At 45.1% G+C, this 144179-nt stretch overlaps 1 protein-coding gene across 1 annotated transcript; it reads left to right on the top strand.

The window, feature by feature from the left end:
* The first annotated feature begins 124645 nt into the window (after positions 1 to 124645).
* On the top strand, positions 124646 to 126077 carry LOC143929583 (vomeronasal type-2 receptor 26-like). Its single transcript, XM_077453462.1, has 2 exons — positions 124646 to 124667; positions 124794 to 126077. The coding sequence occupies exons 1-2, from the start codon at positions 124646 to 124648 to the stop codon at positions 125696 to 125698; spliced, it is 927 nt and encodes a 308-aa protein (XP_077309588.1). The 3' UTR covers positions 125699 to 126077.
* The last annotated feature ends 18102 nt before the right edge of the window (positions 126078 to 144179 follow it).

Here is a 144179-nt window from a genome sequence, read left to right as displayed (position 1 = left end):
CTCCCCCGGAGCTGAGGCCGCACAAATGGGGACGCATCGAGGCGCAGGGCAGCAGCATGAGGAACACCAATAGTGACTATTTATTGATGGGGGGTAGTTACCAATAGCCATGAATGTTCATCTAAGTAAGACATCATGGGGTCCCGTGTGAAGTTAACAAGAAGGGGGATAATACGATGTGTGCTCCTGCAGCATGCTGTCCCGGTTGCCAAGAATTAGCCACAAGTGTGTAGGTTTGTTGTTAAAGCGGAAGTAAACCCATCGATCTAACAGTTTGAAAAAACAGTTAAATTCCCGGCATGCCGGAAATGTTAACTGTCACATTGGTTGTGCTCTCAACCAAACTGTCAAACCATCCAATGGCTGGCGTCATAACTGATCACATGGGCAGCTTCATGACAGTTAAAGATTAAAGGGAGGCCAAGATGGCAGCTTCCTTGGCTGAAAACGTTAGGAGGGTTTACTTCCACTTTAAGTTGAATCTGTTTGTAATTTTGAACTGGTACATTTTTAAAGTGTAGCTCCAGTCAAAAAATCTATTTTTAAGCTTTTTGGAAAACATAGGGAAGGGTTATCACCCCTGTAACATTTTTTTTTGCTGTCTGTGTGACCTCTTCAGAAAATTTCACCTCACTTTCTGTCCCAATGACAAATGTTTTTTTTTGAAAATTTGTTTTTTTTAGTAAAACAAGGATTGGGATAAAGCATCAGTGGAGAGAGGAGACACGTTTTTCCCATATCAACTCTTACAGGAGAGAATTCCCCTTCCTAGGGGTAGATTTCATCTCACTTGCTGTTGTCTCCTTCCGTTTGCAAGTAGGAGACTTTTGTAAGTTGGATGTTTGAAAGCAGGGGCCTACCCTATATGCCCTGCAGAAATGGCGGAACAAGGTGTTGGTTTTGCCACAACATTGTAAGCCCTCAAAGTGACTCTTGGTGGGCGCTGGAGCGCCCTGCTGTGAACTATTATATCAAGAATTGTAATTACATGCCATTGTTGAACAGTGGTAGAAAAATTGGGCCTTTGGTGGTGGTGGTGCTGGTGGCATAACACTGTTAGTCCTCACATTTACTCTTGGCGGGCGCTGGAACGGGCCCTGCTGTGAAATATTATATCAAGAATTGTAATTACATACACCTGTTGAACAGGGGCACAAAAATTGGGCCTTTGGTGGTGGTCCACTGCTAAACCTTTCACTTGATTTCTAAATTGCTGCATTTTTAAATTCCAAAAGCCAATATAAAGGAATATTAGTGGTTAAAAAAAAGAACTTGTGGGTTTAACCAATCTTATTTTTTTGTACAATTCACCGTTAAGGGGGCCTGGCAATATGATTGTAACTAGTAAAATAAAGACAATTAAACAATTACACAATTGAAATAAAGGTGTGTTGGGAAAATGCATATATGGAAAACACTGCATGTGGAGATACTTACTGGGAAACGATTCTATATGAAGGATATTATTATTTCTTAAGACCATAAGGGTGCTGTGGAAAAAAATATATAAAAAAGGGGGAGATGTTAATTATTAGTGATGGCCGAACGGTTCGCCCGGCGGTCGTTTCGCGGCGAATTTCCGACTTTCGCCGTCCGCGGGTTCGAACGCCTTTTTCCGTCGTTCGCCCCGGCGGACTTACGTGTTTAATGTATACAAGAACTTTAACCTTTCGTGACACGTTTATCATGTGTTACAGGACAACCAATTGAGACATGACAGCTCATGGACACTTGGACATTCCCCCTAACCTATAAATACACCCGATCCGGTGGCCATTTTACATTCTTTCTTCTGTCACTGTAGGGAAAGGATCCTGTGTGGAGTAGGGACAGAGAAAACGCTAGCTATTTGGTACACAAAAGTTCTTTTCAGGACTGGTATAGGTGTTAGGTCAGCAGCCTGAGTTTCTTTTGTCAGTTTAGATAAAGGGACAGAGCGCTGTATGCTGCTATTTTAGGGACAGCTCAGCCAGATTAGTCTTTCTTCATCATCATCATCATCATCATCATTAGCTGTTACTATCAGGTCCACAAAAGAGCTGTTCCAGCTAATCGTTCCAGCCTACTCTTTTTTGCCAATTTGTATAGGGACAGGCAGGAAGCAGTGTGTCAGGCAGTGAGGATAATTTTAAAGACTTGCTGTTACTATTAGTTCCACAAAGGTTCTTTTCAGGACTGGTATCAGTGGTACGGTAATAGGCTTGTACACGTATAATATTCTTTCTTCCAAATATAGAAAGAATATTATACTTGACTGCTGCCCTTCTGCTGCAGTCTGCTAATCATTCACAACTCACTTGTTCCACAAAGCTCTTTATCAGGACTGGTAACTTGGTCTGTCTAGGGTGCTACGGTACATAGGCTTGGGTGCGGTACAGTCTGCTGTTCTGTAAGGACCGCTATCGGTCCACAATACATAGGGTTGCCGTGCACTACTGCTGACCGCTGCCCTATACTGCAGCAGTCCTTCATTGGTATAGGGACTGACGTACAGTCTGCTAATCACTAACACACAACCTGCTTGGTCCACAAAAGTTCTTATAAGGACTGGTAACTTGGTATAGGGTGCTACGGTACATAGGCCTGAGTGCGTTACAGTCTGCTGTTCTGTAAGGACCGCTATCGGTCCACAATACATAGGGTTGCCGTGCACTACTGCTGACCGCTGCCCTATACTGCAGCAGTCCTTCAGCGGTATAGGGACTGACGCACAGTCTGCTAAACACTAACACACAACCTGCTTGGTCCACAAAAGTTTTTATAAGGACTGGTAACTTGGTATAGGGTGCTACGGTACATAGGTCTGAGTGCAGTACAGTCTGCTGTTCTGTAAGGACCGCTATCGGTCCACAATACATAGGGTTGCCGTGCACTACTGCTGACCGCTGCCCTATACTGCAGCAGTCCTTCATTGGTATAGGGACTGACGTACAGTCTGCTAATCACTAACACACAACCTGCTTGGTCCACAAAAGTTCTTATAAGGACTGGTAACTTGGTATAGGGTGCTACGGTACATAGGCCTGAGTGCGTTACAGTCTGCTGTTCTGTAAGGACCGCTATCGGTCCACAATACATAGGGTTGCCGTGCACTACTGCTGACCGCTGCCCTATACTGCAGCAGTCCTTCATTGGTATAGGGACTGACGTACAGTCTGCTAATCACTAACACACAACCTGCTTGTTCCACAAAAGTTCTTATAAGGACTGGTAACTTGGTATAGGGTGCTACGGTACATAGGCTTGAGTGCGGTACAGTCTGCTGTTCTGTAAGGACCGCTATCGGTCCACAATAGATAGGGTTGACGTGCACCACTGCTGACCGCTGCCCTATACTGCAGCAGTCCTTCAGCGGTATAGGGACTGACGTACAGTCTGCTAAACACTAATACACAACCTGCTTGGTCCACAAAAGTTCTTATAAGGACTGGTAACTTGGTATAGGGTGCTACGGTACATAGGCTTGAGTGCGGTACAGTCTGCTGTTCTGTAAGGACCGCTATCGGTCCACAATAGATAGGGTTGACGTGCACCACTGCTGACCGCTGCCCTATACTGCAGCAGTCCTTCAGCGGTATAGGGACTGACGCACAGTCTGCTAAACACTAACACACAACCTGCTTGGTCCACAAAAGTTTTTATAAGGACTGGTAACTTGGTATAGGGTGCTACGGTACATAGGCCTGAGTGCGTTACAGTCTGCTGTTCTGTAAGGACCGCTATCGGTCCACAATACATAGGGTTGCCGTGCACTACTGCTGACCGCTGCCCTATACTGCAGCAGTCCTTCATTGGTATAGGGACTGACGTACAGTCTGCTAATCACTAACACACAACCTGCTTGGTCCACAAAAGTTCTTATAAGGACTGGTAACTTGGTATAGGGTGCTACGGTACATAGGCCTGAGTGCGTTACAGTCTGCTGTTCTGTAAGGACCGCTATCGGTCCACAATACATAGGGTTGCCGTGCACTACTGCTGACCGCTGCCCTATACTGCAGCAGTCCTTCAGCGGTATAGGGACTGACGCACAGTCTGCTAAACACTAACACACAACCTGCTTGGTCCACAAAAGTTCTTATAAGGACTGGTAACTTGGTATAGGGTGCTACGGTACATAGGCCTGAGTGCAGTACAGTCTGCTGTTCTGTAAGGACCGCTATCGGTCCACAATACATAGGGTTGCCGTGCACTACTGCTGACCGCTGCCCTATACTGCAGCAGTCCTTCATTGGTATAGGGACTGACGTACAGTCTGCTAATCACTAACACACAACCTGCTTGTTCCACAAAAGTTCTTATAAGGACTGGTAACTTGGTATAGGGTGCTACGGTACATAGGCTTGAGTGCGGTACAGTCTGCTGTTCTGTAAGGACCGCTATCGGTCCACAATAGATAGGGTTGACGTGCACCACTGCTGACCGCTGCCCTATACTGCAGCAGTCCTTCAGCGGTATAGGGACTGACGTACAGTCTGCTAAACACTAATACACAACCTGCTTGGTCCACAAAAGTTCTTATAAGGACTGGTAACTTGGTATAGGGTGCTACGGTACATAGGCTTGAGTGCGGTACAGTCTGCTGTTCTGTAAGGACCGCTATCGGTCCACAATAGATAGGGTTGACGTGCACCACTGCTGACCGCTGCCCTATACTGCAGCAGTCCTTCAGCGGTATAGGGACTGACGTACAGTCTGCTAAACACTAATACACAACCTGCTTGGTCCACAAAAGTTCTTATAAGGACTGGTAACTTGGTATAGGGTGCTACGGTACATAGGCTTGAGTGCGGTACAGTCTGCTGTTCTGTAAGGACCGCTATAGGTCCACAATAGATAGGGTTGACGTGCACCACTGCTGACCGCTCACCTATACTGCAGCAGTCCTTCAGCGGTATAGGGACTAAGAGTTTTGTCACAGGGTCATTTAAAAAATGACATGCAGAGGAAGAGGCAGGCCCTTCCGCAGGGGTGGTAGGGGTAGGGCAGGAGCAACAGGCTTGAGCCAAAGTGGGAAGTTGCAGAAGGTGCGTTCAATTACTTTAAAGGATGCACCAGACTTGGTTGAGTGGCTCGCTCAGCCTTACTCTTCTGCACCCTCCTCATCCTCTCGATCTGCACCCTCTTCTTCACTCTCTGCTATGTGCACCCCCAAAGACACTACCACCAACAACACGACCACCACCACCACCACCACATACCTTCCGCTTGAGTCACTGGAATTATTTTCCGATCCATATCAAGAGGACATTTCTGATGCGCAGCCACTCTTGGTATTGGATCAGGAAGAGGAGGTAGCAACAAGCGCTACTCAGCAGTCTGACGCCAGTACCCAGATCAGCCCAAGGAGGAGGTTGGTCCCCGGTGTTGCTGCCTACTCTACTTATAGCGGTGGGGAAGGTGACGTTGATGATGACGTGTCTAGTGATGTCACGTGGGTGCCCACAAGAGAGGAAGAGGAGGGGAGTTCAGAGGGAGATATGGACCAGCAGATAGGGAGGAGAAGCAGCAATGACTTACATTGCACAGCAGGGACAAAGCAGACTGCAAATGTATCAGGAGCGAGTCATCGACCATGTACGGTCACATCTGGCGCTCCCAGGACACCGGCACATGGCTCCGCAGTGTGGGCTTTTTTTAACGTGTCCGCTGCTGACAATAGCGTTGCCATCTGCAATCTTTGCAGTCAACGCGTTAGTCGCGGTAAGCCCAATACTCACCTAGGGACGACCGCCTTAAGAAGGCACATGAGCAGCCATCACCGAGCCCAGTGGGAGCAACGGAACACACAAAGCCACACTGCAGGCTCTCACCGTCCAGCCTCGTCTTCTACTTCTCCTTCTCCTCTCTCCTCACAATTGTCCTCCACTCCACCTTCCATCACGCCAAGCTCACATTTTTCTGCAAAAAGGCAGGCTTCCGTGGGCCTAATGTTTGAGCGTAAAAAAATGATGACGCCGGATAACCCTCTTGCCCAACGGTTGGCGGCTGGCTTGTCAGAACTCATAGCCCGCCAACTACTGCCATATAAACTGGTGGACTCGGAGGCCTTTCGCAAATTTGTGGCCATTGGAACACCACAATGGAAGGTCCCAGGAAGGAAGTATTTCTCAGAGAAGGGCATCCCAGAGCTATATGGCCATGTTCAGCGGCAAGTGAATGTATCTCTGGCACACAGTGTCGGTGCCAAGATACATCTGACCACAGACACGTGGTCTAGCAAACACGGGCAGGGAAGGTATATCAGTTTTACTGCCCACTGGGTGAACCTTCTGACGGCCGTCAAGCATGTAACCCGTGGCACCCGTGTAGATTTGGTTTTACCGCCACGGATTGCATGCAGGCCTGACTCTTCTTCTCCTCCTCCTACTCCATCCTCCTCCCTCTCCTCCTCAGCTGCCTCCTCCTTTTCCGCTGCTAGCGTCTCTTCCACTGCACCGCCCAAGCTCCCCAGAACCTATTCCACATGCCAGGTGAGACGTTGCCATGCCGTGCTGCGTCTGTTGTGCCTGGAAGCAAAGAGCCACACTGGCCCGGCACTCCTTTCAGCTTTGCGTTCACAGGCAGATGAGTGGCTAACACCGCTCAATTTGACAGTTGGTAAAGTGGTGTGTGACAACGGTGCCAATCTGCTTAGCGCATTGAAACAGGGCAAAATCACGCACGTGCCGTGCATGGCACACGTCTTAAACTTGGTCGTGCAGCGATTCCTTGTCAAATACCCTGGGGTCCAGGACATCTTGCGGCAGGCAAGGAAAATCTCGGCCCATTTCAGAAGATCTTACACGGCCATGGCTCGCCTTGCTGACATTCAGCGGCGACACCATCTGCCGGTCAGACGTCTTATTTGCGATTGCCCGACGCGATGGAACTCAACCTTCTATATGCTTGATAGGCTGCTCCAGCAGAAACGTGCAGTTAACGTCTACCTGTATGAACTCTGCGAAAGAAACGGTTCTGGGGAGCTGGGTTTTTTTTCACCGCGCCAGTGGCTGCTCATGCGCGACACATGCAGACTTCTGCGGCCATTTGAGGAGATCACCAAACTGGTCAGTCGCAGCCATGGCGCCATCAGTGACATGGTACCTTATGCCTTCTTTCTGGAGCGTGCATTGCGTCGTGTCATTGATCAGGCTGTGGAGGAGCAGGAGCGGGAAGATGAGGAAGTCGCAATGCTGGATGAATTCCCAGGGGGGGCTACTCTATCTGAGACAAGTCAACAACAGGAGTCTGATGAGGAGTCAGAGGAGGATGGTGCCGGGGCGGATGAGCAGGAGCAAGAAGAGCATGCTTTAAACCTTTCTGGGATCCCTGTTGTGCGAGGATGGGGAGAGGAGAATGAAGAGGACGACATTATCCTGGATGATGAGCAGGAGCCAGGCCACCACACCGCTTCCACTTTAGTGCAAATGGGGGCCTTCATGCTCCAGTGTTTTAATAGGGACCCCCGTATAAAAAGCATGAGGGTCAAGGACCAGTACTGGGTGGCAACGTACTTAGACCCCCGGTACAAACACAAAATGGCGGAAATGTTACCGCCGTCGCAGAGGGCTGTCAGAATGCAGCACTTCCAGGCCTTGCTTCGAGAAATGCTGCATTCTGCTTTTGCGTGCGCTGGCAGAGGAGCAATTCCCACTCCCAGAGAAGGATTTGCGGGTACCAATCCAACAGCGCCTGCAAGAAGAGGCCGGTTTGAAGATGTGTTGGTGACTTCGGATATGAGGTCATTCTTTCAGCCGACCCATCGACAGGTGTCATCCGGATCCAGCATCAGGGAACGCCTAGACCGTCAGGTGTCCGACTACATTGGGTTAACGGCCGATGTGGACGCTCTGAGGAGTGATGAACCCCTAGACTACTGGGTGGGCAGGCTTGACCTCTGGCCAGAGCTTGCCCAATTTGCAATCGAACTGTTGGCTTGCCCCTCATCCAGTGTCCTGTCCGAAAGGACGTTCAGCGCAGCAGGGGGGATTGTGACCGATAAGCGTACTCGCCTAGCTCACCACAGTGTTAACTACCTCACATTTCTAAAAATGAATGAGGCATGGATCTCGGAGGAATTCAACACATGTGATCAGTAGACCATGTATATGTCTATAAACAATTTTTGGAATCAAGCACACAGACCTTCTTAATTCATTTGGCTCACTTCCCTGACCCAAAAAAGCACACCGTACTATATGCCCCTACCCTCCTCTTTGAAGAGGTTGAGCGGTGTCATATTTCTACTGGGGCTGCTTATTATGAGGGGTTCCCACCATCCCTGTGCTGTGCTGACTTCCTCCTGGGTGTTCTTATTATGAGGGGCTCCCACCATCCCTGTGCTGTGCTGACTTCCTCCTGGGGGTTCTTATTATGAGGGGATCACACCATCCCTGTGCTGTGCTGACTTCCTCCTGGGGCTGCTTACGGTGCTGCTGTCAGCGCTGTATGTCACGGAGCTGCTGTCAGCGCTGTATGTCACGGAGCTGCTGTCAGCGCTGTATGTCACGGAGCTGCTGTCAGCGCTGTATGTCACGGAGCTGCTGTCAGCGCTGTATGTCACGGAGCTGCTGTCAGCGCTGTATGTCACGGAGCTGCTGTCAGCGCTGTATGTCACGGAGCTGCTGTCAGCGCTGTATGTCACGGAGCTGCTGTCAGCGCTGTATGTCACGGAGCTGCTGTCAGCGCTGTATGTCACGGAGCTGCTGTCAGCGCTGTATGTCACGGTGCTGCTGTCAGCGCTGTATGTCACGGAGCTGCTGTCAGCGCTGTATGTCACGGAGCTGCTGTCAGCGCTGTATGTCACGGAGCTGCTGTCAGCGCTGTATGTCACGGAGCTGCTGTCAGCGCTGTATGTCACGGAGCTGCTGTCAGCGCTGTATGTCACGGTGCTGATGTCAGTGCTCTGTATTACGGTGCTGCTGTCAGTGCTCTGTATCTCCTGCACCCTCTTGTTTGCCTACCCTGGTCCCTGACCTTCCCTCTCCTCCATTGCCTTCATTAGCTCCATAGTCCTGAATTGTCAGAACAATTTCCCAAATAAAAAAAAAATGCTTGTAGTTATCGATCCCAAATTCACCTCATACATGTATTATGCTATTGTCCAGGTGGTGGGACTACGTGCTACCCCCTAATAATTACCCCGTGGCCGCAAATTCGACCTAAAGGTTTGCGAAATTCGCCTCCCATTGAAGTCAATGGAGCCCGCGGCGAACGGTCGTTTTCGCGAACGTTTGTGTCCGTTCGCGTTTCGCGTTCGCGAAACGTCCCGTCGGAAGTTCGTCCATCACTATTAATTATTACAATTATTGGTCATGACTAATAGGGATGGGCCGAACACCCCCCTCTCCCCCCCGGTTTGGTTCGCACCAGAACACTAGCGAACATGCAAACCCTATTAAAGTCTATGGGACATGAACATGAAAAGTCCCAATCTTTTTTTGTTTTCAAAAAAGGTTTTTATTAAAGCTATTAACAGAAATACAAAGTCAGAAAAAGAATCATATTTCAACATTGGCCTAAGAAGTTGGAAGACAAGGTTACCAAAAGGTGATAAACAAATAACAGAACCCTGCAGGACAAACCACAGATAAATAATTAACTGTATGGGTCTTCCATCCAACAATCGGTCATAAAAGTAAGGAGAATGACAAGTTAAACGAGCTGACCATCATAACCAAATTACAAAAGAGAGATCATGACAGGGAGAAAGGGAAGAGAGAGCAGAGAGAAACAAAGGAAAAAGAGGAGAAAATGCAAACAGAAAAGAGAAGCAAAATGAAAAACCTAAGGTGCGATCACTTCAGTAAACGAAATAGGAACCATGGGTTCCACTTAAGGTCATAAATGTGTTCAGTGTCATGCAGAGTGTGAAAGATCTTTTCAGACAGCATTACCTGATCAATACGAGAGAGAACTTGTGCTAATGGTATAGACGGGGACTTCCAATGAAGTGCAATAGTCCATAGTACAGCGACACAAATAGAGTGCACTAGCCTTATAAAATGTTTAGGAGTGTCAGGGGGGGTCTGGAAGAGAAGACAGTGGTGGTAAGAGAGGGACAGTGTTCGGTCCGCGAACCCATCCACCAGTTTTAAGACCTCCTGCCAAACAGGGCGAATTAAGTCACAATCCCAAAAAATGTGAACAAAGGTGCCAGGAAGATTGCATCCTCTAAAACAGTTGGGGGATGTAAGGGGATAAATCTGGTGCAAACGTACCGGGGTGTAGTACCACCTGGTGAGAACTTTGATGGCCGTCTCTCTAACAGTTAGGGATCTGGTGCATTTGCGCATGTTGTTCCAACCTTCCTCCCAATCCACCACTCCCGTCTCCAGAGCCAACTCCTCCTCCCAGCGTGCTCTATATCGGAGGGACTGACACTCCGAATGTCCCTCAAGGGCCCTATATATCAGAGAGATCAGTCCTTTTTGGCGCGGGGAATTAAAACACACGTCTTCAAAGATAGTGAGCTGTGCCTGGGGACGGAGTCCATACCGGGAGAGAAAGAAGTGGCGGATCTGCAGGTATCTATAACGTTCAGAGTCCGGGAGTTGGTGCTGGGCCTGCAGAGTCGAAAATGGAACAAAGCCAGAGCCCGTCACAAAGTCTTTCAGCTGGGTAAGCCCACAACGGACCCATATATCAAAAGATTCAGGATGGAGATAAGCCAGGGGGAACCTAGGGTCACCCAGGAAGGAAGCCCCCACAGAGCGACCCAGGGTGATGTCGTATCTCTGCTTAAAGCGGTGCCACAGTTGGAGGCAATCCGCCACTATAGTATTGCGAGTGGTTAAAGTCAGGAGGGGACGATTAGTTGACCACATAAGGCCGGGGAGATAGAATGGAGTGATCGAGTCACCCTCAAACCTCACCCAGGGGACTCTAGAATTAGGGATCGACCACTGTGCCTGCTGGGTAAATCTGCAGGCAAGGTAGTACAACCAAACCTGAGGTACCCCCAAGCCACCACTTTTCATAGATCTGTAGAGTACCCCTCTCGCAAACCTGGGAGGTCTACTGTTCCAAATAAACCTATTGAAATGGGACTGAAGGTCAAGGAGAAAACCCTTGGAGAGCTTAACCGGTAGAGAGCGAAATAAATATAGCAACCTGGGAAGGATGACCATTTTGAGGGCAGTGATTCGTCCTATAAAAGGGATACGTAAAGAGAGCCAGCTTTTTAGGGTGTTTTTAAGTTTGCTAATCAGTGGGGGGTAATTGACCCCAAAGAGGTCCCCGAAATTCCCGGGAAGTCCAACCCCCAGGTAAGGAATGTGGGAGGCGGCCCAAGTAAATGAGTAGTTTTGTTTAATAAGGGCCAAATCATTGGGGGTAAAGCCTATAGGGAGGGCTACAGATTTAGACACATTAATGGAAAGGCCAGAGATTTTCGCAAAGTGAGACAGTGTCAAAAAAAGATTGGGAAGGGAGACATGTGGGTTAGTAATAAACATCAAAACATCATCTGCATACATGCAGAATTTATACGTTTCGGATCCCTTAGTGTAACCAGTAATATCAGGATGTCTAAGGAGGGCAATTGCAAGGGGTTCCAGGGCTATAGCAAAGATTAAAGGGGAAAGGGGGCACCCCTGTCTAGTGCCTTTACCTATGGGGAAGAATTCTGAGTTACAGCCAGGCAACCTAATGCGAGTCATAGGATTATTATAGAGGGCTTGGAATCCTGCTAGAAAGCTACCCCGAAAGCCCATGAGAGGCAAAAGTGTGTCTAAATAGTTCCATGTAACACTGTCAAACGCCTTCTGTATGTCTAAACTCAACAGGAGGAGCTTACGGGAGAACAGGTTGGCATCTTGGATAACATTGGAGGCAAGGCGTATATTGTCAGTGATAAAGCGATGTGGAATAAACCCAGATTGGAAGGGGGAAATCAGGGAAGGGATAAATTTTGCTAGTCTGTCGGCTAAGATTCTGCTAAATACTTTGATATCATTATTTATAACCGAGATTGGCCTAAAGTTTTGAGGTAGATTATGATTTTTATTGGGTTTAGGGATCAGTGACATGTTGGCTAACAGCATTTCCTCTGGGAAGCTATCACCTAATAGAATCGAGTTGAAAAGTTGCATCATTCTGGGGGCTAAAATCATGGAGAATTTTTTGTAATAGAGGGCTGAAAAGCCGTCCGGACCCGGGGCCGAACCCAACTTTAGTGACTTGAGAACCCCTTAAGATTTCCGGGACAGTAAAGGGAGCATTCAACGCCTCCATTTGTGAGGGGGAGAGCGTCGGGAGAGGGATGTCCTGCAACCAGGACAGGTCATCGAGAGAAGGAAGGGTGCGGGGGGCTTCTAGGAGTTTAGAATAGAATTGCTCAAAGATCTTGAGAACCTCTTTGGGATGTGACGATACAAAACCCTCACTATTAGATAGCCGGTAGACATGAGGCGGTCGAAGTGTGCTAGACAACTTCCTAGCAAACGAGGTCGATGCAGAGTTGTTGAATAACAAACTGCGAGCTTTGGCCCAGCGTAGCGTCTTCTCAACCTTGGAGGACAACAAGGAGTCGAGTTCCAGGCGCTTCTGGTCTATGGAACGCCTGGTCGAGTCTAAGTGCAGTGAGGATGCGTCTTTGTATAAGTGATCTAATTCTCTGGTTAGTTCCACTATCCTAATTCTATTGGATCTATTCCGGGCTGCGGAAAGACTAATAAGTCGTCCCCTGATGACGGCTTTATGCGCCATCCAGAGGGTTGAGGGCTGCGTGTCCGGGCGAGCATTCAAGGAAAAATACTCCTCCAGAGACTGAGCTACCTGGGCTTCCACCCCTGAGTCCGAGAGAAGGGATTCATTCAATCTCCAGGAGTGAGGCGTGGGAGCGAGCCTAATGAACCCCGTAGTAAAGGAAATAGCCTGATGATCGGACCAAACACAGGGGTGGATGGAGGCCTCCACCGAGTTAGCAAGAATAATTGGAGTGGAGTAAATGTAGTCCAACCTCGCATAACTGTTATGCGGGTGGGAGAAGAAAGTGTACTCCCTGCAGCCTATGTTGTGGGCTCTCCAGGTGTCAGTGAGTTGCAGGTCACGTAGGCCCCTGGAGAGCGATTTCGGGAAAGCTCTAGAAGTGATTGGTGTCGATGAATGGTCTAGAGTGGCGTTGGCAACTGAATTAAAATCACCACCTACAATCAAGTGAGGAGAGTGGTATTGAGCAATTTTCTCAAAAAATGACCCAAAGAAAGTGGCCGATCCCTCATTGGGTGCGTAAATACTAGCAATAGTAAGTTCTCTGTTGTGGACAACACCCTGAATAATAACATAGCGGCTCTCGGGGTCTCTAAATATATGCTTAACCTCCATCGGGAGGGAGGAGTGAAGGAGTATGGCGGCACCCCTGGTCTTGGACGAGTGGAGCGAGTAGAAGGCTTGAGGGAAGTCCTTATGGAAAAATTTAGGGTGAGAGGAGCGGGAGAAATGTGTTTCTTGGAGTAGAAGGATTTTAGCTCCAAGGCTTTTATAAAAGGAGAAGGCTTTACGCCTTTTGGATGGTGAATTAAATCCCTTGACATTGTGGGAAACACAAGTTATTGCCATGGAAAATAAAAAATAACAACTATAGTGGAGAGGTCAGATATGGTGGCAAGGGGAGAAAGGGAAACTCTCAGGGAATACTCGTCCAACAGGCACCAGAAACACAGGGGGACCCTCATATCATCAGCTGGGTAACAGAAAAATAAGATAAGGTGCAATAACAACAAGTGTAGAATGAGAACACCAATCCTGAGCATAAAAGGAGCCTGAATGATTGCAAGAGCATAGAACAAGGAATATGATCGACCTAGAAGGGAGAAAACCAAAAGACATAAAAAAAGAGAATAAACATCAAAGGGAAAAGGCCCAAAGCCTGAGAAAGGCCTGGGGCCCAACATTAATGCTAAGCATGGTAGCGTGTGGGGAAACATAGCCACACCAAAATAACCGTCAAACACCGAGACAACAAGGTCTCGTGACCAGTAGGGTTGCGCAATGGTAGGGGGTGCCCACCAGAGAAGCAACCGACCACTGGAAAGGGGAGCCATACAACAGCTCCTAGGGACTTATAAATGGCTTGTAGTTTGGGTAGGGAAACCTGGAACACATAAGGCCCCTCTCTCCGGCAAGCTCCACCGTCCTCCGAAAGGACGGAGGCGCGGAGCAAGCGGGAGATACGAGGGGGAAACAGTATAAAACCAGAAACCTGAACACACTTTACCCTGTACAATATAAACACGAGCAGCATATAAACAGCCATTGAGAACTATAGCAAACCGCAGTCTGAGCCTTCAGATAAGGGAGAGAAAAACAACATCATCGAGTACTATCTTCCACCCGATCATCCGCACCATATCTGATTCTACGCCTGTCTCTCCTGGTCGGAGGAGTTTGCCAAATAGGTGTAGCTCTGGGAGTGGAGGGTAGTCTGCGAATCGCCGAGGCGTCCAAAAGTCCTAGCTTCACCAGGATCTCCTGACCCTCCAGGACCGAAGTGGCAGAGTATGTCGAGCCGTTATGTGGAATCACAAGACGAAACGGGAACCCCCAGCGGTACCTGATGCGGGCTGATTGCAAGACTGTGGTTATCTCCTTTAGGTTCCTCCTCCGCTCCAAAGTCGCCGGTGCGATATCTGGGAAAATTTGGATAACTTTGTCATCGAGAGTGATCCTCTGTTTGTTACGAGCTGCTCTCAAAATCTCCTCTTTGACCAGAAAGTCCTTCATGCAGAGAATGATATCCCTGGGAGGTTTGTCCTCCGGGGGCTTGGGGCGCAAAGCCCTATGTATCCGATCACATTTGAACATAGTGGCTTCATGGTCAGGGAGCAAGGATTTAAACAACCTGATCACTACCGGAATAAGCTCAGATTCGGACTCCGGGATGCCACGGATACGCAGATTATTGCGTCTATTTCTGTTATCGAGGTCTTCTATTTGAGACTGTAGAAGCTGGACCGTGGAGGAAAGGGCTTCATGTTCTCGACTGAGGTCATTATGAGCTATCGCCAACTCGTCGTGTTTAGTCTCTAGCCTTTCAGTCCTTGCGCCCAGGGCCGAGATTTCCTGTGAAAGTGCATGAGAAGTTTTCTGAAGTTCTGATTGAAACTTGGAAGCCAATCTATTGTACATGGAGTCCAGGCTGTCCTCCAGGTCAGCCTTTGAGAGGGCACTGGGAGTTCTTCTATCCAACAGAGGAGCAGGAGAAGTTGGACCCAATAAGTGAGGCGGGGAGGCCGGGTCGGGGGAGAGGCGCCCCTCAACCGACCCCTCACGCTCCATGCTAGATTGTTCCTGAGAGCGTAGAAGGTATTGTGTGAGAGTCTTTTGGGCGGTGCTCCGTGCCTTCTTTTTTTTAGACGGCATACACCAAGGCTCAGCGGGTTAGGAGATGAGGTAAGAAAAAAAAAAGTTGAAGGGGTGAAACGTGGTGCAGGTATACCTCAGAGATAGATTGAAGTCCTGAACGGAGCTAATCTGGGGTCTTAGAAATACATTTGGAGACTAGGTGCGTTCGCTGCTACTGTGGAGGGAGGCGGTGCAGTGAAGCAGAAGCAGCTAGCGCAGTGTCAATAGACAGTCTGTGGGCCAGCTGAGGGCTGCTGTGCCTCTGACTGATGTAAAAGCCCGGCAGCAGCTAGTTCCAAAGTGACAGGTAGAAGGGGGCACCCCCCAGAATGAACAGTCAATGGGGGGGTCAGGGCACCAGGAAACAGTCCGCAGCCGGGGGGGGGGGGGGAGGGCTGTGCCGTACTCACTGCGGGTCCAGGGGTAAATGGAGCAATTATTGAGGCAAGGAATCCTGCGAACCGCATACGCTGGAGATGAAGTGAAGAAAAGTGGTGGCAGGGAAGACACAGTAGGCCCAGGCAGCTCCTGACTCCAAACCGCTCTGTCTGAGGGCTAATTCTTGCTGAGGGGGCTGGGGAAGCCCTCCCTGGCTCCAAAGTAGTCCCACGTCGCTTGAGAGAGCAGAATCCAGAGGGGGTGTTCCACTTGCAGCAGATGTTGGTATCCGAAGTGCGGACGGAGGGCTGCGGCCTGCTCCGGGTGTACCAAGATGGCCGCCGTCTGGTGCTGTGGATCACTAGGCCCCAAACCTCTAGGCGTTCCTAATCTGCTTCGTTCGGCCACCGGACCAGGGCAGGGATGCACCGCTGCGTGGATGATTAGGAAGAGGAACCCCCCTGGAGCCGAGGGATGTCCAGCCGCTCCGGGATCGAGGTAGGCCGCAAGATGGCGGCGGAGCACCTCACGTGTGGGCGGCAGCCCCGGGACGGATCGGAGCTCGTGGACCGCCCGGAGATGCACCGAAAGGCCACCGGATGACAGCGGGCAGCTCCAGCAGGGCTTGCGGACAGATGAGAGCCCGACCAGCGGCGCTAGGAGTCCGGATCACGGCGGATGCTAGAAGGCCACAGCGGAGCTCTTGCTGAGCGCGTCCGTCCTCATCAACTTCCGGCCACGCCCCCGAAAAGTCCCAATCTTAAAGGCTTATAGGCAAGTTATTGGCATAATAAAGTGTTTGGGGACCCGGGTATTGCCCTGGGGGACATGTATCAATGCAAAATTTTTTTTTTTTAAAACAATCTTTTGTTTTTAAAGGAGCAGTGATTTTATTAATGCTTAAAGTGAAACAATAAAAATGAAAAATTCCTTTAAATATCGTTCCTTTAAAGTGGCGCATCTGTACAATGTGTAGAACCTGCTGCAACAATCCTGACATTTTATGAAGGCACATGGGGGTGCCACTGAGCTGTAGCCGGGTGGTCACGCCCTTTGCCTATATAAGAACTGTCAAAGCGGAGAGGTGGCAGACAGCTGGAGGCCTCCAAAGAGGCAACAGCAGTTTTTTTGCTATTTTTCAGGACGGTGAGCGTCGTGATTGACTGACGAAAAATGTGTTCGTTTTCGTTTCATTCAGTTTTCTTTTTTTCTTTTTCAAGTCATTCTTTATGATCTAAATTCGTTATTTTTTAATAAATTCAGAACTTCGGAAAAATTTGAATATGGAAATCTGAAAATTCTGAAATTAGAAAATTAGAAAATCTGAAAATCTGAAAATTCACGAATTCGAAAATTTTTAAATCCCAAAATTCTAAAATACGCAAGTAAAGCCGCGTACACACGGGCGGACTGTCTGGCCTACTTAGTCCGCCGAAACACATTTCAGCGGACAGTCCGCTCGTGTGTGGGCTTCAGCGGACTTTTTCAGCGTGCAGTCTGGCGGACTAAGTATTTCGGAATTTCCGTAATACTGTCCGTCGGACTCGCATTTCGGCGGACAATCCGCCCGTGTGTGTGCCAGTGCGCCGTACTTTTTTATTGATTTAATATGTAGTACAAAGCATATGTAAGAAGCATAAACATGATGTACAAATTAGTACAAACATAGTACCATAAGATCAGGGTAATAGACAATATTTATATGGGTAGATACCGGTCACATTCCACCTACTTTGTGACTACCGGATGTTGCAATTTTATATTGCGCTGCCTCAGCTTACGCGGTGGGATATATATCCGCGGCTTGCCCTTGGCTAGTCACCATGCATTGCGGTTGCTGTTTGGGTTGGTGAGTGCGTTTGGTGAGCTGTCTATAGATATTTTATATGTTTTTTAAATTAATGACATATTATATCTTTATTATATATATTCCATAGGAACTATCGATGCATCTGCTCCTGACGAGTGGAAAAATCCACGAAACGCGTCGAGCTACACTTGATGCTACAGTTAAACATTCCATATGGCCTGATATTGATCTTTATTCAGCAACCTGTTTCCATATTGTACAACATTTGGGAAAGATTTGTTTAAATATTTTTTAATAGATATACATATATATATATATACACCATGTGGGTGCATGTGCCAGTTTTGGGCGGGTTGCCATGGTATTCATCTACCAAGGTATCTACCCATATAAATATTGTCTATTACCCTGATCTTATGGTACTATGTTTGTACTAATTTGTTCATCATGTTTATGCTTCTTACATATGCTTTGTACTACATATTAAATCAATAAATATTTTTTATGATTTATGTCATCAATTGAATATTATGCATTTATAACTCACCTCCACTATTTAATCGCTTCATTTAAAGTCCCAAACCCCCTTTTCAGTTCGTATACATTACCGGGATGGAAGCACCTTGTGGTGCTTCATTTAAAATCCCACCCCTCCCCCCTTCTTTTTTGTAATTATACTACTTCATAAACAACAATCATGTAATCAATTAAAATATAAGATTAAATAAATAAATAAAATATATAAATGATAAATTAATATCACTAATTCGGAGTCTCAAGATCACATGATGTTGAAGGTGTAGCATAAGGCTAAGGCTCTACGTGTTTCGTGGGGACTCCCACTCATCAGGAGCAATAAAATGGGTGCAACAATCTATAATTACATAAAAGTGTAAAGGTAATATTGTTCAAGGTAGAGGATGCCATAAAGGGAATCAAAGCCTCCCCCGGAGCTGAGGCCGCACAAATGGAGATGCATCGAGGCGCAGGGCAGCAGCATGAGGAACACCAATAGTGATTTACCAATAGCCGTGAAGGTTCATCTAAGTAAGACATCATGGGGTCCCGTGTGAAGTGAACAAGAAGGGGGATAATACGATGTGTGCTCCTGCAGCATGCTGTCCCGGTGCCAAGAATTAGCCACAAGTGTGTAGATTTGTTGTTAAAGCGGAAGTAAACCCATCGATCTAACAGTTTGAAAAAACTGTTAAATTCCCGGCATGCCGGAAATGTTAACTGTCACATTGGTTGTGCTCTCAACCAAACTGTCAAACCATCCAATGGCTGGCGTCATAACTGATCACATGGGCAGCTTCATGACAGTTAAAGATTAAAGGGAGGCCAAGATGGCAGCTTCCTTGGCTGAAAACGTTAGGAGGGTTTACTTCCACTTTAAGTTGAATCTGTTTGTAATTTTGAACTGGTGCATTTTTAAAGTGTAGCTCCAGTCAAAAAATCTATTTTTAAGCTTTTTGGAAAACATAGGGAAGGGTTATCACCCCTGTAACATTTTTTTTTGCTGTCTGTGTGACCTCTTCAGAAAATTTCACCTCACTTTCTGTCCCAATGACAAATGTTTTTTTTTGAAAATTTGTTTTTTTTAGTAAAACAAGGATTGGGATAAAGCATCAGTGGAGAGAGGAGACACGTTTTTCCCATATCAACTCTTACAGGAGAGAATTCCCCTTCCTAGGGGTAGATTTCATCTCACTTGCTGTTGTCTCCTTCCGTTTGCAAGTAGGAGACTTTTGTAAGTTGGATGTTTGAAAGCAGGGGCCTACCCTATATGCCCTGCAGAAATGGCGGAACAAGGTGTTGGTTTTGCCACAACATTGTAAGCCCTCAAAGTGACTCTTGGTGGGCGCTGGAGCGCCCTGCTGTGAACTATTATATCAAGAATTGTAATTACATGCCATTGTTGAACAGTGGTAGAAAAATTGGGCCTTTGGTGGTGGTGGTGCTGGTGGCATAACACTGTTAGTTCTCACATTTACTCTTGGCGGGTGCTGGAACGGGCCCTGCTGTGAAATATTATATCAAGAATTGTAATTGCATACACCTTTTGAACAGGGGCACAAAAATTGGGCCTTTGGTGGTGGTGTTTTCCACTGCTAAACCTTTCACTTGATTTCTAAATTGCTGCATTTTTAAATTCCAAAAGCCAATATAAAGGAATATTAGTGGTTAAAAAAAAGAACTTGTGGGTTTAACCAATCTTATTTTTTTGTACAATTCACCGTTAAGGGGGCCTGGCAATATGATTGTAACTAGTAAAATAAAGACAATTAAACAATTACACAATTGAAATAAAGGTGTGTTGGGAAAATGCATATATGGAAAACACTGCATGTGGAGATACTTACTGGGAAACGATTCTATATAAAGGATATTATTATTTCTTAAGACCATAAGGGTGCTGTGGAAAAAAATATATAAAAAAGGGGGAGATGTTAATTATTACAATTATTGGTCATGACTAATAGGGATGGGCCGAACACCCCCCTCTCCCCCCCGGTTTGGTTCGCACCAGAACACTAGCGAACATGCAAACCCTATTAAAGTCTATGGGACATGAACATGAAAAGTCCCAATCTTTTTTTGTTTTCAAAAAAGGTTTTTATTAAAGCTATTAACAGAAATACAAAGTCAGAAAAAGAATCATATTTCAACATTGGCCTAAGAAGTTGGAAGACAAGGTTACCAAAAGGTGATAAACAAATAACAGAACCCTGCAGGACAAACCACAGATAAATAATTAACTGTATGGGTCTTACATCCAACAATCGGTCATAAAAGTAAGGAGAATGACAAGTTAAACGAGCTGACCATCATAACCAAATTACAAAAGAGAGATCATGACAGGGAGAAAGGGAAGAGAGAGCAGAGAGAAACAAAGGAAAAAGAGGAGAAAATGCAAACAGAAAAGAGAAGCAAAATGAAAAACCTAAGGTGCGATCACTTCAGTAAACGAAATAGGAACCATGGGTTCCACTTAAGGTCATAAATGTGTTCAGTGTCATGCAGAGTGTGAAAGATCTTTTCAGACAGCATTACCTGATCAATACGAGAGAGAACTTGTGCTAATGGTATAGACGGGGACTTCCAATGAAGTGCAATAGTCCATAGTACAGCGACACAAATAGAGTGCACTAGCCTTATAAAATGTTTAGGAGTGTCAGGGGGGGTCTGGAAGAGAAGACAGTGGTGGTAAGAGAGGGACAGTGTTCGGTCCGCGAACCCATCCACCAGTTTTAAGACCTCCTGCCAAACAGGGCGAATTAAGTCACAATCCCAAAAAATGTGAACAAAGGTGCCAGGAAGATTGCATCCTCTAAAACAGTTGGGGGATGTAAGGGGATAAATCTGGTGCAAACGTACCGGGGTGTAGTACCACCTGGTGAGAACTTTGATGGCCGTCTCTCTAACAGTTAGGGATCTGGTGCATTTGCGCATGTTGTTCCAACCTTCCTCCCAATCCACCACTCCCGTCTCCAGAGCCAACTCCTCCTCCCAGCGTGCTCTATATCGGAGGGACTGACACTCCGAATGTCCCTCAAGGGCCCTATATATCAGAGAGATCAGTCCTTTTTGGCGCGGGGAATTAAAACACACGTCTTCAAAGATAGTGAGCTGTGCCTGGGGACGGAGTCCATACCGGGAGAGAAAGAAGTGGCGGATCTGCAGGTATCTATAACGTTCAGAGTCCGGGAGTTGGTGCTGGGCCTGCAGAGTCGAAAATGGAACAAAGCCAGAGCCCGTCACAAAGTCTTTCAGCTGGGTAAGCCCACAACGGACCCATATATCAAAAGATTCAGGATGGAGATAAGCCAGGGGGAACCTAGGGTCACCCAGGAAGGAAGCCCCCACAGAGCGACCCAGGGTGATGTCGTATCTCTGCTTAAAGCGGTGCCACAGTTGGAGGCAATCCGCCACTATAGTATTGCGAGTGGTTAAAGTCAGGAGGGGACGATTAGTTGACCACATAAGGCCGGGGAGATAGAATGGAGTGATCGAGTCACCCTCAAACCTCACCCAGGGGACTCTAATATTAGGGATCGACCACTGTGCCTGCTGGGTAAATCTGCAGGCAAGGTAGTACAACCAAACCTGAGGTACCCCCAAGCCACCACTTTTCATAGATCTGTAGAGTACCCCTCTCGCAAACCTGGGAGGTCTACTGTTCCAAATAAACCTATTGAAATGGGACTGAAGGTCAAGGAGAAAACCCTTGGAGAGCTTAACCGGTAGAGAGCGAAATAAATATAGCAACCTGGGAAGGATGACCATTTTGAGGGCAGTGATTCGTCCTATAAAAGGGATACGTAAAGAGAGCCAGCTTTTTAGGGTGTTTTTAAGTTTGCTAATCAGTGGGGGGTAATTGACCCCAAAGAGGTCCCCGAAATTCCCGGGAAGTCCAACCCCCAGGTAAGGAATGTGGGAGGCGGCCCAAGTAAATGAGTAGTTTTGTTTAATAAGGGCCAAATCATTGGGGGTAAAGCCTATAGGGAGGGCTACAGATTTAGACACATTAATGGAAAGGCCAGAGATTTTCGCAAAGTGAGACAGTGTCAAAAAAAGATTGGGAAGGGAGACATGTGGGTTAGTAATAAACATCAAAACATCATCTGCATACATGCAGAATTTATACGTTTCGGATCCCTTAGTGTAACCAGTAATATCAGGATGTCTAAGGAGGGCAATTGCAAGGGGTTCCAGGGCTATAGCAAAGATTAAAGGGGAAAGGGGGCACCCCTGTCTAGTGCCTTTACCTATGGGGAAGAATTCTGAGTTACAGCCAGGCAACCTAATGCGAGTCATAGGATTATTATAGAGGGCTTGGAATCCTGCTAGAAAGCTACCCCGAAAGCCCATGAGAGGCAAAAGTGTGTCTAAATAGTTCCATGTAACACTGTCAAACGCCTTCTGTATGTCTAAACTCAACAGGAGGAGCTTACGGGAGAACAGGTTGGCATCTTGGATAACATTGGAGGCAAGGCGTATATTGTCAGTGATAAAGCGATGTGGAATAAACCCAGATTGGAAGGGGGAAATCAGGGAAGGGATAAATTTTGCTAGTCTGTCGGCTAAGATTCTGCTAAATACTTTGATATCATTATTTATAACCGAGATTGGCCTAAAGTTTTCAGGTAGATTATGATTTTTATTGGGTTTAGGGATCAGTGACATGTTGGCTAACAGCATTTCCTCTGGGAAGCTATCACCTAATAGAATCGAGTTGAAAAGTTGCATCATTCTGGGGGCTAAAATCATGGAGAATTTTTTGTAATAGAGGGCTGAAAAGCCGTCCGGACCCGGGGCCGAACCCAACTTTAGTGACTTGAGAACCCCTAAGATTTCCGGGACAGTAAAGGGAGCATTCAACGCCTCCATTTGTGAGGGGGAGAGCGTCGGGAGAGGGATGTCCTGCAACCAGGACAGGTCATCGAGAGAAGGAAGGGTGCGGGGGGCTTCTAGGAGTTTAGAATAGAATTGCTCAAAGATCTTGAGAACCTCTTTGGGATGTGACGATACAAAACCCTCACTATTAGATAGCCGGTAGACATGAGGCGGTCGAAGTGTGCTAGACAACTTCCTAGCAAACGAGGTCGATGCAGAGTTGTTGAATAACAAACTGCGAGCTTTGGCCCAGCGTAGCGTCTTCTCAACCTTGGAGGACAACAAGGAGTCGAGTTCCAGGCGCTTCTGGTCTATGGAACGCCTGGTCGAGTCTAAGTGCAGTGAGGATGCGTCTTTGTATAAGTGATCTAATTCTCTGGTTAGTTCCACTATCCTAATTCTATTGGATCTATTCCGGGCTGCGGAAAGACTAATAAGTCGTCCCCTGATGACGGCTTTATGCGCCATCCAGAGGGTTGAGGGCTGCGTGTCCGGGCGAGCATTCAAGGAAAAATACTCCTCCAGAGACTGAGCTACCTGGGCTTCCACCCCTGAGTCCGAGAGAAGGGATTCATTCAATCTCCAGGAGTGAGGCGTGGGAGCGAGCCTAATGAACCCCGTAGTAAAGGAAATAGCCTGATGATCGGACCAAACACAGGGGTGGATGGAGGCCTCCACCGAGTTAGCAAGAATAATTGGAGTGGAGTAAATGTAGTCCAACCTCGCATAACTGTTATGCGGGTGGGAGAAGAAAGTGTACTCCCTGCAGCCTATGTTGTGGGCTCTCCAGGTGTCAGTGAGTTGCAGGTCACGTAGGCCCCTGGAGAGCGATTTCGGGAAAGCTCTAGAAGTGATTGGTGTCGATGAATGGTCTAGAGTGGCGTTGGCAACTGAATTAAAATCACCACCTACAATCAAGTGAGGAGAGTGGTATTGAGCAATTTTCTCAAAAAATGACCCAAAGAAAGTGGCCGATCCCTCATTGGGTGCGTAAATACTAGCAATAGTAAGTTCTCTGTTGTGGACAACACCCTGAATAATAACATAGCGGCTCTCGGGGTCTCTAAATATATGCTTAACCTCCATCGGGAGGGAGGAGTGAAGGAGTATGGCGGCACCCCTGGTCTTGGACGAGTGGAGCGAGTAGAAGGCTTGAGGGAAGTCCTTATGGAAAAATTTAGGGTGAGAGGAGCGGGAGAAATGTGTTTCTTGGAGTAGAAGGATTTTAGCTCCAAGGCTTTTATAAAAGGAGAAGGCTTTACGCCTTTTGGATGGTGAATTAAATCCCTTGACATTGTGGGAAACACAAGTTATTGCCATGGAAAATAAAAAATAACAACTATAGTGGAGAGGTCAGATATGGTGGCAAGGGGAGAAAGGGAAACTCTCAGGGAATACTCGTCCAACAGGCACCAGAAACACAGGGGGACCCTCATATCATCAGCTGGGTAACAGAAAAATAAGATAAGGTGCAATAACAACAAGTGTAGAATGAGAACACCAATCCTGAGCATAAAAGGAGCCTGAATGATTGCAAGAGCATAGAACAAGGAATATGATCGACCTAGAAGGGAGAAAACCAAAAGACATAAAAAAAGAGAATAAACATCAAAGGGAAAAGGCCCAAAGCCTGAGAAAGGCCTGGGGCCCAACATTAATGCTAAGCATGGTAGCGTGTGGGGAAACATAGCCACACCAAAATAACCGTCAAACACCGAGACAACAAGGTCTCGTGACCAGTAGGGTTGCGCAATGGTAGGGGGTGCCCACCAGAGAAGCAACCGACCACTGGAAAGGGGAGCCATACAACAGCTCCTAGGGACTTATAAATGGCTTGTAGTTTGGGTAGGGAAACCTGGAACACATAAGGCCCCTCTCTCCGGCAAGCTCCACCGTCCTCCGAAAGGACGGAGGCGCGGAGCAAGCGGGAGATACGAGGGGGAAACAGTATAAAACCAGAAACCTGAACACACTTTACCCTGTACAATATAAACACGAGCAGCATATAAACAGCCATTGAGAACTATAGCAAACCGCAGTCTGAGCCTTCAGATAAGGGAGAGAAAAACAACAGCATCGAGTACTATCTTCCACCCGATCATCCGCACCATATCTGATTCTACGCCTGTCTCTCCTGGTCGGAGGAGTTTGCCAAATAGGTGTAGCTCTGGGAGTGGAGGGTAGTCTGCGAATCGCCGAGGCGTCCAAAAGTCCTAGCTTCACCAGGATCTCCTGACCCTCCAGGACCGAAGTGGCAGAGTATGTCGAGCCGTTATGTGGAATCACAAGACGAAACGGGAACCCCCAGCGGTACCTGATGCGGGCTGATTGCAAGACTGTGGTTATCTCCTTTAGGTTCCTCCTCCGCTCCAAAGTCGCCGGTGCGATATCTGGGAAAATTTGGATAACTTTGTCATCGAGAGTGATCCTCTGTTTGTTACGAGCTGCTCTCAAAATCTCCTCTTTGACCAGAAAGTCCTTCATGCAGAGAATGATATCCCTGGGAGGTTTGTCCTCCGGGGGCTTGGGGCGCAAAGCCCTATGTATCCGATCACATTTGAACATAGTGGCTTCATGGTCAGGGAGCAAGGATTTAAACAACCTGATCACTACCGGAATAAGCTCAGATTCGGACTCCGGGATGCCACGGATACGCAGATTATTGCGTCTATTTCTGTTATCGAGGTCTTCTATTTGAGACTGTAGAAGCTGGACCGTGGAGGAAAGGGCTTCATGTTCTCGACTGAGGTCATTATGAGCTATCGCCAACTCGTCGTGTTTAGTCTCTAGCCTTTCAGTCCTTGCGCCCAGGGCCGAGATTTCCTGTGAAAGTGCATGAGAAGTTTTCTGAAGTTCTGATTGAAACTTGGAAGCCAATCTATTGTACATGGAGTCCAGGCTGTCCTCCAGGTCAGCCTTTGAGAGGGCACTGGGAGTTCTTCTATCCAACAGAGGAGCAGGAGAAGTTGGACCCAATAAGTGAGGCGGGGAGGCCGGGTCGGGGGAGAGGCGCCCCTCAACCGACCCCTCACGCTCCATGCTAGATTGTTCCTGAGAGCGTAGAAGGTATTGTGTGAGAGTCTTTTGGGCGGTGCTCCGTGCCTTCTTTTTTTTAGACGGCATACACCAAGGCTCAGCGGGTTAGGAGATGAGGTAAGAAAAAAAAAAGTTGAAGGGGTGAAACGTGGTGCAGGTATACCTCAGAGATAGATTGAAGTCCTGAACGGAGCTAATCTGGGGTCTTAGAAATACATTTGGAGACTAGGTGCGTGCGCTGCTACTGTGGAGGGAGGCGGTGCAGTGAAGCAGAAGCAGCTAGCGCAGTGTCAATAGACAGTCTGTGGGCCAGCTGAGGGCTGCTGTGCCTCTGACTGATGTAAAAGCCCGGCAGCAGCTAGTTCCAAAGTGACAGGTAGAAGGGGGCACCCCCCAGAATGAACAGTCAATGGGGGGGTCAGGGCACCAGGAAACAGTCCGCAGCCGGGGGGGGGGGGAGGGCTGTGCCGTACTCACTGCGGGTCCAGGGGTAAATGGAGCAATTATTGAGGCAAGGAATCCTGCGAACCGCATACGCTGGAGATGAAGTGAAGAAAAGTGGTGGCAGGGAAGACACAGTAGGCCCAGGCAGCTCCTGACTCCAAACCGCTCTGTCTGAGGGCTAATTCTTGCTGAGGGGGCTGGGGAAGCCCTCCCTGGCTCCAAAGTAGTCCCACGTCGCTTGAGAGAGCAGAATCCAGAGGGGGTGTTCCACTTGCAGCAGATGTTGGTATCCGAAGTGCGGACGGAGGGCTGCGGCCTGCTCCGGGTGTACCAAGATGGCCGCCGTCTGGTGCTGTGGATCACTAGGCCCCAAACCTCTAGGCGTTCCTAATCTGCTTCGTTCGGCCACCGGACCAGGGCAGGGATGCACCGCTGCGTGGATGATTAGGAAGAGGAACCCCCCTGGAGCCGAGGGATGTCCAGCCGCTCCGGGATCGAGGTAGGCCGCAAGATGGCGGCGGAGCACCTCACGTGTGGGCGGCAGCCCCGGGACGGATCGGAGCTCGTGGACCGCCCGGAGATGCACCGAAAGGCCACCGGATGACAGCGGGCAGCTCCAGCAGGGCTTGCGGACAGATGAGAGCCCGACCAGCGGCGCTAGGAGTCCGGATCACGGCGGATGCTAGAAGGCCACAGCGGAGCTCTTGCTGAGCGCGTCCGTCCTCATCAACTTCCGGCCACGCCCCCGAAAAGTCCCAATCTTAAAGGCTTATAGGCAAGTTATTGGCATAATAAAGTGTTTGGGGACCCGGGTATTGCCCTGGGGGACATGTATCAATGCAAAAATTTTTTTTTTTAAAACAATCTTTTGTTTTTAAAGGAGCAGTGATTTTATTAATGCTTAAAGTGAAACAATAAAAATGAAAAATTCCTTTAAATATCGTTCCTTTAAAGTGGCGCATCTGTACAATGTGTAGAACCTGCTGCAACAATCCTGACATTTTATGAAGGCACATGGGGGTGCCACTGAGCTGTAGCCGGGTGGTCACGCCCTTTGCCTATATAAGAACTGTCAAAGCGGAGAGGTGGCAGACAGCTGGAGGCCTCCAAAGAGGCAACAGCAGTTTTTTTGCTATTTTTCAGGACGGTGAGCGTCGTGATTGACTGACGAAAAATGTGTTCGTTTTCGTTTCATTCAGTTTTCTTTTTTTCTTTTTCAAGTCATTCTTTATGATCTAAATTCGTTATTTTTTAATAAATTCAGAACTTCGGAAAAATTTGAATATGGAAATCTGAAAATTCTGAAATTAGAAAATTAGAAAATCTGAAAATCTGAAAATTCACGAATTCGAAAATTTTTAAATCCCAAAATTCTAAAATACGCAAGTAAAGCCGCGTACACACGGGCGGACTGTCTGGCCTACTTAGTCCGCCGAAACACATTTCAGCGGACAGTCCGCTCGTGTGTGGGCTTCAGCGGACTTTTTCAGCGTGCAGTCTGGCGGACTAAGTATTTCGGAATTTCCGTAATACTGTCCGTCGGACTCGCATTTCGGCGGACAATCCGCCCGTGTGTGTGCCAGTGCGCCGTACTTTTTTATTGATTTAATATGTAGTACAAAGCATATGTAAGAAGCATAAACATGATGTACAAATTAGTACAAACATAGTACCATAAGATCAGGGTAATAGACAATATTTATATGGGTAGATACCGGTCACATTCCACCTACTTTGTGACTACCGGATGTTGCAATTTTATATTGCGCTGCCTCAGCTCCCGCGGTGGGATATATATCCGCGGCTTGCCCTTGGCTAGTCACCATGCATTGCGGTTGCTGTTTGGGTTGGTGAGTGCGTTTGGTGAGCTGTCTATAGATATTTTATATGTTTTTTAAATTAATGACATATTATATCTTTATTATATATATTCCATAGGAACTATCGATGCATCTGCTCCTGACGAGTGGAAAAATCCACGAAACGCGTCGAGCTACACTTGATGCTACAGTTAAACATTCCATATGGCCTGATATTGATCTTTATTCAGCAACCTGTTTCCATATTGTACAACATTTGGGAAAGATTTGTTTAAATATTTTTTAATAGATATACATATATATATATATATACACCATGTGGGTGCATGTGCCAGTTTTGGGCGGGTTGCCATGGTATTCATCTACCAAGGTATCTACCCATATAAATATTGTCTATTACCCTGATCTTATGGTACTATGTTTGTACTAATTTGTTCATCATGTTTATGCTTCTTACATATGCTTTGTACTACATATTAAATCAATAAATATTTTTTATGATTTATGTCATCAATTGAATATTATGCATTTATAACTCACCTCCACTATTTAATCGCTTCATTTAAAGTCCCAAACCCCCTTTTCAGTTCGTATACATTACCGGGATGAAAGCACCTTGTGGTGCTTCATTTAAAATCCCACCCCTCCCCCCTTCTTTTTTGTAATTATACTACTTCATAAACAACAATCATGTAATCAATTAAAATATAAGATTAAATAAATAAATAAAATATATAAATGATAAATTAATATCACTAATTCGGAGTCTCAAGATCACATGATGTTGAAGGTGTAGCATAAGGCTAAGGCTCTACGTGTTTCGTGGGGACTCCCACTCATCAGGAGCAATAAAACGGGTGCAACAATCTATAATTACATAAAAGTGTAAAGGTAATATTGTTCAAGGTAGAGGATGCCATAAAGGGAATCAAAGCCTCCCCCGGAGCTGAGGCCGCACAAATGGAGATGCATCGAGGCGCAGGGCAGCAGCATGAGGAACACCAATAGTGATTTACCAATAGCCGTGAATGTTCATCTAAGTAAGACATCATGGGGTCCCGTGTGAAGTGAACAAGAAGGGGGATAATACGATGTGTGCTCCTGCAGCATGCTGTCCCGGTGCCAAGAATTAGCCACAAGTGTGTAGATTTGTTGTTAAAGCGGAAGTAAACCCATCGATCTAACAGTTTGAAAAAACGGTTAAATTCCCGGCATGCCGGAAATGTTAACTGTCACATTGGTTGTGCTCTCAACCAAACTGTCAAACCATCCAATGGCTGGCGTCATAACTGATCACATGGGCAGCTTCATGACAGTTAAAGATTAAAGGGAGGCCAAGATGGCAGCTTCCTTGGCTGAAAACGTTAGGAGGGTTTACTTCCACTTTAAGTTGAATCTGTTTGTAATTTTGAACTGGTGCATTTTTAAAGTGTAGCTCCACTCAAAAAATCTATTTTTAAGCTTTTTGGAAAACATAGGGAAGGGTTATCACCCCTGTAACATTTTTTTTTGCTGTCTGTGTGACCTCTTCAGAAAATTTCACCTCACTTTCTGTCCCAATGACAAATGTTTTTTTTGAAAATTTGTTTTTTTTAGTAAAACAAGGATTGGGATAAAGCATCAGTGGAGAGAAGAGACACGTTTTTCCCATATCAACTCTTACAGGAGAGAATTCCCCTTCCTAGGGGTAGATTTCATCTCACTTCCTGTTGTCTCCTTCCGTTTGCAAGTAGGAGACTTTTGTAAGTTGGATGTTTGAAAGCAGGGGCCTGCCCTATATGCCCTGCAGAAATGGCGGAACAAGGTGTTGGTTTTGCCACAACATTGTAAGCCCTCAAAGTGACTCTTGGTGGGCGCTGGAGCGCCCTGCTGTGAACTATTATATCAAGAATTGTAATTACATGCCATTGTTGAACAGTGGTAGAAAAATTGGGCCTTTGGTGGTGGTGGTGCTGGTGGCATAACACTGTTAGTCCTCACATTTACTCTTGGCGGGCGCTGGAACGGGCCCTGCTGTGAAATATTATATCAAGAATTGTAATTACATACACCTTTTGAACAGGGGCACAAAAATTGGGCCTTTGGTGGTGGTGTTTTCCACTGCTAAACCTTTCACTTGATTTCTAAATTGCTGCATTTTTAAATTCCAAAAGCCAATATAAAGGAATATTAGTGGTTAAAAAAAAGAACTTGTGGGTTTATTTTTTTGTACAATTCACCGTTAAGGGGGCCTGGCAATATGATTGTAACTAGTAAAATAAAGACAATTAAACAATTAGACAATTGAAATAAAGGTGTGTTGGGAAAATGCATATATGGAAAACACTGGGTTACTTACTGGGAAACGATTCTATATAAAGGATATTATTATTTCTTAAGACCATAAGGGTGCTGTGGAAAAAAATATATAAAAAAGGGGGAGATGTTAATTATTACAATTATTGGTCATGACTAATAGGGATGGGCCGAACACCCCCCTCTCCCCCCCGGTTTGGTTCGCACCAGAACACTAGCGAACATGCAAACCCTATTAAAGTCTATGGGACATGAACATGAAAAGTCACAATCTTTTTTTGTTTTCAAAAAAGGTTTTTATTAAAGCTATTAACAGAAATACAAAGTCAGAAAAAGAATCATATTTCAACATTGGCCTAAGAAGTTGGAAGACAAGGTTACCAAAAGGTGATAAACAAATAACAGAACCCTGCAGGACAAACCACAGATAAATAATTAACTGTATGGGTCTTACATCCAACAATCGGTCATAAAAGTAAGGAGAATGACAAGTTAAACGAGCTGACCATCATAACCAAATTACAAAAGAGAGATCATGACAGGGAGAAAGGGAAGAGAGAGCAGAGAGAAACAAAGGAAAAAGAGGAGAAAATGCAAACAGAAAAGAGAAGCAAAATGAAAAACCTAAGGTGCGATCACTTCAGTAAACGAAATAGGAACCATGGGTTCCACTTAAGGTCATAAATGTGTTCAGTGTCATGCAGAGTGTGAAAGATCTTTTCAGACAGCATTACCTGATCAATACGAGAGAGAACTTGTGCTAATGGTATAGACGGGGACTTCCAATGAAGTGCAATAGTCCATAGTACAGCGACACAAATAGAGTGCACTAGCCTTATAAAATGTTTAGGAGTGTCAGGGGGGGTCTGGAAGAGAAGACAGTGGTGGTAAGAGAGGGACAGTGTTCGGCCCGCGAACCCATCCACCAGTTTTAAGACCTCCTGCCAAACAGGGCGAATTAAGTCACAATCCCAAAAAATGTGAACAAAGGTGCCAGGAAGATTGCATCCTCTAAAACAGTTGGGGGATGTAAGGGGATAAATCTGGTGCAAACGTACCGGGGTGTAGTACCACCTGGTGAGAACTTTGATGGCCGTCTCTCTAACAGTTAGGGATCTGGTGCATTTGCGCATGTTGTTCCAACCTTCCTCCCAATCCACCACTCCCGTCTCCAGAGCCAACTCCTCCTCCCAGCGTGCTCTATATCGGAGGGACTGACACTCCGAATGTCCCTCAAGGGCCCTATATATCAGAGAGATCAGTCCTTTTTGGCGCGGGGAATTAAAACACACGTCTTCAAAGATAGTGAGCTGTGCCTGGGGACGGAGTCCATACCGGGAGAGAAAGAAGTGGCGGATCTGCAGGTATCTATAACGTTCAGAGTCCGGGAGTTGGTGCTGGGCCTGCAGAGTCGAAAATGGAACAAAGCCAGAGCCCGTCACAAAGTCTTTCAGCTGGGTAAGCCCACAACGGACCCATATATCAAAAGATTCAGGATGGAGATAAGCCAGGGGGAACCTAGGGTCACCCAGGAAGGAAGCCCCCACAGAGCGACCCAGGGTGATGTCGTATCTCTGCTTAAAGCGGTGCCACAGTTGGAGGCAATCCGCCACTATAGTATTGCGAGTGGTTAAAGTCAGGAGGGGACGATTAGTTGACCACATAAGGCCGGGGAGATAGAATGGAGTGATCGAGTCACCCTCAAACCTCACCCAGGGGACTCTAGAATTAGGGATCGACCACTGTGCCTGCTGGGTAAATCTGCAGGCAAGGTAGTACAACCAAACCTGAGGTACCCCCAAGCCACCACTTTTCATAGATCTGTAGAGTACCCCTCTCGCAAACCTGGGAGGTCTACTGTTCCAAATAAACCTATTGAAATGGGACTGAAGGTCAAGGAGAAAACCCTTGGAGAGCTTAACCGGTAGAGAGCGAAATAAATATAGCAACCTGGGAAGGATGACCATTTTGAGGGCAGTGATTCGTCCTATAAAAGGGATACGTAAAGAGAGCCAGCTTTTTAGGGTGTTTTTAAGTTTGCTAATCAGTGGGGGGTAATTGACCCCAAAGAGGTCCCCGAAATTCCCGGGAAGTCCAACCCCCAGGTAAGGAATGTGGGAGGCGGCCCAAGTAAATGAGTAGTTTTGTTTAATAAGGGCCAAATCATTGGGGGTAAAGCCTATAGGGAGGGCTACAGATTTAGACACATTAATGGAAAGGCCAGAGATTTTCGCAAAGTGAGACAGTGTCAAAAAAAGATTGGGAAGGGAGACATGTGGGTTAGTAATAAACATCAAAACATCATCTGCATACATGCAGAATTTATACGTTTCGGATCCCTTAGTGTAACCAGTAATATCAGGATGTCTAAGGAGGGCAATTGCAAGGGGTTCCAGGGCTATAGCAAAGATTAAAGGGGAAAGGGGGCCCCCCTGTCTAGTGCCTTTACCTATGGGGAAGAATTCTGAGTTACAGCCAGGCAACCTAATGCGAGTCATAGGATTATTATAGAGGGCTTGGAATCCTGCTAGAAAGCTACCCCGAAAGCCCATGAGAGGCAAAAGTGTGTCTAAATAGTTCCATGTAACACTGTCAAACGCCTTCTGTATGTCTAAACTCAACAGGAGGAGCTTACGGGAGAACAGGTTGGCATCTTGGATAACATTGGAGGCAAGGCGTATATTGTCAGTGATAAAGCGATGTGGAATAAACCCAGATTGGAAGGGGGAAATCAGGGAAGGGATAAATTTTGCTAGTCTGTCGGCTAAGATTCTGCTAAATACTTTGATATCATTATTTATAACCGAGATTGGCCTAAAGTTTTGAGGTAGATTATGATTTTTATTGGGTTTAGGGATCAGTGACATGTTGGCTAACAGCATTTCCTCTGGGAAGCTATCACCTAATAGAATCGAGTTGAAAAGTTGCATCATTCTGGGGGCTAAAATCATGGAGAATTTTTTGTAATAGAGGGCTGAAAAGCCGTCCGGACCCGGGGCCGAACCCAACTTTAGTGACTTGAGAACCCCTAAGATTTCCGGGACAGTAAAGGGAGCATTCAACGCCTCCATTTGTGAGGGGGAGAGCGTCGGGAGAGGGATGTCCTGCAACCAGGACAGGTCATCGAGAGAAGGAAGGGTGCGGGGGGCTTCTAGGAGTTTAGAATAGAATTGCTCAAAGATCTTGAGAACCTCTTTGGGATGTGACGATACAAAACCCTCACTATTAGATAGCCGGTAGACATGAGGCGGTCGAAGTGTGCTAGACAACTTCCTAGCAAACGAGGTCGATGCAGAGTTGTTGAATAACAAACTGCGAGCTTTGGCCCAGCGTAGCGTCTTCTCAACCTTGGAGGACAACAAGGAGTCGAGTTCCAGGCGCTTCTGGTCTATGGAACGCCTGGTCGAGTCTAAGTGCAGTGAGGATGCGTCTTTGTATAAGTGATCTAATTCTCTGGTTAGTTCCACTATCCTAATTCTATTGGATTCATTCCGGGCTGCGGAAAGACTAATAAGTCGTCCCCTGATGACGGCTTTATGCGCCATCCAGAGGGTTGAGGGATGCGTGTCCGGGCGAGCATTCAAGGAAAAATACTCCTCCAGAGACTGAGCTACCTGGGCTTCCACCCCTGAGTCCGAGAGAAGGGATTCATTCAATCTCCAGGAGTGAGGCGTGGGAGCGAGCCTAATGAACCCCGTAGTAAAGGAAATAGCCTGATGATCGGACCAAACACAGGGGTGGATGGAGGCCTCCACCGAGTTAGCAAGAATAATTGGAGTGGAGTAAATGTAGTCCAACCTCGCATAACTGTTATGCGGGTGGGAGAAGAAAGTGTACTCCCTGCAGCCTATGTTGTGGGCTCTCCAGGTGTCAGTGAGTTGCAGGTCACGTAGGCCCCTGGAGAGCGATTTCGGGAAAGCTCTAGAAGTGATTGGTGTCGACGAATGGTCTAGAGTGGCGTTGGCAACTGAATTAAAATCACCACCTACAATCAAGTGAGGAGAGTGGTATTGAGCAATTTTCTCAAAAAATGACCCAAAGAAAGTGGCCGATCCCTCATTGGGTGCGTAAATACTAGCAATAGTAAGTTCTCTGTTGTGGACAACACCCTGAATAATAACATAGCGGCTCTCGGGGTCTCTAAATATATGCTTAACCTCCATCGGGAGGGAGGAGTGAAGGAGTATGGCGGCACCCCTGGTCTTGGACGAGTGGAGCGAGTAGAAGGCTTGAGGGAAGTCCTTATGGAAAAATTTAGGGTGAGAGGAGCGGGAGAAATGTGTTTCTTGGAGTAGAAGGATTTTAGCTCCAAGGCTTTTATAAAAGGAGAAGGCTTTACGCCTTTTGGATGGTGAATTAAATCCCTTGACATTGTGGGAAACACAAGTTATTGCCATGGAAAATAAAAAATAACAACTATAGTGGAGAGGTCAGATATGGTGGCAAGGGGAGAAAGGGAAACTCTCAGGGAATACTCGTCCAACAGGCACCAGAAACACAGGGGGACCCTCATATCATCAGCTGGGTAACAGAAAAATAAGATAAGGTGCAATAACAACAAGTGTAGAATGAGAACACCAATCCTGAGCATAAAAGGAGCCTGAATGATTGCAAGAGCATAGAACAAGGAATATGATCGACCTAGAAGGGAGAAAACCAAAAGACATAAAAAAAGAGAATAAACATCAAAGGGAAAAGGCCCAAAGCCTGAGAAAGGCCTGGGGCCCAACATTAATGCTAAGCATGGTAGCGTGTGGGGAAACATAGCCACACCAAAATAACCGTCAAACACCGAGACAACAAGGTCTCGTGACCAGTAGGGTTGCGCAATGGTAGGGGGTGCCCACCAGAGAAGCAACCGACCACTGGAAAGGGGAGCCATACAACAGCTCCTAGGGACTTATAAATGGCTTGTAGTTTGGGTAGGGAAACCTGGAACACATAAGGCCCCTCTCTCCGGCAAGCTCCACCGTCCTCCGAAAGGACGGAGGCGCGGAGCAAGCGGGAGATACGAGGGGGAAACAGTATAAAACCAGAAACCTGAACACACTTTACCCTGTACAATATAAACACGAGCAGCATATAAACAGCCATTGAGAACTATAGCAAACCGCAGTCTGAGCCTTCAGATAAGGGAGAGAAAAACAACATCATCGAGTACTATCTTCCACCCGATCATCCGCACCATATCTGATTCTACGCCTGTCTCTCCTGGTCGGAGGAGTTTGCCAAATAGGTGTAGCTCTGGGAGTGGAGGGTAGTCTGCGAATCGCCGAGGCGTCCAAAAGTCCTAGCTTCACCAGGATCTCCTGACCCTCCAGGACCGAAGTGGCAGAGTATGTCGAGCCGTTATGTGGAATCACAAGACGAAACGGGAACCCCCAGCGGTACCTGATGCGGGCTGATTGCAAGACTGTGGTTATCTCCTTTAGGTTCCTCCTCCGCTCCAAAGTCGCCGGTGCGATATCTGGGAAAATTTGGATAACTTTGTCATCGAGAGTGATCCTCTGTTTGTTACGAGCTGCTCTCAAAATCTCCTCTTTGACCAGAAAGTCCTTCATGCAGAGAATGATATCCCTGGGAGGTTTGTCCTCCGGGGGCTTGGGGCGCAAAGCCCTATGTATCCGATCACATTTGAACATAGTGGCTTCATGGTCAGGGAGCAAGGATTTAAACAACCTGATCACTACCGGAATAAGCTCAGATTCGGACTCCGGGATGCCACGGATACGCAGATTATTGCGTCTATTTCTGTTATCGAGGTCTTCTATTTGAGACTGTAGAAGCTGGACCGTGGAGGAAAGGGCTTCATGTTCTCGACTGAGGTCATTATGAGCTATCGCCAACTCGTCGTGTTTAGTCTCTAGCCTTTCAGTCCTTGCGCCCAGGGCCGAGATTTCCTGTGAAAGTGCATGAGAAGTTTTCTGAAGTTCTGATTGAAACTTGGAAGCCAATCTATTGTACATGGAGTCCAGGCTGTCCTCCAGGTCAGCCTTTGAGAGGGCACTGGGAGTTCTTCTAGCCAACAGAGGAGCAGGAGAAGTTGGACCCAATAAGTGAGGCGGGGAGGCCGGGTCGGGGGAGAGGCGCCCCTCAACCGACCCCTCGCGCTCCATGCTAGATTGTTCCTGAGAGCGTAGAAGGTATTGTGTGAGAGTCTTTTGGGCGGTGCTCCGTGCCTTCTTTTTTTTAGACGGCATACACCAAGGCTCAGCGGGTTAGGAGATGAGGTAAGAAAAAAAAAAGTTGAAGGGGTGAAACGTGGTGCAGGTATACCTCAGAGATAGATTGAAGTCCCGAACGGAGCTAATCTGGGGTCTTAGAAATACATTTGGAGACTAGGTGCGTGTGCTGCTACTGGGGAGGGAGGCGGTGCAGTGAAGCAGAAGCAGCTAGCGCAGTGTCAATAGACAGTCTGTGGGCCAGCTGAGGGCTGCTGTGCCTCTGACTGATGTAAAAGCCCGGCAGCAGCTAGTTCCAAAGTGACAGGTAGAAGGGGGCACCCCCCAGAATGAACAGTCAATGGGGGGGTCAGGGCACCAGGAAACAGTCCGCAGCCGGGGGGGGGGAGGGCTGTGCCGTACTCACTGCGGGTCCAGGGGTAAATGGAGCAATTATTGAGGCAAGGAATCCTGCGAACCGCATACGCTGGAGATGAAGTGAAGAAAAGTGGTGGCAGGGAAGACACAGTAGGCCCAGGCAGCTCCTGACTCCAAACCGCTCTGTCTGAGGGCTAATTCTTGCTGAGGGGGCTGGGGAAGCCCTCCCTGGCTCCAAAGTAGTCCCACGTCGCTTGAGAGAGCAGAATCCAGAGGGGGTGTTCCACTTGCAGCAGATGTTGGTATCCGAAGTGCGGACGGAGGGCTGCGGCCTGCTCCGGGTGTACCAAGATGGCCGCCGTCTGGTGCTGTGGATCACTAGGCCCCAAACCTCTAGGCGTTCCTAATCTGCTTCGTTCGGCCACCGGACCAGGGCAGGGATGCACCGCTGCGTGGATGATTAGGAAGAGGAAGAGGAACCCCCCTGGAGCCGAGGGATGTCCAGCCGCTCCGGGATCGAGGTAGGCCGCAAGATGGCGGCGGAGCACCTCACGTGTGGGCGGCAGCTCGTGGACCGCCCGGAGATGCACCGAAAGGCCACCGGATGACAGCGGGCAGCTCCAGCAGGGCTTGCGGACAGATGAGAGCCCGACCAGCGGCGCTAGGAGTCCAGATCACGGCGGATGCTAGAAGGCCACAGCGGAGCTCTTGCTGAGCGCGTCCGTCCTCATCAACTTCCGGCCACGCCCCCGAAAAGTCCCAATCTTAAAGGCTTATAGGCAAGTTATTGGCATAATAAAGTGTTTGGGGACCCGGGTATTGCCCTGGGGGACATGTATCAATGCAAAAAATTTTTTTTTTAAAACAATCTTTTGTTTTTAAAGGAGCAGTGATTTTATTAATGCTTAAAGGGAAACAATAAAAATGAAAAATTCCTTTAAATATCGTTCCTTTAAAGTGGCGCATCTGTACAATGTGTAGAACCTGCTGCAACAATCCTGACATTTTATGAAGGCACATGGGGGTGCCACTGAGCTGTAGCCGGGTGGTCACGCCCTTTGCCTATATAAGAACTGTCAAAGCGGAGAGGTGGCAGACAGCTGGAGGCCTCCAAAGAGGCAACAGCAGTTTTTTTGCTATTTTTCAGGACGGTGAGCGTCGTGATTGACTGACGAAAAATGTGTTCGTTTTCGTTTCATTCAGTTTTCTTTTTTTTCTTTTTCAAGTCATTCTTTATGATCTAAATTCGTTATTTTTTAATAAATTCAGAACTTCGGAAAAATTTGAATATGGAAATCTGAAAATTCTGAAATTAGAAAATTAGAAAATCTGAAAATCAGAAAATTCACGAATTCGAAAATTTTTAAATCCCAAAATTCTAAAATACGCAAGTAAAGCCGCGTACACACGGGCGGACTGTCTGGCCTACTTAGTCCGCCGAAACACATTTCAGCGGACAGTCCGCTCGTGTGTGGGCTTCAGTGGACTTTTTCAGCGTGCAGTCTGGCGGACTAAGTATTTCGGAATTTCCGTAATACTGTCTGTCGGACTCGCATTTCGGCGGACAATCCGCCCGTGTGTGTGCCAGTCCGCCGTACTTTTTTATTGATTTAATATGTAGTACAAAGCATATGTAAGAAGCATAAACATGATGTACAAATTAGTACAAACATAGTACCATAAGATCAGGGTAATAGACAATATTTATATGGGTAGATACCGGTCACATTCCACCTACTTTGTGACTACTGGATGTTGCAATTTTATATTGCGCTGCCTCAGCTCCCGCGGTGGGATATATATCCGCGGCTTGCCCTTGGCTAGTCACCATGCATTGCGGTTGCTGTTTGGGTTGGTGAGTGCATTTGGTGAGCTGTCTATAGATATTTTATATGTTTTTTAAATTAATGACATATTATATCTTTATTATATATATTCCATAGGAACTATCGATGCATCTGCTCCTGACGAGTGGAAAAATCCATGAAACGCGTCGAGCTACACTTGATGCTACAGTTAAATATTCCATATGGCCTGATATTGATCTTTATTCAGCAACCTGTTTCCATATTGTACAACATTTGGGAAAGATTTGTTTAAATATTTTTTAATAGATATACATATATATATATACACCATGTGGGTGCATGTGCCAGTTTTGGGCGGGTTGCCATGGTATTCATCTACCAAGGTATCTACCCATATAAATATTGTCTATTACCCTGATCTTATGGTACTATGTTTGTACTAATTTGTTCATCATGTTTATGCTTCTTACATATGCTTTGTACTACATATTAAATCAATAAATATTTTTTATGATTTATGTCATCAATTGAATATTATGCATTTATAACTCACCTCCACTATTTAATCGCTTCATTTAAAGTCCCAAACCCCCTTTTCAGTTCGTATACATTACCGGGATGGAAGCACCTTGTGGTGCTTCATTTAAAGTCCCACCCCTCCCCCCTTCTTTTTTGTAATTATACTACTTCATAAACAACAATCATGTAATCAATTAAAATATAAGATTAAATAAATAAATAAAATATATAAATGATAAATTAATATCACTAATTCGGAGTCTCAAGATCACATGATGTTGAAGGTGTAGCATAAGGCTAAGGCTCTACGTGTTTCGTGGGGACTCCCACTCATCAGGAGTAATAAAACGGGTGCAACAATCTATAATTACATAAAAGTGTAAAGGTAATATTGTTCAAGGTAGAGGATGCCATAAAGGGAATCAAAGCCTCCCCCGGAGCTGAGGCCGCACAAATGGAGATGCATCGAGGCGCAGGGCAGCAGCATGAGGAACACCAATAGTGATTTACCAATAGCCGTGAAGGTTCATCTAAGTAAGACATCATGGGGTCCCGTGTGAAGTGAACAAGAAGGGGGATAATACGATGTGTGCTCCTGCAGCATGCTGTCCCGGTGCCAAGAATTAGCCACAAGTGTGTAGATTTGTTGTTAAAGCGGAAGTAAACCCATCGATCTAACAGTTTGAAAAAACTGTTAAATTCCCGGCATGCCGGAAATGTTAACTGTCACATTGGTTGTGCTCTCAACCAAACTGTCAAACCATCCAATGGCTGGCGTCATAACTGATCACATGGGCAGCTTCATGACAGTTAAAGATTAAAGGGAGGCCAAGATGGCAGCTTCCTTGGCTGAAAACGTTAGGAGGGTTTACTTCCACTTTAAGTTGAATCTGTTTGTAATTTTGAACTGGTGCATTTTTAAAGTGTAGCTCCAGTCAAAAAATCTATTTTTAAGCTTTTTGGAAAACATAGGGAAGGGTTATCACCCCTGTACCATTTTTTTTTGCTGTCTGTGTGACCTCTTCAGAAAATTTCACCTCACTTTCTGTCCCAATGACAAATGTTTTTTTTGAAAATTTGTTTTTTTTAGTAAAACAAGGATTGGGATAAAGCATCAGTGGAGAGAGGAGACACGTTTTTCCCATATCAACTCTTACAGGAGAGAATTCCCCTTCCTAGGGGTAGATTTCATCTCACTTCCTGTTGTCTCCTTCCGTTTGCAAGTAGGAGACTTTTGTAAGTTGGATGTTTGAAAGTAGGGGCCTGCCCTATATGCCCTGCAGAAATGGCGGAACAAGGTGTTGGTTTTGCCACAACATTGTAAGCCCTCAAAGTGACTCTTGGTGGGCGCTGGAGCGCCCTGCTGTGAACTATTATATCAAGAATTGTAATTACATGCCATTGTTGAACAGTGGTAGAAAAATTGGGCCTTTGGTGGTGGTGGTGCTGGTGGCATAACACTGTTAGTCCTCACATTTACTCTTGGCGGGCGCTGGAACGGGCCCTGCTGTGAAATATTATATCAAGAATTGTAATTGCATACACCTTTTGAACAGGGGCACAAAAATTGGGCCTTTGGTGGTGGTGTTTTCCACTGCTAAACCTTTCACTTGATTTCTAAATTGCTGCATTTTTAAATTCCAAAAGCCAATATAAAGGAATATTAGTGGTTAAAAAAAAGAACTTGTGGGTTTATTTTTTTGTACAATTCACCGTTAAGGGGGCCTGGCAATATGATTGTAACTAGTAAAATAAAGACAATTAAACAATTAGACAATTGAAATAAAGGTGTGTTGGGAAAATGCATATATGGAAAACACTGCATGTGGAGATACTTACTGGGAAACGATTCTATATAAAGGATATTATTATTTCTTAAGACCATAAGGGTGCTGTGGAAAAAAATATATAAAAAAGGGGGAGATGTTAATTATTACAATTATTGGTCATGACTAATAGGGATGGGCCGAACACCCCCCTCTCCCCCCCGGTTTGGTTCGCACCAGAACACTAGCGAACATGCAAACCCTATTAAAGTCTATGGGACATGAACATGAAAAGTCCCAATCTTTTTTTGTTTTCAAAAAAGGTTTTTATTAAAGCTATTAACAGAAATACAAAGTCAGAAAAAGAATCATATTTCAACATTGGCCTAAGAAGTTGGAAGACAAGGTTACCAAAAGGTGATAAACAAATAACAGAACCCTGCAGGACAAACCACAGATAAATAATTAACTGTATGGGTCTTACATCCAACAATCGGTCATAAAAGTAAGGAGAATGACAAGTTAAACGAGCTGACCATCATAACCAAATTACAAAAGAGAGATCATGACAGGGAGAAAGGGAAGAGAGAGCAGAGAGAAACAAAGGAAAAAGAGGAGAAAATGCAAACAGAAAAGAGAAGCAAAATGAAAAACCTAAGGTGCGATCACTTCAGTAAACGAAATAGGAACCATGGGTTCCACTTAAGGTCATAAATGTGTTCAGTGTCATGCAGAGTGTGAAAGATCTTTTCAGACAGCATTACCTGATCAATACGAGAGAGAACTTGTGCTAATGGTATAGACGGGGACTTCCAATGAAGTGCAATAGTCCATAGTACAGCGACACAAATAGAGTGCACTAGCCTTATAAAATGTTTAGGAGTGTCAGGGGGGGTCTGGAAGAGAAGACAGTGGTGGTAAGAGAGGGACAGTGTTCGGCCCGCGAACCCATCCACCAGTTTTAAGACCTCCTGCCAAACAGGGCGAATTAAGTCACAATCCCAAAAAATGTGAACAAAGGTGCCAGGAAGATTGCATCCTCTAAAACAGTTGGGGGATGTAAGGGGATAAATCTGGTGCAAACGTACCGGGGTGTAGTACCACCTGGTGAGAACTTTGATGGCCGTCTCTCTAACAGTTAGGGATCTGGTGCATTTGCGCATGTTGTTCCAACCTTCCTCCCAATCCACCACTCCCGTCTCCAGAGCCAACTCCTCCTCCCAGCGTGCTCTATATCGGAGGGACTGACACTCCGAATGTCCCTCAAGGGCCCTATATATCAGAGAGATCAGTCCTTTTTGGCGTGGGGAATTAAAACACACGTCTTCAAAGATAGTGAGCTGTGCCTGGGGACGGAGTCCATACCGGGAGAGAAAGAAGTGGCGGATCTGCAGGTATCTATAACGTTCAGAGTCCGGGAGTTGGTGCTGGGCCTGCAGAGTCGAAAATGGAACAAAGCCAGAGCCCGTCACAAAGTCTTTCAGCTGGGTAAGCCCACAACGGACCCATATATCAAAAGATTCAGGATGGAGATAAGCCAGGGGGAACCTAGGGTCACCCAGGAAGGAAGCCCCCACAGAGCGACCCAGGGTGATGTCGTATCTCTGCTTAAAGCGGTGCCACAGTTGGAGGCAATCCGCCACTATAGTATTGCGAGTGGTTAAAGTCAGGAGGGGACGATTAGTTGACCACATAAGGCCGGGGAGATAGAATGGAGTGATCGAGTCACCCTCAAACCTCACCCAGGGGACTCTAGAATTAGGGATCGACCACTGTGCCTGCTGGGTAAATCTGCAGGCAAGGTAGTACAACCAAACCTGAGGTACCCCCAAGCCACCACTTTTCATAGATCTGTAGAGTACCCCTCTCGCAAACCTGGGAGGTCTACTGTTCCAAATAAACCTATTGAAATGGGACTGAAGGTCAAGGAGAAAACCCTTGGAGAGCTTAACCGGTAGAGAGCGAAATAAATATAGCAACCTGGGAAGGATGACCATTTTGAGGGCAGTGATTCGTCCTATAAAAGGGATACGTAAAGAGAGCCAGCTTTTTAGGGTGTTTTTAAGTTTGCTAATCAGTGGGGGGTAATTGACCCCAAAGAGGTCCCCGAAATTCCCGGGAAGTCCAACCCCCAGGTAAGGAATGTGGGAGGCGGCCCAAGTAAATGAGTAGTTTTGTTTAATAAGGGCCAAATCATTGGGGGTAAAGCCTATAGGGAGGGCTACAGATTTAGACACATTAATGGAAAGGCCAGAGATTTTCGCAAAGTGAGACAGTGTCAAAAAAAGATTGGGAAGGGAGACATGTGGGTTAGTAATAAACATCAAAACATCATCTGCATACATGCAGAATTTATACGTTTCGGATCCCTTAGTGTAACCAGTAATATCAGGATGTCTAAGGAGGGCAATTGCAAGGGGTTCCAGGGCTATAGCAAAGATTAAAGGGGAAAGGGGGCCCCCCTGTCTAGTGCCTTTACCTATGGGGAAGAATTCTGAGTTACAGCCAGGCAACCTAATGCGAGTCATAGGATTATTATAGAGGGCTTGGAATCCTGCTAGAAAGCTACCCCGAAAGCCCATGAGAGGCAAAAGTGTGTCTAAATAGTTCCATGTAACACTGTCAAACGCCTTCTGTATGTCTAAACTCAACAGGAGGAGCTTACGGGAGAACAGGTTGGCATCTTGGATAACATTGGAGGCAAGGCGTATATTGTCAGTGATAAAGCGATGTGGAATAAACCCAGATTGGAAGGGGGAAATCAGGGAAGGGATAAATTTTGCTAGTCTGTCGGCTAAGATTCTGCTAAATACTTTGATATCATTATTTATAACCGAGATTGGCCTAAAGTTTTGAGGTAGATTATGATTTTTATTGGGTTTAGGGATCAGTGACATGTTGGCTAACAGCATTTCCTCTGGGAAGCTATCACCTAATAGAATCGAGTTGAAAAGTTGCATCATTCTGGGGGCTAAAATCATGGAGAATTTTTTGTAATAGAGGGCTGAAAAGCCGTCCGAACCCAACTTTAGTGACTTGAGAACCCCTAAGATTTCCGGGACAGTAAAGGGAGCATTCAACGCCTCCATTTGTGAGGGGGAGAGCGTCGGGAGAGGGATGTCCTGCAACCAGGACAGGTCATCGAGAGAAGGAAGGGTGCGGGGGGCTTCTAGGAGTTTAGAATAGAATTGCTCAAAGATCTTGAGAACCTCTTTGGGATGTGACGATACAAAACCCTCACTATTAGATAGCCGGTAGACATGAGGCGGTCGAAGTGTGCTAGACAACTTCCTAGCAAACGAGGTCGATGCAGAGTTGTTGAATAACAAACTGCGAGCTTTGGCCCAGCGTAGCGTCTTCTCAACCTTGGAGGACAACAAGGAGTCGAGTTCCAGGCGCTTCTGGTCTATGGAACGCCTGGTCGAGTCTAAGTGCAGTGAGGATGCGTCTTTGTATAAGTGATCTAATTCTCTGGTTAGTTCCACTATCCTAATTCTATTGGATTCATTCCGGGCTGCGGAAAGACTAATAAGTCGTCCCCTGATGACGGCTTTATGCGCCATCCAGAGGGTTGAGGGCTGCGTGTCCGGGCGAGCATTCAAGGAAAAATACTCCTCCAGAGACTGAGCTACCTGGGCTTCCACCCCTGAGTCCGAGAGAAGGGATTCATTCAATCTCCAGGAGTGAGGCGTGGGAGCGAGCCTAATGAACCCCGTAGTAAAGGAAATAGCCTGATGATCGGACCAAACACAGGGGTGGATGGAGGCCTCCACCGAGTTAGCAAGAATAATTGGAGTGGAGTAAATGTAGTCCAACCTCGCATAACTGTTATGCGGGTGGGAGAAGAAAGTGTACTCCCTGCAGCCTATGTTGTGGGCTCTCCAGGTGTCAGTGAGTTGCAGGTCACGTAGGCCCCTGGAGAGCGATTTCGGGAAAGCTCTAGAAGTGATTGGTGTCGATGAATGGTCTAGAGTGGCGTTGGCAACTGAATTAAAATCACCACCTACAATCAAGTGAGGAGAGTGGTATTGAGCAATTTTCTCAAAAAATGACCCAAAGAAAGTGGCCGATCCCTCATTGGGTGCGTAAATACTAGCAATAGTAAGTTCTCTGTTGTGGACAACACCCTGAATAATAACATAGCGGCTCTCGGGGTCTCTAAATATATGCTTAACCTCCATCGGGAGGGAGGAGTGAAGGAGTATGGCGGCACCCCTGGTCTTGGACGAGTGGAGCGAGTAGAAGGCTTGAGGGAAGTCCTTATGGAAAAATTTAGGGTGAGAGGAGCAGGAGAAATGTGTTTCTTGGAGTAGAAGGATTTTAGCTCCAAGGCTTTTATAAAAGGAGAAGGCTTTACGCCTTTTGGATGGTGAATTAAATCCCTTGACATTGTGGGAAACACAAGTTATTGCCATGGAAAATAAAAAATAACAACTATAGTGGAGAGGTCAGATATGGTGGCAAGGGGAGAAAGGGAAACTCTCAGGGAATACTCGTCCAACAGGCACCAGAAACACAGGGGGACCCTCATATCATCAGCTGGGTAACAGAAAAATAAGATAAGGTGCAATAACAACAAGTGTAGAATGAGAACACCAATCCTGAGCATAAAAGGAGCCTGAATGATTGCAAGAGCATAGAACAAGGAATATGATCGACCTAGAAGGGAGAAAACCAAAAGACATAAAAAAAGAGAATAAACATCAAAGGGAAAAGGCCCAAAGCCTGAGAAAGGCCTGGGGCCCAACATTAATGCTAAGCATGGTAGCGTGTGGGGAAACATAGCCACACCAAAATAACCGTCAAACACCGAGACAACAAGGTCTCGTGACCAGTAGGGTTGCGCAATGGTAGGGGGTGCCCACCAGAGAAGCAACCGACCACTGGAAAGGGGAGCCATACAACAGCTCCTAGGGACTTATAAATGGCTTGTAGTTTGGGTAGGGAAACCTGGAACACATAAGGCCCCTCTCTCCGGCAAGCTCCACCGTCCTCCGAAAGGACGGAGGCGCGGAGCAAGCGGGAGATACGAGGGGGAAACAGTATAAAACCAGAAACCTGAACACACTTTACCCTGTACAATATAAACACGAGCAGCATATAAACAGCCATTGAGAACTATAGCAAACCGCAGTCTGAGCCTTCAGATAAGGGAGAGAAAAACAACATCATCGAGTACTATCTTCCACCCGATCATCCGCACCATATCTGATTCTACGCCTGTCTCTCCTGGTCGGAGGAGTTTGCCAAATAGGTGTAGCTCTGGGAGTGGAGGGTAGTCTGCGAATCGCCGAGGCGTCCAAAAGTCCTAGCTTCACCAGGATCTCCTGACCCTCCAGGACCGAAGTGGCAGAGTATGTCGAGCCGTTATGTGGAATCACAAGACGAAACGGGAACCCCCAGCGGTACCTGATGCGGGCTGATTGCAAGACTGTGGTTATCTCCTTTAGGTTCCTCCTCCGCTCCAAAGTCGCCGGTGCGATATCTGGGAAAATTTGGATAACTTTGTCATCGAGAGTGATCCTCTGTTTGTTACGAGCTGCTCTCAAAATCTCCTCTTTGACCAGAAAGTCCTTCATGCAGAGAATGATATCCCTGGGAGGTTTGTCCTCCGGGGGCTTGGGGCGCAAAGCCCTATGTATCCGATCACATTTGAACATAGTGGCTTCATGGTCAGGGAGCAAGGATTTAAACAACCTGATCACTACCGGAATAAGCTCAGATTCGGACTCCGGGATGCCACGGATACGCAGATTATTGCGTCTATTTCTGTTATCGAGGTCTTCTATTTGAGACTGTAGAAGCTGGACCGTGGAGGAAAGGGCTTCATGTTCTCGACTGAGGTCATTATGAGCTATCGCCAACTCGTCGTGTTTAGTCTCTAGCCTTTCAGTCCTTGCGCCCAGGGCCGAGATTTCCTGTGAAAGTGCATGAGAAGTTTTCTGAAGTTCTGATTGAAACTTGGAAGCCAATCTATTGTACATGGAGTCCAGGCTGTCCTCCAGGTCAGCCTTTGAGAGGGCACTGGGAGTTCTTCTATCCAACAGAGGAGCAGGAGAAGTTGGACCCAATAAGTGAGGCGGGGAGGCCGGGTCGGGGGAGAGGCGCCCCTCAACCGACCCCTCACGCTCCATGCTAGATTGTTCCTGAGAGCGTAGAAGGTATTGTGTGAGAGTCTTTTGGGCGGTGCTCCGTGCCTTCTTTTTTTTAGACGGCATACACCAAGGCTCAGCGGGTTAGGAGATGAGGTAAGAAAAAAAAAAGTTGAAGGGGTGAAACGTGGTGCAGGTATACCTCAGAGATAGATTGAAGTCCCGAACGGAGCTAATCTGGGGTCTTAGAAATACATTTGGAGACTAGGTGCGTGTGCTGCTACTGTGGAGGGAGGCGGTGCAGTGAAGCAGAAGCAGCTAGCGCAGTGTCAATAGACAGTCTGTGGGCCAGCTGAGGGCTGCTGTGCCTCTGACTGATGTAAAAGCCCGGCAGCAGCTAGTTCCAAAGTGACAGGTAGAAGGGGGCACCCCCCAGAATGAACAGTCAATGGGGGGGTCAGGGCACCAGGAAACAGTCCGCAGCCGGGGGGGGGGGAGGGCTGTGCCGTACTCACTGCGGGTCCAGGGGTAAATGGAGCAATTATTGAGGCAAGGAATCCTGCGAACCGCATACGCTGGAGATGAAGTGAAGAAAAGTGGTGGCAGGGAAGACACAGTAGGCCCAGGCAGCTCCTGACTCCAAACCGCTCTGTCTGAGGGCTAATTCTTGCTGAGGGGGCTGGGGAAGCCCTCCCTGGCTCCAAAGTAGTCCCACGTCGCTTGAGAGAGCAGAATCCAGAGGGGGTGTTCCACTTGCAGCAGATGTTGGTATCCGAAGTGCGGACGGAGGGCTGCGGCCTGCTCCGGGTGTACCAAGATGGCCGCCGTCTGGTGCTGTGGATCACTAGGCCCCAAACCTCTAGGCGTTCCTAATCTGCTTCGTTCGGCCACCGGACCAGGGCAGGGATGCACCGCTGCGTGGATGATTAGGAAGAGGAAGAGGAACCCCCCTGGAGCCGAGGGATGTCCAGCCGCTCCGGGATCGAGGTAGGCCGCAAGATGGCGGCGGAGCACCTCACGTGTGGGCGGCAGCTCGTGGACCGCCCGGAGATGCACCGAAAGGCCACCGGATGACAGCGGGCAGCTCCAGCAGGGCTTGCGGACAGATGAGAGCCCGACCAGCGGCGCTAGGAGTCCGGATCACGGCGGATGCTAGAAGGCCACAGCGGAGCTCTTGCTGAGCGCGTCCGTCCTCATCAACTTCCGGCCACGCCCCCGAAAAGTCCCAATCTTAAAGGCTTATAGGCAAGTTATTGGCATAATAAAGTGTTTGGGGACCCGGGTATTGCCCTGGGGGACATGTATCAATGCAAAAATTTTTTTTTTTAAAACAATCTTTTGTTTTTAAAGGAGCAGTGATTTTATTAATGCTTAAAGTGAAACAATAAAAATGAAAAATTCCTTTAAATATCGTTCCTTTAAAGTGGCGCATCTGTACAATGTGTAGAACCTGCTGCAACAATCCTGACATTTTATGAAGACACATGGGGGTGCCACTGAGCTGTAGCCGGGTGGTCACGCCCTTTGCCTATATAAGAACTGTCAAAGCGGAGAGGTGGCAGACAGCTGGAGGCCTCCAAAGAGGCAACAGCAGTTTTTTTGCTATTTTTCAGGACGGTGAGCGTCGTGATTGACTGACGAAAAATGTGTTCGTTTTCGTTTCATTCAGTTTTCTTTTTTTTCTTTTTCAAGTCATTCTTTATGATCTAAATTCGTTATTTTTTAATAAATTCAGAACTTCGGAAAAATTTGAATATGGAAATCTGAAAATTCTGAAATTAGAAAATTAGAAAATCTGAAAATCAGAAAATTCACGAATTCGAAAATTTTTAAATCCCAAAATTCTAAAATACGCAAGTAAAGCCGCGTACACACGGGCGGACTGTCTGGCCTACTTAGTCCGCCGAAACACATTTCAGCGGACAGTCCGCTCGTGTGTGGGCTTCAGTGGACTTTTTCAGCGTGCAGTCTGGCGGACTAAGTATTTCGGAATTTCCGTAATACTGTCTGTCGGACTCGCATTTCGGCGGACAATCCGCCCGTGTGTGTGCCAGTCCGCCGTACTTTTTTATTGATTTAATATGTAGTACAAAGCATATGTAAGAAGCATAAACATGATGTACAAATTAGTACAAACATAGTACCATAAGATCAGGGTAATAGACAATATTTATATGGGTAGATACCGGTCACATTCCACCTACTTTGTGACTACTGGATGTTGCAATTTTATATTGCGCTGCCTCAGCTCCCGCGGTGGGATATATATCCGCGGCTTGCCCTTGGCTAGTCACCATGCATTGCGGTTGCTGTTTGGGTTGGTGAGTGCATTTGGTGAGCTGTCTATAGATATTTTATATGTTTTTTAAATTAATGACATATTATATCTTTATTATATATATTCCATAGGAACTATCGATGCATCTGCTCCTGACGAGTGGAAAAATCCATGAAACGCGTCGAGCTACACTTGATGCTACAGTTAAATATTCCATATGGCCTGATATTGATCTTTATTCAGCAACCTGTTTCCATATTGTACAACATTTGGGAAAGATTTGTTTAAATATTTTTTAATAGATATACATATATATATATACACCATGTGGGTGCATGTGCCAGTTTTGGGCGGGTTGCCATGGTATTCATCTACCAAGGTATCTACCCATATAAATATTGTCTATTACCCTGATCTTATGGTACTATGTTTGTACTAATTTGTTCATCATGTTTATGCTTCTTACATATGCTTTGTACTACATATTAAATCAATAAATATTTTTTATGATTTATGTCATCAATTGAATATTATGCATTTATAACTCACCTCCACTATTTAATCGCTTCATTTAAAGTCCCAAACCCCCTTTTCAGTTCGTATACATTACCGGGATGGAAGCACCTTGTGGTGCTTCATTTAAAGTCCCACCCCTCCCCCCTTCTTTTTTGTAATTATACTACTTCATAAACAACAATCATGTAATCAATTAAAATATAAGATTAAATAAATAAATAAAATATATAAATGATAAATTAATATCACTAATTCGGAGTCTCAAGATCACATGATGTTGAAGGTGTAGCATAAGGCTAAGGCTCTACGTGTTTCGTGGGGACTCCCACTCATCAGGAGTAATAAAACGGGTGCAACAATCTATAATTACATAAAAGTGTAAAGGTAATATTGTTCAAGGTAGAGGATGCCATAAAGGGAATCAAAGCCTCCCCCGGAGCTGAGGCCGCACAAATGGAGATGCATCGAGGCGCAGGGCAGCAGCATGAGGAACACCAATAGTGATTTACCAATAGCCGTGAAGGTTCATCTAAGTAAGACATCATGGGGTCCCGTGTGAAGTGAACAAGAAGGGGGATAATACGATGTGTGCTCCTGCAGCATGCTGTCCCGGTGCCAAGAATTAGCCACAAGTGTGTAGATTTGTTGTTAAAGCGGAAGTAAACCCATCGATCTAACAGTTTGAAAAAACTGTTAAATTCCCGGCATGCCGGAAATGTTAACTGTCACATTGGTTGTGCTCTCAACCAAACTGTCAAACCATCCAATGGCTGGCGTCATAACTGATCACATGGGCAGCTTCATGACAGTTAAAGATTAAAGGGAGGCCAAGATGGCAGCTTCCTTGGCTGAAAACGTTAGGAGGGTTTACTTCCACTTTAAGTTGAATCTGTTTGTAATTTTGAACTGGTGCATTTTTAAAGTGTAGCTCCAGTCAAAAAATCTATTTTTAAGCTTTTTGGAAAACATAGGGAAGGGTTATCACCCCTGTACCATTTTTTTTTGCTGTCTGTGTGACCTCTTCAGAAAATTTCACCTCACTTTCTGTCCCAATGACAAATGTTTTTTTTGAAAATTTGTTTTTTTTAGTAAAACAAGGATTGGGATAAAGCATCAGTGGAGAGAGGAGACACGTTTTTCCCATATCAACTCTTACAGGAGAGAATTCCCCTTCCTAGGGGTAGATTTCATCTCACTTCCTGTTGTCTCCTTCCGTTTGCAAGTAGGAGACTTTTGTAAGTTGGATGTTTGAAAGTAGGGGCCTGCCCTATATGCCCTGCAGAAATGGCGGAACAAGGTGTTGGTTTTGCCACAACATTGTAAGCCCTCAAAGTGACTCTTGGTGGGCGCTGGAGCGCCCTGCTGTGAACTATTATATCAAGAATTGTAATTACATGCCATTGTTGAACAGTGGTAGAAAAATTGGGCCTTTGGTGGTGGTGGTGCTGGTGGCATAACACTGTTAGTCCTCACATTTACTCTTGGCGGGCGCTGGAACGGGCCCTGCTGTGAAATATTATATCAAGAATTGTAATTGCATACACCTTTTGAACAGGGGCACAAAAATTGGGCCTTTGGTGGTGGTGTTTTCCACTGCTAAACCTTTCACTTGATTTCTAAATTGCTGCATTTTTAAATTCCAAAAGCCAATATAAAGGAATATTAGTGGTTAAAAAAAAGAACTTGTGGGTTTATTTTTTTGTACAATTCACCGTTAAGGGGGCCTGGCAATATGATTGTAACTAGTAAAATAAAGACAATTAAACAATTAGACAATTGAAATAAAGGTGTGTTGGGAAAATGCATATATGGAAAACACTGCATGTGGAGATACTTACTGGGAAACGATTCTATATAAAGGATATTATTATTTCTTAAGACCATAAGGGTGCTGTGGAAAAAAATATATAAAAAAGGGGGATATGTTAATTATTACAATTATTGGTCATGACTAATAGGGATGGGCCGAACACCCCCCTCTCCCCCCCGGTTTGGTTCGCACCAGAACACTAGCGAACATGCAAACCCTATTAAAGTCTATGGGACATGAACATGAAAAGTCCCAATCTTTTTTTGTTTTCAAAAAAGGTTTTTATTAAAGCTATTAACAGAAATACAAAGTCAGAAAAAGAATCATATTTCAACATTGGCCTAAGAAGTTGGAAGACAAGGTTACCAAAAGGTGATAAACAAATAACAGAACCCTGCAGGACAAACCACAGATAAATAATTAACTGTATGGGTCTTACATCCAACAATCGGTCATAAAAGTAAGGAGAATGACAAGTTAAACGAGCTGACCATCATAACCAAATTACAAAAGAGAGATCATGACAGGGAGAAAGGGAAGAGAGAGCAGAGAGAAACAAAGGAAAAAGAGGAGAAAATGCAAACAGAAAAGAGAAGCAAAATGAAAAACCTAAGGTGCGATCACTTCAGTAAACGAAATAGGAACCATGGGTTCCACTTAAGGTCATAAATGTGTTCAGTGTCATGCAGAGTGTGAAAGATCTTTTCAGACAGCATTACCTGATCAATACGAGAGAGAACTTGTGCTAATGGTATAGACGGGGACTTCCAATGAAGTGCAATAGTCCATAGTACAGCGACACAAATAGAGTGCACTAGCCTTATAAAATGTTTAGGAGTGTCAGGGGGGGTCTGGAAGAGAAGACAGTGGTGGTAAGAGAGGGACAGTGTTCGGCCCGCGAACCCATCCACCAGTTTTAAGACCTCCTGCCAAACAGGGCGAATTAAGTCACAATCCCAAAAAATGTGAACAAAGGTGCCAGGAAGATTGCATCCTCTAAAACAGTTGGGGGATGTAAGGGGATAAATCTGGTGCAAACGTACCGGGGTGTAGTACCACCTGGTGAGAACTTTGATGGCCGTCTCTCTAACAGTTAGGGATCTGGTGCATTTGCGCATGTTGTTCCAACCTTCCTCCCAATCCACCACTCCCGTCTCCAGAGCCAACTCCTCCTCCCAGCGTGCTCTATATCGGAGGGACTGACACTCCGAATGTCCCTCAAGGGCCCTATATATCAGAGAGATCAGTCCTTTTTGGCGTGGGGAATTAAAACACACGTCTTCAAAGATAGTGAGCTGTGCCTGGGGACGGAGTCCATACCGGGAGAGAAAGAAGTGGCGGATCTGCAGGTATCTATAACGTTCAGAGTCCGGGAGTTGGTGCTGGGCCTGCAGAGTCGAAAATGGAACAAAGCCAGAGCCCGTCACAAAGTCTTTCAGCTGGGTAAGCCCACAACGGACCCATATATCAAAAGATTCAGGATGGAGATAAGCCAGGGGGAACCTAGGGTCACCCAGGAAGGAAGCCCCCACAGAGCGACCCAGGGTGATGTCGTATCTCTGCTTAAAGCGGTGCCACAGTTGGAGGCAATCCGCCACTATAGTATTGCGAGTGGTTAAAGTCAGGAGGGGACGATTAGTTGACCACATAAGGCCGGGGAGATAGAATGGAGTGATCGAGTCACCCTCAAACCTCACCCAGGGGACTCTAGAATTAGGGATCGACCACTGTGCCTGCTGGGTAAATCTGCAGGCAAGGTAGTACAACCAAACCTGAGGTACCCCCAAGCCACCACTTTTCATAGATCTGTAGAGTACCCCTCTCGCAAACCTGGGAGGTCTACTGTTCCAAATAAACCTATTGAAATGGGACTGAAGGTCAAGGAGAAAACCCTTGGAGAGCTTAACCGGTAGAGAGCGAAATAAATATAGCAACCTGGGAAGGATGACCATTTTGAGGGCAGTGATTCGTCCTATAAAAGGGATACGTAAAGAGAGCCAGCTTTTTAGGGTGTTTTTAAGTTTGCTAATCAGTGGGGGGTAATTGACCCCAAAGAGGTCCCCGAAATTCCCGGGAAGTCCAACCCCCAGGTAAGGAATGTGGGAGGCGGCCCAAGTAAATGAGTAGTTTTGTTTAATAAGGGCCAAATCATTGGGGGTAAAGCCTATAGGGAGGGCTACAGATTTAGACACATTAATGGAAAGGCCAGAGATTTTCGCAAAGTGAGACAGTGTCAAAAAAAGATTGGGAAGGGAGACATGTGGGTTAGTAATAAACATCAAAACATCATCTGCATACATGCAGAATTTATACGTTTCGGATCCCTTAGTGTAACCAGTAATATCAGGATGTCTAAGGAGGGCAATTGCAAGGGGTTCCAGGGCTATAGCAAAGATTAAAGGGGAAAGGGGGCCCCCCTGTCTAGTGCCTTTACCTATGGGGAAGAATTCTGAGTTACAGCCAGGCAACCTAATGCGAGTCATAGGATTATTATAGAGGGCTTGGAATCCTGCTAGAAAGCTACCCCGAAAGCCCATGAGAGGCAAAAGTGTGTCTAAATAGTTCCATGTAACACTGTCAAACGCCTTCTGTATGTCTAAACTCAACAGGAGGAGCTTACGGGAGAACAGGTTGGCATCTTGGATAACATTGGAGGCAAGGCGTATATTGTCAGTGATAAAGCGATGTGGAATAAACCCAGATTGGAAGGGGGAAATCAGGGAAGGGATAAATTTTGCTAGTCTGTCGGCTAAGATTCTGCTAAATACTTTGATATCATTATTTATAACCGAGATTGGCCTAAAGTTTTGAGGTAGATTATGATTTTTATTGGGTTTAGGGATCAGTGACATGTTGGCTAACAGCATTTCCTCTGGGAAGCTATCACCTAATAGAATCGAGTTGAAAAGTTGCATCATTCTGGGGGCTAAAATCATGGAGAATTTTTTGTAATAGAGGGCTGAAAAGCCGTCCGAACCCAACTTTAGTGACTTGAGAACCCCTAAGATTTCCGGGACAGTAAAGGGAGCATTCAACGCCTCCATTTGTGAGGGGGAGAGCGTCGGGAGAGGGATGTCCTGCAACCAGGACAGGTCATCGAGAGAAGGAAGGGTGCGGGGGGCTTCTAGGAGTTTAGAATAGAATTGCTCAAAGATCTTGAGAACCTCTTTGGGATGTGACGATACAAAACCCTCACTATTAGATAGCCGGTAGACATGAGGCGGTCGAAGTGTGCTAGACAACTTCCTAGCAAACGAGGTCGATGCAGAGTTGTTGAATAACAAACTGCGAGCTTTGGCCCAGCGTAGCGTCTTCTCAACCTTGGAGGACAACAAGGAGTCGAGTTCCAGGCGCTTCTGGTCTATGGAACGCCTGGTCGAGTCTAAGTGCAGTGAGGATGCGTCTTTGTATAAGTGATCTAATTCTCTGGTTAGTTCCACTATCCTAATTCTATTGGATTCATTCCGGGCTGCGGAAAGACTAATAAGTCGTCCCCTGATGACGGCTTTATGCGCCATCCAGAGGGTTGAGGGCTGCGTGTCCGGGCGAGCATTCAAGGAAAAATACTCCTCCAGAGACTGAGCTACCTGGGCTTCCACCCCTGAGTCCGAGAGAAGGGATTCATTCAATCTCCAGGAGTGAGGCGTGGGAGCGAGCCTAATGAACCCCGTAGTAAAGGAAATAGCCTGATGATCGGACCAAACACAGGGGTGGATGGAGGCCTCCACCGAGTTAGCAAGAATAATTGGAGTGGAGTAAATGTAGTCCAACCTCGCATAACTGTTATGCGGGTGGGAGAAGAAAGTGTACTCCCTGCAGCCTATGTTGTGGGCTCTCCAGGTGTCAGTGAGTTGCAGGTCACGTAGGCCCCTGGAGAGCGATTTCGGGAAAGCTCTAGAAGTGATTGGTGTCGATGAATGGTCTAGAGTGGCGTTGGCAACTGAATTAAAATCACCACCTACAATCAAGTGAGGAGAGTGGTATTGAGCAATTTTCTCAAAAAATGACCCAAAGAAAGTGGCCGATCCCTCATTGGGTGCGTAAATACTAGCAATAGTAAGTTCTCTGTTGTGGACAACACCCTGAATAATAACATAGCGGCTCTCGGGGTCTCTAAATATATGCTTAACCTCCATCGGGAGGGAGGAGTGAAGGAGTATGGCGGCACCCCTGGTCTTGGACGAGTGGAGCGAGTAGAAGGCTTGAGGGAAGTCCTTATGGAAAAATTTAGGGTGAGAGGAGCGGGAGAAATGTGTTTCTTGGAGTAGAAGGATTTTAGCTCCAAGGCTTTTATAAAAGGAGAAGGCTTTACGCCTTTTGGATGGTGAATTAAATCCCTTGACATTGTGGGAAACACAAGTTATTGCCATGGAAAATAAAAAATAACAACTATAGTGGAGAGGTCAGATATGGTGGCAAGGGGAGAAAGGGAAACTCTCAGGGAATACTCGTCCAACAGGCACCAGAAACACAGGGGGACCCTCATATCATCAGCTGGGTAACAGAAAAATAAGATAAGGTGCAATAACAACAAGTGTAGAATGAGAACACCAATCCTGAGCATAAAAGGAGCCTGAATGATTGCAAGAGCATAGAACAAGGAATATGATCGACCTAGAAGGGAGAAAACCAAAAGACATAAAAAAAGAGAATAAACATCAAAGGGAAAAGGCCCAAAGCCTGAGAAAGGCCTGGGGCCCAACATTAATGCTAAGCATGGTAGCGTGTGGGGAAACATAGCCACACCAAAATAACCGTCAAACACCGAGACAACAAGGTCTCGTGACCAGTAGGGTTGCGCAATGGTAGGGGGTGCCCACCAGAGAAGCAACCGACCACTGGAAAGGGGAGCCATACAACAGCTCCTAGGGACTTATAAATGGCTTGTAGTTTGGGTAGGGAAACCTGGAACACATAAGGCCCCTCTCTCCGGCAAGCTCCACCGTCCTCCGAAAGGACGGAGGCGCGGAGCAAGCGGGAGATACGAGGGGGAAACAGTATAAAACCAGAAACCTGAACACACTTTACCCTGTACAATATAAACACGAGCAGCATATAAACAGCCATTGAGAACTATAGCAAACCGCAGTCTGAGCCTTCAGATAAGGGAGAGAAAAACAACATCATCGAGTACTATCTTCCACCCGATCATCCGCACCATATCTGATTCTACGCCTGTCTCTCCTGGTCGGAGGAGTTTGCCAAATAGGTGTAGCTCTGGGAGTGGAGGGTAGTCTGCGAATCGCCGAGGCGTCCAAAAGTCCTAGCTTCACCAGGATCTCCTGACCCTCCAGGACCGAAGTGGCAGAGTATGTCGAGCCATTATGTGGAATCACAAGACGAAACGGGAACCCCCAGCGGTACCTGATGCGGGCTGATTGCAAGACTGTGGTTATCTCCTTTAGGTTCCTCCTCCGCTCCAAAGTCGCCGGTGCGATATCTGGGAAAATTTGGATAACTTTGTCATCGAGAGTGATCCTCTGTTTGTTACGAGCTGCTCTCAAAATCTCCTCTTTGACCAGAAAGTCCTTCATGCAGAGAATGATATCCCTGGGAGGTTTGTCCTCCGGGGGCTTGGGGCGCAAAGCCCTATGTATCCGATCACATTTGAACATAGTGGCTTCATGGTCAGGGAGCAAGGATTTAAACAACCTGATCACTACCGGAATAAGCTCAGATTCGGACTCCGGGATGCCACGGATACGCAGATTATTGCGTCTATTTCTGTTATCGAGGTCTTCTATTTGAGACTGTAGAAGCTGGACCGTGGAGGAAAGGGCTTCATGTTCTCGACTGAGGTCATTATGAGCTATCGCCAACTCGTCGTGTTTAGTCTCTAGCCTTTCAGTCCTTGCGCCCAGGGCCGAGATTTCCTGTGAAAGTGCATGAGAAGTTTTCTGAAGTTCTGATTGAAACTTGGAAGCCAATCTATTGTACATGGAGTCCAGGCTGTCCTCCAGGTCAGCCTTTGAGAGGGCACTGGGAGTTCTTCTATCCAACAGAGGAGCAGGAGAAGTTGGACCCAATAAGTGAGGCGGGGAGGCCGGGTCGGGGGAGAGGCGCCCCTCAACCGACCCCTCACGCTCCATGCTAGATTGTTCCTGAGAGCGTAGAAGGTATTGTGTGAGAGTCTTTTGGGCGGTGCTCCGTGCCTTCTTTTTTTTAGACGGCATACACCAAGGCTCAGCGGGTTAGGAGATGAGGTAAGAAAAAAAAAAGTTGAAGGGGTGAAACGTGGTGCAGGTATACCTCAGAGATAGATTGAAGTCCCGAACGGAGCTAATCTGGGGTCTTAGAAATACATTTGGAGACTAGGTGCGTGTGCTGCTACTGTGGAGGGAGGCGGTGCAGTGAAGCAGAAGCAGCTAGCGCAGTGTCAATAGACAGTCTGTGGGCCAGCTGAGGGCTGCTGTGCCTCTGACTGATGTAAAAGCCCGGCAGCAGCTAGTTCCAAAGTGACAGGTAGAAGGGGGCACCCCCCAGAATGAACAGTCAATGGGGGGGTCAGGGCACCAGGAAACAGTCCGCAGCCGGGGGGGGGGGAGGGCTGTGCCGTACTCACTGCGGGTCCAGGGGTAAATGGAGCAATTATTGAGGCAAGGAATCCTGCGAACCGCATACGCTGGAGATGAAGTGAAGAAAAGTGGTGGCAGGGAAGACACAGTAGGCCCAGGCAGCTCCTGACTCCAAACCGCTCTGTCTGAGGGCTAATTCTTGCTGAGGGGGCTGGGGAAGCCCTCCCTGGCTCCAAAGTAGTCCCACGTCGCTTGAGAGAGCAGAATCCAGAGGGGGTGTTCCACTTGCAGCAGATGTTGGTATCCGAAGTGCGGACGGAGGGCTGCGGCCTGCTCCGGGTGTACCAAGATGGCCGCCGTCTGGTGCTGTGGATCACTAGGCCCCAAACCTCTAGGCGTTCCTAATCTGCTTCGTTCGGCCACCGGACCAGGGCAGGGATGCACCGCTGCGTGGATGATTAGGAAGAGGAAGAGGAACCCCCCTGGAGCCGAGGGATGTCCAGCCGCTCCGGGATCGAGGTAGGCCGCAAGATGGCGGCGGAGCACCTCACGTGTGGGCGGCAGCTCGTGGACCGCCCGGAGATGCACCGAAAGGCCACCGGATGACAGCGGGCAGCTCCAGCAGGGCTTGCGGACAGATGAGAGCCCGACCAGCGGCGCTAGGAGTCCGGATCACGGCGGATGCTAGAAGGCCACAGCGGAGCTCTTGCTGAGCGCGTCCGTCCTCATCAACTTCCGGCCACGCCCCCGAAAAGTCCCAATCTTAAAGGCTTATAGGCAAGTTATTGGCATAATAAAGTGTTTGGGGACCCGGGTATTGCCCTGGGGGACATGTATCAATGCAAAAATTTTTTTTTTTAAAACAATCTTTTGTTTTTAAAGGAGCAGTGATTTTATTAATGCTTAAAGTGAAACAATAAAAATGAAAAATTCCTTTAAATATCGTTCCTTTAAAGTGGCGCATCTGTACAATGTGTAGAACCTGCTGCAACAATCCTGACATTTTATGAAGACACATGGGGGTGCCACTGAGCTGTAGCCGGGTGGTCACGCCCTTTGCCTATATAAGAACTGTCAAAGCGGAGAGGTGGCAGACAGCTGGAGGCCTCCAAAGAGGCAACAGCAGTTTTTTTGCTATTTTTCAGGACGGTGAGCGTCGTGATTGACTGACGAAAAATGTGTTCGTTTTCGTTTCATTCAGTTTTCTTTTTTTTCTTTTTCAAGTCATTCTTTATGATCTAAATTCGTTATTTTTTAATAAATTCAGAACTTCGGAAAAATTTGAATATGGAAATCTGAAAATTCTGAAATTAGAAAATTAGAAAATCTGAAAATCAGAAAATTCACGAATTCGAAAATTTTTAAATCCCAAAATTCTAAAATACGCAAGTAAAGCCGCGTACACACGGGCGGACTGTCTGGCCTACTTAGTCCGCCGAAACACATTTCAGCGGACAGTCCGCTCGTGTGTGGGCTTCAGTGGACTTTTTCAGCGTGCAGTCTGGCGGACTAAGTATTTCGGAATTTCCGTAATACTGTCTGTCGGACTCGCATTTCGGCGGACAATCCGCCCGTGTGTGTGCCAGTCCGCCGTACTTTTTTATTGATTTAATATGTAGTACAAAGCATATGTAAGAAGCATAAACATGATGTACAAATTAGTACAAACATAGTACCATAAGATCAGGGTAATAGACAATATTTATATGGGTAGATACCGGTCACATTCCACCTACTTTGTGACTACTGGATGTTGCAATTTTATATTGCGCTGCCTCAGCTCCCGCGGTGGGATATATATCCGCGGCTTGCCCTTGGCTAGTCACCATGCATTGCGGTTGCTGTTTGGGTTGGTGAGTGCATTTGGTGAGCTGTCTATAGATATTTTATATGTTTTTTAAATTAATGACATATTATATCTTTATTATATATATTCCATAGGAACTATCGATGCATCTGCTCCTGACGAGTGGAAAAATCCATGAAACGCGTCGAGCTACACTTGATGCTACAGTTAAATATTCCATATGGCCTGATATTGATCTTTATTCAGCAACCTGTTTCCATATTGTACAACATTTGGGAAAGATTTGTTTAAATATTTTTTAATAGATATACATATATATATATACACCATGTGGGTGCATGTGCCAGTTTTGGGCGGGTTGCCATGGTATTCATCTACCAAGGTATCTACCCATATAAATATTGTCTATTACCCTGATCTTATGGTACTATGTTTGTACTAATTTGTTCATCATGTTTATGCTTCTTACATATGCTTTGTACTACATATTAAATCAATAAATATTTTTTATGATTTATGTCATCAATTGAATATTATGCATTTATAACTCACCTCCACTATTTAATCGCTTCATTTAAAGTCCCAAACCCCCTTTTCAGTTCGTATACATTACCGGGATGGAAGCACCTTGTGGTGCTTCATTTAAAGTCCCACCCCTCCCCCCTTCTTTTTTGTAATTATACTACTTCATAAACAACAATCATGTAATCAATTAAAATATAAGATTAAATAAATAAATAAAATATATAAATGATAAATTAATATCACTAATTCGGAGTCTCAAGATCACATGATGTTGAAGGTGTAGCATAAGGCTAAGGCTCTACGTGTTTCGTGGGGACTCCCACTCATCAGGAGTAATAAAACGGGTGCAACAATCTATAATTACATAAAAGTGTAAAGGTAATATTGTTCAAGGTAGAGGATGCCATAAAGGGAATCAAAGCCTCCCCCGGAGCTGAGGCCGCACAAATGGAGATGCATCGAGGCGCAGGGCAGCAGCATGAGGAACACCAATAGTGATTTACCAATAGCCGTGAAGGTTCATCTAAGTAAGACATCATGGGGTCCCGTGTGAAGTGAACAAGAAGGGGGATAATACGATGTGTGCTCCTGCAGCATGCTGTCCCGGTGCCAAGAATTAGCCACAAGTGTGTAGATTTGTTGTTAAAGCGGAAGTAAACCCATCGATCTAACAGTTTGAAAAAACTGTTAAATTCCCGGCATGCCGGAAATGTTAACTGTCACATTGGTTGTGCTCTCAACCAAACTGTCAAACCATCCAATGGCTGGCGTCATAACTGATCACATGGGCAGCTTCATGACAGTTAAAGATTAAAGGGAGGCCAAGATGGCAGCTTCCTTGGCTGAAAACGTTAGGAGGGTTTACTTCCACTTTAAGTTGAATCTGTTTGTAATTTTGAACTGGTGCATTTTTAAAGTGTAGCTCCAGTCAAAAAATCTATTTTTAAGCTTTTTGGAAAACATAGGGAAGGGTTATCACCCCTGTACCATTTTTTTTTGCTGTCTGTGTGACCTCTTCAGAAAATTTCACCTCACTTTCTGTCCCAATGACAAATGTTTTTTTTGAAAATTTGTTTTTTTTAGTAAAACAAGGATTGGGATAAAGCATCAGTGGAGAGAGGAGACACGTTTTTCCCATATCAACTCTTACAGGAGAGAATTCCCCTTCCTAGGGGTAGATTTCATCTCACTTCCTGTTGTCTCCTTCCGTTTGCAAGTAGGAGACTTTTGTAAGTTGGATGTTTGAAAGTAGGGGCCTGCCCTATATGCCCTGCAGAAATGGCGGAACAAGGTGTTGGTTTTGCCACAACATTGTAAGCCCTCAAAGTGACTCTTGGTGGGCGCTGGAGCGCCCTGCTGTGAACTATTATATCAAGAATTGTAATTACATGCCATTGTTGAACAGTGGTAGAAAAATTGGGCCTTTGGTGGTGGTGGTGCTGGTGGCATAACACTGTTAGTCCTCACATTTACTCTTGGCGGGCGCTGGAACGGGCCCTGCTGTGAAATATTATATCAAGAATTGTAATTGCATACACCTTTTGAACAGGGGCACAAAAATTGGGCCTTTGGTGGTGGTGTTTTCCACTGCTAAACCTTTCACTTGATTTCTAAATTGCTGCATTTTTAAATTCCAAAAGCCAATATAAAGGAATATTAGTGGTTAAAAAAAAGAACTTGTGGGTTTATTTTTTTGTACAATTCACCGTTAAGGGGGCCTGGCAATATGATTGTAACTAGTAAAATAAAGACAATTAAACAATTAGACAATTGAAATAAAGGTGTGTTGGGAAAATGCATATATGGAAAACACTGCATGTGGAGATACTTACTGGGAAACGATTCTATATAAAGGATATTATTATTTCTTAAGACCATAAGGGTGCTGTGGAAAAAAATATATAAAAAAGGGGGAGATGTTAATTATTACAATTATTGGTCATGACTAATAGGGATGGGCCGAACACCCCCCTCTCCCCCCCGGTTTGGTTCGCACCAGAACACTAGCGAACATGCAAACCCTATTAAAGTCTATGGGACATGAACATGAAAAGTCCCAATCTTTTTTTGTTTTCAAAAAAGGTTTTTATTAAAGCTATTAACAGAAATACAAAGTCAGAAAAAGAATCATATTTCAACATTGGCCTAAGAAGTTGGAAGACAAGGTTACCAAAAGGTGATAAACAAATAACAGAACCCTGCAGGACAAACCACAGATAAATAATTAACTGTATGGGTCTTACATCCAACAATCGGTCATAAAAGTAAGGAGAATGACAAGTTAAACGAGCTGACCATCATAACCAAATTACAAAAGAGAGATCATGACAGGGAGAAAGGGAAGAGAGAGCAGAGAGAAACAAAGGAAAAAGAGGAGAAAATGCAAACAGAAAAGAGAAGCAAAATGAAAAACCTAAGGTGCGATCACTTCAGTAAACGAAATAGGAACCATGGGTTCCACTTAAGGTCATAAATGTGTTCAGTGTCATGCAGAGTGTGAAAGATCTTTTCAGACAGCATTACCTGATCAATACGAGAGAGAACTTGTGCTAATGGTATAGACGGGGACTTCCAATGAAGTGCAATAGTCCATAGTACAGCGACACAAATAGAGTGCACTAGCCTTATAAAATGTTTAGGAGTGTCAGGGGGGGTCTGGAAGAGAAGACAGTGGTGGTAAGAGAGGGACAGTGTTCGGCCCGCGAACCCATCCACCAGTTTTAAGACCTCCTGCCAAACAGGGCGAATTAAGTCACAATCCCAAAAAATGTGAACAAAGGTGCCAGGAAGATTGCATCCTCTAAAACAGTTGGGGGATGTAAGGGGATAAATCTGGTGCAAACGTACCGGGGTGTAGTACCACCTGGTGAGAACTTTGATGGCCGTCTCTCTAACAGTTAGGGATCTGGTGCATTTGCGCATGTTGTTCCAACCTTCCTCCCAATCCACCACTCCCGTCTCCAGAGCCAACTCCTCCTCCCAGCGTGCTCTATATCGGAGGGACTGACACTCCGAATGTCCCTCAAGGGCCCTATATATCAGAGAGATCAGTCCTTTTTGGCGTGGGGAATTAAAACACACGTCTTCAAAGATAGTGAGCTGTGCCTGGGGACGGAGTCCATACCGGGAGAGAAAGAAGTGGCGGATCTGCAGGTATCTATAACGTTCAGAGTCCGGGAGTTGGTGCTGGGCCTGCAGAGTCGAAAATGGAACAAAGCCAGAGCCCGTCACAAAGTCTTTCAGCTGGGTAAGCCCACAACGGACCCATATATCAAAAGATTCAGGATGGAGATAAGCCAGGGGGAACCTAGGGTCACCCAGGAAGGAAGCCCCCACAGAGCGACCCAGGGTGATGTCGTATCTCTGCTTAAAGCGGTGCCACAGTTGGAGGCAATCCGCCACTATAGTATTGCGAGTGGTTAAAGTCAGGAGGGGACGATTAGTTGACCACATAAGGCCGGGGAGATAGAATGGAGTGATCGAGTCACCCTCAAACCTCACCCAGGGGACTCTAGAATTAGGGATCGACCACTGTGCCTGCTGGGTAAATCTGCAGGCAAGGTAGTACAACCAAACCTGAGGTACCCCCAAGCCACCACTTTTCATAGATCTGTAGAGTACCCCTCTCGCAAACCTGGGAGGTCTACTGTTCCAAATAAACCTATTGAAATGGGACTGAAGGTCAAGGAGAAAACCCTTGGAGAGCTTAACCGGTAGAGAGCGAAATAAATATAGCAACCTGGGAAGGATGACCATTTTGAGGGCAGTGATTCGTCCTATAAAAGGGATACGTAAAGAGAGCCAGCTTTTTAGGGTGTTTTTAAGTTTGCTAATCAGTGGGGGGTAATTGACCCCAAAGAGGTCCCCGAAATTCCCGGGAAGTCCAACCCCCAGGTAAGGAATGTGGGAGGCGGCCCAAGTAAATGAGTAGTTTTGTTTAATAAGGGCCAAATCATTGGGGGTAAAGCCTATAGGGAGGGCTACAGATTTAGACACATTAATGGAAAGGCCAGAGATTTTCGCAAAGTGAGACAGTGTCAAAAAAAGATTGGGAAGGGAGACATGTGGGTTAGTAATAAACATCAAAACATCATCTGCATACATGCAGAATTTATACGTTTCGGATCCCTTAGTGTAACCAGTAATATCAGGATGTCTAAGGAGGGCAATTGCAAGGGGTTCCAGGGCTATAGCAAAGATTAAAGGGGAAAGGGGGCCCCCCTGTCTAGTGCCTTTACCTATGGGGAAGAATTCTGAGTTACAGCCAGGCAACCTAATGCGAGTCATAGGATTATTATAGAGGGCTTGGAATCCTGCTAGAAAGCTACCCCGAAAGCCCATGAGAGGCAAAAGTGTGTCTAAATAGTTCCATGTAACACTGTCAAACGCCTTCTGTATGTCTAAACTCAACAGGAGGAGCTTACGGGAGAACAGGTTGGCATCTTGGATAACATTGGAGGCAAGGCGTATATTGTCAGTGATAAAGCGATGTGGAATAAACCCAGATTGGAAGGGGGAAATCAGGGAAGGGATACATTTTGCTAGTCTGTCGGCTAAGATTCTGCTAAATACTTTGATATCATTATTTATAACCGAGATTGGCCTAAAGTTTTGAGGTAGATTATGATTTTTATTGGGTTTAGGGATCAGTGACATGTTGGCTAACAGCATTTCCTCTGGGAAGCTATCACCTAATAGAATCGAGTTGAAAAGTTGCATCATTCTGGGGGCTAAAATCATGGAGAATTTTTTGTAATAGAGGGCTGAAAAGCCGTCCGAACCCAACTTTAGTGACTTGAGAACCCCTAAGATTTCCGGGACAGTAAAGGGAGCATTCAACGCCTCCATTTGTGAGGGGGAGAGCGTCGGGAGAGGGATGTCCTGCAACCAGGACAGGTCATCGAGAGAAGGAAGGGTGCGGGGGGCTTCTAGGAGTTTAGAATAGAATTGCTCAAAGATCTTGAGAACCTCTTTGGGATGTGACGATACAAAACCCTCACTATTAGATAGCCGGTAGACATGAGGCGGTCGAAGTGTGCTAGACAACTTCCTAGCAAACGAGGTCGATGCAGAGTTGTTGAATAACAAACTGCGAGCTTTGGCCCAGCGTAGCGTCTTCTCAACCTTGGAGGACAACAAGGAGTCGAGTTCCAGGCGCTTCTGGTCTATGGAACGCCTGGTCGAGTCTAAGTGCAGTGAGGATGCGTCTTTGTATAAGTGATCTAATTCTCTGGTTAGTTCCACTATCCTAATTCTATTGGATTCATTCCGGGCTGCGGAAAGACTAATAAGTCGTCCCCTGATGACGGCTTTATGCGCCATCCAGAGGGTTGAGGGCTGCGTGTCCGGGCGAGCATTCAAGGAAAAATACTCCTCCAGAGACTGAGCTACCTGGGCTTCCACCCCTGAGTCCGAGAGAAGGGATTCATTCAATCTCCAGGAGTGAGGCGTGGGAGCGAGCCTAATGAACCCCGTAGTAAAGGAAATAGCCTGATGATCGGACCAAACACAGGGGTGGATGGAGGCCTCCACCGAGTTAGCAAGAATAATTGGAGTGGAGTAAATGTAGTCCAACCTCGCATAACTGTTATGCGGGTGGGAGAAGAAAGTGTACTCCCTGCAGCCTATGTTGTGGGCTCTCCAGGTGTCAGTGAGTTGCAGGTCACGTAGGCCCCTGGAGAGCGATTTCGGGAAAGCTCTAGAAGTGATTGGTGTCGATGAATGGTCTAGAGTGGCGTTGGCAACTGAATTAAAATCACCACCTACAATCAAGTGAGGAGAGTGGTATTGAGCAATTTTCTCAAAAAATGACCCAAAGAAAGTGGCCGATCCCTCATTGGGTGCGTAAATACTAGCAATAGTAAGTTCTCTGTTGTGGACAACACCCTGAATAATAACATAGCGGCTCTCGGGGTCTCTAAATATATGCTTAACCTCCATCGGGAGGGAGGAGTGAAGGAGTATGGCGGCACCCCTGGTCTTGGACGAGTGGAGCGAGTAGAAGGCTTGAGGGAAGTCCTTATGGAAAAATTTAGGGTGAGAGGAGCGGGAGAAATGTGTTTCTTGGAGTAGAAGGATTTTAGCTCCAAGGCTTTTATAAAAGGAGAAGGCTTTACGCCTTTTGGATGGTGAATTAAATCCCTTGACATTGTGGGAAACACAAGTTATTGCCATGGAAAATAAAAAATAACAACTATAGTGGAGAGGTCAGATATGGTGGCAAGGGGAGAAAGGGAAACTCTCAGGGAATACTCGTCCAACAGGCACCAGAAACACAGGGGGACCCTCATATCATCAGCTGGGTAACAGAAAAATAAGATAAGGTGCAATAACAACAAGTGTAGAATGAGAACACCAATCCTGAGCATAAAAGGAGCCTGAATGATTGCAAGAGCATAGAACAAGGAATATGATCGACCTAGAAGGGAGAAAACCAAAAGACATAAAAAAAGAGAATAAACATCAAAGGGAAAAGGCCCAAAGCCTGAGAAAGGCCTGGGGCCCAACATTAATGCTAAGCATGGTAGCGTGTGGGGAAACATAGCCACACCAAAATAACCGTCAAACACCGAGACAACAAGGTCTCGTGACCAGTAGGGTTGCGCAATGGTAGGGGGTGCCCACCAGAGAAGCAACCGACCACTGGAAAGGGGAGCCATACAACAGCTCCTAGGGACTTATAAATGGCTTGTAGTTTGGGTAGGGAAACCTGGAACACATAAGGCCCCTCTCTCCGGCAAGCTCCACCGTCCTCCGAAAGGACGGAGGCGCGGAGCAAGCGGGAGATACGAGGGGGAAACAGTATAAAACCAGAAACCTGAACACACTTTACCCTGTACAATATAAACACGAGCAGCATATAAACAGCCATTGAGAACTATAGCAAACCGCAGTCTGAGCCTTCAGATAAGGGAGAGAAAAACAACATCATCGAGTACTATCTTCCACCCGATCATCCGCACCATATCTGATTCTACGCCTGTCTCTCCTGGTCGGAGGAGTTTGCCAAATAGGTGTAGCTCTGGGAGTGGAGGGTAGTCTGCGAATCGCCGAGGCGTCCAAAAGTCCTAGCTTCACCAGGATCTCCTGACCCTCCAGGACCGAAGTGGCAGAGTATGTCGAGCCGTTATGTGGAATCACAAGACGAAACGGGAACCCCCAGCGGTACCTGATGCGGGCTGATTGCAAGACTGTGGTTATCTCCTTTAGGTTCCTCCTCCGCTCCAAAGTCGCCGGTGCGATATCTGGGAAAATTTGGATAACTTTGTCATCGAGAGTGATCCTCTGTTTGTTACGAGCTGCTCTCAAAATCTCCTCTTTGACCAGAAAGTCCTTCATGCAGAGAATGATATCCCTGGGAGGTTTGTCCTCCGGGGGCTTGGGGCGCAAAGCCCTATGTATCCGATCACATTTGAACATAGTGGCTTCATGGTCAGGGAGCAAGGATTTAAACAACCTGATCACTACCGGAATAAGCTCAGATTCGGACTCCGGGATGCCACGGATACGCAGATTATTGCGTCTATTTCTGTTATCGAGGTCTTCTATTTGAGACTGTAGAAGCTGGACCGTGGAGGAAAGGGCTTCATGTTCTCGACTGAGGTCATTATGAGCTATCGCCAACTCGTCGTGTTTAGTCTCTAGCCTTTCAGTCCTTGCGCCCAGGGCCGAGATTTCCTGTGAAAGTGCATGAGAAGTTTTCTGAAGTTCTGATTGAAACTTGGAAGCCAATCTATTGTACATGGAGTCCAGGCTGTCCTCCAGGTCAGCCTTTGAGAGGGCACTGGGAGTTCTTCTATCCAACAGAGGAGCAGGAGAAGTTGGACCCAATAAGTGAGGCGGGGAGGCCGGGTCGGGGGAGAGGCGCCCCTCAACCGACCCCTCACGCTCCATGCTAGATTGTTCCTGAGAGCGTAGAAGGTATTGTGTGAGAGTCTTTTGGGCGGTGCTCCGTGCCTTCTTTTTTTTAGATGGCATACACCAAGGCTCAGCGGGTTAGGAGATGAGGTAAGAAAAAAAAAAGTTGAAGGGGTGAAACGTGGTGCAGGTATACCTCAGAGATAGATTGAAGTCCCGAACGGAGCTAATCTGGGGTCTTAGAAATACATTTGGAGACTAGGTGCGTGTGCTGCTACTGTGGAGGGAGGCGGTGCAGTGAAGCAGAAGCAGCTAGCGCAGTGTCAATAGACAGTCTGTGGGCCAGCTGAGGGCTGCTGTGCCTCTGACTGATGTAAAAGCCCGGCAGCAGCTAGTTCCAAAGTGACAGGTAGAAGGGGGCACCCCCCAGAATGAACAGTCAATGGGGGGGTCAGGGCACCAGGAAACAGTCCGCAGCCGGGGGGGGGGAGGGCTGTGCCGTACTCACTGCGGGTCCAGGGGTAAATGGAGCAATTATTGAGGCAAGGAATCCTGCGAACCGCATACGCTGGAGATGAAGTGAAGAAAAGTGGTGGCAGGGAAGACACAGTAGGCCCAGGCAGCTCCTGACTCCAAACCGCTCTGTCTGAGGGCTAATTCTTGCTGAGGGGGCTGGGGAAGCCCTCCCTGGCTCCAAAGTAGTCCCACGTCGCTTGAGAGAGCAGAATCCAGAGGGGGTGTTCCACTTGCAGCAGATGTTGGTATCCGAAGTGCGGACGGAGGGCTGCGGCCTGCTCCGGGTGTACCAAGATGGCCGCCGTCTGGTGCTGTGGATCACTAGGCCCCAAACCTCTAGGCGTTCCTAATCTGCTTCGTTCGGCCACCGGACCAGGGCAGGGATGCACCGCTGCGTGGATGATTAGGAAGAGGAAGAGGAACCCCCCTGGAGCCGAGGGATGTCCAGCCGCTCCGGGATCGAGGTAGGCCGCAAGATGGCGGCGGAGCACCTCACGTGTGTGCGGCAGCTCGTGGACCGCCCGGAGATGCACCGAAAGGCCACCGGATGACAGCGGGCAGCTCCAGCAGGGCTTGCGGACAGATGAGAGCCCGACCAGCGGCGCTAGGAGTCCGGATCACGGCGGATGCTAGAAGGCCACAGCGGAGCTCTTGCTGAGCGCGTCCGTCCTCATCAACTTCCGGCCACGCCCCCGAAAAGTCCCAATCTTAAAGGCTTATAGGCAAGTTATTGGCATAATAAAGTGTTTGGGGACCCGGGTATTGCCCTGGGGGACATGTATCAATGCAAAAATTTTTTTTTTTAAAACAATCTTTTGTTTTTAAAGGAGCAGTGATTTTATTAATGCTTAAAGTGAAACAATAAAAATGAAAAATTCCTTTAAATATCGTTCCTTTAAAGTGGCGCATCTGTACAATGTGTAGAACCTGCTGCAACAATCCTGACATTTTATGAAGACACATGGGGGTGCCACTGAGCTGTAGCCGGGTGGTCACGCCCTTTGCCTATATAAGAACTGTCAAAGCGGAGAGGTGGCAGACAGCTGGAGGCCTCCAAAGAGGCAACAGCAGTTTTTTTGCTATTTTTCAGGACGGTGAGCGTCGTGATTGACTGACGAAAAATGTGTTCGTTTTCGTTTCATTCAGTTTTCTTTTTTTCTTTTTCAAGTCATTCTTTATGATCTAAATTCGTTATTTTTTAATAAATTCAGAACTTCGGAAAAATTTGAATATGGAAATCTGAAAATTCTGAAATTAGAAAATTAGAAAATCTGAAAATCTGAAAATTCACGAATTCGAAAATTTTTAAATCCCAAAATTCTAAAATACGCAAGTAAAGCCGCGTACACACGGGCGGACTGTCTGGCCTACTTAGTCCGCCGAAACACATTTCAGCGGACAGTCCGCTCGTGTGTGGGCTTCAGCGGACTTTTTCAGCGTGCAGTCTGGCGGACTAAGTATTTCGGAATTTCCGTAATACTGTCCGTCGGACTCGCATTTCGGCGGACAATCCGCCCGTGTGTGTGCCAGTCCGCCGTACTTTTTTATTGATTTAATATGTAGTACAAAGCATATGTAAGAAGCATAAACATGATGTACAAATTAGTACAAACATAGTACCATAAGATCAGGGTAATAGACAATATTTATATGGGTAGATACCGGTCACATTCCACCTACTTTGTGACTACCGGATGTTGCAATTTTATATTGCGCTGCCTCAGCTCCCGCGGTGGGATATATATCCGCGGCTTGCCCTTGGCTAGTCACCATGCATTGCGGTTGCTGTTTGGGTTGGTGAGTGCGTTTGGTGAGCTGTCTATAGATATTTTATATGTTTTTTAAATTAATGACATATTATATCTTTATTATATATATTCCATAGGAACTATCGATGCATCTGCTCCTGACGAGTGGAAAAATCCACGAAACGCGTCGAGCTACACTTGATGCTACAGTTAAATATTCCATATGGCCTGATATTGATCTTTATTCAGCAACCTGTTTCCATATTGTACAACATTTGGGAAAGATTTGTTTAAATATATTTTTAATAGATATACATATATATATATACACCATGTGGGTGCATGTGCCAGTTTTGGGCGGGTTGCCATGGTATTCATCTACCAAGGTATCTACCCATATAAATATAGTCTATTACCCTGATCTTATGGTACTATGTTTGTACTAATTTGTTCATCATGTTTATGCTTCTTACATATGCTTTGTACTACATATTAAATCAATAAATATTTTTTATGATTTATGTCATCAATTGAATATTATGCATTTATAACTCACCTCCACTATTTAATCGCTTCATTTAAAGTCCCAAACCCCCTTTTCAGTTCGTATACATTACCGGGATGGAAGCACCTTGTGGTGCTTCATTTAAAGTCCCACCCCTCCCCCCTTCTTTTTTGTAATTATACTACTTCATAAACAACAATCATGTAATCAATTAAAATATAAGATTAAATAAATAAATAAAATATATAAATGATAAATTAATATCACTAATTCGGAGTCTCAAGATCACATGATGTTGAAGGTGTAGCATAAGGCTAAGGCTCTACGTGTTTCGTGGGGACTCCCACTCATCAGGAGTAATAAAACGGGTGCAACAATCTATAATTACATAAAAGTGTAAAGGTAATATTGTTCAAGGTAGAGGATGCCATAAAGGGAATCAAAGCCTCCCAAATGGAGATGCATCGAGGCGCAGGGCAGCAGCATGAGGAACACCAATAGTGATTTACCAATAGCCGTGAAGGTTCATCTAAGTAAGACATCATGGGGTCCCGTGTGAAGTGAACAAGAAGGGGGATAATACGATGTGTGCTCCTGCAGCATGCTGTCCCGGTGCCAAGAATTAGCCACAAGTGTGTAGATTTGTTGTTAAAGCGGAAGTAAACCCATCGATCTAACAGTTTGAAAAAACTGTTAAATTCCCGGCATGCCGGAAATGTTAACTGTCACATTGGTTGTGCTCTCAACCAAACTGTCAAACCATCCAATGGCTGGCGTCATAACTGATCACATGGGCAGCTTCATGACAGTTAAAGATTAAAGGGAGGCCAAGATGGCAGCTTCCTTGGCTGAAAACGTTAGGAGGGTTTACTTCCACTTTAAGTTGAATCTGTTTGTAATTTTGAACTGGTGCATTTTTAAAGTGTAGCTCCACTCAAAAAATCTATTTTTAAGCTTTTTGGAAAACATAGGGAAGGGTTATCACCCCTGTAACATTTTTTTTTGCTGTCTGTGTGACCTCTTCAGAAAATTTCACCTCACTTTCTGTCCCAATGACAAATGTTTTTTTTTGAAAATTTGTTTTTTTTTGTAAAACAAGGATTGGGATAAAGCATCAGTGGAGAGAGGAGACACGTTTTTCCCATATCAACAGGAGAGAATTCCCCTTCCTAGGGGTAGATTTCATCTCACTTGCTGTTGTCTCCTTCCGTTTGCAAGTAGGAGACTTTTGTAAGTTGGATGTTTGAAAGCAGGGGCCTACCCTATATGCCCTGCAGAAATGGCGGAACAAGGTGTTGGTTTTGCCACAACATTGTAAGCCCTCAAAGTGACTCTTGGTGGGCGCTGGAGCGCCCTGCTGTGAACTATTATATCAAGAATTGTAATTACATGCCATTGTTGAACAGTGGTAGAAAAATTGGGCCTTTGGTGGTGGTGGTGCTGGTGGCATAACACTGTTAGTCCTCACATTTACTCTTGGCGGGCGCTGGAACGGGCCCTGCTGTGAAATATTATATCAAGAATTGTAATTACATACACCTGTTGAACAGGGGCACAAAAATTGGGCCTTTGGTGGTGGTGTTTTCCACTGCTAAACCTTTCACTTGATTTCTAAATTGCTGCATTTTTAAATTCCAAAAGCCAATATAAAGGAATATTAGTGGTTAAAAAAAAGAACTTGTGGGTTTAACCAATCTTATTTTTTTGTACAATTCACCGTTAAGGGGGCCTGGCAATATGATTGTAACTAGTAAAATAAAGACAATTAAACAATTACACAATTGAAATAAAGGTGTGTTGGGAAAATGCATATATGGAAAACACTGCATGTGGAGATACTTACTGGGAAACGATTCTATATAAAGGATATTATTATTTCTTAAGACCATAAGGGTGCTGTGGAAAAAAATATATAAAAAAGGGGGAGATGTTAATTATTACAATTATTGGTCATGACTAATAGGGATGGGCCGAACACCCCCCTCTCCCCCCTGGTTTGGTTCGCACCAGAACACTAGCGAACATGCAAACCCTATTAAAGTCTATGGGACATGAACATGAAAAGTCCCAATCTTTTTTTGTTTTCAAAAAAGGTTTTTATTAAAGCTATTAACAGAAATACAAAGTCAGAAAAAGAATCATATTTCAACATTGGCCTAAGAAGTTGGAAGACAAGGTTACCAAAAGGTGATAAACAAATAACAGAACCCTGCAGGACAAACCACAGATAAATAATTAACTGTATGGGTCTTACATCCAACAATCGGTCATAAAAGTAAGGAGAATGACAAGTTAAACGAGCTGACCATCATAACCAAATTACAAAAGAGAGATCATGACAGGGAGAAAGGGAAGAGAGAGCAGAGAGAAACAAAGAAAAAAGAGGAGAAAATGCAAACAGAAAAGAGAAGCAAAATGAAAAACCTAAGGTGCGATCACTTCAGTAAACGAAATAGGAACCATGGGTTCCACTTAAGGTCATAAATGTGTTCAGTGTCATGCAGAGTGTGAAAGATCTTTTCAGACAGCATTACCTGATCAATACGAGAGAGAACTTGTGCTAATGGTATAGACGGGGACTTCCAATGAAGTGCAATAGTCCATAGTACAGCGACACAAATAGAGTGCACTAGCCTTATAAAATGTTTAGGAGTGTCAGGGGGGGTCTGGAAGAGAAGACAGTGGTGGTAAGAGAGGGACAGTGTTCGGCCCGCGAACCCATCCACCAGTTTTAAGACCTCCTGCCAAACAGGGCGAATTAAGTCACAATCCCAAAAAATGTGAACAAAGGTGCCAGGAAGATTGCATCCTCTAAAACAGTTGGGGGATGTAAGGGGATAAATCTGGTGCAAACGTACCGGGGTGTAGTACCACCTGGTGAGAACTTTGATGGCCGTCTCTCTAACAGTTAGGGATCTGGTGCATTTGCGCATGTTGTTCCAACCTTCCTCCCAATCCACCACTCCCGTCTCCAGAGCCAACTCCTCCTCCCAGCGTGCTCTATATCGGAGGGACTGACACTCCGAATGTCCCTCAAGGGCCCTATATATCAGAGAGATCAGTCCTTTTTGGCGTGGGGAATTAAAACACACGTCTTCAAAGATAGTGAGCTGTGCCTGGGGACGGAGTCCATACCGGGAGAGAAAGAAGTGGCGGATCTGCAGGTATCTATAACGTTCAGAGTCCGGGAGTTGGTGCTGGGCCTGCAGAGTCGAAAATGGAACAAAGCCAGAGCCCGTCACAAAGTCTTTCAGCTGGGTAAGCCCACAACGGACCCATATATCAAAAGATTCAGGATGGAGATAAGCCAGGGGGAACCTAGGGTCACCCAGGAAGGAAGCCCCCACAGAGCGACCCAGGGTGATGTCGTATCTCTGCTTAAAGCGGTGCCACAGTTGGAGGCAATCCGCCACTATAGTATTGCGAGTGGTTAAAGTCAGGAGGGGACGATTAGTTGACCACATAAGGCCGGGGAGATAGAATGGAGTGATCGAGTCACCCTCAAACCTCACCCAGGGGACTCTAGAATTAGGGATCGACCACTGTGCCTGCTGGGTAAATCTGCAGGCAAGGTAGTACAACCAAACCTGAGGTACCCCCAAGCCACCACTTTTCATAGATCTGTAGAGTACCCCTCTCGCAAACCTGGGAGGTCTACTGTTCCAAATAAACCTATTGAAATGGGACTGAAGGTCAAGGAGAAAACCCTTGGAGAGCTTAACCGGTAGAGAGCGAAATAAATATAGCAACCTGGGAAGGATGACCATTTTGAGGGCAGTGATTCGTCCTATAAAAGGGATACGTAAAGAGAGCCAGCTTTTTAGGGTGTTTTTAAGTTTGCTAATCAGTGGGGGGTAATTGACCCCAAAGAGGTCCCCGAAATTCCCGGGAAGTCCAACCCCCAGGTAAGGAATGTGGGAGGCGGCCCAAGTAAATGAGTAGTTTTGTTTAATAAGGGCCAAATCATTGGGGGTAAAGCCTATAGGGAGGTCTACAGATTTAGACACATTAATGGAAAGGCCAGAGATTTTCGCAAAGTGAGACAGTGTCAAAAAAAGATTGGGAAGGGAGACATGTGGGTTAGTAATAAACATCAAAACATCATCTGCATACATGCAGAATTTATACGTTTCGGATCCCTTAGTGTAACCAGTAATATCAGGATGTCTAAGGAGGGCAATTGCAAGGGGTTCCAGGGCTATAGCAAAGATTAAAGGGGAAAGGGGGCACCCCTGTCTAGTGCCTTTACCTATGGGGAAGAATTCTGAGTTACAGCCAGGCAACCTAATGCGAGTCATAGGATTATTATAGAGGGCTTGGAATCCTGCTAGAAAGCTACCCCGAAAGCCCATGAGAGGCAAAAGTGTGTCTAAATAGTTCCATGTAACACTGTCAAACGCCTTCTGTATGTCTAAACTCAACAGGAGGAGCTTACGGGAGAACAGGTTGGCATCTTGGATAACATTGGAGGCAAGGCGTATATTGTCAGTGATAAAGCGATGTGGAATAAACCCAGATTGGAAGGGGGAAATCAGGGAAGGGATAAATTTTGCTAGTCTGTCGGCTAAGATTCTGCTAAATACTTTGATATCATTATTTATAACCGAGATTGGCCTAAAGTTTTGAGGTAGATTATGATTTTTATTGGGTTTAGGGATCAGTGACATGTTGGCTAACAGCATTTCCTCTGGGAAGCTATCACCTAATAGAATCGAGTTGAAAAGTTGCATCATTCTGGGGGCTAAAATCATGGAGAATTTTTTGTAATAGAGGGCTGAAAAGCCGTCCGGACCCGGGGCCGAACCCAACTTTAGTGACTTGAGAACCCCTAAGATTTCCGGGACAGTAAAGGGAGCATTCAACGCCTCCATTTGTGAGGGGGAGAGCGTCGGGAGAGGGATGTCCTGCAACCAGGACAGGTCATCGAGAGAAGGAAGGGTGCGGGGGGCTTCTAGGAGTTTAGAATAGAATTGCTCAAAGATCTTGAGAACCTCTTTGGGATGTGACGATACAAAACCCTCACTATTAGATAGCCGGTAGACATGAGGCGGTCGAAGTGTGCTAGACAACTTCCTAGCAAACGAGGTCGATGCAGAGTTGTTGAATAACAAACTGCGAGCTTTGGCCCAGCGTAGCGTCTTCTCAACCTTGGAGGACAACAAGGAGTCGAGTTCCAGGCGCTTCTGGTCTATGGAACGCCTGGTCGAGTCTAAGTGCAGTGAGGATGCGTCTTTGTATAAGTGATCTAATTCTCTGGTTAGTTCCACTATCCTAATTCTATTGGATCTATTCCGGGCTGCGGAAAGACTAATAAGTCGTCCCCTGATGACGGCTTTATGCGCCATCCAGAGGGTTGAGGGCTGCGTGTCCGGGCGAGCATTCAAGGAAAAATACTCCTCCAGAGACTGAGCTACCTGGGCTTCCACCCCTGAGTCCGAGAGAAGGGATTCATTCAATCTCCAGGAGTGAGGCGTGGGAGCGAGCCTAATGAACCCCGTAGTAAAGGAAATAGCCTGATGATCGGACCAAACACAGGGGTGGATGGAGGCCTCCACCGAGTTAGCAAGAATAATTGGAGTGGAGTAAATGTAGTCCAACCTCGCATAACTGTTATGCGGGTGGGAGAAGAAAGTGTACTCCCTGCAGCCTATGTTGTGGGCTCTCCAGGTGTCAGTGAGTTGCAGGTCACGTAGGCCCCTGGAGAGCGATTTCGGGAAAGCTCTAGAAGTGATTGGTGTCGATGAATGGTCTAGAGTGGCGTTGGCAACTGAATTAAAATCACCACCTACAATCAAGTGAGGAGAGTGGTATTGAGCAATTTTCTCAAAAAATGACCCAAAGAAAGTGGCCGATCCCTCATTGGGTGCGTAAATACTAGCAATAGTAAGTTCTCTGTTGTGGACAACACCCTGAATAATAACATAGCGGCTCTCGGGGTCTCTAAATATATGCTTAACCTCCATCGGGAGGGAGGAGTGAAGGAGTATGGCGGCACCCCTGGTCTTGGACGAGTGGAGCGAGTAGAAGGCTTGAGGGAAGTCCTTATGGAAAAATTTAGGGTGAGAGGAGCGGGAGAAATGTGTTTCTTGGAGTAGAAGGATTTTAGCTCCAAGGCTTTTATAAAAGGAGAAGGCTTTACGCCTTTTGGATGGTGAATTAAATCCCTTGACATTGTGGGAAACACAAGTTATTGCCATGGAAAATAAAAAATAACAACTATAGTGGAGAGGTCAGATATGGTGGCAAGGGGAGAAAGGGAAACTCTCAGGGAATACTCGTCCAACAGGCACCAGAAACACAGGGGGACCCTCATATCATCAGCTGGGTAACAGAAAAATAAGATAAGGTGCAATAACAACAAGTGTAGAATGAGAACACCAATCCTGAGCATAAAAAGAGCCTGAATGATTGCAAGAGCATAGAACAAGGAATATGATCGACCTAGAAGGGAGAAAACCAAAAGACATAAAAAAAGAGAATAAACATCAAAGGGAAAAGGCCCAAAGCCTGAGAAAGGCCTGGGGCCCAACATTAATGCTAAGCATGGTAGCGTGTGGGGAAACATAGCCACACCAAAATAACCGTCAAACACCGAGACAACAAGGTCTCGTGACCAGTAGGGTTGCGCAATGGTAGGGGGTGCCCACCAGAGAAGCAACCGACCACTGGAAAGGGGAGCCATACAACAGCTCCTAGGGACTTATAAATGGCTTGTAGTTTGGGTAGGGAAACCTGGAACACATAAGGCCCCTCTCTCCGGCAAGCTCCACCGTCCTCCGAAAGGACGGAGGCGCGGAGCAAGCGGGAGATACGAGGGGGAAACAGTATAAAACCAGAAACCTGAACACACTTTACCCTGTACAATATAAACACGAGCAGCATATAAACAGCCATTGAGAACTATAGCAAACCGCAGTCTGAGCCTTCAGATAAGGGAGAGAAAAACAACATCATCGAGTACTATCTTCCACCCGATCATCCGCACCATATCTGATTCTACGCCTGTCTCTCCTGGTCGGAGGAGTTTGCCAAATAGGTGTAGCTCTGGGAGTGGAGGGTAGTCTGCGAATCGCCGAGGCGTCCAAAAGTCCTAGCTTCACCAGGATCTCCTGACCCTCCAGGACCGAAGTGGCAGAGTATGTCGAGCCGTTATGTGGAATCACAAGACGAAACGGGAACCCCCAGCGGTACCTGATGCGGGCTGATTGCAAGACTGTGGTTATCTCCTTTAGGTTCCTCCTCCGCTCCAAAGTCGCCGGTGCGATATCTGGGAAAATTTGGATAACTTTGTCATCGAGAGTGATCCTCTGTTTGTTACGAGCTGCTCTCAAAATCTCCTCTTTGACCAGAAAGTCCTTCATGCAGAGAATGATATCCCTGGGAGGTTTGTCCTCCGGGGGCTTGGGGCGCAAAGCCCTATGTATCCGATCACATTTGAACATAGTGGCTTCATGGTCAGGGAGCAAGGATTTAAACAACCTGATCACTACCGGAATAAGCTCAGATTCGGACTCCGGGATGCCACGGATACGCAGATTATTGCGTCTATTTCTGTTATCGAGGTCTTCTATTTGAGACTGTAGAAGCTGGACCGTGGAGGAAAGGGCTTCATGTTCTCGACTGAGGTCATTATGAGCTATCGCCAACTCGTCGTGTTTAGTCTCTAGCCTTTCAGTCCTTGCGCCCAGGGCCGAGATTTCCTGTGAAAGTGCATGAGAAGTTTTCTGAAGTTCTGATTGAAACTTGGAAGCCAATCTATTGTACATGGAGTCCAGGCTGTCCTCCAGGTCAGCCTTTGAGAGGGCACTGGGAGTTCTTCTATCCAACAGAGGAGCAGGAGAAGTTGGACCCAATAAGTGAGGCGGGGAGGCCGGGTCGGGGGAGAGGCGCCCCTCAACCGACCCCTCACGCTCCATGCTAGATTGTTCCTGAGAGCGTAGAAGGTATTGTGTGAGAGTCTTTTGGGCGGTGCTCCGTGCCTTCTTTTTTTTAGACGGCATACACCAAGGCTCAGCGGGTTAGGAGATGAGGTAAGAAAAAAAAAAGTTGAAGGGGTGAAACGTGGTGCAGGTATACCTCAGAGATAGATTGAAGTCCCGAACGGAGCTAATCTGGGGTCTTAGAAATACATTTGGAGACTAGGTGCGTGTGCTGCTACTGTGGAGGGAGGCGGTGCAGTGAAGCAGAAGCAGCTAGCGCAGTGTCAATAGACAGTCTGTGGGCCAGCTGAGGGCTGCTGTGCCTCTGACTGATGTAAAAGCCCGGCAGCAGCTAGTTCCAAAGTGACAGGTAGAAGGGGGCACCCCCCAGAATGAACAGTCAATGGGGGGGTCAGGGCACCAGGAAACAGTCCGCAGCCGGGGGGGGGGGAGGGCTGTGCCGTACTCACTGCGGGTCCAGGGGTAAATGGAGCAATTATTGAGGCAAGGAATCCTGCGAACCGCATACGCTGGAGATGAAGTGAAGAAAAGTGGTGGCAGGGAAGACACAGTAGGCCCAGGCAGCTCCTGACTCCAAACCGCTCTGTCTGAGGGCTAATTCTTGCTGAGGGGGCTGGGGAAGCCCTCCCTGGCTCCAAAGTAGTCCCACGTCGCTTGAGAGAGCAGAATCCAGAGGGGGTGTTCCACTTGCAGCAGATGTTGGTATCCGAAGTGCGGACGGAGGGCTGCGGCCTGCTCCGGGTGTACCAAGATGGCCGCCGTCTGGTGCTGTGGATCACTAGGCCCCAAACCTCTAGGCGTTCCTAATCTGCTTCGTTCGGCCACCGGACCAGGGCAGGGATGCACCGCTGCGTGGATGATTAGGAAGAGGAAGAGGAACCCCCCTGGAGCCGAGGGATGTCCAGCCGCTCCGGGATCGAGGTAGGCCGCAAGATGGCGGCGGAGCACCTCACGTGTGGGCGGCAGCTCGTGGACCGCCCGGAGATGCACCGAAAGGCCACCGGATGACAGCGGGCAGCTCCAGCAGGGCTTGCGGACAGATGAGAGCCCGACCAGCGGCGCTAGGAGTCCGGATCACGGCGGATGCTAGAAGGCCACAGCGGAGCTCTTGCTGAGCGCGTCCGTCCTCATCAACTTCCGGCCACGCCCCCGAAAAGTCCCAATCTTAAAGGCTTATAGGCAAGTTATTGGCATAATAAAGTGTTTGGGGACCCGGGTATTGCCCTGGGGGACATGTATCAATGCAAAAATTTTTTTTTTTAAAACAATCTTTTGTTTTTAAAGGAGCAGTGATTTTATTAATGCTTAAAGTGAAACAATAAAAATGAAAAATTCCTTTAAATATCGTTCCTTTAAAGTGGCGCATCTGTACAATGTGTAGAACCTGCTGCAACAATCCTGACATTTTATGAAGGCACATGGGGGTGCCACTGAGCTGTAGCCGGGTGGTCACGCCCTTTGCCTATATAAGAACTGTCAAAGCGGAGAGGTGGCAGACAGCTGGAGGCCTCCAAAGAGGCAACAGCAGTTTTTTTGCTATTTTTCAGGACGGTGAGCGTCGTGATTGACTGACGAAAAATGTGTTCGTTTTCGTTTCATTCAGTTTTCTTTTTTTCTTTTTCAAGTCATTCTTTATGATCTAAATTCGTTATTTTTTAATAAATTCAGAACTTCGGAAAAATTTGAATATGGAAATCTGAAAATTCTGAAATTAGAAAATTAGAAAATCTGAAAATCTGAAAATTCACGAATTCGAAAATTTTTAAATCCCAAAATTCTAAAATACGCAAGTAAAGCCGCGTACACACGGGCGGACTGTCTGGCCTACTTAGTCCGCCGAAACACATTTCAGCGGACAGTCCGCTCGTGTGTGGGCTTCAGCGGACTTTTTCAGCGTGCAGTCTGGCGGACTAAGTATTTCGGAATTTCCGTAATACTGTCCGTCGGACTCGCATTTCGGCGGACAATCCGCCCGTGTGTGTGCCAGTCCGCCGTACTTTTTTATTGATTTAATATGTAGTACAAAGCATATGTAAGAAGCATAAACATGATGTACAAATTAGTACAAACATAGTACCATAAGATCAGGGTAATAGACAATATTTATATGGGTAGATACCGGTCACATTCCACCTACTTTGTGACTACCGGATGTTGCAATTTTATATTGCGCTGCCTCAGCTCCCGCGGTGGGATATATATCCGCGGCTTGCCCTTGGCTAGTCACCATGCATTGCGGTTGCTGTTTGGGTTGGTGAGTGCGTTTGGTGAGCTGTCTATAGATATTTTATATGTTTTTTAAATTAATGACATATTATATCTTTATTATATATATTCCATAGGAACTATCGATGCATCTGCTCCTGACGAGTGGACAAATCCACGAAACGCGTCGAGCTACACTTGATGCTACAGTTAAATATTCCATATGGCCTGATATTGATCTTTATTCAGCAACCTGTTTCCATATTGTACAACATTTGGGAAAGATTTGTTTAAATATTTTTTAATAGATATACATATATATATATACACCATGTGGGTGCATGTGCCAGTTTTGGGCGGGTTGCCATGGTATTCATCTACCAAGGTATCTACCCATATAAATATTGTCTATTACCCTGATCTTATGGTACTATGTTTGTACTAATTTGTTCATCATGTTTATGCTTCTTACATATGCTTTGTACTACATATTAAATCAATAAATATTTTTTATGATTTATGTCATCAATTGAATATTATGCATTTATAACTCACCTCCACTATTTAATCGCTTCATTTAAAGTCCCAAACCCCCTTTTCAGTTCGTATACATTACCGGGATGGAAGCACCTTGTGGTGCTTCATTTAAAGTCCCACCCCTCCCCCCTTCTTTTTTGTAATTATACTACTTCATAAACAACAATCATGTAATCAATTAAAATATAAGATTAAATAAATAAATAAAATATATAAATGATAAATTAATATCACTAATTCGGAGTCTCAAGATCACATGATGTTGAAGGTGTAGCATAAGGCTAAGGCTCTACGTGTTTCGTGGGGACTCCCACTCATCAGGAGTAATAAAACGGGTGCAACAATCTATAATTACATAAAAGTGTAAAGGTAATATTGTTCAAGGTAGAGGATGCCATAAAGGGAATCAAAGCCTCCCCCGGAGCTGAGGCCGCACAAATGGAGATGCATCGAGGCGCAGGGCAGCAGCATGAGGAACACCAATAGTGATTTACCAATAGCCGTGAAGGTTCATCTAAGTAAGACATCATGGGGTCCCGTGTGAAGTGAACAAGAAGGGGGATAATACGATGTGTGCTCCTGCAGCATGCTGTCCCGGTGCCAAGAATTAGCCACAAGTGTGTAGATTTGTTGTTAAAGCGGAAGTAAACCCATCGATCTAACAGTTTGAAAAAACAGTTAAATTCCCGGCATGCCGGAAATGTTAACTGTCACATTGGTTGTGCTCTCAACCAAACTGTCAAACCATCCAATGGCTGGCGTCATAACTGATCACATGGGCAGCTTCATGACAGTTAAAGATTAAAGGGAGGCCAAGATGGCAGCTTCCTTGGCTGAAAACGTTAGGAGGGTTTACTTCCACTTTAAGTTGAATCTGTTTGTAATTTTGAACTGGTGCATTTTTAAAGTGTAGCTCCAGTCAAAAAATCTATTTTTAAGCTTTTTGGAAAACATAGGGAAGGGTTATCACCCCTGTAACATTTTTTTTTGCTGTCTGTGTGACCTCTTCAGAAAATTTCACCTCACTTTCTGTTTTTTTTGAAAATTTGTTTTTTTTAGTAAAACAAGGTTTGGGATAAAGCATCAGTGGAGAGAGGAGACACGTTTTTCCCATATCAACTCTTACAGGAGAGAATTTCCCTTCCTAGGGGTAGATTTCATCTCACTTCCTGTTGTCTCCTTCCGTTTGCAAGTAGGAGACTTTTGTAAGTTGGATGTTTGAAAGCAGGGGCCTGCCCTATATGCTCTGCAGAAATTTGGGCCTAAGGTGTTGGTGTTGCCATAGCATTGTAAGCCCTCAAAGTGACTCTTGGTGGGCGCTGGAGCGCCCTGCTGTGAACTATTATATCAAGAATTGTAATTACATGCCATTGTTGAACAGTGGTAGAAAAATTGGGCCTTTGGTGGTTGTGGTGCTGGTGGCATAACACTGTTAGTCCTCACATTTACTCTTGGTGGGCACAGGAACGGGCCCTGCTGTGAAATATTATATCAAGAATTGTAATTACATACACCTTTTGAACAGGGGCACAAAAATTGGGCCTTTGGTGGTGGTGTTTTCCACTGCTAAACCTTTCACTTGATTTCTAAATTGCTGCATTTTTAAATTCCAAAAGCCAATATAAAGGAATATTAGTGGTTAAAAAAAAGAACTTGTGGGTTTAACCAATCTTATTTTTTTGTACAATTCACCGTTAAGGGGGCCTGGCAATATGATTGTAACTAGTAAAATAAAGACAATTAAACAATTACACAATTGAAATAAAGGTGTGTTGGGAAAATGCATATATGGAAAACACTGCATGTGGAGATACTTACTGGGAAACGATTCTATATAAAGGATATTATTATTTCTTAAGACCATAAGGGTCCTGTGGAAAAAAATATATAAAAAAGGGGGAGATGTTAATTATTACAATTATTGGTCATGACTAATAGGGATGGGCCGAACACCCCCCTCTCCCCCCCGGTTTGGTTCGCACCAGAACACTAGCGAACATGCAAACCCTATTAAAGTCTATGGGACATGAACATGAAAAGTCCCAATCTTAAAGCGGGAGTCCACCGGGACTCCGCGTTTTTTTGTTTTTTTTAAAAGCCAGCAGCTACAAATACTGCAGCTGCTGACTTTTAAATAGTGACACTTACCTGTCCAGCGCGCCCGCGATGTCGGCACCCGAAGCCGAACGCTCGCTCGGCTGCCGGGTCCCGCCGCCATCTTGGGTATGGGAATCAGGAAATGGAGCCTTTCGGCTTCATTTCCCGGTTCCCTACTGCGCATGCGCGAGCCGCGCGGCGCAATCCGGACGGTCCCCGCTGCCTCTGGGAGCTGTGTGTTTCCCAGCAGGCAGCGGGGCACTTGCTGAAGGGGGCGGGCGCTTGCGGAACGGGGGCGTAACGTACGCCCCGTTCCGCAGAGAGCTAGCCCGGAAGTGGGTGCAGTTACCTGGATTATCCAGGTAACTGCACCCCCCTCCCCCCTGAAAGGTGCCGATTGTGGCGCCGGAGGGGGGGGATTCCGATGAGCGGAGGTCCATTTTAGGGTGGACCTCCGCTTTAAAGGCTTATAGGCAAGTTATTGGCATAATAAAGTGTTTGGGGACCCGAGTATTGCCCTGGGGGACATGTATCAATGCAAAAAAATTTTTTTTTAAAACAATCTTTTGTTTTTAAAGGAGCAGTGATTTTATTGATGCTTAAAGTGAAACAATAAAAATGAAAAATTCCTTTAAATATCGTTCCTTTAAAGTGGCGCATCTGTACAATGTGTAGAACCTGCTGCAACAATCCTGACATTTTATGAAGGCACATGGGGGTGCCACTGAGCTGTAGCCGGGTGGTCACGCCCTTTGCCTATATAAGAACTGTCAAAGCGGAGAGGTGGCAGACAGCTGGAGGCCTCCAAAGAGGCAACAGCAGTTTTTTTGCTATTTTTCAGGATGGTGAGCGTCGTGATTGATTGACGAAAAATGTGTTCGTTTTCGTTTCATTCAGTTTTCTTTTTTTCTTTTTCAAGTCATTCGTTATGATCTAAATTCGTTATTTTTTAATAAATTCAGAACTTCGGAAAAATTTGAATTTGGAAATCTGAAAATTCTGAAATTAGGAAATTAGAAAATCTGAAAATCTGAAAATTCACGAATTCGAAAATTTTTAAATCCCAAAATTCTAAAATCCGCAAGTAAAGCCGCGTACACACGGGCGGACTGTCTGGCCTACTTAGTCCGCCAAAACACATTTCAGCGGACAGTCCGCTCGTGTGTGGGCTTCAGTGGACTTTTTCAGCGTGCAGTCTGGCGGACTAAGTATTTCGGAATTTCCGTAATACTGTCCGTCGGACTCGCATTTCGGCGGACAATCCGCCCGTGTGTGTGCCAGTCCGCTGTACTTTTGAAATGAGCGGACTTTTCCCGCCCGGAGAAAAGTCCGCTCATTTCGAGCGGGTATCCAGGTAGGCGGGGCCCACGAAGGAGACGTCGCTGGCCCCGCCTCCTGGTATGGACTTAAAGGGGAACCCCAACGCCGAAAAAAATCGGCGTGGGGGTCCCCCCCAAGTCCACAACAGACCCTTGTCCGAGCACGCTACCCGGCCGGCCAGGAAAGGGGGGCGAGCAAGCGCCCCCCCTCCTGAGCCGTACCAGGCTGCGTGCCCTCAACATGGGGGGTGCCTTGGGGAAGGCCCCCACCCCAAAGCACCTTGTCCCCATGTTGATGAGGACAAGGGCCTCTTCCCGACAACCCTGGCCGTTGGTTGTCGGGGTCTGCGGGCGGGGGGCTTATCGGAATCCGGCGGTGACAGAAGACCGGGCCACCGCCTGTAAAAGAGCGATAAGAAGGCGCGGTGGCCGGGCAGAAGAACCGAAGAGGGGGACAAGACCCCCGAAGTCGGGAGAAGAGGCCGGCGGCGAGGAAGAAAGCCGGACTCCTCCGCTAGCAAAAGAGCTACAAGAAGATAGTGGAGGAGTCCGGCGAGAAGACCCCCGAAGACGGAAGACCCCCGGAGCTGTGCAATAAAGTATTTTATCTCGTGTGTTGTGTTTTTTTTTGTACTTTTATTTTACAGGTGAATGGGTAGGGGTACATTGTACCCCATACTCATTCACATAGGGTGGGGGGCCGGTATCCGGGGGCCCCCTTATTAAAGGGGGCTCCCGGATTCCGATAAGCCCCCCGCCCGCAGACCCCGACAACCAACGGCCAGGGTTGTCGGGAAGAGGCCCTTGTCCTCATCAACATAGGGACAAGGTGCTTTGGGGTGGGGGGGCCGCGCGGCCCCCCCTTCCCCAAGGCACCCCTCATGTTGAGGGCACGCGGCCTGGTACGGCTCAGGAGGGGGGGCGCTCGCTCGCCCCCCTTTCCTGGCCGGCTGGGTAGCGTGCTCGGACAAGGGTCTGTTGTGGACTTGGGGGGGACCCCATGCCGATTTTTTTCGGCGTTGGGGTTCCCCTTTAAGTCCATTCCAGGCGGCGGGGTCAGCGACGTCTCCTTCGCGGGCCCCGCCTACCTGGAGACACGCTCTAAATGAGCGGACTTTCCTCCGCGTGTGTGGGCGAGTCCGTTCATTTCAAAAGTAGGGCGGATAGTATGGCGGACTTAGTACACCGTATTAGTCCGCTAAAAAAGTGCCGTGTGTGGTCAAGTCTGTTCATTCGAAAGTATGACGGACTGTCCGTCGGATTGTCTGACGGACTAAGTTGGCCAGACTGTCCGCCCCGTGTGTACGCGGCTTTAGAGTGAAAATCAGAAAATTCGAAAGAACGAAAATCAGAAAATCTGAAAATCCAAAATAATAACTAACTAATAATAACTAACTATTAAATTATAGGTATTGGAATTTTTTCTTCGGCTTTTTTTTCTCCTCATGCTAACAGCAAGTTACCGGCTCTGTTTACATCACGTGATCAGCTGTCATTGGCTGACAGCTGATCATGTGGTAAGGGGTCAGGATTGGCCCCCTACTCTGATCTATGATCAGTCGAGTCTCCTGGACCGCGTGCAAACAAAGCTGTGGGGTCATGCCCATATTTAGTCAATGACATCACCTCGGGGAACACGACCCCTTTGTTTACATTCTGTAGCAGGGTCCAGAAGTTGTCATTCACAATGAGTGAGTGATAGGATCAGATGAGTCAGTGAATGCCATTCATAATGAGGATCTGCTTCGCTGGGCAATGTGATTTTCAATTGATATACATCATTCGATTTTTTTTTTTAAATTAAGGACTTGTCAAAAACTGTGTCAAGTTCTGATCAGTGTCACATCCTGCAGACCCCCACGCAGCATGTGTACTCAACAAAATGGATACAAGGTTCTTTGCTAGGAGGGTTTCCCCCTGGAAGAGTATCCCTGTCATGCTGAGGGTATGTGGTCTGGTTATGGTTCAGGAGGGAGGGGCATAAGCTCATACTCCCCCTTTCATGCTCTACCAGGCTTCATAATTTTGGTGGGGAACCTAATAAAGGATCCTCAGACCCTTACAACCACGTGCAGAAGGCAAGGTATTCCTGTCATGTTGAGTATCAAGTTTGAGTGCAAGACAGCGCTGGACTGGTGCCGCTCAGGGCTGATGACGGCAAGTTACTGTGTGGAGGGCAGAGAAGGAATTGCTTCCAATGGGTTGTATCACAATTGTAGGTGGGGTATAGGGCTGCTACCTTTCTGATAATGACAATGGAGACATTACATTAGCATGGTTTACACTTTGGTGATAAAAGAGGAGTGCCCGATGTCCAAAAAAAGTCTCACTTAATACATTTTATAGTTGTTTATTGAAGATAAAAGTAAACAAGTAGAGTCAATGTGTTTTTTTTGGGGGAATTACCTCCCTATTCCTCAGGGCTGTATTTTTTGGAGAATGGTAAAACTTTGAGAAGATTATATTCGATCAGTGGCTCTGCAGTATGCCAGTGTTGTGGAGAAGAGACAACCTCAACTCATCAATCTGGGAACAAGGTGCTTTGTCAGGAGGTTTCCCCCATGTATAGGGCATATGGCCTGCTATGTTTCAGATGGGGGGGCGCACCCACTCATCACCTTCATGCATTTTTTTTGTGAGGTGACCTCTTTAAAATTCACACCAGACTCAAAGGGTCATTTTTTTAAATTGTTGCTCTGAGTTGTCTAGGTAGGCAACCTTTTAGAGGTTGAGATCTACCTGGACAACATGGAGGAAATCAAAGGTTTCTGGGGGGGGGGTGGGGGTAGTGCCCTTTTTAAAGACATCAAAAGAAAAGTCCCCAATAAATGATGGCATAGAACATAGTGTGTCACATCAGTATCATCTGCCCTGATTCACATCACTCCCCTCCAGTAGTATCCTCTGCCCCCATCACTTCACTTCCCATCACCTCCCACAGTAGTATCTTCTGTCTCCCTTCAGATTACCCCCCACAGTAGTGTCCTCTGCCCCTCCCGTACCAGTGTCCTCAGCCCCGGCTCACATCACTCCCCCACTGTAGTGTCCTCTGCCCCCATTGCATTGGTCTCTGCCCTCTTCACATCACCTACCACTCAAGTGTAGTATCCTCTGCCCCTCCCGCAGCAGTGTCCTCAGCCCCGGTTCACATCACTTCTCCACTGTAGTGTCTTCTGCCCCCCATAGCATTGGCCAATGCCCTCTTCACATTCCCCACCCACTCAAGTGTAATGTTCTCTGCCCCCTATAGCAGTGTCCTATGCCCTGGTTCACATCACTCCTCCACTTTAGTGTCATCTGCCCTCTTCACATCAACTCCCACTCAAGTGTAGTGTCCTCTGTTCCCCTATAGCAGTGTCCTCTGCCCTGGTTCACATCACTCCCCCACTTTAGTGTCCTTTGCCCCCTCCATAGCATTGGCCTCTGCCCTCTTCACATAAACCCCCACTCAAGTGTAGTGTCCTCTGCCCTGGTTCACATCACTCCCCCACTGTAGTGTCCTCTGCCCCCTCATAGAATTGGCCACTGCCCTCTTCACATCACTCCCCACTCAAGTGTAGTGTCCTCTGCCCCCCATAGCATTGGCCTCTGTCCCTGTTCACATCACTGCCCCAGTAGAGTCCTTTGACCCCACATAGCAGCGTCCTCTGCCCGGTTCACATTACTCCCCCACTTTAGTGTCATCTGCCCTCTTCACATCAACTCCCACTCAAGTGTAGTGTCCTCTGTTCCCCTATAGCAGTGTCCTCTGCCCTGGTTCACATCACTCCCCCACTTTAGTGTCCTTTGCCCCCCCATAGCATTGGCCTCGGCCCTCTTCACATAAACCCCCACTTAAGTGTAGTGTCCTCTGCCCTGGTTCACATCACTTCCCCACTGTAGTGCCCTCTGCCCCCCTCATAGCATTGGCCACTGCCCTCTTCACATCACCCCCACTCAAGTGTAGTGTCCTCTGCCCCCCATAGCATTGGCCTCTGTCCCTGTTCACATCACCCCCCAGTAGAGTCCTCTGACCCCCCATAGCAGCGTCCTCTGCCCCAGTTCACATTACTCCCCCACTGTAGTGTCCTCTGCCTACTATACCATTGGCCTCTGCCCTCTTCACATCACCCCCCACTCAAGTGTAGTGTCCTCTGCACTATTCACATCAAACCCCCACAGTGTCCTCTGACTCCCCATAGCAGTGTCCTCTGCCCCAGTTCACATTACTCCCCCACTGTAGTGTCCTCTGCCTACTATACCATTGGCCTCTGCCCTCTTCACATCACACCCACTCAAGTGTAGTGTCCTCTGCACTATTCACATCAAACCCCCACAGTGTCCTCTGACTCCCCATAGCAGTGTCCTCTGCTCCGTTCACATCACTCCCCCACTGTAGTGTCCTCTCCCCTGCCCCATAGCAGTGGGCTCCTTAACATCTCCTCCCACTCCTGTGTAGTGCCCTATGCCCCCACATAGTGGTGTCCATTGCCCCCTCCCCTGCAGTTGTGTCTTGTGCCCCCCCAAAGCAGTGTTCTTTGCCCCTATAGCTGTCTTCTCCCCCCACCCCCCACAGTAGTGTCCTCTATCCTCCCTAAGTAGTGTCCTTTGCCCCTTTCACTTCTTCCCTCGCCTACAGTAATGTACTCTGCCCCCCACATACAGTAGTGTCCTCAGTCCCCTCCACACACATTAGTGTTCTCTGCCCCCCCCCCCCCCATTGCAGTGTCTTCTTCCTCATTTACATCACCATCCCCAAAGCAGGACCCTAAAGCAGTTTCCTCTGCCCCCCCTCAGCCGCAGTAATGTCCTCCCCCCTCACATCACCCCCCAACACAAACACACAGCAGTGCGTGGGGAGAACTCTTCTACCTTATAAAGATGTACAGCAGAGTGGAGAGCGAGAGGCAGCACAGTACTGGACAGAGGGTGAGATGGAGAGCGTGAGCAAGCTTCTGAAATTACCAGGGCATATTATCAAGCTGGTGGTTGGTTGCTAGGACCATCCGGCATCCTAGCAACCAATCACCTCCTATATGTAACCTCCAGCAGCGCCTGCCCATTTTCTTTTGTAAATGTGAGTGCTAAAAAAAAAAAAATCACCGCTACTGGTTGTATTGATTAAAGAAAAAAGAATTACATTGGTGCATGATCCCCAAGGCAGTGCTTTCTCCATGTTATTTTTTGACAACCCTTGCAAATTAGCCCCAAATAATTTGACAGATTTGGCTTCCATTTATTTCAGTGCAGTTCAGGGTTTGTATCTCAACTTCTTGACAGTTTGATGAACCCTCTGCTGAACTGAAGCCAGGGCTGTTTGGCTGATGCATCTTGGCTTTGCTTTAATTTAAATTGCTGCTTCCCACCAAAAAAGGTTTTGCTTTGGTCCATGTCCCCCCAGGGCATTGCCCAGCCCCCCCCCCCCCATATCATTTGTTTGACCATCCATTGCCTATTAACCGAAAATTGGCCATGACTGTTTTCTAACATTTGTTTCCCATTGAGTTTGGGGGGGTTCAGAACCGAAACCTGAACTTCAGTAACGTTCTCCATACTGAATAAGCAGGCATGTACTGGCCATTGAGACTACCGGGAGATTCCCGGTGGGCCGATGGCTCAGTGGGCCAGTCAGGTGCAGTCCTGGAGCCGCTCCTCTCTGACAGTAAGTGATCACAGTTTCACTCTTGTCAGGAGGGGAAGCTTCCGTCATATGCTGGAGAGAGCATTAGGCGTTATGCTCTCTCCTGCCTGCAGCCGGCCGACTTTCCTTCCTCTCTCCCCTAGCACTTGTTATCACATGACTGGAAAGAGGAAGAAGAGGAGCTGCCTTCAGAACTGTGAGTACATGTGGGGGGAGGACACTCTGATGTAAGGGGGCTGGTGCTGGGACTCTGATGTAAGGGGGCTGCTGATGGGACTCTGATGTAAGGGGGCTGCTGATGGGACTCTGATGTAAGGGGGCTGCCGAAGGGACTCTGATGTAAGGGGGCTGCTGATGGGACTCTGATGTAAGGGGGCTGCTGATGGAACTCTGATGTAAGGGGGCTGCTGATGGTACTCTGATGTAAGGGGGCTGCTGATGGAACTCTGATGTAAGGGGGCTGCTGATGGGACTCTGATGTAAGGGGGCTGCTGATGGAACTCTAATGTAAGGGGGCTGCTGATGGAACTCTGATGTAAGGGGCTGCTGATGGAACTCTGATGTAAGGGGGCTGCTGATGGAACTCTAATGTAAGGGGGCAGCTGATGGAACTCTGATGTAAGGGGGCTGCTGATGGGACTCTGATGTAAGGGGGCTGCTGATGGAACTCTGATGTAAGGGGGCTGCTGATGGGACTCTGATGTAAGGGGGCTGCTGAAGGGACTTTGATGTAAGGGGGCTGCTGATGGGACACTCTGATGTAAGGGGGCTGCTGATGGTACTCTGATGTAAGGGGCTGCTGATGGGACACTCTGATGTAAGGGGGCTGCTGATGGAACTCTGATGTAAGGGGGCTGCTGATGGGACTCTGATGTAAGGGGGCTGCTGATGGAACTCTGATGTAAGGGGGCTGCTGATGGGACTCTGATGTAAGGGGGCTGCTGATGGAACTCTGATGTAAGGGAGCTGCTGATGGAACTCTGATGTAAGGGGGCTGCTGATGGGACTCTGATGTAAGGGGGCTGCTGAAGGGACTTTGATGTAGGGGGGCTGCTGATGGAACTCTGATGTAAGGGGGCTGCTGATGGGACTCTGATGTAAGGGGGCTGCTGAAGGGACTCTGATGTAAGGGGGCTTCTGATGGAACTCTAATGTAAGGGGGCTGCTGTTGGAACTCTGATGTAAGGGGGCTGCTGATGGGACTCTGATGTAAGGGGGCTGCTGATGGAACGCTGATGTAAGGGGGCTGCTGATGGGACTCTGATGTAAGGGGGCTGCTGATGGGACTCTGATGTAAGGGGGCTGCTGAAGGGACTTTGATGTAAGGGGGCTGCTGATGGGACACTCTAATGTAAGGGGGCTGCTGATGGGACTCTGAAGTCTGGATGAAGTCCAGGGCCAGATTTCTGTCCCAGTCCAGCCCTGTGAATAGGGGTACCTTAATTTCATTACTAATAGTAAGAAGGTGTTCTGTTAATTAGAATGTTCCCCAGGGCAATGCCCAGACCCCTCCATACCAATTGTTTGACCATCCATTGCCTATTAGCCAAAAACTGGCCATTTACTGTTTTTATTAACATTTGTTTCCTATTGAGTTCGGATAACACTGGTTTAGGAACAACTAATTTTAATGTCTGCTGATAATATTTAAAAAAAAGACTCACCTACAAATGTTTGTTTTTTATTTTCTTCTCTTTCTTTTATTCAAAGATAAAGTCTGATATTAAAATAAAATAAAATTATTATATGTAACCGTATTGCAGCTGCACAACACTCTATATAAGAGGACGCAGTTTTATCCCATAGACGTGATCTGTAGCCTTGTGTATTCCCAGATAATGTTATACCGGGTTATAGTGACCTCCATTCATCTCCTTGTTGTTGTGTTGTGTAGATTTATACTGACATCTCATACACAGATTGGAGAATTGTGTGTGCTCCTTCTGTATGTGACACCTTGTACCGCTGACACCGAAGACCCAAGACCGGCATCAACCTACGTGCCAGGGGTAGCCCCTGTATATGAAGACCATGAGTATTATCAGGATGGAGACGTTATAATCGGAGGGGTCTTCACTGTCAATAGTCTTTTAAGAGGAGCATACTTTGACTCTATAACGATATCCAGTTTTTATTTAATAATGTGGTGCTTGAAGTGAGTATCCTGCAATAGAGAACCTATCTTCAAAAAAAGTTAAAATGTGTGACAATGCAGGAGAAGAATTAGGAGACACGGACAGATCTTTCCACCCCATAACACCCTGGGCAAGGACCTCCATGGCAGGATCACCAGACTTTATTTTAATGAAAGCTGCAGATCTACAAAGACTGAAAATGACTTTTGACATTAACATGTTAAAGCTTCTATGAGATTGTAGTGATTGGGATCACGTCTATTCTAATATCAGGTTACGTCTGATTGCTTTCCTGTGTGTGAAGTCTAACACTGCATTGCTCGAGTTTCAGCTCTTACATTGTATCCTCAGCATTGATCCCGGCTTTGTCTGCTCTGTCTCTGATCTCGCGGTGTGCGGGATCCCCGGGTACGGTGAAGACCGCGCCCCGGCAGAAGACCGGTGTCGTCCCAAACATACGCAGACACCTTTGCTTCCTAAGTAGGGGTTTTGGGTTGCAGAAGGTCGGAATTTCATTTAGATCGTAAGCCTTTCTGTCAAACAAGCGCACCCAATAACAAAGTTGGGAGACAGGAATTCCGCACACTGTGACAGAGCAGACAAAGCCGGGATCAATGCTGAGGATACAATGTAAGAGCTGAAACTCGAGCAATGCCGTGTTAGACTTCACACACAGGAAAGCAATCAGACGTAACCTGATATTAGAACAGACGTGATCCCAATCACTACAATCTCATAGAAGCTTTAACATGTTAATGTCAAAAGTCATTTTCAATCTCTATAAATCTGCAGCTTTCATTAACCACTGGCTTACTGGGCACTTAAACCCCCCTCCTGCCCAGACCAATTTTCAGCTTTCAGCGCTGATGCACTTTGAATGACAATTGCGCGGTCATACAACACTGTACCCAAATTACATTTTTATCATTTTTTTCCCACAAATAGAGCTTTCTTTTGGTGGTATTTAATTACAGCTGGGAGTTTTATTTTTTGCTAAACAAACAAAAAAAGCTGCAAAAAAAAAAAAAAACATGTTTAATAGTTTGTTATAAAATTTTGCAAACAGGTAATTTTTCTCCTTCGTTGAAATGCACTGATAAGGCGGCACTGGTGGGCACTGATGGGCGGCACTGGTGGGCACTGATAGGCACAGTTAAGGCGACACTAATAGGCACAGATAAGGTGGCACCGATAGGCACAGATAAGGCAGTACTGATGGGCACAGATAAGGCGATACTGATGGGCACTGATAGGTGGCACTGATAGGTGGCATGGATGGGTGGCACTAAGGGGCACTGATAGGTACCACTGATAGATGGGACTGATGGGCACTGATAGGTGGCACTGCTGGGCACTGATGGGCGGCACTGATGGGCACTGGTAGATGACACTGATGGGCATGAATATGTGGCACTGAGGTGCAGCAATGTTGTTGAGGCAGATTGTGGGCACTAATAGGTGGCACTGTGGGTACTGATGTATAGCACTGTGGGCACTAATGTATGGCACTGTGGGCACTGATGTATGGCACTGCTGGGTGGCATTATGGGCACTGATGGGTGGCACTGCTGGGTGGCACTTTTTTAATTCCCTGCGGGTTACTGGCAGGAGGCAGGTGGGCACTGATACACTGGCCGTGATCGGGACTGATGTCCCGATCACGGCCGCCGGTGATCGGCTTTTTTTTTTCAGCACGAGGAGGAAAAATAGCCGATTACCGGCTCTGTTTTGTCACATGATCAGCTGTCATTGGCTGACAGCTGATCACGTGGTAAGGGGTCGGGATCGACCCTTTGCTCGGATCGGTGATCAGGCGAGTCTCACGGGACAACATCAATAGACGTAGTCCTGGCAAAGCAGGTCCACGCTGTAGCCGTCATTCGGCTATAGCGCGGATCTCAAGAGGTTAAACACTTACCGCCCCGTGTACATTTACTGCAGCGGGGCAGCTCTTAAGCGCAAAAATAACGTGATTCCTGTGACTGGTGCTGCGCTGCTACTAATAGAATAAATACATAAACATTACAATCTTACTGCAACAAATATTGATGATCAGTGAAATAAAAAAAAAACATAACCACTTGCCGACCAGCCGCCGTCATTTTATTGGGGCAGGACGGCATGATCCCACGAACCGTCGCAGCAATACGTCGGCTTTGGGATCAGGATAGCAGGCGCGTGCCCGTGCCTGCGCCCGCTGCACAGCGGGGGGGTTGCCGATGCTCGTGACCAACGGTCGCGATGACCGCTGGCCACGAGTGATCGCGGGCACGAGAGGCAGAACAGGGATGAGTGTGTTGTAAACACACACATCCCTGTTCTGCTGTGAGAGGAGTGACAGATCGTGTGCTCCTATTAGCTAGAAACCACGATCCGTCACTTTCTCTAGTCAGTCCCCTCCCCCTTTAGTTAGAAACACATATCAGGAAACACATTTAACCCCTTGATCGCCCCCTAGTGTTAACCCGTTCCCTGCCAGTGACATTTCTACAGTAATCAGTGCATTTTTATCGCACTGATCGCTGTATAAATGACAATGGTCCCAAAAAATGTGTCAAAAGTGTCCGTCGTGTCCGCCATAATGTAGCAGTCCTGATAAAAATCACAGATCCCCGCCATTACTAGTAAAAAAAAAAAAATAATAATAATAAAAATGCTATAAATATATCCCCTATTTTGTGGACGGTATAACTTTTGCGCAAACCAATGAATATACGAATATTGCAATTTTTTTTTTACCAAAAATATGTAGAAGAATACATATCGGCTTAAACTGAGAAAAAAATAGCTTTTGAAAAAAAAAAAAAACATGGGGATATTTATTATAGCAAAAAGTACAAAATATTGATTTTTTTTCAAAATTGTTCTTCTTCTTTTGTTTATAGCGCAACAAATAAAAACCGTAGAGGTGATCAAATACCACCAAAAGAAAGCTCTATTTGTGGGGAAAAAATGATAAAATTTCATCTGGGTACAGTGTAGCATGACTGCGCAATTGTCATTCAAAGTGCGACAGCGCTGAAAGCTGAAAAATGGCCTGGGCAGGAAGGGGGTGAAAATGTCCGGTATTGAGATGGTTAAAGACTGAACCTTTTTCTGACACTTGTTTCTTACAAAGTTAAAATCAGTATTTTTTGCTAGAAAATTACATGGAACCCCCAAACATTATATATATTTTTTTTAGCAACGACCCTAGGAAATAAAATGGTGATTGTTGCAATATTTTATGTCACACTGTATCTGCACAGCGACCTTTCAATACAATTTTTGGGGAAAAAATACACTTCAATTAACGGGTTCCCGACCGGCGCGCGCTGATGTACGTCGGCAGAATGGCACAGGCAGGCAAATGGACGTACCTGTACGTCCCTTTAAATTTCCCACCTTGCCATCGCGAGCGCGCCGCATGCCGGTTGGGACCCCCCGTGAGTCCAGTCGCGGGTCCCGCGGACTCGATTGCCACGGGCATACCCGCGATCGTCTCAAGGGGCGGCTGAACGGAGAAATGCCATTGTAAACAGCATCTCCCCGTTCTGCCTAGCAACAAGTGACGCTGATCTCTGCTCCATGTGATTGGAGCAGAGATCAGTGTTCACTAAATGAAAGCCCAACCCCCCCACAGTTAGTAACACACCCCTAGGAACACTTAACCCCTACACTGCCATTCACTGGTTAACCCCTTCACTGCCAGTGTCATTTACACAGGAATCACTGCATTTGTATAGCACTGATTGCTGTATAAATGACAATGGTCCCAAAAATGTGTCAAAAATGTCTGATGGGTCCGCCACAATGTCGCAGTCACAATAAAAATTGCTGATCGCCGCCATTACTAGTAAAAGAAAAATTATTAATAAAAATGCTATAAAACTATCCCCTATTTTGTAAACGCTATAACTTTTGCGCAAACCAATCAATAATCGCTTATTGCGATTTTTTTTACCAAAAATATGTAGAAGAATACATATCGGCCTAAACTGAGGGAAAAAAATGTTTTTTTTTATATATTTTTGGGGGATATTTATTATAACAAAAAGTAAAAAATAATGTGTTTTTTTCAAAATTGTCGCTCTATTTTTGCTTATAGCACAAAAAATAAAAACCGCAGAGGTGATCAAATACCACCAAAAGAAAGCTCTATTTGTGGGGAAAAAAAGGACGTCAATTTTGTTTGGGAGCCACGTCGCACTTTGACCAGCAAAATGGTCCGGGGGGCTGAAAGTGGTTAATAATAATAATAAAAAATAAATAAACAGTAAAGTTCGCCCAATTTTTTTGTGTAATGTGAAAGATGATGTTATTGTGAGAGAATCGCGATCTGTATTCTAAGCAAAAAAAAAAAAATCATGATTCTCATTTTAGTCTCCAATCGTGCAGCTTTTCATATTTGTCCGCCGCAATGTCGCACTCCCGCTATAAATGGCTGGTCACCGCCATTACTAGTAAAAACAATAAAAAAAAAAAAAAATTCAAGTCCACAAATCTATCCCAAAGTTTGTAGACGCGATAACTTTTGCACAAACCGATCAATATTTTTGCAATCTTTTTTACCAAAAAAATGTAGCAGAATACAGATTGGCCTAAATTGATGAAGAAATTTGATTTCTTTACATTTTTTTTTTTTTTATTGGAAATATCTTATAGCAGAAAGTAAAAAAATATATATATTTTTTTACAAAATGTTCGTTTTTTTTTTTGTTTTTTTTATGATTATAGCGCACAGAAAATAAAAACTGCAGAGGTGACCACTGAGTGTAGCCATTCAGATCCGGCCATCCCTGCTGCTGATTCCTGACAGAGACACTGGTACTGGTGTGTCGGGGAGCAATCAGAAATTTTTGGGCCCCTTACACAGCTTTAGACCTGGGCCCCCCCCCCCCGAGTCTGACCAGGGATTGCCTATGGGCCATACTACCAAATCCGCACACCGGCCACCTCCCCTGTACGCACTCAGCCCCCCCCTCAATCCTGTATATATGTCTGCCCCCTCACAACTGTATATTTGTCATCCCCCCACACACATACCTGTATATATGGCAGCCCACCACACATCTGTATATATATATATATATATATATATATATATATATATATATATATATATATATATATATATTGCCCCCCCCCACACACCTGTATATTTGTCCTCCCCAAAACCTGTATATATATCAGCCCCCCAAACCTGTATATGTGTCAGCCCCCTCACACCTGTATATATGGCAGCCCCCTCACACCTGTATATATGGCAGCCCCCCTCACACCTGTATATATGGCAGCCCCCCCACACACACCTGTATATATGGCAGCCCCCCTCACACCTGTATATATGGCAGCCCCCCACACACACCTGTATATATGGCAGCCCCCCTCACACCTGTATATATGGCAGCCCCTCACTCACACCTGTGCATATGGCAGCCCCCCCACACACACCTGTGCATATGGCAGCCCCCCACACAAACCTGTATATATGGCAGCGCCCTTCACATCTGTCAGTCCCCCACTACACACACACACACACACACCTGTATATATGGCAGCCCCCTCAAGCAAACCTGTATATATATCAGCCACCCCCACACACACCTGTATATATGTCAGCCCCTCCCCCCACACACTTGTATATATGTCAGCCCCCCTCACACACCTGTATATATATCAGCCCCCCCACACACACACAATGTATATGTGTCAGCCACCCCTCCACACGCCTGTATATATGTCAACCCCCCACACACACTTGTATATATGTCAGCCACCCCTCCACACACACCTGTATATGTCAGCTAAGCCCCCCCACACACACACACCTGTATATATGTCAGAACCCCCCCCCCACACACACACCTGTATACTGTATATGGCAGCCCCACATACACAAATCTGTACACACACAAGTGCACATGCGCAGTAGAAATGTATTTTAAGGCATGCTCACCTCTTCCTCAGCCTGCTATCACTTTTAGTGTGCAAAGCAAGGATGAAATGTACTAAAGTCAAGAAGCACAGGTTGGGTTTTTACTACAAGGATTTGGATACTGTAGAAGATACTGCAGAGTAAAATTGGGCAGTAGAAGAACAGTTTGAGTTAGGGATAGTAGGCCTAACTGGTATATGCCTAACTTTTATTTTCTCTATTGGGACAGGGGGTGCAATGAATGTGAGTGATATAGTGTGAGATGGTAAAAGTGTACACTACTTTTACAAAGATGTTAAGTAACATGTGAATGCTTTACTTTGACCACCCGAACTTAAATAAAGGCCCTATCAACATAAAATAAAATAAAAAAGTGTACTCTAAAATGAAGGTCCTTTCTCAACATAAAATAAAAATCAATATACCCCCAAAATAACTGAAAAGCCAAAATCATACTTTTTTGGTTTTTCATTTTGCAGTCCTCAGCCACACTTTTATAAGGATCTGTTGACTTTCTTTTTTGCCATTGATGAAATTAACAAGAACCCAACAATGTTACCAAATATTACTCTTGGATATCACGTATATGACTCCTGTCGGGAGAACAGAAAGGCGATAAAGAACACATTGCAGATTTTATCCGGACCGGGAAAGATGGTCCCAAATTACTCCTGCAGAGAACGTAAAAAAATACTGGGCTTCATTGGAGACCAGAGCTCTGGAACCACCACATCTATAGCACAGATATTGGCTTTATATCGTTATGTACAGGTCAGTAAGGCCTTTTTTTTCTTTTAGAATTTAAGTTGACTCCATTAAAACAGGTTAATGTGAGAAGGTCTAAATTTCATTTTCAAATGTTCAGATCTGGTCATATAGCAATGGCCTTACCAGCCAGGACCATTGTTGATGTCTTTAATACCTTCTGTCACCTACATGTAATATTATTTTAACAATTCTACACTGGCAATTTTATAATGATTAACACTTATAGCTATATGACTTAAGTAATTATTACCTGTTTCAGATGCCATGGCACCATCGGGCTTGTTTTTTTTTTTTAGGTTATGGGGGTAATAAGACAGCTGTACATGCTATCCTTTCATACCGAACCAGAACCAAAAAATTGGTGTTGGACTATACCGGTACTTTATATATAAAGGTAAGAAAGAGATTAGGAATAAAAATTTAGTACAAGTTTAATGAATAGCAAAAGTAACAAAATACAGAATATGACACTTAAAATGTTAATACACCCCAGATTCATGTGTACAATTACTCATAATAGAGTTCAATTCTGGTGGCGTAGATGGAGGGTTCCTCTACTAGTTTCGCGGATTGTCCGCTTCTTCAGGAGGAGGTCTATATAATAAATAGATAATACAGAATTCATAACAATTAACAATTAGTATTAATTATATAAGTACAATATTGTAAATTCAATAAAAGTAACAATTGGGATTGGGATAAGGTGAATATAGGGAAATTTGCCCCCATTGTGTATAATGTTTCTCAAACAAAAAAAATCTTTTTTTTTCTCCTCTCCTTTCCAGTACCATACGCACCTTATCCCCCATGCTCGCCGGGGGGGAGGGAACATAGAGGGGACCCACTTATCCACATTTTGTTTTTACCTCCCTCCCTCTTTTTTCCTTGAATTTCTGGGTGAGTGAAATTTCCCTATATTGGATCATGTACCAATAGGTTCTCCTGAGGAAGCTTTGGTCGAAACGCATAGGGGTCTATTGGTGCTGGCATTGTGATCCCGTTGGCTGGCCTTCAGATAGAAGACTATTGTAAAGGAATACACTCAATATGTTTGAGGCCACGCATACAGGTTTCCTTGTCCAGCCATATCTGTAATAGATGGGAGAATGTATATGTGTAGTTACATATCTATGCATTTGTCTTTGTGACATGTTTTTATGATGATATTTAATACATTTTGAAATTTTATTTATACTTTTGAGTACCCCCTTTTTTCCCCATTGGGATTATAGTGGCAGCCTTTAAAGTCCGTTTTCCAATTTCACTTTTTCTACTTACCGTATATACTCGAGTATAAGCCGAGAAAAAAATAGGTTGAAAGTGCCCCCCTCGGCTTATACTAGAGTCACCGCTGTCTGCCTACCTGATCAGCGTGTCATGAAGACAGATGGCAGCCATTCCAGTGTTCAAAAGCCATGCCTCCTCATCTGTGATAGGTGGAACACTCAATTTCCCAGCAGTCAGTGTTCAGCCTATCACGGATATCCTCTCATCCTCGTCCATGGTATGAGAATGAGCAGATGTCCGTGATAGGCGGAACACTGACTGCTGGGAAATTGAGTGTTCCGCTTATCACAGACGAGGAGGAGGTGCGGCTTTTGAATACTGGAATGGCCGCCGTATGTTTTTATGACATGCTGATAGGTGAATGCAAAACGGCACACGGAGCTGCAGATGGGCACGCAGAGCTGCAGATGGACACAGAGCTGCAAATGGACACACGGAGGCTGCAGATCGGAAAACACGGAGGGATGCACAGGGCACAGGTAGGCATGCACCGGACACAGGGAGGTATGCAATAGACACAGTGAGGTATGCAGCTGCAGATGGGAATTGTTGCCCCACTTTTCCATTTACAGTAGCTGCTGCATTTCTCACCCTCGGCTTATACATGAGTCAATAAGTTTTCCCAGTTTTTTAAACTAGGGGCCTGGGCTTATATTCGGATCGACCTATACTCGAGTATATACGGTATACATTTTGGATGTGGTGCCATGCATTGCGGATATCTATCTCCAATTTTTTCTTTGTAATCATGATCATTCATCATATGCAAGAGTTAAAAAAAACACAAATAGGCAATTGTATCCTTTGCTTTGTGTTTTTCCTGCTTTATAATGTATTTTTATTGTCCAAGTTATTTCAGACAAAGTGAGAAAAAGGCTGCATATTTATTCGCTAGTGTCACACAGCTGGGTGGGCTCAGGGTGCAGTGCTGTGTGTCTCAGCCAATTAGGAGGGAGAGTCCCAGACAGCTGAGTCTCTCATGCAACATCGCTGAGTGGAGATGGGGCTCAGGTAAGTATTAGGGGGCTGAGAGTGGGGCTGCACACAGAAGCTTGTTTATCTTAATGCATATGTAGCGCTAGCATCCTTGCCTACTAAATTATATTAGCATTTATAATGAAAGTCTATGGACGTTTCTATGGCTTAGTGTTTGGTGCCATCTAGAGGCCAAACACTGATAGTGGACTTAAATGATTTTTGCTTTCACAAAGCATTGAACTATTTACAGGAAGTGACTGTTATTTACACTAGAGAGTTGACCTTTTTACCCAGGATGCCAGGTGACCTACCCATGGACGCCCTCTCTGACAGTACATGCTGGGTAGGAGATAAAAGGAGCCGGAGCGGCCATCTTAGGTCTCTTGGGAACAGCATGGGCTGCCTGTGAGGACTTATGAGGAGGCCTCCCAGAGGAAGCAGCCTACAGCCATTATGGAGCGCAACCCTGCTTGATTGTGTGAGTGACCTGACGGTGCCAGAGACACAGTGATCAGATTGGGAAGATCCAGAGACACTCATTTGAGCATCGGAAGACAGGGTCCACCTATCGGAACGGAACAGAGTGACAGAGCTGGCTGACATAGAAGCAAGCTGCAAACACCGGACCAGAGCTACCATACCGAGCTTCCGATCCAGTTGGGGAGTGGGTTGCGGCCCATAGTTTATTAACTTTTGCACCTAGTCAGACTTATATACAGGCCTCACTGGGATCCATAGTCCTACGGAGGAGGAGTATAGCAACTGACACTAGGCAGGCATAAGGCCTATCTGCTATTGCATCTCAAGCCTTGTATCATAGTTACGGAAGCAACACCAGGATCATCTTTAACTCAACTTTAATTACTTTACTTCTTGGATTACAAATTATAAGAAATTATTATAGCTAGCAGAAGACAAGAAGACTAAAGACTGCGTACTTTTGATGAGATCTCACAAATAGCTATAAAAGTAGGGGGAGCTCCCTTGTATTTATATTGTTTATAATTGTTTATCAAAATTCATTTTTCTGTCATTCTATGTTGGGATGACAGCACAATTATTGTATTCACCTGTTTGCCAATATATACAGTAAAATATACTTTGGTTAAGTACCCCGTTGTGTGGAGTATTGTTTTTTCCCAGCAGGTAGAGCCAGTGGATCCTGAGGTGACAATACAGGTATATTGTGTTATATTATATTGTACTGTATTGTATTGCACCACAGCTGTGTCAAGGAGACTGAGTCAAGTTAGTGGGGTTTATTGGCAGAGTGCAGGCCCAAATCAAACCAGAAACTCCTTCGGGAGTCAGTGCTACACATAGAATGCACCTTCTGCCTTTACAACCACATTAAGTTGCTATTTTTGCACTTTTTTAGGCTGACAACCTCAAATAACAAAATATATCCAAAATATACTTGCCGCAATTAATTTTTTTTTTGCTTTTTTTTTTTGGGGTTTGTGTTTTTCTTTTTTGATTCTTCTGTATTTATTTTTTTATACAAACAACTATGATTATCACCCTGTCCCTTCTTGACTTGGCAATCATAATGGTGGTTAATGTGGGTTGTGACATGCCATGGTCTACATAACAACGGACCCAACACAAAGGCAAAGGCGTTTCATACAGCAATCAGGCTTTTAGGTTGTAGGAGTGTAAGGTACTCAGCTTTCTGAACATAGAGGTAAAAAATGTAAGTGGGCACAATGATTTATCTCAAATACTGTATATATATATATATATATATATATATATATATATATATATATGTAGCACTGACCCCCGAAGGAGCTGCTGGTTTGATTGTGCTTATCATTACCTTCTTCTCTTCAATTCATGTCTAGGAGTTTCCAGTGGCAGATGGCCCAGGAACTTGAGAGACTGGCGACAGATCCGCATAAAGGGATTTTATTTGCAAAAACGTAGACGAAGGAAAAGTCTCTTAAATTAGGATCAGCAGGTCAGAAAGGAAGTTCAGGTACTCTTAGCCCTTGTACACATGGTCGGACATTCCGACAAAAAAAACGACTGATTTTTTCCGACGGATTTTGTCCGAAACTGGTGTTGCATACACACAGTCGGACAAAGTTGTCGGAAAATCAGATCGTTCGGAGCGTGATGACGTTTCTACGTTACGGCGGGACTAATTTCAAGGTTAGTAGCCAATAACTTTGGTCTCGTAATTTGATCTGAGCATGCGTGGCACGTTGTTAGATCGGAATTTTCTACAAACGATTGGACAAAGTCCTATCGGATTATGTTGTCAGAAAATTTTATATCCAGCCCTCAAACATTGTTGGTTGGACATTCCGATCGAAATGTCCGATGGAGCCCACACACGGTTGGATTATCCGACAACACAGTCCGATCGGACATTTTCCATCGGAATTTCCGACCGTGTGTACAAGGACTTAGTGTCAAAGTCAATAATAAAGGACTTGCTTACTTTGACTAAATCCAGAGAATAGCCATTCACAACTGGATTTTCACTCAAGTTGGATAGTCCCTCTCTCACAAGGCCTAGCAGCCAACAAGGTGCTTTACTCAGGAACAAGTCTCTGCCACAGATGTTGTTGTAGAACATACAGGAATAAGTCTCTGCCACAGACGTTGCTGTAGAGCACGTAGGAAACTAAACTTGTACACTCGTGTGATACCTGGATCTTTCAGCCAGTTTGGCGATACCCACGAGACTGGATTCACTTAGGTACTTCAGCCCCCTCCAGGCTCTTGCTAAGAAACCAACCCGTACATGGCCTTCTTCTGAAGAGTCCTCCCCTGGATGGCTATGAAGTTACTGGGTCTCTCCCAGACCGGAGACGACATCCAAACACCTCAGAATCCCTCTTTAGTTTCCTTGCCTCGGGCTAGCCAGCCCCGAGACAATAAGTCAGGTGGATCCGCGCCCCAGGTCATAGCCTTCCTGGGGGCTGGTCAGGAGGACCAGGACCATGGAGTCAAAACATCCTTCTGGACCGGAACCCCCAACCACGTGACATCTGCATCTTAAGTACCCTCTTCCTGAAAGCACAGCAAGAGTGACACTCCCACTGGGCGGGCTCTGAGAGAGAGTAATCTTAAAGCACCCAACCAGACTGTGGTTCAATGCCTGCCAGAAGAGACAATGCCCCCTGTGACTAGGCTGAGCATCCTATAGTCCAGTCAGACTGATGCTGAGGTCCAAATTTAAAACAATTGTACCCAAACCAAACTGAAGTTCAGGTGTAACCTTAAATTTCAAAACATAGCGCAGGAGCCGGCACTACACATATATATCCTGTATTATATAAATACAGGACATATATTATATAAAATAGTATTTTAAAAATAAAAATGAGCCAAGCTGTTTTTTTGAATAAGGACGAATACAGCAAGAATAACAAAAAAAAAAACAACATATGTGTAGAGACCCCCCTCCCCCCCAAATGCATAACAGACCTTTTGAGTCTGATTAGAATCTTAACACCTTCCGGGCCTGGCCTATAGAGTAATGACAGACGGTAGACATGTGCAATTCGTTTTCAGTTTTTTTTTCATTTATTTAGCAAAAAAAAAAAAGCCAGTGATGATTAAATACCACCAAAAAAAACCTGGAGTTATGTGATCAAAATGATAAAAATGTAGTTTGGGTACAGTGTTGCATGACCGCGCAATGGCCATTCAAAGTGTGACAGCGCTGAAAGATGAAAATTGTCCTGGGCAGGAAGGGGGTAAAAATGAAATATACAATTATAAAAATGGCGTGAGGTCCCTCAGGAATTTCTTGGTTTTGAAGTGAAGTCCATGCAAAAAAAAGAAATGCGTGAGGTCCCTCTAAAAATCCACTTCAGACCCTTAACCTGAGCATTCAGCCTGACTGGCCAAGAACGGTGGGGGACAAAGTCACATGCCCTCTACATGTGGATTGAGCTTTGCCAGGGAGGACCCTGTCAGCAAAGTACTTTGTCTTTCTATTGATAAGGACAAGGGCCCATCTCCATATTCCCTGTCCAGGTTAATGTAATTCCCCAAATTTAACCATGTGGCCTTATAAAGGTAATGATGTAACCGGCTCCATTACCCGCCCATTTGCTTACATGGCCGTGTACTCTAAATTAATGGGTTATGTCAGTGGTTGGAAACAGCGGGTGCAAGCAGCTTCTGGTTCCTTATCAACCACTGAACACCCATCCACGCTGAACACCCTAAATGTTTGGCTGTGTGAACGTCTGAATTAACGTTCAGACCAAACACTAAGCTCATCCCGAATTAGAACTCATCTCAACTCAACTCAACTCAACTCATCTTAACTCAACTCACTGATTACAAAACACTTCTGCTGAAAACCAGAATGCCCATCAATGCAGCCTTGTCAGTGTCATTTGCAGACTTGTCAGTGTAGCCTTGTCATTTGCACCCTTGAAGTTTAAAAACGGTGCCACCGAGATACAGTGTCCTGTGTATCTTGGCAGCTCTCGGGTCCTCGCGGCGGCTCTCGGGTCCTCTTGCAGTCCCGAACGGAGCCGAGAGTAGCCAAGTGTACTCAGCTTGGCTCACAGTCACGCCCAGTCCCTGTGTTATGTCCATCATAGGGTGGGACTGGGCGTGACCCTGAGCGGAGCCGAGTACACTCGGCTATGTATCTCGGCGGGGACCATGGGGCCCCCTATTGGGCGGGGCCCACGGGCTTGAGCCCAGTCAAGCCCAATGGTAACTCCAGCCCTGCTCATTGCTGATTACAAAACACCTCTGCTGAAAACCAGAATGTAATGTTTGGCCAGCCAGGTGGTCCACCATGTTTTTATATATCATGCAGCTTTGTAGCATTGTCAATCCATGTTTTATAGATCAGTTATGGTGCAACCAGTCCATCACTGAAAGACAGGAGGGTTTTCCCAACCTTGTTCCGGATGCTTCGAAATGATTTTGTCATTTATTCTAAATTGGCTCAAATGCTGAAGTACTTTGGCTGGACCTGGATAGGAATTATTAGATCTCAGGATGACAGCGGGAGCGAAGAGTATATGGTTTTGAGGGAAGTCATGAATCTCTATAAAGTTTGCATTTCTTTTAAAATAGAAGTTGCTTGGCGGGGATCCATGCGTACACTTTTAGATGAACAAGTACATGCTATTGAAAATGTCAATGTCATTGTAATCTGTGGGACGTTGTTTGACTTTGAGACTGACTTTGTACACCTTATAAGAAGTTATGTAGAAGACAGAACGATCGTCCTTAGTCCTATCTGGGCGGCAAACATTGTCCTCATTGGTAAACACCCAGAATTGTTTAATTGTAGTTTGTCCTTTGGAGACAAGTCCACAAGTATTGCAGAATTTCAGAATTTTGTTGATGAATTCCAACCTCAAAAAAAGCCAGACGACAAATTACTTGAAGATCTGTGGATGATGGAATTTGGTTGTTCTTCTGTAGATGAACGCAAAAATCTTTTCTTTGAATATGTATATAAAAGGTCACTTCATGAGTGCAATGGCACAGAACGTATTAGTGATATCCAACACTTCTTCCATGGCGGTAATGCCCACCAAGTGTATCTCGCGGTTTACTCTATGGCCACCGCCTTACATGATATGCTTGGATTCATGAAGACATCTGGAAGCCATTTATCTGAATTTAATCACCAGGTGAGTGCAGCCCACATAGAGTAAAGCATATCTGAATCCGTTTTTCCCTTTTATTTTATCTTTGTAACCCAGCAAATAACTCTCACTACTTGTCCCTGGGTGGCTTCACTCAGTTCTCCACTGTATCTATGGAGGAATTCATACTTCCCGGCCAGGCTGGACTTCAAACACGTCTGCCCATTTTTTGGGAGTAATGGGATTAGCAGTTCACATGAGAAAGATAAGATTGTTTCACTTCCAGCTCAGTTCATGGAAAATTTCTGGCAAGATCAACCGGTTTTTATTTTTTTTGTTCTTGCTGAAAATTAAAACGAATGCAGCCACCACATCCAAGGACTGGTAAACTGCAATACATTTCATTTATTGATATATTTTAATGTCCTTAACCATGCATGTTAAGTAGGCTCCGGAAGAATTTGCCTCCTTAATGACCAGGCCATTTTTTTGCAATATGGCACTGCGTCTCTTTAACTGACAATTGCGCGGTCGTGCGACGTGGCTCCCAAACAAAATTGTCCTTTTTTTCCCACAAATAGAGCTTTCTTTTGGTGGTATTTGATCGCCTCTGCGGTTTTTATTTTTTGCGCTATAAACAAAAATAGAGCGACAATTTTGAAAAAACGCATTATTTTTTACTTTTTGTTATAATAAATATCCCCCAAAAATATATAAAAAAACATTTTTTCCCTCAGTTTAGGCCGATACGTATTCTTCTACGTATTTTTGGTAAAAAAAATCGCGATAAGCGATTATTGATTGGTTTGCGCAAAAGTTATAGCGTTTACAAAATAGGGATAGTTTTATAGCATTGTTATTAATTATTTTTTATTATTTTTTTTTTACTAGTAATGGCGGCGATCAGCGATTTTTATTGTGACTGCGACATTGTGGGGGACCCATCGGACATTTTTGACACATTTTTGGGACCATTGTCATTTATACAGTAATCACTGCTATATAAATGCAGTGATTCCTGTGTAAATGACACTGGCAGTGAAAGGGTTAACCAGTGGGTGGCAGTGTAGGGGTTAAGTGTTCCTAGGGGTGTGTTACTAACTGTGGGGGGGTTGGGCTTTCATTTAGTGAACACTGATCTCTGCTCCAATCACATGGAGCAGAGATCAGCGTCACTAGTTGCTAGGCAGAATGGAGAAATGCTGTTTACACGGCATTTCCTCCATTCAGCCGTCCCGTGAGACGATCGCGGGTATGCCCGTGGCGATCGAGTCCGCGGGTCCCGCGACCGGACTCACGGGGGTCCCGACCAGCGCGGGAGCGTGCCACCGGCGGCGCGCTCCCGATGGCAGGGCGGCATTGAAGATTGGACGTACATGTACGCCAATATGCCTGCCCGTGCCATTCTGTCGATGTACATCGTCGTGCTGGTCGGGAAGTGGTTAATCACCTCTGCGTTTTCTATTTTTTTGCGCTATAAACAAAAATAGAGCGACAGTTTTGAAAAAACGCATTATTTTTTACTTTTTGTTATAATAAATATCCCCCAAAAATATATAAAAAAAAACATTTTTTTCCCTCATTTTATGCCGATACGTATTCTTCTACATATTTTTGGTAAAAAAAAATCACAATAAGCGATTTACTTTTTGCTATAATACATATCCAAAAAAAATAAATGAAAAAACAAATGTATTCATCAGTTTAGGCTGATATATAGTCTTCTACTTCTTTTGGTAAAAAAAAAAAAAAAATCGCAATAGGCGTATATTGATTGGTTTGCGCAAATATTATAGCATCTACAAATTATTGGATAGATTTAGGGGCTTTTATTTTTTTATTGTTTTAACTGGTAATGGTGGCAATCTGAGATTCTTAGTGGGACTACGACATTGTGGTGGACAAATCTGACCCCAAATGACACTTTTTGGGGACCAGTGACATTATTACATTGATTAGTGCTATAAAAATGCACTGATCAATGTAAAAATGACACTGGCAGGGAAAGGGTTAACACTGGGGGGGGGGGGGGGGCGATCAAGGGGTTAAATGTGTTCCCTGGGTGTGTTCTAACTGTAGAGAGGATCGGCTGTCAGGGACATGACAGAGATCACTGTTCACGATGACTGGGGACAGTAGATCTCTGACATCAGGCTCCCATAGTGCAGTATTTTAATGACCAAAATTCATTTATTTAAAAAAAAAACTCTTACAGTCCAAAAAATCTACATAATTAAATAAAATATAATAATAATAATAAAATTATATAAAAAATATATATGTAGAAAATATATATATATAGAGTGGCTGGCAATCACAAAAAACAAAAATCAAAAACCAGAGAAAAAAACAAAACCATTGAGGACAGGGTTAGAAATAAAACCAACCCACCATGATGCACCTACTATGGCCTGTGTACTAACTCCACAAATCCTCACATAATAGATTGTAAAATAAGCAAAATCTGCAAAATCCGAACGTTTAATGTCCTGGAAAGAACGCTAAATCCGTGGAGGAGCGGCGTGCGTCCCAGCTGCGCTCCACTCGATCTGTAGTCCGGAAGTGACGTAGTGTGCGAGCGTGATCAGGAGGTGATCAGGAGGTGCATGCTGGGTATCCCGCTGCACTGTATCCTGGGAGAAAGTCCGGCCGGGCTTCAGATACACACACTGATGACGGATGCCTACAGAATCGAGAGGAGACAGTGAGCCACATTGCATTTACAAGGAACACAAACAATTGCATATGCAGCTTATGCCAATTTGAATGGCATAAGCTGCAACTATCATGGGGGTGCTCTAAAAAATAAAATAAAAATGACCAGAGCTGCGCTTTAAGTGGGTAATAAGTATACATTGCCCAGTGGAAGAATATCATGAGGAACTCTACCAAACCTAATGCTGTTCACAAAAAATTGGAATATTAGGTTGTGGGGATTCTAGAGTAGCTGGGCAACCTTCGTACATACTGTAAGGTGGCACTCGAGGTATGAACAGCATAGTTAGTGTTGTTACAACATAAGAATAGAAAGGATTATACATTTTTTTCAGTAGTACATGGAGTGTATTCCCGCCGGGATTACATCATAGTAGAGCACAGAACCCTGGAGGATATCCTAGAAACAAGGATTGGTATAACAACAGTCTCAGACCATGCACCAGTAGTGTTAAAAATGAAACTACAAGGAGAACCTGTGGGAAGAGGCACCTGGAGAATGAATGAAGACCTGTTGGAAGATGAGGAAAACTTTAAAATTATTAAAGAGGAGATTGAGAGGTATTTCCGTGAAAATGACACCATAGATTTAGCGAAAGCAACTATCTGGGAAGCCCATAAGTCGGTAATTAGAGGCACATTGATAGCCATTGGAACAAGAAAAAAGCAGAATCAGAAAAAGGATATGGAAAAGATCACCAAAAAAATTCTTGAACTGGAACAAAGCTATAAAAAACAAGCAAAAAAAGGAAATATTTCGGGAACTGACTAATGCACGGGAACAACTGAAGAAAGTACTGGAGGAAGAAGAAAGGCGTAAATACCACAGAGCGGCTCTAGAGAGATATAAGTGGGGAAATAAAACGGGGGAGCAATTAGCAAACTTAGTAAGAAAAAAGAAATCAACAAACTATATAGAAAAGATCAAAAATGAAAAGGGAGAAATAGTAAATAATACATTAGAGATTGCAGCTGCATTTCAAAGTTACTACAGTGCGTTATATTATTTATTTAGTAAAAAAGGAAGAGTCGGTTCAAGAAGCAGAAGCCAGGAGAAAGAGGACCCAGATTTATTTGAAAAAAGCTAAATTAACTAGAATCCAAGAGAAGCAACTAATAGAATTGGAACAAAGAATCATGGAAGAAGAGGACAAACAGGCAATAAGGGATACCCCATCAGGAAAGAGTCCAGGACCAGATGGTTTCACGATAAAATATTGGAAAAAATTCCAAGAGCTTCTGGTCCCCAGAAAATGTGAGAAATTAAACCATCTGGGAGAGAAATAACAAACTAGAAAATAATCACTACTGGCATATATTACAATAATACCTAAAGAAGGGAAAGATAAAACCAACTGTTCAAGCTATAGACCCATTGCCCTTTTAAATGCAGACATAAAAATATATGCAAAACTACTGGCCACCAGATTAAAAAAACTAATACCAGAATGGATAAATCCCAATCAGACCAGGTTTGTCCTGGCCAGAGAGGGAAGAGACAATAGTTTAAAAACAATCCTGATGTTAGGGAAAGGGCAGATGAATGGGACCCCAGCTCTACTCCTGTCAATAGATGCCGAAAAGGCATTTGACAGGGTAGACTGGGGATTCATGATGGATACACTACGACATCTGGGAATAGGACCAAAGTTTATGCAGTGGATAAAGAATTTTTATAACGGTCCAACTGCCATGGTGAGGGTCAATGGGAGATTATCCGCTGGTTTTCGAGATGCATAATGGAACACGACAGGGTTGCCCGCTCTCGCCCCTCCTAAATGTCCTAACAATTGAACCCTTTTTGGCGACCCGAAGAAACAACAGGGGTATAGGAGGGTGAGGGTGGGTGAAAAGGAACATAAAATAGCGGCATACGCAGACAATGTGCTGATGTATGTGAAAAACCCGAAGGAGACTTTGCCAAACATACTGAAAGAAGTAAAAAAAAATGGGGAACTTTCAAACTTTAAAATAAATCCTGTTAAAACATAAATATTAAATATATGAGTAGAAGAGAAAGAAGTACAGATTCTCCAAAAATAACTCCCGTTTACCTGGGTCAAAAAATTATTAAAATACCTGGGAATTAAAATAACCCCAACTGTCGATAAGTTATATGTGGTAAACTACATCCCATTAATAAATGAGGTTAAGGCGGACCTGGCAAAAACAAGTGGATGTGCACTGTCATGGATAGGCAGAATAAATACCCTTAAAATGTTCATTCTGGTGGCGCATGCGTGAGGGTTCCAAGATGGCCGCGTAAGTCGGGAGCTCCACGCCACGCCGTCTCTCCAGCACTGCTAGCGGGCCACTTAGCCAAGCTGCCATCTTCACGTGCTGTGCACCGGACTCCACATTCATTGGGGATCACCCGGAGACCGAATCGTCGATCCGGAACAAGCGTAGGCCTCGTGGAGGCCGAATCCCATTTCCGCGGGGTGTACCAAGATGGCCGCCGGACTGTAAGCACTCGTGCACTCGTGCTGAGAAGTTCTCACCGCACCGAAGGGCTCAAAAACTGCATCCAAAGGTACACTTCAATCCCTCCCACAATAAGCGCCCCTTGTATGCTTAAAACGGGGGCCAGGAGGAACTTACACGGGGAGTTTAACTCCACCACTCCATCAGGGAGTTGCAAGATGGCCACCGCGGCGGCCCCTGCCACTCAGCCCCCACCACAACATCTAGAGCTGACCCCAGACCACAGATCAGTCATAGCTCCGGCTATCCTCCACTTCACATCAGGACCTCACAGCATGGGGACTCCCTCACCCACTTCTACAGAATCGCTACTCAATCAAGCTTTTGGAGACCAGGCCCTCTCCCCGGCGGTCCCCCCTGCTTTACCCACCGCCGGCCCTCAGGGCCCAGTTACACATATGACTCAGTCATCCATGAAAGAACTATTCCTCAAGTTCTCAACACTCCTAGATAGGGGTCTAGCGGCTAACGCTGCAGCCATCACGGGCGAAATCAGGGCTGATTTGCAAAACATAGGATCCAGGATGGATGCTATGGAAGACAAAATTGAACAAACAGTGGCCATCTCCCATCAAAACACAGGGCTCATTCAAATTCTGCAAGATCAATTAGATACAGCATTCTCACGCATTGACGACCTGGAAAATAGGTCCAGGAAACTAAACTTTAGAATTAGAGGACTACCAGAATCCATTACAGATGTTTCCACGGCAACACACGATTTGATCCGAGCTCTGGTCCCCAATATCCCAACAGCCCGCCTGGAACTAGACAGAGTCCACAGAGCTATGGGACCCCCCAGGAAGGACGAGTCTCCCAGGGACGTCATTGCTAAACCGCTATACTACGCTGTAAAGGAGGAGGTGATGAAACAAGCCAGAACCCTACCGCAGATCTCATGCCAAGGGCACCCTGTGCAAATATTTGCGGACATCTCCCCAGCTTTTTCACTCAAGGACCGGTCATATTCCTTCTCCACATTCGACGCCGGTGAAAAATTACTTTTGAAATTGAATATCATAGCCCAAGAAATGGAAATGGAGACTGCTGCTCCAACCTCCACTTCAAACAAACGCCCTCCACCTACTGGATCCCCCAATCCACTCTGGAGCAAAACCAAATCCCGAAGATCTTCCAATCACAGTCCCCCCGGATCCATCCAAGACTTTCCAAGCTGTTTCTCAGAAAGGATTCCAATCCTAGAAGAAATTTATCCTTGAACCTTGAGGACTGAAAGGTCCACCAGCCCTCCCTTAATGGGGGCACTGATGTCACTTTTGTTCCCCATAAACTTTTTTTTTCTTTTTTTTTTGTACGCTATTGTGGTGCACCGGACTATAGTAATTGAGGCTTAAAGCCTCTTGGGTGGCACTTTACGTGTTATTTTGTATACACCTGTTGGCAAGCGCATGGTTATTTTGTTACTTGTATTTTTCCAGCAGGTTAAGAAGTGCTGGGGCGCGGCGTGAGCCACATCCTACCTTCTCGACCACCTCGGTGGTCGGTGAGGTCGGAAGACCAACCCCAGGGTTGGCATTATTTATTTTTTCTACATATCTCATACTTGACTGTGAGATGTTCGTAGTTCTTCTACCTCCCCTCCTGCTCTTCTGTACACCAGGGGGAGATGTTTCCTCTTCCTTTTCTTCTTGCTTCTTCTCTACTACTATTTCTCTTCCCCCACCCTTTCTAGAGCGTCACTCACTTGTATTTTCTTTTTCAGACTTGAAGGAGTTTGGCAACATCACAATGGTTCTCGCATTCCACCAACGAACTCAATCTGTCTGGCTACGGCTCCCTGTTTGGCACCTTGGGAGGGTGAGTGATGTGTTGATGGGTAGCTCCCCCCACTACGAGGTTCATGGCTGATCACACACAACATACCTGGAGGGTAGCTTCGCACAATGTTCAAGGTATAAACTCTCCCCTTAAACGCAAGAAAATCTCATATAAATCGTCCAAACTAGACGTCCTTTTGATTCAGGAAACCCACTTTCCTAGTACCTATAACCCCTCTTTCTTACACTCCCACTACAACAAATTCTACATAGCAAATGCAGCTAACAAGACCAAGGGGGTAGCAATAGTGTTTGCTAAATCCTGCAATATCCAATTAATATCCGAAACCAAAGATCCTGACGGCAGATATCTGCTAGTGAAAGGCACTTTAGATCAGATTATCATCAGCCATTAAAAAGGAGAGAGAGGCAGCAATTAAAAAACTTGAGAACGACTACGTGTCCCTAAAAACCAGGCATAAACTAGACCCGACCCTTAATTTACTCCCTCAATTGGACAGGACCAGGCTCGAACTGAACCTAGCTCTGACAGCTAAAGCTGAAAAACAAATGAGATGGTCGCAAAATAGATTCTATACACAAGGTGATAAGATGGACTCTATGTTGGCCAATAAATTATCTCCCAGACTCAAAACACAGGCTCTACCAAAGATTATAATCCCTGGACAAGGTCCCACAGCTAACCCTACAAAGATACTGGGAGAATTCGCAGAATTTTACAATAAACTTTACTCACCATCCCCAGCCCCTGCTGATCACTCTATAGACGCTTTCCTAAACGACCTTCCTATCGCACAACTATCCTCGAACCATAGAGATAGCCTAGAAGCCCCTTTTACAACGGCAGAAGTTTTAGCAGCAATTAAAACCTTAAAACCGGGCTCGGCCCCCGGCCCGGATGGCCTGTCCAATCCTTATTACAAAAAGTTCGCCGAAACTTTAGCACCTTACCTCTCTAAATTCTTCAACTATGCCTCGAAGGGAAACCCACTTGATCCCCAACTAAACGCAGCACATATAACTGTCATCCCAAAACCTGATAAAAACCCAGAAGAGGTTGGAAATTACCGTCCAATCTCTTTAATTAACTGTGACATTAAAATACTAACCAAAATCCTCGTCTCCCGGTTGGCAGAACTCATTAATGCGTATGTACACAAGGATCAGGTAGGTTTCATTCCTGGTAGACAAGGCCCAGATCAGATAAGGAGAACCATAGATATTATGTCCATTCTCCAAACAAAGTGGGCGGGAGGACCCCAACAATCGGGTATGCTTCTCTCGCTTGACCTACAGAAGGCCTTTGACTCGGTCTCCTGGCCTTATATTTTTGCTATCCTCTGCAAATGGGGCTTTGGGCAACACTTTACTGGCCTAATACAGGCCCTATACTCAACCCCTACAGCGAGAATCCGTATCCAGGGCTTCAATTCCAAACCCATTGCCATAAGACAAGGAACTAGGCAAGGATGCCCATTGTCCCCTTTAATTTTTGCGATGGCAATCGAGACCCTTGCTATAGCTATTAGACAAAACCAAGACATAAAAGGGGTGGTATGCGGATCTCGTGTTCACAAGTGTGCCCTATTTGCGGACGATATCATGCTTTACATCACTTCTCCCATAACTTCCTTGCCCAATCTAAACGCCACGCTAGATTCCTTCTCCAAGATGTCAGGTCTACAAGCGAACTACAGTAAATCCCAGGCTCTCAACGTCTCTCTAACTCCCTCCACTGTCGAACTTTTAAAGCAGAACTTCAAGTTCCAATGGAACGATTCCTCCATTAGATACCTAGGTATAAACCTCACAGATAAGGTAGAGACTTTATACAGTCATAATTATCCCCCGATGTACCGTAAACTAGAAGCAGATTTACAGAATTGGTCCCATCTTCCCATATCTTGGCTAGGCAGGATACACGCTATCAAAATGACTCTATTACCCAGATTACTTTATTTGTTTAGATCCCTGCCAATCCCCATTCGTAAGGATCACCTCTCAACCTTCCAAAACAAAATCCTAAAATTCATTTGGGGTAAGAAAGGTTATAGACTAACCCGCAATACCCTCTTCGCTCATAGGAAGAGGGGTGGTTTAGGCCTCCCACATCTATTCCGTTATTACCAAGCAGCTAGGCTAACACAGCTATCCGTAATTATTACTCAAAATATGAGAAGCCGGACTGGATCCATATTGAGAATCAGGCTGCCCCCACTTTTACCCTAGACTTTTTACTATGGACCCCCCCAGAAAAATAGACCCGCTATCTTGTCCCCAACTCTCTCCCACTCATTTAAACTATGGGATTCCCTGCGCTACTCTACCTTCTTGGTCTCAGCAATTAAACCTTTACCTCATATTTTCAATAATCCTGATTCTTCCAGGATACAATGTACTTGCCTTCAAATGGTGGGTGGATAAGGGTCTTTACAGGATAGGACACTTTTTCACAGCCACAGGACCTATCACCTTGCAATTTTGTATCAAGAAACTAAGCCTCCCTAAGACCGAAATTTTTCGGTTCCATCAGATTCAACATTTTCTACACTCCCTTTGCAAAGGGGAACCAAACCCCCCGCTCTTTACAGAATACGAACTTTGGTGCGGTCAAGCCATGGACCAGAAGGGGGGGGATCTCCTTAGTCTACACGTCTCTCACCACCCCCAAAACAAAGGCGCCCTATATGGTCGCCTGGGAAACTGACTTCTCTTTCCAATGGTCATTGGATAAATGGCACTCAGTAGGGGCTAGATCCTTTCGGGGTCTGCTCAACACAAACCTTATGGAAGCAGGGACAAAAGTACTAACCAGATGGTATTACACGCCAGTCAGAGTTGCACACATGTTCCCAACAGCCAGTCTGCTCTGTTTCCGGGGCTGCATGCTTACGGGGACGATGTCGCACATTTGGTGGGAATGCCCAAGAATTCGTCCCTTCTGGAAAAAAGTTTTTAACCTGATTGAAAGATTGATTGGTGCCAAAGTTCACAGATCTCCCACGGTGGCTCTCCTTAATGATCCAATTTCCCATCTCTCTAAACCTTCCAGCAGATTGACCCAATTTGTACTGCTGGGAGCCAAAATCTCCATAGCCAGGAATTGGAAGGAACCAGGGGTTTCTTTCACAATAGTTAAGAAAAAGATTTCCTGGATCATGTCTCAGGAGAGGCTCACTAGTATGTTGGAGGACACATCTGATTCGTAGCCACCTGGGAGCCCTGGGCCCGAATAATGTGCCTGACCAACTTCCCATATGTATGAACTTCCCTTATTAAACCTGATGCAAGTAGTGACGCTCTCTCCACCCCTACCCCCCTCTATCTCCCTCCTCTTTCTTTGTCTTTATCTTTCCCTCTTCTTTCCTCTTCTTCACATATGTTCTCTTGGTTTCCATACTATGGACTAAGGCTAGTCCGGAAAGGTATAAAAGTTTGTATAAATATCTCCTAGGCAATGTTTGTTGGTTGACACAAAGAGTCTGATGCAATTTGCTCTGATTTGCTTCTCCCAACAGAGGACCCTCAGATCGGCCCAAGGGCTGACAGGCTGGTAAAACAGGAGTTCTCTGGTATTTGATTGACAACTTCCTTTCACTTATCTCCTTTTATGTTCATAATTTGTGGGCGCCTATTGCCCCCGACACAGTGTGATCCCAATTGGGGTGTCGGGGGTACTAGGTGGCATACCGTCTATATTTCTTATATCACTCCCAACTGTCATGTCAATCCATGCCAGACACAGTGAGCTCCTTTCACTGTCATCTTCATTTGTTTTTAATAATACAGATGCCTTACAATTCGCAATGTGTCTTCTCCGGCTTATGCTGTTTGCCTGTACTTTTTGACATGTTTACCACATTCTTCATATATATGTGAGACGACATGTTGTCGCGATCTATTGTATGGATTCTATTTTTCCTTTGAAACAAATAAAAAATGTTGAAAGCGAAAAATGTTCATTCTTTCGAAAGTGATGTACCTGTTTCAAATGATACCAATAGGGCTTCCACAGAGCTTTTTCAAAATAATAAAAAAATTGATGACAAAATTTATATGGCAGAATAGAAAGCCAAGAATAAACTTTGCACTTCTCACCAGGAAAAGGGAACACGGTGGACTGGCAACTCCAGACATATATAGATATTACAAAGCAGTTGTATTGACAAGATTGATAGAGTGGACAAATGAAAACAGTTCGAAAACATGGGCAGAGATGGAAAACACATTAAAGCGGGGCTCCACCCTAAAGTGGAACTTCCGCTCATCGGAACAGGTACAGTACAGGTATTTGCACCCACTTCCGGCATAAATATCCGCAGAATCTGCGGATATTTACGCCACTTCCTGCGGGTCCCCCGCTGTCCCCTGGGAAACACACGGATCCCAGGGACAGCGGGGACCATCCTTATTGTGCAGCACGATTCGCGCATGGCCGCAAGGCTCCACTTCCTGATTTCCATACCCAAGATGGCGATCGAGAGATCGGCTTTGGGTGCCGACATGGCGGGCGCTCTGGGCGGGTAAGTGTCCTTATTTTAAAAGTCAGCAGCTGCAGTATTTGTAGCCGCAGACTTTAAAAAAAAAAAAAGGCCGAACTCCCGTTAAGTAGGAGCACACTACACAAAAATATATGGGTACCACAAAAGTACAGGATATTGGATCGGGGCACACATGTTATGACTAAAAATGTTTTCAAAATTTGGGATATACTGATTTGGAAAGAGTAGTGGGAATATAACTCCCTGTTAATGGCACTCAACTAACATCTTTACCCCAGGAGACGAGATATTCACAGCACACAAAATAAAAAATCCACAATTAAAAGATGTCACAAGGAAGGATAAGATGAAATCACGACAAGAAATAGAAAAAAGCAGAGGATGGGAAATAAACGAGTGGAATCAAATTCAACTAACACATTTCGTAAGAACACTTTCACAGCCAATAAGGGATGAAGGGGATAAGAGGCCCTTGGAAAAGCTCTGTTATATGCAAATATAAGTAAGTAAGTAAGCAAGTAAAAGTATATGGAATCCTCTCAGAACTAGAAGGACAAGGAAGACCGTTCTTTATAGACCAATGGGAAAAGGAAATGGATCTAAAACTTGACGATGGTCAAGTATATAAGATGATCGGAGCAGTCCATGACAGTGCGTAGGACATGAACACCATTGAAATGAACTACAAATTGTTGGCTAGGTGGTACCTGACACCGGTAAGGACAAACCACTACCAAACGGAGAGTTCTCCATTATGCTGGAGGAAATGTAACCAAAGGGCAACTATGATGCATATCTGGTGGGAGTGCCCAAAAAAAAGGAGTATTGGCAAGAAATACTGCGCATAATTAAAGAAATAACGAACGTGAAAATAGAATATAACCCCCAGATATGTTTGTTTCTGAATGCTGGAAGAACAGGGAACGGGAAAGGGAAAACAATTATCCCGGCACTCCTAAACGCTGCAAAAGAATTGATCCCAAAGAACTGGTTAAATAGTGAAAAACCGGTCCACCTCCAGAGAGAGCGAGATGTGGTCGTGGAGTGGACTTGTTTTGCGAAACGGGAGCCCGGGGATTGGGGGTTTTTCCCCTCCCTGGGGTCGACTGTTATGAGTCCACTCCACTTCGAAACTCACGTGCCCATATGAACCTCCATGCTATTTTGTTAGAGCTTTAAAGGTCCTAGGGGGCCTGGCCTGGCACAGTTAGTTCCCATTTGGGGTGTCGGGAGGGCCCACCAGTACTAGATCTGTAAGAGAAGGGTGGGGGCGAAGGTTCCTCGGAGTGTCCTTTGGGGGAACCGGGATTAGCAGATCGAGGTGATTTTGGACCGACCAAAGGGATATTTCTATGCCGGTTTCATTATCTTGACTGATTGATACTTTACTGTGTAAAGGATCGCCTCTCTTCATTTGTGCTTTGTACCTTTATGCTTTTGTTTTTGTATTTTCTGAAATTTTGAAAGTAAATAGTGAAAAACCAGATATGAGAGATTGGTTCAATAGAATAGAATATTATAAAAAAAATGGCAGACCAGGAGAGCAGGGACAAAGGACGATCTCGGATCCACATAGGAATATGGAAAAATTGGGAAAGATTTAAATCCTCAGAAAAATATCTAGAGAAAATGATAGGTAGAGGAAGGTAATGAAGAAACGGGAGAGAATATTACGAACACGGCAGCGGGGGGGGAGGGGGGAGGGAGGGGATCTAGGGGATAATTCTGGGGGTAATGACTCTTTTTTTTTCCCCCTCTTTTTTATATACAATTTAAAAATGTTCTTCTTGCTTTCTCTCGAGAGAGTAAAATAAAATATAAAACATAAGCCACAATGATGTGAAAATGAGATGAGACTAAAATTTTACCCTGGAAAGTTGAAACAAGCCTCTCGGGAAATTTCGCTGAAGTGAAAAAAAAAAAAAAGAAAAAAAAAAGTAAAAAAAAAAGAACAGCACAGTTAGTGACCTCATGGAATAAGTCCAGCCCTCCAGAAAACACGAGGTCCATGGCTCAACAAGGGTCCATTAAAACTGCATTACGGTTTAAATCAAATTCTGTCCTCCTGCAGAAGTTGCACCGATATATACAAGCTTCATACTACTTTTCCGAAAACACTTCAGATCAATACTTTAATGAAGACGGAGAATTTGTTACACAATATGTTATCCAAAACCATTTATTAGTCAACAAAACTATTCTCACTAATGATGTTGGATTATTTGAGCAATCTATTTCCAGAGAGCAGAGCATTTTTATCAATGCGAGTTTAATAAAATGGAAGAATCACCAAAAAGAGGTAAGATTGACAAGGACCTGTATTGGGTAAGATGGCTGTGGTCTCCTTGAAGTTGATCTTTTCCCTATCACTGGCCTATCCCGCTTTGTCGGGTCTCTGTAAAGGTGGCCATCTTGATAGAGGAGCAGCGTTTTGCTTTGTAATGTCAGAGTTACACTTTGATGAATGTTGGGAAATATTTAGAAAGAAGTAGTAGATGTGGAGGAAGCAAAGATCCACAGAATAGACAAAGAAGAAGCAGGGGGATCCCTGCACTTCAGGTCCTCAGGTACAGCTTTCTTTCCAGCAAGGAGGACAGTGATCAGCACAGTAGTGACATCACCAAATCTCACTCCAAATCATCTAGTGAGACTATCAGTCAGAGGCAGCAGCGCCTTAGATGATATCACACTGCAGATATACAGTTCTGAAGATAGAAAAACAGGAAACAGAAGTCTCCTTTCATGGTGCTATGGAGGTGCAATTAAAATTTCTAGATACTTTTTAACTTCTTCAGCCCCAGAAGAATTTACCCCCTTCCCGACTGGGCCATTTTTTACGATACGGCACTGCGTCGATTTAACTGACAATTGCGCGGTCATGCGACGTTGCACCCAAACAAAATTGACGTCCTTTTTTCCCAACAAATAGAGCTTTCTTTTGGTGGTATTTGATCACCTCTGCGGTTTTTATTTTTTGCGCTATAAACAAAAAAAAAAGTGACAATTTTGAAAAACACACACCAACATTTACTGTATTTATTGGCGTATAACACTCACTTTTTCACCATGAAAATTGGGTGCAAATAGCGTGTGCGTGTTATATGTCAATACAAAAAATTTACGTTTTTCCCTGAAACTTCCCTCTTAAAATGAATGTGCGTGTTATACGCCGATAAATACGGTACTTTTTGCTATAATAAATATCCTCCAAATTATTTAAAAACAAAAAAAAATCTTTTTCCTCAGTTTAGGCCGATATGTATTCTATGTATTTTCAGTAAAAAAAATAAAAAAATGCAATAAGCGTATATTGATTGGTTTCCGCAAAAGTTATAGTGTCTACAAAATAGGGGATAGTTTTATGGCATTTTTGAAAAGATGAACTGGTAATAAAGGGGTATATACAGGCTTGTACTAAAGTTGTTAAATAAAGAGATTGTATTGTTATTTAGCCACTTAAGGATTGAGATTTGCTGTTTACAACTTAAAATCCTTTTTTTTTGCTCGAAAATGACTTAGAACCCCCAAACATTATATCTTTTTTTTATAACACCCTAGGGAATAAAATGGCGGTTGTTGCAATACTTTCTGTCACACTATACTTGTGCAGCGGTCTTACAAGCACACTTTTTGAGAAAAAATACACTTTTTTAAATTAAAAAATAAAAATACAAAATAAATTTAGCCCAATTTTTTTCATATTGTGTAAGATATAGTTAAGCCGAGCAAATTGATACCCAACATGTCACACTTATTATAATTTTTGTCACAATTAAACATGTTTAAACGTCGCCTATGGAGATTGCCAAAGTTTGCCGCCATTCCGGGCGCAATTTTGAAGCTTGACAGGTTGGGTATCAATTTACTCAGCGTAACATTATCTTTCACAATATAGAAAAAAAATTGGGCTAACTTTACTGTTGTCTTTTTTTTTTTTTTTGTCAAAAATGTGTATTTTTTCCAAAACAATTGCATCTGTAAGCCCTTGTACACACGGTCGGAGATTCCGACAAGGCACTTTGTCCGATCGGAATTCTCTACACATGATCGGAGTATGTCCTTTTGGAGCATTTTGTCTAAAAATTTTACCAACAAGTTGGAAAACTTGGTCCGTCGGAGTCCGATGTAGACCACACACAGTCGGAATATCCGACAAAAAAGTTCCGATCTGACACATTCCGTCGGAATCTCCGACCGTGTGTACAAGGGCTAAGACCGCTGCACAAATACGGTGTGTGTCATAAAGTATTGCAACCATCATTTTATTCTCTGGGGTGTCTGAAAAAAAAAAGTATATATAATGTTTGGGGGTTCCAAGTAATTTTCTAGCAAAAAAAAAAAGATTTGAACTTGTCAACAACAAGTGTGAAAAATAGGCTTGGTCCTTAAGCGGCTAAAAGTATTTCCTGAAAGTTGAAAGTAACAAAAAATTCTCTTTGTCTAGATCCCGAGATCGCAGTGTTCTGAGGACTGTTTACCTGGAAACAGAGAAGTGCCGAGCTCAGTTGTACATGAATGCTGTCATGGTTGTGTCCCGTGCTCAGAAGGAGAGATGTCCAATGAAACAGGTGGATTTTACTACTACTTTCTAAGCAATGCAAGGAAACCCATAACACCCCTCACATCTTTGTAAATCTTTTCTCCTCTCTTTTCATGTGACAACACTGAAGAAATGACACTTGTCTACAATGTAAAGTAGTGAGTGTACAGCTTGTATAACAGTGTAAATGTCCTGTGAGGGGTGTACTAACTTTTGTGAGATCCAGTACAGTACACAAAAACAGTGGCTAGGTACACAGCTAGCCCTATGATTGCCCTATATATTTAACCCCTTCCCAACCAGTGTCATTAGTACAGTGTCCGTGCATATTTTGAGCACTGATCACTGTATTGGTGTTGCTGGTTCCCGCAAAGTGTCAAAAGTATCGGTTAGTGTCCGATTGTCCACCACAATATCGCAATCCAGATATACATCGCTGATCATTATTAGTATAAAAAAACAATAAAGAAATAAAAATTCACAAAATACATAATAAATAATATAATAAAATATATATATAGTTTCTAGACATTACAATGTTTGCGTAAACCATTTAATATACGCTTATTGGAATTATTTTTTTTTTTACCAAAAACATGTAGCAGAATACATATTGGCCTAAATTTGGGAAGAAATTCGATTTTTAATTTTTTTTTAAATTGGATATGTTTTAAAGCAGAAAGTAAAAAATATTGTTTCGGTATTTTTTGTTTATAGTGCAAAAAAAAACAAAAAAACGCAGAGGTAATCAAATACCACCAAAAGAAAGCTCTATTTGTGGGAAGCAAAGGACATAAATTTCATTTAGATACATCGTTTCATGACCGCACAACTGTCAGTTAAAATAAAACAGTGTCGTATCGCAACAAATGGCCTGGTCATGAAGGGGGGGGGGTTAAATCTTCCAGAGGTCAAATGGTTAATATATATTACGTTGGCTTTTTCCATATGAAAACATTGTGTGGACTTCTATAGTTTTCATCCAAAATACTTTTTATACTGTGTAAAATAAAAACTAAAATCAAACATGTTGTAAAAATCCACAATTGATTTTATTTTTCAGGAAGTGACAACTGCATTACATGTCTGGACCACGAATGGCCAAATGAGAACAAAACCCAATGTAATCCCAAGCTGATAGAGTTTTTGTCTTATACTGATAATCTATCTTTAATTTTCATGGTTATCTCTTTATTTCTTTGCATTTTAACATTTTCGATAATGATTGTATTTATCTCATATGGAGACACCCCCATTGTCAGAGCCAATAACAAGAGCCTCAGCTTTGTCCTCCTGGTCTCCATCATGTTGGGTTTCCTCTGTGTGTTCTTGTTCCTGGGTCGTCCCTTGGATACAACCTGCTGGCTGCGCCAAACGTCTTTTGGATTTCTTTTTACCATAGCGGTCTCCTCTGTGTTGGGCAAGACTGTGATGGTTTGGCTTGCTTTCAAAGCCACCAAACCGGGCAGTGTGTGGAAGAAATGGGTTGGAGTAAAGCTGCCCAATTCTGTTGTCTTCATCTGCTCATCATTGCAAGTTTTAATCTGCATTGCATGGTTGTCAATCTCTCCTCCCTTCCAGGAGTTGGACGAACGATCATATCAAACAAAGATCATCGTTCAGTGTAATGAAGGGTCAGTTATCGGGTTCTACTCTGTCCTGGGATATATGGGGATCCTGGCTGCTGTTAGTTTTATTACAGCGTTTTTTGCCAGGACATTACCGGACAGTTTTAATGAAGCCAAATACATCACCTTCAGCATGCTGGTGTTCTGCAGTGTCTGGATTGCCATGATCCCGGCCTATCTGAGCACCAAAGGGAAATACATGGTGGCTGTGGAGATATTCGCCATCCTGACCTCAAATGCTGGACTTCTAGTTTGTATATTTTTTCCAAAATGTTACAAAATTCTTTGTCATCCCGATTTAAATTCAAGAAAGCATTTGCTTGACAACAGATGCAAATAACTTTTTAGGCTGGGTTCACACTATTGCGATTTGGTTGCCGGCTTTCCTGAATCCAATTCACATGTCAATAGAGCTGCTCCGGTGTGAATTGCACTGGAGTCCTATGTGTCTTCTGGTCCATTTCAGGTCTGAATTCAGCCAAAAATCATATCTGAAGCGGTGAACAGGGATGCATCGGACCCCTGCTGTCAGCTGCTCCAAGTGGAAGTGTGAGCCCAGCCTTACAGTATATTAAAGAGTTGTACTTTCATATTAAACTTAATGTGGGGCTTCCAGGAGAATTGAATGTCTGCTTTACCGATGGTCCTCCATCCCCCAATCACATTTTGGCTAAAACCACTTGCGCTGGTAGCTATTTCTTTTTTTTTGGGGGGGGGGGTGGTTTTCTGCCCCTGGGGGGGTCTTGCTGTCATTCAGCCCCACACTTACCCCATCTAGGTTGCGGGTGGGCTGCACTCCTATGAGTGATGGGCCGCTGGAGGCAGGTGGCAGCTTCTATCGCATCTCCTCCTCCTCTGCATCATAGCGGCTTCCATCGTGCGTCTCCTCCCTCCTCCTTCTAAGCATCCAATAGGATCACCTGTCAGTCAGTCAAGTGACAGCTCTCAGGTTCCCATTTCTGATTGGCCGGGAAGGAGGATCAGTGTGACAATAGCACATATTCATTCCTTATCATCATACAACTGGGTGGGCTCGGGGCTCAGTGCTCTGCGCTCCAAGCCCAGCCTTTTTTTGGAGCCTATTAGAGGATCTGGCTCTAATAACATGCTTCAAATCCTGCCTTTCCATTGGAATCCATGTGTCTTGCATCCTTCATGTAGATTAGGAGCTGGGCGCATGGACAGGGGCGGGGGAAGCGCCCATTCGTCCCTAATGTGCAGGCCGTCACTGACCACTTGTCAAAAACAAGACCTCAAATGCTGGACTTCTACTTTGTATATTTTTTCCAAAATTCTTTGTCAGCCCAACTTAAATTCAAGGAAGAATTTGCTTGACAACAGATGCCAATAACTTTTTAGGCGTGGTTCACACTATTGTGAATTGGTTTCAGGCTTCCCTGCATCCAATTCGCATGTCAAGAGATTGTGACCGGCTCTCTCGTGGGGTCCGCCACTGACCACTTGTCAAAAACAAATTGCATTTTTCGAGCAAATAAGTGTTTGGGGGTCTGTCAGTAATGTTGACCTTTTTATTCCATGGAAGCTTGACTTTAAGGCTTGAACACAATGAATGATGCGCCAAGTAGAACATTTTCCTTTTGCGATGTTGCACCACAGGCATGCATACCGTTTGTAGTGTTTGTTTTAACTTTTTAAGTTAATAAACTTGTTCACAGTTAGAAGATGTAAAACAGATCTCTTCACTGATTTTCTTGTTCAATATTTCTGTTGAAGAATTTGCATACAAAGTTGGGAAATATGCAACATGGAGGAAAAATAATTCTTGCCACCACGCAGGGAGGACCAGTAGGCAAGAATTACAGCTTATAACAGATATCGGTACATTGACTATTAAAATAGAGAAAACATTTTAGAAAATATTTGAATCAAAACATTATTCCCAAATTCATCAGCAGAATCATGCGGGTGAAACAAGATGCCTTCCCTGGAAAGGCCCAGGGTTAGCAGTAGAACCCTGAGAAACCGGGAGATGGGAGGGAGGCAAGAAACACAAAGAAGAGTAAAGAAGTAGTAGATACCGTATTTATCTGCGTATAACACGCGACGGCGTATAACACGCGCCCCAAGTTTAGGAGGGAATTTTAAGGAAAAAAACTTTTAGGAGGGAAGTTTAAGGGGAAAAAAAAACTTACATTTATATGCCCATCAGTGTCATCTGCAGCCTTGTCCACCATTGCAGCCTTGTCCACCATTGCAGTCTTATGCAGCCTTGTCCACCATTGCAGCCTATTGCAGCCTTATGCAGCCTTGTCCACCATTGCAGTCTTGTCCACCATTGCAGCCTTATGCGGTCTTGTCCCCCATTGCAGCTGTGTCTATTTTATTTTTTAAAAATGGCGCCGCCGAGATACAGAGCCGGATGTGTATCTCGGTGGCGTGCGGTAGTTCTTCTCGCCAGCTTTTTGCCGCCTTCGGCCTTTCTCTGCAGCTTTCGGCCGCCGAGAAGAGCCGAAGGCGGCCGAAAGCTGCCGAGAACGGCTGAAGGCGGCCAAAAGCTGCCGAGAAGAGCCGAAGGCGGCCGAAAGCTGCCGAGAACAGCCGAAGATGGACGAAAGCTGCCGATAATGGCCGAAGGCGGACGAAAGTCGCCTTGAAGAGCCGAAGGCGGCTGAAAGCCGCCCAGAGACTCAGAATTTCGGGGGATCGGCGTATAACATGCACCCACGATTTTCCCCTGCTTTTAAGGGGAAAAAAAGTGCGTGTTATACGCCGATAAATACGGTAGATTCAATCAAAATAACAATGGTAGTTGGAGCGCTATGGCTGATGAGAGGACACCTCTATTGGGGGGGTATGGCATGTATATCACACTAGAAATAGGTAACAGATTGCACTATACAAATGAAATTAAAGTCCATATGTGTATCAAACAAATGATACATGTGAAAAATAGTCCAGATTAACATGACAAAAGTGATTAGTTCCATATCCGTGTCCGTCACCAATTAGCCCAGTGAATCCACCACCAACTATGGAAAGGCTTACCAGCTCCAATGGACCCCTTGTCACAGGGGGTCAATGAACGCCTGCGGCTTAAACCCAGCCAGGGGGGCCTTTCTCCACACTTTAGGATTACTCCACACTCCGGATGGTATCAAATGGAAATGGATAGAGGGTTGCCACCGAAAAAGAAAAAAAAACTTCACATAGTGTAAATTATCCTTTAGGTTTATTAGGGATCTCACTCACAGCAATACACAATAAGCTGATATCTAAAAGCCTTAAGTTTAGTTTGTCGGTCAGCATCGTTGGGACAGGAGAAGAGAGATGGTGCCTCAGCACATCGCTTCGGCCACAATCGGACAGATCAATCCAGATACAGCGCAGGGGGGAGGAGGGAACTTCCATATATTCTAAAAGTCTGTATGTTCTGGGGGAGTATGGGCTCCACTCCCCCATAGATATGTCTGGCCCCTTTATCTACATGCAGGGCACTGGACGCATGGATTTGAGTGTGGGGGGGTTGAAGCACGTGATTAGAGCCAAATGGGCTTCAAAAAAGGGTGGGTTCGGGATGCTCCGAGTCCACACAGTTGTGTGCCAATAGTACATTTATTTTCACCATTATCACACTGATTCTCCTCCCGGCCAATCAAGAAGCGGGTCATGAGAGCCGTTTCCCAATTGGCTTAAAGGAGAAGCCATCCTATTGGCCTATGAGGAGGAAGGGGAGGAGGAGGAGGAGGGAGGAGACGCACGGCTGAGGAGACGCACCAGACCGTCAGAGCTGGGACATGGGGGAGACTGAAGGGGGGAAGCCGCCACCTGTCAGCACAGGGTGAATGGGCTGGTGACCGGGGGTGTGGGTATGGTGCGCGGTGGGGGCTGGGGAGATGGTGGGTTCCCGTGCATCTGCCAGAATACCTACAAATGGAGCACCAGCCACCACTGACAGGGATCTTTGTGCTCACACTGGAAAGGCAGAAGAAACTCTGTAGGTACTGAGCCACAAGGAGAAAGGAGCAGCACCAATCTGAGTGTTAGACAATGGTGGTTCTAGACACACTGTAACTGTCAGCCAAGTAATAGCAGATATACGAGATGGCAGCTGGAGGATGCAGTGTCATCATACCCAGCAGCATGGGCTGGATGGAGGAGACGCAGGAGGAAGTCGTCAGCAGGAAGTCTCTGTGTGAGGGAGGCCATGCATACGTTCAGAGCAAGCATGCTCCTTCGTCAGGCAGTGCCGTCAGACATCTTTGGCATCTTTGTGGCTAAATAGAGCTGGGCAGACAGGTGGGCCAATGGGGCAGTGGAGCCGCCGCCCTTCTCTGCACTAGACACATTGCTGGCAAGCAAGCAGGCAAGATACAAATACGAGTGTGTCAGGACTGGGCTCAGACCTTCCTTCTCTGAGCTGGCCACTCAGCTGTCGGCTAATTGCCAGCTCCTATCTCTGCACAGTTACTGAGCTGTTGATGAAGTCCTGCCTACTTAAGTCGTCCAGTCCAGAGTTTCTCTGCCTTCACCTTGGTCAACATCACAGAAACTATCTCCTGCAATCCTGTTCAAGACTTACTTTGCCGACATCCCTTCTGGCTCCAGATCCTGCTTGCTTTTCCATATCATTGATCCCTGACTTCTGGCTTGGCTGACTATCCGTTCCGGTTACTGAACATTGGCTGTTTGTTCTTTTTACTTTTATAATTAAACAAGTGTGATTTAACTGTACTTCTGTCTAGGCCTGATTTCATGGTTTCTGACAAAGTGTCACATCTCGGGTGCGAGGCCAGATTGCTGAGAGGGCGCCCCTTGTGGCTAAGTGCAACGCACCCCTGGGAGTGATACAGGGAGTGCAGTGCCCAAAGGAGCATGAATTGCCAGTACTGCTGCTGGATGAGCTGGTTAGGAGAGGGCAGCTGGGTTGTGCTGGGTGAACTGTGTTGGCAGCTGTGTGAGGAGAGATCCCAGGTATGGAACAGAAGCATAAACCCGGAACAGAGTCAATAGCCAGGCCGGGGGTCATTGCAGAGGAATCAGTCCGAGATGGATACAGCAGCAAGCCAGGTCAAACACAGTGAGCAGGAGATAGCAGAGTAGTCAGCCAAGCCGGGGTCAAACACGATGAGACAGACAGGACAAGTCAGGATGTAAGCCGGGTATAGCAAGCCAGGTCGGTAGCGGTAAGTCTAAGGATCAGGATATTAGACATGTGCAAAAGGAAAAAAATTAGTTTAGTTTAGTTTCGTTTTAATTCATTAATTAATTAATTTAGTTTAGTTATATTCGTTAAATTCCTTAAATTCATTTTCGGATTTCATTTAGTTTTCTACCGAATTTGAAAAATCGGCCACATTCGAAAATATTTCAACCAAATTTGAAAATATTTCTACCGGATTCGAAATGATTTCAACACGATTCGACATTATTTCAACCACATTCGAAAATATTTTGTGACCCGACTTTAGGGCCATGTATCTCAGGGTCACTTGGTGCTAGAAACTCCAAATTTGGATATGTTGTAGTGCTAGCACTATTGTGTTTGCATACCAAATTTGGGGTTTCTAGCTATAAGTGACCCCGAGATATGTGGCCCCAAAATCGGGTCGCAAAATGTCATTCTCTGCACTAATAACTAATAAGAAACCCCAAATTTGGTATGCAGACACAATAGTACTAGCACTACAACATATCCAAATGAAGTGTCTAGCACCAAGTGACCCCGAGATACATGGCCCTAAAGTCGGGTCACAAAATATTTTCGAATGTGGTTGAAATAATGTCGAATCATGTCAAATTCATTCGAATTCATTCGTTAAATTTCTTTCGTATTCGTTGTAATTTGTTATTTTTTTATTCGGACATTCGGATGCATCCGAATGTCCGAAAGATGCAAAATTCGGCCGAATTTCGATTCGTTATGAAACGAATTGCACAAGCCCACAGGATATACAGGGCACAGGAGACACAGAAAGCTGACAATAATCAGCAACCTTCACGTGTCAGTGGCAGGCTTAAATAGGCAGGGGGCTCCAAAAACTGTCACAGTGTGTGTGCGTGCCTGTGCGCATCTGCGTGCCCTGCTGTTGCACACATGCACACAGGGATTCACCTGGCGCAACCATGACGGGTACTGGCAGGTTTGCCAATTCTTCAGCCATTTCTCTGACAACGAGTGTCATGTCATGGGTGGATCACAGTATATACAGAGGTTAAAATGAATAATAATAATAAATCAAGATTGGAACTAGTAAAATAAAGACAATTAAACAATTATGCAACTAAAATAAAGGTATGTGGGGAAAAAAAAAATATTATATATATATATATATATATATATATATATGGAAAACACTGCATGTGGAGATACTTACTGGGGAACAATTCTATATGAGGGATATTATTATTTCCTAAGACCATAAGGGTCCTGTGGAAAAATATAAAAAAAAAAGGGGAGATGTCAATTATTACAATTATTGGTCATGCCTAATAGGGATGGGCCAAATCATCCCCCCCCCCCCCCCGGTTCGGTTCGCACCAAAACAACGCAAACAGGCAAAAAGTTCTAGCGAACATGCAAACCCTATTAAAGTCCATGGGACACAAACATGAAAAAGCTAAAGTCCTCATTTTAAAGGCTTATAGGTAAGTTATTGGCATAATAAAGTGTTTGAGGACCCGGGTCCTGCCCTGAGGGACATGTATCAATGCAAAGAATATTTTTTTTAAAACAATCTTCTGTTTTTTAAAGGAGCAGTGATTTTTTTGATGCTTAAAGTGAAACAATAAAAATGAAAAATTACTTTAAATATCGTTCCTTTAAAGTGGCGCATCTATGCAATGTTTAGAACCTGCTGCAGCAATACTGACATTTCTAAAGGAAAAAATGTCATTTAAACTTGCTCGCGGCTGTAATGTATTGCCGCATTCTGCCAATACAGATAAAACTTTTTTTAAATGGCGTGGGGTCACCCCCCCAGTCCATACCAGGCCCTTGGGGTCTGGTATTGATTTTAAGGGGAACCCCACGACAATTTTCTTTGAAAAATTTAGTGGGGTCCCCCCTAAAATTCATACCAGACCCCTATCTGAGAATGTAACCTGGCAGTCCAGGAAGGAGAGGGAGCGAGTGGGGGTGTTTAACAAGTTCTTTATTGAAAAATAAAAAAATAGTGTCCCTAGATGTACAACCATCCTCAATCAAGACTCCCGTTGACCCAAAAATAGAAAAAGATAAAAACGCTTTTGCCTCTGGGGAGGCCTCCCGCAGTCTGCCCGCTTTGCCAGTTCTTATATAGGCAAGGGGCAGGGCCACCCGGTTACGTCACCAGGTGGCACCACCCCCTTATGAAGGTACATGGGGTGCCACTGAGTGATGTAGTTGGGTGGCTCCGCCCCTTGCCTATATAAGAATTGGCAAAGCGGAGAGGAGGCAGGCGGCTGGAGGCCTCCCAAGAGGCGACATCGGGGTTTTTTATTTGCTAATTTTTGGGTCTGGTGGGCATCGTGTCTGATGATGGATTACATTGAGGGACACTATTTTTTCTTTTTTTTAATAAAGGACTTGTCAAAAACTGTTTCCTGTGGTTCTTACTTTTTGACACTTTTTTGGTGAATAGATAGGGGTACGGTACCCAATACCTATTCACATGATCTGGAGTCCCCATTGCTAAAGTGGGCTTCCAGATTCCGATAAGCCTCCCATCCGCAGAGGCCCCATCAACAAAAAATAACTTTTTTTGTTTCTATTATAAAATTTTGCAAATAAGTAATTTTTGTTCATAAATTTGGGCCAAAATTTATACTGCTACATATCTTTGGTAAAAAATAATCCAAATTAGTGGCTATCACTTAGTCTGTGTGAACGTTATAGAGTTTACAAGCTATTAGACATGTGCACTGTCGAAAAATCATTTCATTAATTTTCTTTTTCTTTTTTCGGGTCATTCATTATAATTGAAATTTGTTATTTTGAATAAATTCATAATTTCGGAAAAATTCAAAAATCCGAAAATTCTGAAATTCAAAAATTTTAAAATCCAAAAATTCTGAAATTCCAAAAATTTTAAGATTTCAAAATCCAAAAATTCTCAAATCCACAAATAACAATGAAAATCAGAGAATTGAAAGAACGAAAATCCGAAAATCTGTAAATCCGAAAATCCAAAATAATAACTAACTAACTAATAATAACTAACTATTCAATTATAGGTATTAGAATTTCCATTCAAATTTGGCTGTTAGTGAATGTAATGAATATTTTTTTTTTCAAAGTTACGAATCATCCAAAATAACGATTGCCATATCTAAAAAATGGAACATAACAAATTAATAATAATAACTAATAATAATAGGACGTTTTTATTATTATTAATTAGTAATTTGTTACCTTACATTTGTTTAGATGCGGCATATGTTATTTCGGATAATTTGTAACTTTGGATTAATTTGTTACATTCACTAACAGCCAAATTTGAAATGAAATTCCAATACCTATAATTTAATAGTTAGTAATTAGTTATTATTAGTTAGTTATTATTTTGGATTTTAGAATTTTGAAAAAAGTTGTTTAATGGGTTTTCATTAATTGGAATATTTCAAAATTAAGGAATTTTGTCCCATTTTGTAGAAAAACAGATCTGGAACTAAACAAATTGCTCATGTCTACAAGCTATGGTACAAATCATAAAATATTAATCCCATCTGATGTACTGACTGCCAATGTCATTTCTTAGGGCCCTGAAATGTCAGGAGTCAGGACAGTACGAATACCCCTCAAATTACCCCTTTTTGGAAAGTAGACAATCCAAGGTATTTAGTAAGAGGCATAGCGAGTTTTTTGAATTTGTAATTCTTTTCCCACAATTCTTGGGAAAATTAAGAAATATATATTTTTTTATACAAAATTGTCATAATAACAAGTTATTTCTCACACACAACATATACATACTTCCAATTACACCCCAAAATACATTCTGCTACTCATCCTGAGTATGACGATACCACATGTGTGAGACTTTTTCACAGCCTGGCCACATAGAGAGGCCCAACATGCAGGGAGCACCAACAGGCATTCTAGGAGCATAAATTACGCATCTAATTAAATTCCTACCTATCACACTTTTGAAGGTCCTGGAGCACCAGGCCTGTGAAATTACCCACAAAATTACCCCATTTTGGAAAGACAATATTCCAATATAAGAGGCTACAGATAGCTATTTGGGTATTCTGATGGGCTGCAGATAGGTAATTGGGTACTCTGATCGGCTGCAGATAGGTACTCTGGTACTCTGATGGGCTGCAGATAGGTACTCGGGTACTCTGATGGGCTGCAAATAGGTACTCCAGCAGTCTAATGGGCTGGAGACAGGTACTCGGGTACTCTGATGGGCTGGTGACAGGTACTCTGGTGGGCTGCAGATAGGAACTCTGCCAGTCTAATGGGCCGGAGACAGGTACTTGGGTACTCTGGTGGGCTACAGGAGGGAGGGAGTGTTCCTGCTGGCATAATTTTTCAATGCTCCGGTAGGTAAGTGGTTAAAATCCATATCAGTCTCAAAGGGTCCCCCCACACCATTTTTCCCCAATTATTTTAAATTTACATTTGTTTTTTCTACAATTATTTTTTTTTTTTTAATTCAACTGTGGGTACTCACTGAAAGCTTAATTTTAAAAAAAATTGTAAAAAAAAAGAATGTAAATTTAAAAAAATTGGGGAAAAATGACGTGGGGGAGCCTTTGGGTCTGGTATGGATTTTAACCACTTACCTACGGTGCATTGTAAAATGATGCCAGCAAGAACACTTCCTCCCTCCTGCAGCCCACCAGAGTAACCGAGTACTGTGTGGGCGAACATCCCGCTAAGTGCCCAGAAAGTTCGGGTGTTAGGCGAGTACATGAATGGGAGATGTTCAGGCCAAACTTATGCTCGGCCCAAACTGTTCGCCAATCCCAAGTGGTGCCTGAACACTGTAACCCCTCACAGTTACTCTTGCTGGGCACATTAATGGGCCTTCTGTTAAAAACTAGAAAGCATTTTCGTCGTATGTTTTGTACGTCACCTCGTTCGTAACGATCGGATTTTCCGACAAGTTTGTGCGACCGCGTGTATGCAACACAAGTTTAGGACAAAATCCGTCGCAAAAAATCCGACGGATTTTGTGGTCGGAATTTCCGACCGTGTGTACAAGGCAGAAGACTCTCTGTACAAAGCTCATAAGCAAGGAATAAGAAACCAATGGCCTCTGAAAGAAATCTGATCTTTGTAGTGGTAAGAGGCTGTTTCAGAACCAAATGCAAAAAGAAAATGATTCATATCACAGAGGGTTGAAGCACACTAAGTGCATCATGCCATCTATACCTAATAAAGAGTTATATGAAGAGAATATTGAAACAAATATTGTGAAGAACTGACGAGAGAAGCCCCCTTCCTCTAGTTCTCTACCTCATCCCCCTCTTTCTTCTCCACCCCTTCCACCTCCACCCCTTCCACCTCCACCCCTTCCACCTCCACTCCTTCCATCTCCACCACATTGTTCTATGTGGTTATGCCACAGTACAAGCTGAGGTTTTTCACCCAACCTTTCTCAAACATTTCACCCAAGATAAACCCTTAAAACAATTTTCAGGTCTCAGGGAAACCCTGCTAAAATGATTTGATTGGGGGCCAGGAAAAAAAATGTCCCTTTACATTGGGGGCCAATGGGAAAAATACCCCCTCACATGGTGGTCAGAATTCCACCCTTACTGACATTCAATGTAGCATCCCTATGAGCGGATGTGGCCTGGTATAGTTTAGATAAGAACCTGGTGTGGGTTTGGTAAGGGAGGGGGGAGTGGGAGTTCCCCAAAGGTCTGGTGTATATTTTGCGAAGATCTCACACCATTTTTTTTCATTGTGTCGCCCTTAAAATTAAAATTGGATCTAAATTAGGGATCCCATCCTTTTTTTTTTTTTACATTATCTCAGCCTCTTTGTTTACATTCACTGGTCAGCTGCTAATCCCCAGCTTAGAGCCAAGCACGCCATAGAGGGACAAGTCACAGGATAAAACACGTCATTGGAACGCGAAACATGTCGGGCAATTTTCTGGGATGCCATATCAGCTCATCACTACAGTGACTACATATTTGAATGTTCATTATATCTTGGTCTAAAATAATAGCCATTACATATATTTAGGATTTCACTTTAGTGTATTATGATGGTCTTTGCTAATATAGATCCCAGTGTATGTATGGATAGAATCTCTGTCTATGGTTTTTAATCATTGTTTTCTGTACTTTTTCAATTTTTTGTGAATACATTTATATAAAAAGAGTTTACTGTATCCTACAAGTTTATATTGGTGCCTTTAAAGTCCCAAAGTCCCTCCTGTTCTCCATTTTTGAAGTCTTGTACAGGATAAAACACAGTGGGGTTGATTTACTAAGACTGGAGGGTGCAAAATATGGTGCAACTGTGCATGGTAGCCAATCAGCTTCTAAATAAGCTTGTTCAATTAAAATTGGACAAAAAAAAAAAAAACTGAAGCTGATTGTTTTTCATAGTTAGTAAGGTTGAATAAAAACACCAGTCCAACCTGAGTGAGTGTCTACAATTGTCCCTATCCATGTACATTGCACACTCACACCCTACCCTCAAGGAGCCCACAGTCCAAGGTCCCCATTCATATACTAGGGCCAATTTTGGACAGAAGCCAATTAATTAATTACCTGCATGTCTTTGGATTGTGGGAGGAAACCGGAGTACCTGGAGGAAACACACGCAGGCACAGGGAGAACATGCAAACTCCAGGCAGGTAGTGTCATGGTTGGGATTCGAACCAGTGACCTTTCTTACTGCTAGGTGATAGTGCTAACCACTACACCACTGTGCCGCCTGGTTTCTATGTAGACCAGCACCAGATTTTGAATGTTTCTGTTTTAGTACGTGAACCCCAGTTGCTGCTGGCTCCCTAATAACCAGCCTGAAGGTAGGTGTCACATTTAGCGATGGTAGTAATACTGTTGTTTAAAGGATATATATACCTTTTGTAACATGTTATATTTTACACCAAAATTCAGGGTGTAACATGTAACATGTTACACATGCACCAGCCCCCGCTCCTCCGGATCCCCTGATCCCCCTGGATCCCCCCCCACTAGCTTTCCCACAACAAATGCGTTCAGGTGGACGGAGCCCTGCAGCCTTTGTGGCTCACGGTGTTGTAGTTTTCAATGAACTGTGGAGCATCGCGGTAGTTGATTCTCTCTTCCTGTTAGATTGTATTTGCTTGCCAATGTGGGATGTACAGGGAAGCAGATACACTGGCAGATCTGCTGGAGACTTCCATGGCACCAGCAATCTACTGATCGCCGGTGCAATGTTTTACAGGCTCCAAAAATGTTTTTAAATATTTAAAAAATAAATGCCCATTTTTTTTTACCTGCAGAAAAATTTGCATTTATTATTTTTTCATAAAAAGTGAACTTATCCTTTAATGTAATTAAGCCAGCCAGAGGTTTGGCTTGACTAGGTACCCATTTCGTTTGGCCAATTCACTGGCCGATGTTCCTCTAAAGCAGGGGGTCTCAAACTGGCGGCCCTCCAACTGTTGCAAAACTACAAGTCCCATCATGCCTCTGCCTGTGGGGGTCAGGCTTGTAACTGTCAGCCTTGCAATGCCTCATGGGACTTGTAGTTTTGCAACAGCTGGAGGGCCACCAGTTTGAGATCCCTGCTCTAAAGAAACAAAACTGGGTGCAAATAGAGATACAGAGGTGCTAAGTTTCACTACTTCATTTATTTTGATTACTAAATAAGTACATCTTTTGGGAAAAATTAGAAATAAATTGTCAATGCATTATATGGTAAAAAAAAGGAAATATATAGATATATGATATTTGCATCCACAGAGACCTACATCGTATATGATAATAACATAACCAGACATACTGTAATCATTTCAACATTGCATATTGTTCAGTATATTTCTTGACTGTGCCTTGTAACCAGGGCCGTCTTTAATATTGATTGGACCCCGGGCAAAAAAAATTTTGGGGGCCCCCTCCCATGCAATTCCACTCTCCACCTGCTCTGAGACATACAATAAATAGAAGCTGGACTGTATCAGATCAGGCAGCGATTGCGATTGGTTGCCAGAGGTTACAGCATATCATTACTGCTTACTGACTGGTTGCTAGAAGTTACAGCACACATTACGGCTCACTGATTAGTTGCTAGAGGTTACAGCAAATTATTTCTGCTTGTCAATTAGTTGCTAGAGATTACTGTACAGTAATACTACTCACTGATTGCTAGAGGTTACAGCACATCATCTCCTCACTGCAGGGGAGCACGATATACATATGAATGCCACCTTTATTTACATATCAATGCAGCTGGCCACAGCTATTTTCTTAGTAATGCCGCTGCTATTTACATATGAATGCCAGTTATTTACGTGTAAACACAGGGTCTGCAGGTGAGTCACACAACAACAAGGCTAAAACTTCAAGGGACAAGGAAATTTAACCGGTTCCCGACCAGCGCACGACCATGTACGTCGACAGAATGGCACGGGCAGGCATATTGGCGTACAGGTACGTCCAATATTCAATGCCGCCCTGCGCTCCCGGGCTGGTCGGGGTCCCCGTGAGTCCGGTCGCGGGACCCGCGGACTCGATCGCCGCGGGCATACCCGCGATTGTCTCACGGGATGGCTGAATGGAGGAAATGCCGTGTAAACAGCATTTCTCCATTCTGCCTAGCAACTACGCTGATCTCTGCTCCATGTGATTGCTCCGTGTTCACTAAATGAAAGCCCAACCCCCCACAGTTAGTAACACATCCCTAGGAACACTTAACCCTTACACTGCCACCCACTGGTTAACCCCTTCACTGCCAGTGTCATTTACACAGGAATCACTGCATTTATATAGCAGTGATTATTGTAGAAATGACAATGGTCCCAAAAATGTTTCAAAAATGTCCGATGGGTCCCCCACAATGTCGCAGTCACAATAAAAATCGCTGATCGTCGCCATTACTAGTAAAAAAATAAAAATAAAAAAAATATTAATAAAAATGCTATAAAACTATCCCCTATTTTGTAAACGCTAAAACTTTTGCGCAAACCAATCAATAATCGCTTATTGCGATTTTTTTTTTACCAAAAATATGTAGAAGAATACGTATTGGCCTAAACTGAGGGAAAAAAATGTTTTTATATATATTTTTGGGGGATATTTATTATAACAAAAAGTAAAAAATAATGCGTTTTTTTTTCAAAATTGTCGCTCTATTTTTGTTTATAGCGCAGAAAAAAAAACCCGCAGAGGTGATCAAATACCACCAAAAGAAAGCTCTATTTGTGGGAAAAAAAGGACGTCAATTTTGTTTGGGAGCCACGTCGCACGACCGCGCAATTGTCAGTTAAAGCGACGCAGTGCCGAATCGCAAAAAGTGGTCTGGTCTTTGACCAGCAAAATGGTCCGGTCTGTAAGTGGTTAAACTGGGATAGTTGGCAACTATGAGGCAGCTACTTTGGGCCCCACAACAATGACAGGGCCCAGGGCAGCTGCCCCTTTTGCCCTGCCTTAAAGACGGCCCTGCTTGTAACAAGCGGCTGTGTCCGCAGCTGTTGATCTTTTCTCTGTTATGTATTTTAAAAATTTCAATAAAATGTTATAAAATAAAAAAAGGAAATATAATAATAATAACCTTCTTATTATTATTATTATTATTATTATTATTATTAACAATACTAATAATAATATATATTTTTTTTATGCAATTATTACATTACATTTTTTTTTTTCAAAATAATGTTAAAATAAAACTGGTTTCAAGGGCTTCTACATTATTTGATATCTCTATTAAGAAGTGAATGCACTATAAATTAATTTATTTAGCTGGATGTAACAATAAAATGTTACATTGAATGATTAGATTTAATATATTAACTTGTCTCTGTCAGTCTACAGATACTAAAAATCATTGTTCAGTCAATAATCCCTAAGGGAACTTGAAAGCAACATGAACTTGAAAGACTTCTTAGAAATTCAACTGTTTTCTCTTGTGACTTTCTTTTACCTGTAATTAAATTTATTTCAGCATTCAAAAACTATAATTATTTTCCATGGCAGCAACCTGGTGAGATTTCACTTATCATTGAATATCTTACAGCCTCAAAAGAATACACAAGAATAAATGTAAAGAACATCGATAGCCAGTTTCAAGTTAACTCCGTGTCTGCTTGAAAATTAATCTTAGTGGTGAAATAGTTTATGCAAATTAAATATTTTGTACCTTTTAAAGTGCTTTAGTTCCTAATATTAGAAAAAAAATATATAACTAATATTTGAAAAAAAAAAATAAACTTATTTAGAAAGCGGTGGCCAATATATTTTCTAAAATTTTGTAATAAATATTTCCCATTTTCCCTATATATTGCGACTTTTGGGACAGCCTGTATTCTGGTGCCATAGGAACACAATTGTCTTTTAACTCTCACCCAAGAATATCCTTGGCTCAATCTTGTCTTGTTTCCGCAATTCTCACATTCTTATCCTCCATCTTCATTTAGAAATAAAAAAAAAGTTTTTAAAATCCTATTCCAAAATGTTTTCCTTTTCTTTCATCTTTTTTGGTATTTGTAAACTTTTTAACCACTTGCTTACTGGTCACTTAAACCCCCCTCCTGCCCAGACCAATTTTCAGCTTTCAGCGCTGATGCACTTTGAATGACAATTACGCAGGCATACAACACTGTACCCAAATGAAATTTTTATCATTTTTTTCCCACAAATAGAGCTTTCTTTTGGTGGTATTTAGTTACAGCTGGAAGTTTTATATTTTGCTAAACAAACAAAAAAAGATGCAAAAAAAAAAAAAGAATCATGTTTAATAGTTTGTTATAAAATTTTGCAAACAGGTCATTTTTCTCCTTCATTGAAGTGCGCTGATTAGGCGGCACTGATAGGCTGCATTGGTGGGCACTGATAGGCTGCATTGGTGGGCACTGATAGGCTGCACTGGTGGGCACTCATAGGCAAAGTTAAGGCGGCACTAATAGGCACAGATAATGTGGCACCGATAGGCACAGATAAGGCAGCACTGATGGGCACAGATAAGGCGGCACTGATGGGCAAAGATGGGCACAGATAAGATGGCACGGATGGGTGGCACGGATGGGTGGCACTAAGGGGCACTGATAGGTACCACTGATAGATGGGACTGATGGGCACTGATAGGTGGCTCTGATAGGTGGCACTGCTGGGCACTGATGGGCGGCACTGATGGGCACTGATGGGCACTGGTAGCTGACACTGATGGGCATGGATATGTGGCACTGGGGTGCAGCACCGTTGTTGAGGCAGATTGTGGGCACTGGTGGGTGGCACTGTGGGCACTGATGGGTGGCACTGTGGGCACTAATGGGTGGCACTGACGGGGGGCACTTATTTTTTAATGAGGTGGCACTGGCAGGGGGCAGGTGGGCACTGGCAGGGCTGGCCGTGATCGGGACTGATGTCCCGATCACGGGCGCCGGTGATCGGCTCTTTTTTTTTCTCCTCACGCTGTCAGCGCGAGGAGAAATAATAGCCGATTACCGGCTCCGTTGTATCACATGATCAGCTGTCATTGGCTGACAGCTGATCACTTGGTAAGGGGTCGGGATCGACCCCTTGCTCGGATCAGTGATCAGACGAGTCTCATAGACTCACCGATCACAGAGCGCGCCGCACGCGCTCTGGCCGCACGCGCTCGCGCACGGGACGACGTCAATAGACGTCGTCCCGACAAAGGAAGTCTGCGCTGTAGCTGTCATTCGGCTATAGCGCGGGTCTCAAGTGGTTAAACATGCATGAAATGTATGTAATATGTGTATGAAATGTAAAATTGTAAAATACAGTGAGAAAAATACAGTTTGGAGCAAGAAGAATGTGGGCTGTGACCCTAAGATCACTTTCCCTACAGTCAAGCACGAAGGTGGAAACATGATGCTTTGGGGATATTTCTCTGCCATACGTACAGGCCAACTTTGCCGCATTGAGGGGCCAATGGATGGGGCCATGTATTGTAAAAATCTTGAGTGAGAACCTTCTTCCCTCAGCCAGCACACTGAAGATGGGTCTTCCAGCATGGCAATGACCCAAAACACATGGCCAAGGCAACAAAGGAGTGGCTCAAGAAGAAGCACATTAAGGTCACTGAGTGGTCTAGCCAGTCTCCAGACCTTACGCCCATAGAAAATGAATGGAGGGAGCTGAAACTTTGAGTTGCCAAGCATCAGCTAAGAAACCTTAAGGATTTCGAGAAGATCTGTAAAGAAGAGTGGAACAAAATCCCTCCTGAGATGTGGGCAAACCTGGTCACCAACTACAAGAAGCATCTCATCTCTGTGCTTACCAACAAGGGTTTCTTCATCAAGTCATGTTTTGCGTGGGGATCAAATACTTATTTTACTCTTTTACTGAACTGAAACTTAATCTTTAACATTTGTGTTGTGTTTTTTCTAGATTTTGGTTGATATTCTGTCACTATCATTTAACCACTTTCAGACCGGACCAATTTGCTGGTCAAAGACCAGACCACTTTTTGCGATTCGGCACTGCGTCGCTTTAACTGACAATTGCGCGGTCGTGCGACGTGGCTCCCAAACAAAATTGACGTCCTTTTTTTCCCACAAATAGAGCTTTCTTTTGGTGGTATTTGATCACCTCTGCGGTTTTTATTTTTTGCGCTATAAACAAAAATAGAGCGACAATTTTGAAAAAAACACATTATTTTTTACTTTTTGTTATAATAAATATCCCCCAAAAATATATAAAAAAAACATTTCTTTCCCTCAGTTTAGGCCGACACGTATTCTTCTACATATTTTTGGTAAAAAAATCGCAATAAGCGATTATTGATTGGTTTGCGCAAAAGTTATAGCGTTTACAAAATAGGGATAGTTTTATAGCATTTTTATTAATAATTTTTTATTATTTTTTTTTTTTACTAGTAATGGCGGCGATCAGCGATTTTTATTGTGACTGCGACATTGTGGGGGACCCATCGGACATTTTTGACACATTTTTGGGACCATTGTCATTTATACAGTAATCACTGCTATATAAATGCAGTGATTCCTGTGTAAATGACACTGGCAGTGAAGGGGTTAACCAGTGGGTGGCAGTGTAGGGGTTAAGTGTTCCTAGGGGTGTGTTACTAACTGTGGGGGGGGTTGGTCTTTCATTTAGTGAACACTGATCTCTGCTCCAATCACATGGAGCAGAGATCAGCGTCACTAGTTGCTAGGCAGAATGGAGAAATGTTGTTTATACAGCATTTCCTCCATTCGGCCGCTCCGTGAGACAATCGCGGCGATGCCCGCGGCGATCGAGTCCGCGGGTCCCGAGACCGGACTCACGGGGGTCCCGACCAGCGCGGGAGCGCGCCGCCGGCGGCGCGCTCCCGATGGCACGGCGGCAAAGAATATTGGACCTACATGTACGCCAATATGCCTGCCCGTGCCATTCTGTCGACGTACATCGTCGTGCGCTGGTCGGGAAGTGGTTAATGAATTTGTATAAATAAAATGTTATATTTATAAAAATTATAAATTTATATAAAATATAAAAATCTTTGCTAATTTGTGGGTGCTGAGAACCTTTGTCAAGTTAGCAAAGGTTTATTGCTCCCTGCCCAAAAAAAAATTTCTTAGAATTTCATTCAAGGGTCACCTTTAACCACTTCGCGCCCTCTCTATAGCCAAAAGATGGCTACAGAACGGACTCTAACTGCCGGGAGTCTGTTCCTGGACGTCCTCCTGTTTACTTATGCCCACCTGTCCCCAATGCCACCTATCAGTGCCATGTGTCCCCAGTGC

This window comes from Lithobates pipiens, unplaced genomic scaffold (assembly GCF_037356315.1).
Source record: "Lithobates pipiens isolate NorthernLeopardFrog02 unplaced genomic scaffold, aLitPip1_a1.2 Scaffold_24, whole genome shotgun sequence".
Taxonomy (NCBI): domain Eukaryota; kingdom Metazoa; phylum Chordata; class Amphibia; order Anura; family Ranidae; genus Lithobates; species Lithobates pipiens.
This window is presented reverse-complemented; position numbering and strand designations above follow the sequence as displayed.

What these genes read in the sequence shown, in the direction of transcription:
- LOC143929583 (XM_077453462.1), top strand. Translation starts at nt 124,646, where the DNA reads ATGGTTAATATATATTACGTTG. An exon ending in GGTTAATATATATTACGTTG is followed by an intron (nt 124,668 to 124,793) that starts GCTTTTTCCATA and finishes TTTATTTTTCAG; the next exon opens with GAAGTGACAACTGCATTACA.